The 120,579-nt window shown below is 45.6% G+C and overlaps 14 protein-coding genes across 17 annotated transcripts; 7 read left to right on the top strand and 7 right to left on the bottom strand.

The window, feature by feature from the left end:
- Window positions 1-11,956: 11,956 nt before the first annotated feature.
- LOC128305909 (laminin subunit alpha) lies at window positions 11,957-28,163 on the bottom strand. Its single transcript, XM_053043545.1, has 12 exons — window positions 27,970-28,163; window positions 25,484-25,758; window positions 25,271-25,417; window positions 23,426-23,662; window positions 23,187-23,357; window positions 22,895-23,111; window positions 22,617-22,826; window positions 22,272-22,544; window positions 22,061-22,198; window positions 13,172-21,990; window positions 12,572-13,102; window positions 11,957-12,498 (listed from the first exon to the last, which is right to left on the bottom strand). The coding sequence occupies exons 2-12, from the start codon at window positions 25,709-25,711 to the stop codon at window positions 12,367-12,369; spliced, it is 11,103 nt and encodes a 3,700-aa protein (XP_052899505.1). The 5' UTR covers window positions 25,712-25,758; window positions 27,970-28,163; the 3' UTR covers window positions 11,957-12,366.
- A 1,427-nt stretch (window positions 28,164-29,590) lies between these two features.
- LOC128303724 (prostaglandin E synthase 2) lies at window positions 29,591-31,068 on the bottom strand. The gene is made up of 3 exons (XM_053040777.1): window positions 30,605-31,068; window positions 30,197-30,537; window positions 29,591-30,119 (listed from the first exon to the last, which is right to left on the bottom strand). The coding sequence occupies exons 1-3, from the start codon at window positions 30,971-30,973 to the stop codon at window positions 29,654-29,656; spliced, it is 1,176 nt and encodes a 391-aa protein (XP_052896737.1). The 5' UTR covers window positions 30,974-31,068; the 3' UTR covers window positions 29,591-29,653.
- A 336-nt stretch (window positions 31,069-31,404) lies between these two features.
- Window positions 31,405-32,446, top strand: LOC128300481 (proteasome subunit beta type-1). Its single transcript, XM_053036553.1, has 2 exons — window positions 31,405-31,583; window positions 31,677-32,446. Exons 1-2 carry the CDS (start codon window positions 31,501-31,503, stop codon window positions 32,287-32,289), a joined length of 696 nt encoding a protein of 231 aa, XP_052892513.1. The 5' UTR covers window positions 31,405-31,500; the 3' UTR covers window positions 32,290-32,446.
- A 118-nt stretch (window positions 32,447-32,564) lies between these two features.
- Window positions 32,565-34,218, bottom strand: LOC128300482 (endothelial differentiation-related factor 1 homolog). The gene is made up of 3 exons (XM_053036554.1): window positions 33,848-34,218; window positions 33,371-33,531; window positions 32,565-33,296 (listed from the first exon to the last, which is right to left on the bottom strand). The coding sequence occupies exons 1-3, from the start codon at window positions 33,975-33,977 to the stop codon at window positions 33,144-33,146; spliced, it is 444 nt and encodes a 147-aa protein (XP_052892514.1). The 5' UTR covers window positions 33,978-34,218; the 3' UTR covers window positions 32,565-33,143.
- Window positions 34,219-58,445: 24,227 nt separating this feature from the next.
- Window positions 58,446-80,508, top strand: LOC128300683 (tyrosine-protein kinase Abl). Of its 2 annotated transcripts, none has more exons than XM_053036839.1 (7): window positions 58,446-59,029; window positions 72,730-73,674; window positions 74,266-74,852; window positions 74,919-75,144; window positions 75,227-75,350; window positions 75,435-75,514; window positions 75,982-80,508. In XM_053036839.1, the coding sequence occupies exons 1-7, from the start codon at window positions 58,885-58,887 to the stop codon at window positions 78,918-78,920; spliced, it is 5,046 nt and encodes a 1,681-aa protein (XP_052892799.1). In that variant the 5' UTR covers window positions 58,446-58,884; the 3' UTR covers window positions 78,921-80,508. The 2 variants fall into 2 exon arrangements, with proteins under 2 accessions (XP_052892799.1, XP_052892798.1); XM_053036838.1 differs by having other exon boundaries at window positions 75,435-75,589.
- Window positions 80,509-82,511: 2,003 nt separating this feature from the next.
- On the bottom strand, window positions 82,512-84,354 carry LOC128303804 (putative protein TPRXL). Its single transcript, XM_053040871.1, has 2 exons — window positions 83,464-84,354; window positions 82,512-83,400 (listed from the first exon to the last, which is right to left on the bottom strand). The coding sequence occupies exons 1-2, from the start codon at window positions 83,602-83,604 to the stop codon at window positions 82,618-82,620; spliced, it is 924 nt and encodes a 307-aa protein (XP_052896831.1). The 5' UTR covers window positions 83,605-84,354; the 3' UTR covers window positions 82,512-82,617.
- A 1,378-nt stretch (window positions 84,355-85,732) lies between these two features.
- On the bottom strand, window positions 85,733-90,235 carry LOC128302165 (proteoglycan 4-like). Its single transcript, XM_053038916.1, has 3 exons — window positions 90,219-90,235; window positions 86,491-86,590; window positions 85,733-86,412 (listed from the first exon to the last, which is right to left on the bottom strand). Exons 2-3 carry the CDS (start codon window positions 86,500-86,502, stop codon window positions 85,840-85,842), a joined length of 585 nt encoding a protein of 194 aa, XP_052894876.1. The 5' UTR covers window positions 86,503-86,590; window positions 90,219-90,235; the 3' UTR covers window positions 85,733-85,839.
- On the bottom strand, window positions 90,197-90,905 carry LOC128302166 (selenoprotein F). The gene is made up of 3 exons (XM_053038918.1): window positions 90,803-90,905; window positions 90,617-90,726; window positions 90,197-90,554 (listed from the first exon to the last, which is right to left on the bottom strand). Exons 1-3 carry the CDS (start codon window positions 90,848-90,850, stop codon window positions 90,221-90,223), a joined length of 492 nt encoding a protein of 163 aa, XP_052894878.1. The 5' UTR covers window positions 90,851-90,905; the 3' UTR covers window positions 90,197-90,220.
- An 86-nt stretch (window positions 90,906-90,991) lies between these two features.
- LOC128301445 (uncharacterized) lies at window positions 90,992-94,745 on the top strand. Of its 2 annotated transcripts, none has more exons than XM_053037932.1 (4): window positions 90,992-91,134; window positions 91,199-91,335; window positions 94,188-94,416; window positions 94,471-94,745. In XM_053037932.1, the coding sequence occupies exons 1-4, from the start codon at window positions 91,040-91,042 to the stop codon at window positions 94,685-94,687; spliced, it is 678 nt and encodes a 225-aa protein (XP_052893892.1). In that variant the 5' UTR covers window positions 90,992-91,039; the 3' UTR covers window positions 94,688-94,745. The 2 variants fall into 2 exon arrangements, with proteins under 2 accessions (XP_052893892.1, XP_052893891.1); XM_053037931.1 differs by having other exon boundaries at window positions 91,196-91,335.
- Window positions 91,528-92,637, top strand: LOC128301444 (39S ribosomal protein L16, mitochondrial). 2 transcript variants are annotated; one of them, XM_053037929.1, is made up of 3 exons: window positions 91,528-91,781; window positions 91,843-91,914; window positions 91,983-92,637. In XM_053037929.1, the coding sequence occupies exons 1-3, from the start codon at window positions 91,742-91,744 to the stop codon at window positions 92,597-92,599; spliced, it is 729 nt and encodes a 242-aa protein (XP_052893889.1). In that variant the 5' UTR covers window positions 91,528-91,741; the 3' UTR covers window positions 92,600-92,637. The 2 variants fall into 2 exon arrangements, with proteins under 2 accessions (XP_052893889.1, XP_052893890.1); XM_053037930.1 differs by having other exon boundaries at window positions 91,742-91,781; window positions 91,840-91,914.
- LOC128301443 (leukocyte receptor cluster member 1 homolog) lies at window positions 92,645-93,833 on the bottom strand. Its single transcript, XM_053037928.1, has 2 exons — window positions 93,761-93,833; window positions 92,645-93,673 (listed from the first exon to the last, which is right to left on the bottom strand). The coding sequence occupies exons 1-2, from the start codon at window positions 93,781-93,783 to the stop codon at window positions 92,659-92,661; spliced, it is 1,038 nt and encodes a 345-aa protein (XP_052893888.1). The 5' UTR covers window positions 93,784-93,833; the 3' UTR covers window positions 92,645-92,658.
- A 356-nt stretch (window positions 94,746-95,101) lies between the features above and the next one.
- Window positions 95,102-113,382, top strand: LOC128302325 (uncharacterized). Its single transcript, XM_053039120.1, has 7 exons — window positions 95,102-95,126; window positions 95,276-95,711; window positions 95,886-96,140; window positions 96,385-96,514; window positions 103,625-104,231; window positions 104,482-104,723; window positions 112,419-113,382. Exons 1-7 carry the CDS (start codon window positions 95,102-95,104, stop codon window positions 112,527-112,529), a joined length of 1,806 nt encoding a protein of 601 aa, XP_052895080.1. The 3' UTR covers window positions 112,530-113,382.
- Window positions 113,383-113,678: 296 nt separating this feature from the next.
- On the top strand, window positions 113,679-116,652 carry LOC128304807 (phenoloxidase 8-like). The gene is made up of 6 exons (XM_053042045.1): window positions 113,679-114,622; window positions 114,698-114,799; window positions 115,322-115,615; window positions 115,673-116,006; window positions 116,072-116,312; window positions 116,391-116,652. The coding sequence occupies exons 1-6, from the start codon at window positions 113,741-113,743 to the stop codon at window positions 116,590-116,592; spliced, it is 2,055 nt and encodes a 684-aa protein (XP_052898005.1). The 5' UTR covers window positions 113,679-113,740; the 3' UTR covers window positions 116,593-116,652.
- Window positions 116,653-117,014: 362 nt separating this feature from the next.
- On the top strand, window positions 117,015-119,504 carry LOC128304808 (phenoloxidase 8-like). The gene is made up of 6 exons (XM_053042046.1): window positions 117,015-117,896; window positions 117,981-118,082; window positions 118,143-118,436; window positions 118,502-118,835; window positions 118,903-119,143; window positions 119,218-119,504. The coding sequence occupies exons 1-6, from the start codon at window positions 117,015-117,017 to the stop codon at window positions 119,417-119,419; spliced, it is 2,055 nt and encodes a 684-aa protein (XP_052898006.1). The 3' UTR covers window positions 119,420-119,504.
- Window positions 119,505-120,579: the final 1,075 nt, after the last annotated feature.

Below are 120,579 nucleotides of genomic sequence, written 5' to 3'. Positions count from 1 at the left end.
CGAACGGGATGTGAAAATATTGGGGGAAAACCAACATCCTCGTAACTCCCATACCACCCATATTCCGCGAGATCATAGTTCCAAAGCTTCACAGCGAAAGATCACCCACAGCATCTTGGTCGAGATCCTTCCGACGCTGCTACGCCCACGATCGGTCAGCACAAACAGAGCACGGTACGGGAACAATTAACTGGAACTGGATCGTTAATTTCTTGCTCAAATGTTTCCGACATTCCGGACAGACGGTCGGAACAGTCGGCCGCCCAACCGAGCTGGCCTAAATATGTAACGAAATTATTTGTGCACCCACGAGGAAAGGAAGGAAGGAAGGAAAATTTCTCTCAACTAAATATTTACCCATTTACCCATCGGGTCAGCGTGAGTCAGCCGCGAGTGTGGATGCAGATAAGGGGCAGACAGGCAGTGGTTGAATGAGCTACAAATTTGCTATTTACTGGACGTTTTATATTTTTTGGGTTAATTTTGCTTATCCGAGCAGTTTGAGTCCCTCCCCAGAAAACCGTACTGTTTCGATCGTTTTGAGCAGCAAGAGAAAAAAATCCACACTTAATAGTACGATAGAGTAACTTTATCCATGTAACTAGGAACAATTTTATTTAAATATTTAAAGCACCCTTAACGCATCAGTTAGCCACCCATGGGTACTTTTCGGATAAAAAGCATGATAAATTGAAGCAATTTAAGAAAACTTTCGAAACATATTGAATTGTGTGTGTTTTTTTTTATATAACTATCTTCCTAATACAACAAACTGATCTCAAAGCATGCTAATTTCGAACCTTACCGAACCGTACAAAATTTATTCTGTCTCTCTATGTATGACTTCTCGGCATCTCTTGCGCATCTTTTGCAAAACTCTTCACCCATCCATGGCCTTATCGCTTACTGAATATTAGCTATAGTAGGATAGTTGTTTTTATCCCCTTTTATGTTTTGGATTGTATTTAATTTTTTTAATCGTTTCTGCTACCACTTCCGTGTTTTAAGTGCTACCAAATAGGTTGGACCGCTCCCGAGAGCATCCCATTATGTTACCATGCACTTTATTTATCGATCGATCTTTCTCTGCTAGGTGAATACTACTAAGCGTAAACGAAGATCAAAGTAGGTTTATTTTTGTTTGTTCTTTGTTTTACACTTCGACCAGAATAGCACCAACACTTGCGTGATCCTACTAAGTAATAATGGTAACAAAAGCAGTAGATATAGTAATAGCAACGTAATTTTCTTTCCACATACCTGGTATCTGTACATAAGCTTACACATAATAAGCTCCGCGAAAAGAAGGGTTTTATTTTGTCCGATGGGGATGTTTCGCGCCCAACCCCCGTGTCGCATCCATTTAACGATAGAAGCCGAGCTCTTGTGTTCTTAAGTTGCCATTAGTGAAATAGGCCCGATAGTGAAGATTAACGTTCACGGCGAAACCAACTTTCAATGGAAAGGATACGTGCATTAAACACACACACATAAACATTCCGCAAGTACTCTTTTGAGTTTTCCCAACAGTTACAAGCAATCAAGTACAACCGCAGATACAAAGGGGAAAGAGATGCGAACGTTGCGGGTCGCAGCAGGATGAGTGCACGTACATAAAATCATAGTATTATTAATCGCCTCGTACAACCGGTGTGTCCTATGTAAAGAAGTCGTATTATGATGGTTTACTAGTATGTTAATTTGTTTATTTGTTCATAATTTCATCGCTAGCTGTAAGCAATACAAACACGACACAAACACGATCGCAAACCAATTTAGCCGTAAGTTATCGCTTAATTATGTTGCCCAATTTTTGTTTTTAGTTCTGAGTTCAATATTTTAACTAGTTTCCTTTCCTTCCCTTTACTGCTACACTGTAATGCAGCCTGTATGTATCGTGTAAGTGTTCTGGAATGTTTTTAGTTTACTTGCAATGCAATGCGTTGCACAACACGTTTTTGCGTTCATGATTGTTCGAAACGAAACAAAACGATTTTGATTCATTGTCGCTTATTATCTATTGTTTATTTGTACTATGCGTAAAAAAGCTCTCCCCTTCCCCCTCTTCCCTCCCTCCATCTTGGTCAACAACTTTATCGTATAAGTAGCTGTGTAAGTAAATCGTACGGAATCGAAAGGCGATTGTCGCGCAACATGTTTCAACATTTTGTCTCAAATATATGAATGTTCAAAAGAAAAGTGCTTGTTCGTCTGGAAAGGATGTCTCTTGCTCCGAAAATAGCATTATGAGGTAAAGTATATATTCTTACATTGTAAAATAATTTAGTTATTAAAGTTATGTGTCATTCAATGAACGAAATTACCTACGAATAGGCCTTAAACTATCTTCCCGAACTTCAATTTTTATTGACCTTTTCGATCGGATGAGATCGTTGTGGTGGCAATAACACGTCTTCAGAGTTCGTTTTCAGAAATCTTAGTTCAAAGCTATAGATCTCTATTCACGTCCGCATCCTTGCTGTGAATAGTCCAGCTACACTAAATTCAAACAACGAATGCGATGTTTTCAAAGTCAAAGTCTCAAATCAAAGTCTAAGTATCTCTCACAATCCTGACTGCTGCATGATCTTCCATATCATCAATTCAATTTCAAATATCTTCTCCTCCCTTGAAGTTGTTCATTAGAATTTCTGAAGGGTTGCCAAAGAATGAAGATTTGGAGGATGAGTGTCTTTAAAGTACTTTAATTTAATAGCTTTTTAATACACTTTGAACAAACGGCAAAAGTTCCTGAAGGATACGAATTGTTCCTGATCTCATATGGTGCAACTTAGCCTATGCATGATGGAGAGATGCGTCACCAAACATCTTGATGCAGGGATATTTGGCGTAGTCTCTTATGTTTTGTATTACTCCTCTTCTCTTTTACATTCACCTGATCCATTAATCCAATATCTCTTCAACTATTCACAGTAACGATACTTGTTTTACAGTCGAATGTACTGGAGAGTCTCATGCTAGATACATTCAGGAGCAATCGTTCAGAGCCTATTCTTATTTTGCTACAGCATTTACCGCTGGTTGTCTAAGATTTGTGAAGTTTTCTGATGAAGTTACTAGTGATGTACTCACAGTTTCCTACCAAGTTCTCTAATCGAGTTCTCTAATCGGTTCAAAAAATATCCCATCTTCATGGGTGGTATTCTTGAAACCATTGCAAATGAACAATAGAATGCCTTTCTGGCTTCGTTCCATGCTAATGTTTGTTACTTGTTACAAGACTTTTTTTTCGCGCATTGCCCTTTTTATATGACCCTTCCTTCACTGCGGCTCTACTGCTACAAAATGTCCCTTAAAACCGACTTCACGTTCGCCGCTCTCATCATCGCATTCATCGCAAAAAGGTCACCATACTGCACCAACCGGACAAATGCATTTCGATGCGCACAAAAATCAGCAACAACCTCATCTGACATTCGTTCTCGTACGGCCAGGGCGATTTGGTACCACCGCGATCAGCACTTTCAATGAGAAATGCTCCATCCGGCCAACGTGGCCGGCGGCTATAATAAAACCCCGCTTGTGCATTAAATTGTTCATTCACTTATTCTGGGCACATACAACGTACAACGGGCCTTCCCTTTCTCGGCCTTTCATCCTCGGCTTCGGTGCATAATCATTCCTTCAAGATTGATACCCCGGCCGAAGAAACAGTCCGTCGTTTTTGCGAGCCCAACAAAACCCCCCCACTGCTTGCTATTTTCCATCCACATAATCTCTTCCTGATCCGGGCAGCATCTACATCTCAATATCGATATCGCAACATCGTAGCAAATGCAACAACACCCCGCACCGAGAGATCTCACTTTTGGCCCCGGTATCCCATACGGGCATCGGGCATCCCGAGACCGCCTCCACGTGCGCGCGCGCGCGCTCGCGCAAGGATAAACAATTAGTGATCTTCGATCTTATTGTGTTTGCTCATCCGGCGTCGTGTGTCCAAAAGCCACACAGCTTTATGATCATTGCGAGCATACGTGGTATGAGGTATCGGTTTTCGTACCAACAACTCCCCGTGTTCTTCCGTGTTTTGTTCCGCAATGCTGGCCGCTTTCTCGCATCTTTTCGATCGTTATCGACGGTGCCTGATCCTCTGGTGGATGGTAATAAATGGATGGTTTGCGATCTTCATCATGCGGACGGATACGGTACGTGCACCCGGGCCGGTGCATCGGAACGGAGCAGCAAAGCGGGCACCAAAAGCCTACAATTTAATGTCTCGTGTGATTTTGGGTTTTGCTTGTTGCATTGTTTCCAGAATGATCATCTGTCTCATTGTACTCGGCGTTTTAATTTCATGTTTAAGTGACAAAACAGAAAATTTTGTTCATTACAAAAAAGTATAGAATTATTCTAACATTTATCTCATCATTTTCTTATTTACCTAACCCTCAAGCGTTCCTGCAACATAAATCCCCCAAGAAATGTATGTCTTCTCTCCTGCTGCAAATCTTCGCCAAGAAACAACGTCATCGATAGCAAGGAAAGGGTGTAATGCAACAAATCGAAACAAAATAATAATAATCCATAATGATAGCGCCGATGATCGTATAATGATTGCAGCCTCAGCAAACATCACATCGCCCAGAAATTCCTTCGTCGTACGTGTGAAAGCCGTACGCTGGTTCCATGGCCAAAACGGTCTTCGGTGGAACCAGCAGAATCCTCTGCAAACCCTCCTTCTATCGTTCGGTCGTAATTGATTTACACAATATTTTATACGGCAAGAGCGATGCAACACACTCATATCTTCATTTGTTTATGATTTTTTTTGCGATAACTTATTGCCTACACTATCGACAACAAATTTGGCTGACCGAGAGCCTGCCTGCCGAGACCCAGGCGCTGCTCCGCCCTTCGTTAAGCCGGGAATTTATGCAGTGCGTCTTCCTTCCGGCCATTTCGGCGCGAGATTTAGGGGGGGGGGGGGTTTTGTTTTTTTGCTTGCTCGATCGATTGTAGCACGATTTTAAGTGAGACACATGGCGCACATGGTTCCTCATTTCGCGCAAAGCGAAAATGATGGCGCTAAGCTTTCGATTTACGACTGCTGTGGCGCTGGAGGGAATCGTAAATCGTACGAGCGGTACAAAACCCCGTATAAAGCATGCTTTCGCGTGCCTTATCAGCGTCACGGATGGTAAATCGGTTTTGTAATGTTGTTAACAATCCGCACAGGAAATGGAACTGACCGTACTAATTGAGCCAATTCCTTTACATCGGTTTTTTCGCCCGCTGAACAGCTCAATCAAGCTTTTCACCTGAGAGAAGTTGAGAAGAAGTTATCGATTTCTTGGACATCTTTTTTTGTCAATTAATGTGCGCAAAAGGGATTTTTCTACCAATTTTATATAAACTTCAGTTTAAACATTATTATGACAGAAACGCTTTAGCAAACTGTCAAGCACAGGCCAAGGATGGCGAAGACAAACTAATCAAGCCCCTTTTCCCAACCTGATATTTGCATGCCCGAACACAACGATGTCGTCTATTGCGAAAAACAACTTAATCTCTCCAGGCGGGCGCCTATGTATACATATTTTTTTCCACTATCTGTACGAAATTGACAGGGGCCTTTACGTGTGCAAATACGCTTCAAAAACAAACACCATCAGTCAGGCTCAATGGCAGGTTTGTCTCCTCGGGGCAGTACTTTAACCAGCGCGGCCGTGCGTCCGCCCATTAGAAAACCCATCGATGACAGCTCGTTGTTGCATCGGTATGCTTTCTGCATGCACTCATAAATCACTTCACATGATCATCATCACGGCAAACAGTGCACCAGCGTACCGAAGGGGTGATACCTCTTCGCTGCACACGGCGTGGCTACCTGTTGGGCAAGGTTGCAGCACGGCAGCAAAACCATCCACGCATGCGCGTAGTCGATGGTCGTCGCCACGGTGCACGGTAGCGCCGCGGCATCACGATCACTATCGGCAAACGGTGGACAAACGGACGGTGTGATGATGAGCAGTGATTTGTACCGTGTTTTACTAATGGCCTGTAATGGGGCACTAATACGGTGGCCACTAATGACGCTGAGTAACCAATCGTAATCAGTTAACGATAAGCGGTCCATCATTTCATGCGGCGCGTAGCTTTCGTTTAAATGTTTCATGTCTTTGGCTGCTGTTAACTGGCTGTATATACTTTCTCGAAGCAAGCAGTTGCGCATGGTTATATTTTATTGAGTGTTAAAGTACTCGCGTACTTCATGTTTTAGAGCATCTGTGGCGATGCTTCTTGCTTTGTATTCTACCGATAAAATGTTGTTTTGACTTTTTAGTTATAAAGTAAACTGAATTATCTATTTTAGGGATATGTTTGTTGGTAATACTTTTCTCCAGTTGGTTGTTTTTGACTTAATTGTACAACGAAACAATTATTCAGATCTAACTACACGTGATTTGCTCTATAAGGTTAAGTCTGATCGTGAATTTATCGCTAAACTCTCTTACTGTATTACTTTAAGTATCAACAATATTCATCATATCTTCAAGAATTCGCTTAGAGATCCCCTGGTTGTTGATGGTAACGGCGCCGGTCCTCACACGTAAGGACCGGACTAAAATCCCATCGGGATTAATCTCCTGTACGCAGGACTTGACTACCCAACTACGGGTAAATAAAGTCATAGAAAGCCAGAAATGGCAGGCCTCTCGTGCTCTTGAAGTTGTTGTGCCGATAAACAAAAAAGGAAAAGAATTCGCTAGTCACTACACTCTGCATCTTGTGATTAAGCTGGGACCTAACAAAAAGGAAAACCTCAATAAAAATTATATATATTCTTACCTGATACCTTCAGAAGTTGTGATCTTCATGAAGTCGATGATCGACTTCAATTTACGGTCTTTTAGATCAATTGGACTATTGGAGGAAAGACTATCGTCTGAATAAACTGTAAATATTAGGCAACATAGCTTTTGATCATTTTATTGAGAATTTACATGATCACAGATATATTAAGCATGTCAACCAATCAATTTTTCTAATGTAAAATTCGCCAATTGTTCATCAAATATCTTTTTGAAATAAAATTCTATACTGTTAGGTGAATCTGATTCAGATTCATGAATTTGAATGAATCTTTCAACCAAAGGAGTGCATCTGAACTTCGAAGATTATAATGTCCTCTCAGATTCTAGAATCATCAAGATTTATGAACTGCAGCTGGTCTGCCTGTTTTTCCGCCCCTGATCCGGCACTGCTCTGAGGAATCATGAATCTGTTGAGAGTCGATTCTTGACTTGAATGATTCCTCAATAAGATTCATATAAATGGCTCTTCTCAAGAGATGACACTAGAATATACCTCATGAAGAACTCTACTCTCAAGACTTTTGAAGTTCAGTTTTCTAGGCCAACGACACTGGTTAAAAATACCTCCATTGCAAATATTACTAACATCGTCCTACTTATAATATACAAAAAAAAACAAACAAACAAAATATATAAAGCAATTGATAGATGGCTAATTCTCTTCACAAATCAAGTAGATTTCTCAACAAAGTAATGTGCAATAATTTTCTTCAACATCTTGAATGTATCATTATATTCCTCTTACTTTAAAAACATAACAAACATTAAAACAAGCGACTTTGATTCAGTGAAGGCAAACCCCTGAAATGAAACGTTAAACCATTTATTTTCCATTTGAAAGTAAATATATCTCATTGCATTCGCCGGTTTTGCTAAAACGGGCTAACCAAAACAATTTTGTCACTTTTGCCAACAGCCCATTCTCGCCGCCATATACTAATTATAAGCTGCACTTAATTTGATTAATAGTCAATATTTTACGCTTCCTCGCAACCAACCCACCTCGCATTCACCATCTCGTTTCCTTCCCTTTGGCTCGGGGTCCTGCTTGGCGGCCTGCCGCGGTTGTAATGAATATTCAAATTAATTTCCTATACCGTGTATTATCAGTGCGACCGCTGCGCACACGGGCAGGTGTTCGGCGATCGCTCATCGCCGCATGCGGTTCCCCGCGCACACGTGTATGAGTGTTGCAGCAACAGCAGCACCAGCCCTGAGACTTTCGTGCGTGCAAATTTTAACAAGAGTAGCGAAATGTCGAACCTGCACGAAAGCTAGAATTAAGTTGTAATCTAATAATAAAAAAAAGGTAACACAAACCACAAACGCTAATGCACGCTAATCTGCCTCCTCGGAGACTTCCTACTCGCCCGGAGTGTGGCGACCGGACCCCCGGCACCCCGGCGTGGCCACGGGGAGCCACATTCGCCGGTGTTCCCCTTCCCGGGTTGCACCCGCGCACACACACGCTGAAGGTCGTATTTTGCGCTGGTAATTTTCAGTTTTCTTTACCATTTGCACCTTACCACACCGGGCGTTTCTGGGCCACCCGTGCCACCCGTTAGTGGCAGTGCAACGAGCGTGAAATGGTGCAATAGGAACGGAACGTACATCGGTGCATCGATCGATTCCCCGGCCGGTACACTCTCTCGCAGCGAGTTCACCATTTTATCGATCGCGAACGATCAAACACATCCATGCCGGGGACGGGGCTGCTATAAATGTTGCCCGAACCCTACAGCGCAGCGGTGAAAAATGTCAAACGGGCAACCGTTTTGCGGAGGGAATTAATTTTATTAAATCATCTCACTAACCCATGTTAGCATTGTTACGGATGGTTACGGTGGTCTTCAAATGTTACCACCGTCGGTGGCTCGGAAGCCCCCCGGAGCCATCAGCGGTAAAAACGGAACACACCGATGGAACCGATCGGTCGTTTGCAAACGGTACAGCGATGCCTTGGAAATGAAAAACAAAACAAAAAACCCCCCATTTACCCAGCGAGCTGCACATTCCGTGGCGCTGCTTGTGCCATCGGAGGGTAGCAGGCCTGCATGAGCATGACTCCATTTCTTACGCTGCACTATTGCGGGTCACTATGGACATGGCGCGAAGCGGTAGTCCTTGAGTTGGAATTAAAAGCAATGCTTGTTTAACATAGGTCGCCCGCGCCAGATCTGCCATTTCTCGCTCACGAACCCGTCGAGGTTTCTTCCGTTGCCCTCGGTAGGTTATGCCATCACCATGCCGAGAACCGAAACCGAGAACACACCGTGCCAGGATCGCATCGTTCATTTAAATCGAGCGCTATTTGTTAAGTGTCGAGTGCTTTTGATTCAATCTAGAATGTGGTAATGGCACATCAACATTCTATTAATAAAACACATTCCCAGCACTGGTACCCCTGCTGGTGGCCGGTGGTGGTGGTGGTAGTGAGAAATTTTGACGGCACCTAGAGCGAACCAGAGGGGGTACACGCGTCAATGTCGCATCCCTCGAATCAGCGCTCGAAATCCCCTCCGGAGGGGTATTCGACAACAAGGTTGCATCTTTAGTTTTCATCAACATCGTGCGCACTGTTTCCTTCCATCCAATTCCCAGCAAAACCTACTCGGTCATTTCGCAAAACCTACGCTAAACGGTCGAGCATCGAACGATCCTGCCCCGTGCTCACCTATTTCTCAATTGGCTCACCATAAATTACGATAATAATAAATAGGTAAATACGCCGACGGGTGCACCGTCTTTAAGCCTGCTCGAGCCAACTCGATAAAGCTTTATGAGTGTGCTCCACCAATCCGCATCCAAAGGGTGGTCTATTGCAGTGTGACCGTTTCAGCCCGAGCCACCACTGGAGCTGCCGGGTGGGGGATTTTTTTTATTCGTTGGCAGAATGTGCAGCATGATGCTGGATACGGTCCGGTGTATATATTTCGTTTGCTCATAATATCGAAATAATTAGAATGGCTCATTACGGGCCATACCGATCGGTGATCAGTGACTTCAGCGCTCTACCCAACGTTCGATTGATCGTGTGATCTCTATGGAACTGAACGCTTTGGTACTTAAAACCGTTCGTTGAGTTAATGCGAGCAACTTTTATCTGGAATATATCATTAGTAACTAAAAACATTGAGAATAGCAATTGGAGCTCTACAGAGAGATATGCTTAACGGGGTCTATTTATCGCTTCTTACTTTTTAAGTCACTAAACAAGGGTAAAAAGGATGTCCTACACCATTACCTCACTTTCCATCACACCGCGGAATTTAAACTATTTGCAGCTTGTTGACGTACGAGTGCGTCCTCAAAGCCCGCGCAAACAAGTGCAAACGTTGTCGCACTAAGGTTTAATAGCGTTACCGTACGTACGCAAAGCAAAGATTTTTGTTACGTATCGCAAAAACCCGCTGTGTGCACATAATTTGCGTACGCGCCTCCGGTACCACCGTTGACGCTTTCACAAAAGCTTCGCCACCATCCTTCGCCCAAACGCGGCTCCGCGTAGGACGCCCGATACGCAACGGCCGCAACCAGCGGACCTCCCTTTCGCATTCATTCTGGCGGTGGCACATTAATCTTTTTAAATTGACTTTATCTAATCGATTTATTTATTATGCTTTATAGCGCTCGCGCAGTAGTGCATTTGCCGTCCCGTTTAATGCAACACTACTAAATCTCACCCCACTTTCACCGGCCGGACCCGTTGTGTCCGCGCCCGGTTGCTTTGACCTCTCGCGTCCACTGTGATCGAAGTGCCGGGGCTTAATCTAGGTGCCTTCCAGTGCCTGATTTCATCTGGTTCGTCTTCAGGTTCGTGTATTATCTGTTTTGCTTCACCCGCCACACAAATGACCATTCATTTTGACGCGGTGTAGCGTCCTTTTGCAAAGGCTGGGTAAAACGGGTTTGATTAACACGTAAATCTGTAGTTGGTTCGATAACATCTTAGCACCCGGACAGCTACCATCCTGTGGTGTACTGGATTGATACATTAGCTGCTGGCAGATAGCAACACGGGGTTATTAATTCTTTTTTGATAATTCAAGTACAATGTATAGCAATACGGTTTCGTTGAGAGTCGTTCCATTTCAAAATGAACTTTGTAGAGTCACTCGTCTGGAATTACTAATTGTAGCAGGAATTGAAAATAGAACGTTTATTCTCATTCTCTGGTTCGAGTTCAATCTCTGTTAATGTTTAACAATACACAACATAAATCACATTTAACTTATGTCAGATATGTCTTTCAGAATGAGCTGATCGAGTAGGCTGAGTAATTCTTCGATGGACAAAGTCGTCATCACGATTTGGCTGCTTTAATGTAAAAAACTTACTACACAAAACGATGATTCTTCGGGTCAGCATGAGGATTTAAGAATGAAAACCCCACAACCGACAGAGTCAGATATCTTTCAAACAATTAATGCATAGTCCAACCACGTTAAGTTCTGATTGCCAGAATTGGAATTGAAGGAGTAACTATTGAAAGATGATGTTCAAAACGAGTGACAGACACGAGAGCAATATCTATGCAGATATTGCACATATCTTCAAGGCCCTATCGATCTACTGCATATGATTCCTAGTAGATCTGTACAGCGACGGATCTAACATTAAGCGGAGTAGGCGGCCGCCTAGGGCCTCGTCGTGTTGGGGGTCCCGAAAAAAGCTGATAGTAGTAATAGGTGTATAAATTATAGACAGGAAAGAGCCCGACAACTTGAACCCTCTTGTTATGTGAGGGGCTCCTGGAGAAATAGAGGCTCATGGAGGAGTTGTAGATGCTTAAATAGTCTAAAGCAGCCTAAAGTGACGAACTCTGTCGTATGGTTACGTATACGTACGTACGTATTTTAAATATTTTAAATTTCCTTGAGATAAATTCGTTCCTCTCAAGCCATTATCGGGGTAAGTGATGAAACTCATGATGAAGTGATGAACATTGCCGAGTAGAGTTTAAACATATCAGTAAAGATAGTTCGCAGGGACAACAACCTATCGCTCGAACGCCTTTAGAATAATTGGAAGTAAATCCCTTTTGTGATGCGTTTCCCTAGAGATAGTGCAAGCTAATGTGTAATCTTCGTCATCATTTATATTACAAAACAACAATATACTTTGCTCAAATTGGGGAAATTTATTGAAACTGGGAAAGCTACATTGGGTCAATTTTGTATTTCGTTTGTGGGTGAACACTTAATGGCACTGGTTTCGGTTAACTGTATTCCGCATACAGGAACAAAAAGGTAAGTTAAGCTAATAATAACTGGGAGGATTGTGTTGCTGTCACGAGCAGAAAATGAAACCGGATAGGAGAAATAGGAAAAGTTATAGCGTAAAGTCATCATTTAGTAAAATTTATCCATTTCGAAGAAGTCCTTAGTATTCGCAGCATTTTTCGTTATCAGCCGATCCTTCATATCGCATATTAGTTGCAGTCCAAAAACCATCTGTCCAAATTCATTATCCAAGTAGTCGTTTATCCATAAAAAAGATGCTCATCGGTAGGAGGGGAGACGCTATATTAAATTGTTGGGCAAACGCCTGTCTGCACATTGCCGACCGTCATCTTTGGTGTAATCTGTTCGACTGTATTGCGAACCTTTACATTGCGTATACATCCCTGGAACGGCACACGCGCATTAAATCCTCGAATCTGCAAGAATGGAAGGAAAAGGATCAAAATTATTTCGTTTCTGAAAGACACTCCAGGACAAAGCTATACTAACCCGCTGCAAGTGAGGATGTCCGCCAAGGAAGAGCGGTCGTGTGGTGTCGGTCGACGGAGAGCGCGCATCACCGATGGCCGGGTTCGAGCTCACATCGTTCACCTTAATGGTGATCACGTACTGCGACTTGATGGCAGAAACCGTGCGCCATTGACCATCGCACAGGTTCTCTTCCGGCAGTGGCGTGTAGGTGGCTACGTACGGTTCATCCCCGTTGTTCACCGCCAGACTGATCGTGCCGTTGATCATCTCCAGCACGAAGTACGACTTGCGGCCGTGCACCGACATCAGCAGACCGCTTGATGCCCGCGGCCGTATGTCCATACTGACCGTCAGCTCGTTGCCCACCTTGAACTTTTCGTACAGCTTCACAAATCCGCCACCACTGCCAAAGAACGTACCCGTTTCGATCTGGTTGGAGCAGGGTATCGTGCGCGTTATGTTGGAAGGCGCGGCCAACGGATTATCGTTCACAGCGAGCTTGTTGATGCAACCAACGAATTGATTGCGTTCGAGCACATTTTTGTCCATCTGTGAGAAAGAAATTACGCATTTAGTGCCGTTTTCCATTTAGCGTCCACACACACACATCGTACTCACCTTAAGATTAAGCGCTACCTCCTCGTAGTTGTCGACAGTGACACCACCGACAAACATCGGGGCCTGCAGCGCCATGGTGCGAGTCGTACCCTTCGATTCACCCATCGATATATCCTCGAGGTCCACTATCATCCTGCCCATGCTGTTCTGGCGGGCAAAGTTTACCGTGTGCCACTCGTTATCGTCGTACCTGCGCTCGGACGTCATGTTGGCCGAACCCGAACCACAGTTGAACGAATGGACCAGCCTGCCGTCGCGCAGATGCAGCGCCACAAAATCGGTATGTCGAGAGTCAGCCACGTAGAACAGGACACCCTCGGAGAACTCCGTCTTGAAGTTGAACGTGAATTCGTACTGACGTTTGCTCTTCAGCGGCACCTCGCTAAACTCGATGTGGCTGAACTGCCCGGTTCCGAACCGATAGCCATGGTCGAAATCGACATCCTGTTCCGGTGTAATAGGTAGTCTACACACCGGCGGTGGCTCATCCGGTTGTGTTGGTCTTGGACGCATCGTTGTCGTGGTGGTCGTAGTTGTTGTTGTGGTGGTGCTGGTGGTCGTTGTGGCAGCATCAGTTGAAGGTTCCTTCGGAATGGCAGGGACCGGTTTCCAACCACGGTCCGGTTTTCGTGTATCCTTCTCCTCCTCGTCGTCAGGCTTGCCCGGCTGTTCACTCTCCGCTTCGACTCGACTCGATACAAACACCTCCGGATCCTTGCCATCATTCGGATAGTACAACGGCACATCACCAACGGCAAACAGTTCCTTCGAGCACTGATCCATTACGGCCGACTTCTTGTCGCGGAGCGTTGCGAAATTCACAATCTGTCCGTTCACCGTAACATCGCTAATGCATCCCATAAAGTACGCGTTCGATGCGATCGCATTATGCATCGGGACGAAATTCTTCGGCAATCCACCGAAGTAGATGTCGCCATTTTCGATGTACAGCGGTTGCGGTGGATAGAGACTGTAGCGTGGATCATGATCGTCCACCATCAGCGTCAACCTGTCATGTTCGTGGCTAGCAGTGACCGCGTGCCACTCACCATCGTTGTACCTGTGGTAGTCGTCAGTGGTAACCTCCGAGCCGGAGCTGCTCAACACGAGCACTCCATCCCGCAATGCCAATCCCAGCGAGAGGCTCTGATCGTAGTTGCTGGTATAGAACAGCACACCGCTACGCTGGGTGGTACGGAACTTAAGGTTCACCTGCAGATTGTTGACCGACGCCACTCCAGGCTGATTCACGTAACCGAACTGGCGCGGCGGGAAGGACACGAGCGGCGAGAACTTCATCGGACATCCCGGTCGCACATCGAGCGCCTTCAGATTGAGGCTCAGGTCGACCTTGTTGCCCAAAATGTACACATCGTCAATGCACCCATCGAAGCCCTTCGACGTAACCTCCGGGTGGCTCACGCGGCTCGGGTAGCCACCGAAGTAGAGCGCTTCCGAAATGTGCAACTGCTGGTGCTCGGCCGATCCCGTCTGCTGGAACACCTCACGATCGTCCACCGTCAGCTTGCCGATGTTGCCATCGCGTTCCACCGAAATCTTGTGCCACTTGTCGTCATTGAACGCGTTGTTCGAACCCATCGTGACGGCCTGGGCGTGCTGGCCAAGTTTGAACTGGAACACCACCGCACCGTTCAGCATCTCCACCGAAATGAAGTGTTTGTTTTTGCCCGCATAGAACAGCAAACCGTCGCGTGTCTCCGGTGGTGCCTTAAACTGGAACTGCAGCTGGGACTGCTGCTTGAACGTGTACGGCTTTGCATCGATCGCTACATATCCGTTGCCGCTAAACCGGAACCCAGTCGACGGGTTCTCCTCGTTGCGCAGAGACTCGCGCTCCGGTGATCCGTACACGTTCTGAGCGTCGATGAAGTTCCACAGACCCACGTGCTCGCCGCCAATCTGAAGCTGCTCGATACGACCGTCAAACTCGCTCGATTTCACATCCAGCGGCATGTTGTACTCCGGCGGGTAGCCACCAATGAACAACTTGCTGTTCTGATCCACATTGAACACGTTGTACGCTCCCGGCAGTACCTGCTCCTTCGTATGGAACACGTCCGTACCGTTATCCAGCTCCTCGCGGATAATCAACTTCACGTTGTTGCCGGTCCGTTCAACGATCGCTTGGTACCACTTATCGTCCGCCACATACTTCGGACTGATCACCTTTTCCGGATCATTGCCAAGATCAATCGACAGCACCGGGTATCCATTTTCGATCTCCAGTGCCATGTAGTCATCGCGTGAGCTCTTCTTCGAGTCCGGCTTTACCTCATTGCCAAGATAGAGCAGGAATCCTTCCGGTTTATCAGTGCGGAAGAACACGGACACGTTCGAGTTCGTAGCCATCTGGGACAGACTTTGCGGTGGCTTCAGCTCCACCGTAGTATTGGGGTGGAACTGCATACCGACCTTGATCGTGTTAGCAATCGATCTTGCCTCTCTAATTTGGCGCTTCAACGACTCGAGCTGATCGCCGATATCACTCACGATCGAGTCCACCTGGTTCTGCTTCGCGTCCAGCTTTTCCACCAGCTGGCGAATGTTGGGGATCATCGTTTTAAGGCGCTCGATCTGCGTGGTTGCCTGCTTAATGTCCTTTTGCGTGTTGTCCACCTCCTTCGGCAGCTGGTCTGCCAAGTACACACTCTTGGACAGGTCGCTTATCATCGGATCCAAGATCTTCATCGAGTTTTGCGATTTTGCTTGCGCTTCGATGGCCTGATCGCGTGCCGTTTCCCAATCGTCCGTATGCGATTCCTCCGGTATACCGTCCAGGGCGGCATTGATCGAGTACAGCAAGTCGTCACTGTGCGCGTTCCGCTCCTTAATGCCATCCACCATATCGATCGACTGCTTGCTCTGCGGTTCCAGCTCCATCTGGAGGGTGGTAAACATACGCCGCGCATCGCTAAGCAACTCCCGGGAAGCAGCGTCTGATTCGGCGGCCCGATTATCAATGCCCTCCGTTTGATCCGTCGCCTTCTGGGCCGTCTGGGTGGCGTTCCGAATGTTGTCGGCCGCCTCCTTCACCGCGTCCACAATCTTCGTGTGAGCCGTTGCTGCCTGCAGTGCCGTCTCCGAGTTGGCCGAGACGCCGGAATATTTGTCCGACAAACTCTCCGCTTCCATCTTCAGCTCGTTCGCGTGCGCATAGGCCCGTTCGATCAGCGGACTCAGCTGCTGGTACTCGTCAAACGCAACCGGCAGCTGCCGGTCCACATCGTTGTCCAGATCGGTAAGCCCCTTGTTCACATTGCCCAGCTCGACGTGCGTGATGTCTATGTCCTTCATGATGTTGGAGGAGTTAGCCAGCAGCACCTTGCTGTTTTCGGTGTTCTCAGTAGCTTCCTTCGCGTGTGCCGTTACCGTGTCGAACTTGGTGTTAACTCCCCCTTTATTCTTGTTGTTCAACCTTGACGTGATGGTGCTTTCCTTCTCCACCTTCAAGCTCCAGGTGTAGAGATCTTCCAGCTTCACATCAAACTCCCCAATATCGTGCATAAGCTTGGCGAGCTTCTCATGTTGCATCTGCACCGGTTCACCGAATGATTCTACGGCTTCCAGCAAACGGGTGGCATTCTCCAGCTGCGAATTGAGGGACTCCGGTGTCGTCGAGTACTGCTTGATGTTGTCCAAATAGTTCTTCGCCTCCGCATACGCTTGGTCCAGCTTGGTTATCTCCGATGAGTCCAAATTCTCCGCCAACATCAACACCTCATCGATCGTATTCTTCGTGTTGATGTGCACCAGACGGCAATCGTCCAGCACGTTTGACGCGGCCCCGAGCAGATTCTGGCTATTGGTGGAAATATCCTTCGCGTTCTCGTCCGCATACTGAATGCGGCGATCCAAACTCTTCACCTCCAGCTCCAACGCTTCGACCTTTTGCTTCGCAGGATTCAGGTTAACACCGTGCGGATCCAAACTGCGCACCTTCGGCTCCAGCCGATCGACCATATCGTCAAAGTATTTCAGCTTCTGCGAGGTGTAGTAATCGTCCGCGATCGTCTTGATGTCTCCCAGCACGGGGTCTATATCGCGCTTTAGTCCATCGGTCACGTCCAGCAACGCATGGTGGCATACGTCACACTCCTGGCAGCCCGTGTCCGGTATGAGCACCCAGCGATACGGACACGAGTCACACTTCTCACCGACCACACCCGACAGACATTCGCACTGGCCCGTCAACGCATTACAGCCCAAACCTCTGGAGTAGTCCGTGTTGCAGGAGCACGGCACGCAACCTTCCACCGAGTAGTCCCAGTAGCCCGGCTCACACCGATCACACTGCCGCCCGGTTACGCCAGGCTTGCAGGCACACTTGCCAGTATTATCATCGCATTGCGAACTGTTCGACGCGATGCCACAATCGCACGGCGTACAGCCACGTCCCGACTCGAACCCGTAGTGATCGTCATCGCACCGATCGCACTTCTCGCCGATCACGTTCGGCAGACAGTTGCACGTTCCCACAAAGTGATCGCAGTAGTCCATACCGGTCTTATCGCAGATACAGCTCTGGCAGTCCTTCTCAAACACGGCATCACCGTAGAACCCAGGCGCACACAGATTGCACGCCTTACCGAACGTGTTGTTCAGGCAGAGTTTACATTCGCCCGATACCGAATCACAAGCGCCCGGTTCATTCGCGTTGATATTTCCCGAACAATCGCACGGCTTACAGAGCTCGCCCTCCACTTGCGGCTGACCGTAATAGCCCGGCGCACAGCTCTGACATTTCTCACCGTAGTAGCCCGGTTTACAATCGCAATGTATCTCGTACCCATCCTCGGAAACCTCACACGACGTGGCGAAGTTGTTCGACTCCACCGGCAGCGGACAGGCGCAGATCATACAATCGTTCGGCGTGCCCCGTGTCGCATTGCCGTAGAATCCTTCAATACACTGATCACAGTGATCGCCGGTGGTAAAGTGCTGACAGTCATGACAGATGCCCGTATTGCAATCGCAAGTCGCCGCATGTCCGTTACACTCGCACGGTATGCAGTACCCCAGGTGGGGTCCGTTCGGATCGCGGTAGTAACCCGGTGCACAATCTTCACACGACTGCCCAACATACCCCGGTGGACAGTCACAGTTTTCCACCGCCAGCTCGCGATACAGATGCGGATGTTCCAGGTCGTCATGGGCCATCGTTAAGCTGACGTCCGAGACAACCGTCACCAGCCCATTCTCCCAGTAGGACGCCCGGATGTAGATATTCTTGAGGTCGCGCAGCAGCATCATAAACTGTTCGCGACTTACCGGACCACCGGCCGCCGTTTGGAAGTTGCTCTCGACCATCTCCACGCTGCCGCTGAACAGCTGATGCGAAGACGGCTGACGGTAACTCTGGTGCATCACCTCCAGCTGCTTACCCACGAGTATCACGTCCGCTCCGATCAGTGCACTGCCAAACAACCCATTCGTAAAGTGGATCTTGTACATCAAGGACCCTCCGTACGCGGAAAGGTGATTGTTCAGATCGAACAGATAGTCCAGCATGCCGAAGTACACCATACCGGCTGACGGGTCACGGTTGTCAAAAGCACTCAGCGACACCTCGGCGGACGTTTCGTTCAGCATAACGTCATCCTTGAGGATCCAAGGGGTGATGGTGATCTTGCCACCGGACAAACGGATCGTGTTGACCGTCACCTCCTTCATCATGCTCACGTTGAACGGTCGCAGGAACGCCGTCTGACACCGGCTCGAATGTCCAAAGCAGAAGCACTTGGTGCAACCGTCCGGATTGCCCGCCTGCAGATTGTAGGTCCCGTCCACGCACGTGCTGCATTCTCGTCCCTGCACGTTCTTCTTGCAGAAGCAGCTCTCGTCCGTCTGGTCGCAGATCTCAAACGTTGTGCCGCGTATGTCACAGTGGCACGGTTCGCAGTACGGGAAGTTGAAGAATCCATACTCGCACCGATCGCACTTCCGACCGACCACGTTCGCCTTACACTCGCACATACCGCTGTCCATGTCGCACTGCAGATTGTTGTACGACACACCCAACGGATTGCAGTTGCACTCCTCGCAGCCGATGATTTGATCGAACCCAAACGTGTACGGTACGCACTGATCGCACTTTTCGCCCGTCACCCGATCGGGACACACGCACTCGCCCGTGTCCTTGTGGCACTGCGCGGTCGACGGACAGTTGCAGGGTTTGCAGTCCGGGAAGCCGTAATAGCCCGTCTTGCACGCCTCGCACTTTCGTCCAATAATGTGCGCCTTACATTGGCACTGGCCACCGAACGGTTCACACTCGAAGCTCGTCGAACCCGAGTAGTCGCAGTTGCACGGTAACGCTCCACTGTTGTAGTCCGCGGTGAGCGAAAATACGGCCTTCTTGCAGAAATCCGAAGCGTTCGTTTGAATGTAGAAATGGTCCTGTCCGCACTGCTGGATGAACTCGTTCGTCTGATCGAACGTCTCCTCCTGGAGCAGCACATTGTGGAACTGCTCAGCCGGCACCAGCAGCACGTAGTCAACCCAAACCCGCTTGGTACCGTCGCCCACGATCGTCAGCTCGATGTTGTCCTGCAGGTCGAACTCGATGTATCCGCTGTCCTGTTTCAGCACCTCCCGGCAGCCACTGTTTGCCGGACAGTGCCGGACCTCCAACCGTCCGTCATAGTTCTGACGCCCGGCTTGGATGCGATACTGCACATTGAACGCAGGGTGATCGGGTTGGAAGAACTTCACAATCAGCACGTAACGATTCGGGTGCTGGATCTTCGCCTCGATCGTTAGCTCCGTTTGGTTCTGATCGAGCAGTATCAGCTTGGTGCTGTTGTCGTACAGCTGGCTCGGTACGTGCTCCGCGATCAGATATTCATTTTCCGTCTCAAACTCAACCTTCTTCGAATCGGGCGCGGTGCGGTAGCTCGTCTGCACGCAGTTACCACCCTGCATCACGCACACCGAGTTCGGGCGTATGTAATCCGTCGACCAGTCCTCGTACGGAATGGCAGTGACCGATTTGATCGCGATCGAACCGGACGACGTTTCGACACTCTTCACCTGAATCGGTTTGCGACTGTTCGGATCGAGGAAGAATATCTTTTCGCGCGACTCTCGATCGATCACCGGCTGGCGGCAGACGGTGGTGTACGTGCACGGATAAGCAGTTGCCGACCCGTCCTGATCGATATCGCCGAGCAGGTTCACCTGCAGTATGGCCATCTCCGGATTGTTGCGGTTGGTGATGTAGTCCACGACCACCACGTAACGTCCAGCGTGCGGTACCTCCATCGGATAGAACAGCTCCGGTTGCGTATCCGTTAGGGTCGGCATTTCCTGCTCCCGCACCTTGTCCAAATGCTGGTACTCCTTGAAATGCTCCACCGGCTTGTAGCTCTGCCCATCCTCGATGATGAACGATTCCGTTTGGGGGTTGAATGGTGCCACGCTCGGATATTGATAATGCCGGCACAGATCCATTTCGTCAAACTCGCACGGATTTTCAATCTTTTTCGTCAGTATGGAAGCTTCGTAGTACGCAGCGGGCAGCAGTACAAAGTAGTCGAGAAACACCGTCTTTTCCGTCTTGATGCTGATGGTGTAGCTGCCCGGGTCCAGCACAACCGGTGAAGGAACCTCACCTCTCGCATCCGATACGGTCACAAACTCCGGATTGTCCGACGGCTTAAACAAAACCTTCGTCTTCTGCTCGACCTCCGTCGGATTGTCCGGTGTGATAAGGATCGTAGCGACGACACTGTCCGGGTTGGGATTTTTGTACCGTATCACCAACCGATACACCGACGACTTCAGCACACTGACCTCGTTTATCACTTCGTTCTGCAGCGAGGACATCACGGCGTATCCACGGCTGCTAAAACCGGGGAAAATGTCCTCATGGAACTGGTAGCGTACCTGCGCGCCCGACTGTGTGTACCCATCCTCGTACTCGAACTGGTATTGGTAAAGCGTGGGATAATAGTGCGTCGTTAGCGGGTACGAACAGGTTCGCCCCGACACGCGCGGATGACACCGACAGTGGCCCGTTTCCTTGTTGCACACGTTGTCCGCCGCACCACCAATATCGCAACCGCAATCCTTACACCCGAACAGGTTCGAACCGAACAGATCGAACGTTCCGTCCTTGCATTCCGCACACTGGCGGCCCTTCACGGAAGGTTTACATGCGCACTGGCCCGTCTTCGTATCGCAGGTATCCAACGCACCGATCGTACCATCGATGAAGCACTCGCACTCCTGGCAACCGTGCGGGTTGGTCGCGGTAAGGTTCCAGTACAGCGGCCGACATTTGTCACAGATCCTGCCATGCACACGTTCCTTACACTGACACAGCTCTCCGGCCGGCACCGAACCGCATCCGGCGAACCGTGCTATCACACCCGCCGGATCACAGTTGCATTCCTCGCAGGCCGGGAAGTTGTAGAACCCTTCCTTGCACTGCTGGCAGTTCTTTCCGTCGAAGTTATCCTTGCACTGGCACTGTCCATCGTTGGTGCAGGATTTTGCTAGCGAACCGTACGAGTCACAGTTGCAGGGCAAACATTCCGGATATTGGTAGTACCCGGCCAGACAGGCTGTACATTGTCGTCCACCGAAGTTCTCCAAACACGAGCAGCGTCCAGTGACGTCACAAACCGTAGACGTACTGCCAGCACTGGAACAGTTGCAGGGCACACAGTCCGGATAGTTGTAATAGCCTGGAATACATTGATCGCACCGTGGTCCACCATAACCCTCCCGACACAGGCAGGTACCCAAGTTCTTGTCACATACTTCTTCCAGAGTTCCCCGGACATCACAGTTACAGTCTGTAAAGAGGATATTGGACAAGATTTAACCAACGACTGCACGGTACGCCTTCTCTTTCTGCACTCTTACATGTACAATCCGGATATCTGTAGAACCCATCCTTGCAAGTATCGCAAAGTCGACCGGCGAAGTTCGGCCTGCACTGGCACTGCCCACTGCCCTCGTCACAGACGCGATCAACCGATCCGTGCATGTTACAATCGCAAGCTAAACGATAAAAAAGCAAATAAAACCATCAATTGCCACTACATCCACCTCAGCCATTCCACCTTCTACTTACGATCACAATCCGGGAATCCGTAGTACTCCTTCGCACACTGTTTGCAGTGCGGTCCATCAAAGTTGTGCTTACACGGGCAGGTACCATCAACGGCCTCACAGTAATACCCAACCGTACCGTTCAGATTACACTCGCACTGCCGGCAATTGGGATATCCAAAATGGCCATACGAGCAGGAATCGCAGAGCGGTGGCTCAAACTCAGCACGACATTCGCAGCGTCCACTTGCCTCCTGACAGTTACCGGTAGAGTAGAAGTGATTACAGTCGCAAGCTGTAAAATAGAGTACACTTTAAGTAGCTGAAGTAGACACAGGTTTGTAGGACACTCGCTGAGGACACTTACGCTGACATACGTCCGTTTCATTCCAGTATCTGCCGTACGGGCGATAGTACTTGTCCTGACACTGGTTGCAGTTGATGCCTTTCGTGTTATGCTGGCAGTTTTGGCACACACCGCCACCTTCGTAGTTTCCATGAATGTCCAACGACATTCCCTTTTCGTCGATCTCCTCCGAATAGACACACTCATCCGAATGTCCGAAACAGTTACACGCTGAAAATTTGAAAAGTTTGAAAGATGTTCGAATGCGATGTTCGAAAAACTACTATCAATCCACTTACGTTCACACTGGAAAGGTCTTGCATTGGTGTTTTGGCGCCATTTCTTCTGCTCAAAACCGGGGCAACACTCGGCACACTGAATACCGCACGTGTTATGCTGACACTGGCAGGCTAGTATGCGCATTTGCGATCGTGGATCTTGTACATTGCACGTATTGGCGTGCCCATTGCACACGCACCGACCACCAATCGAGATATCCTTGATCGAGTAGAAGTACTAAAGGAAAAGGAAATGAATGAAATGAAAATAAATAGCCGTTCGATTTTTCAACAAGTCACTCAGCCAACTCACCCGTCTTGTAACCGTCGGATCTTGTCTGGCAACGGACATAAGATGGCCGAGCAAATTCTTCGTACGCAGCAGACGGATGCGAACGTTCGTCGCTCTGCTCCATTCTTGCAGCGTGGACGAGTTGAAGTAATTGTTTGCCGATGGACGATTATTCAGCAAACGAATCGGGATCTGTAATGGCGGATGCAGTGTTTAGACTGTATATAAGCTCACCCCCCAAAACCTTCCATTCAACCTACCTCACCACCCTCCAGGGGCACAATCTTCGAGTGATCCATCGTACAGATGACGTCGTCATCGTTTTGGAGCGGTTTCAAGCTGGCCGAACCGAAGTATGTCACGCAGTCGGTGGGAGTGTCGGAGAAGTGCTGCCATGGTGTCCAGGTCTTGCCATAATCGCTAGATTTCTCAAGCGACCACAAACCGGGACGCGGCGAATTGCCCATACGTATGAACAGATAAGCAACGTGGAATTCCTGTTAAAAAAATGCAATCGTATAATTCCATTGTTGGTATGGATGTCCTGTAAAACGGGTGTTGCTTAGCAACGAAAAAAGACCAAAAAACCATACACTCCATTCTCACATTACGGAATGAAGTTGAAATGCAACCACGGACAGCATAAATAATTATTGCTGACGAGAAGGTATGATGCATATTTGCACCAACTCCAGGGAACGAACTTCATGCGCTTGCTTGGATTGAAGTAATAACAATAACAACGACCAATTGCAACCGCTGCCGCTTAGTAATTGTGCTACAATGTCAAGTTTACGCTATGCGCATCAAGTGACTTGCATCGTTCAAGTGAATGCTAAATGGCCAACACGCCATTAAACTGCACGCATAACAAATGAGTCGGAAATGAGAAGATTACCGCACAGTTTACCGCTCCGTGCACGTGGATCAACTAAAATATCGCCAGATTTTACCATCTCCAATGTGTGCTGTGGTTGATCTCTATCAGTATTGGTAGCAATTTAGGTCAACTAATAGAACTAATAGCAGCTGTATTATGAAGAAATAAGATGGTGGATATGGGAAACTCCTTATTTCATTGCTTCCTCCTTAGTTGATGATGTTCTAATCAACACTCGTCAGAGGTTTTCTATACAGCTATCAAAGGAACTCTTGAGCTCACAATGAACAACGCCAAATTGATCCCACCAAAAAATAATAACATCAACTTGGAAGCAGTTGTTGGACATTCGCGGGCTTATTCTGGTTTTGATCTAAAGCAATTGATCATTTCATTCTCGATTTAAATGCGGCACGATTCAATTCTTTGCTGGAGGTGCATCCACAAGTAGTGGACCACAACCTAATATTCCTGTTCCTGAGTGCATGACTGCTGATTAAAAAATTTCAATTATGTCCTCAACTTTACATTGGTTTTAAAAATTGATGCATGTTGGAGTTGGTGGTCAATAATTATAGCACCGTCTCTTCCAAAGTCCTTCAAAAAATTTTCCACTTCAAGCTTCTGTCCCAAATCGCTTATCGCCAACAGACTTCATCTTGTGGAACAGATTTCGATTATGAAATGCTACAATTAAGAGTCAGAAACACTGGAAGATCTTTCCCTTCAATGAAGGAAGTGAAGTAAGAGTTCTAAATTGATAAGAAAACTATGCTACAGCACCAGCACCAGCCATCAGCATAGAAACTTAGCATACGAACCAAGAATAGAATACGCTTATCAGCAGAATGAAAGAGAACGCGGGTTCAACAAAGTTATCATACGCAACTGGAGTCAACCGTCCAAACCGTGCCTTATCAAGACGGGATGTGTGGTGGTTGTTTTCCAGTCCGACTGGTTGAATAAAGCTTCCGTTCGTTTAAAACCATCCACATGTGTGTACTCGTTCGCAGCAAGCCGCACATCGTGCCGTATGCATGCGTATCCCATACAGCACCATCTCACCAGATTCAACCGACCATGGGCAAGTTTACATTGGTAGTTTACAAGCAAACAGACGTGTTTGCGAAATGCCGAGATTATGTCATCTTCCGGCGGCTATTGCTTCCTGGGGATTAGATCATTTTGGTCCAGATGGTCTTTACCAACCATCTTCTTTCCTTACCTGACCGAAGTCGATCGTGAGGTTAACCTCGTTGTACTTCATACCACGGGACAGTGGAGGACTCTGCCACCAGTTTTGCGTACCGTCGATGGCATACTCCGGCGGGTGTCGTTTGTCTGGATCGGAAGGATCACAAACGTCACAGACCTGTGGATGAGAGGGGTTTAACATAAGCACCCGAAAGCTAGCAGCGGCTATAGACGAAAGACCTACCTGTCCCTGGATGACCGAGTATTGATTCTGATGATCATTTTCCGTATTAGCACCAACCAGTTTACAGTACAGTTCGGGTCCGTCGGTATCAACGCCACACGTGGCGGTAGCGGAAATTTTCCGTCCCTCGGCAAGATTGAAGTACGGTGGTGTAAGTTCCGATCGTACCACTCCTAGGGTCAGCACCACAAGAAGCGCGATCGGGGTGAGTGATGTGAAACCACCCATCCTTAACCGGGAGGTTATCACACCAGCTCCAGACGGACGAGACGGCGCTAGTTAGAAGAATGCGATCAATTAGTACCATGAGTACGCTATTAGGAAAGAAAATATGTGTCGTGTTCCGTAAATTATCGAGCAAATCCTGATGACGTTACATTCCGTTCAACCTGCGCTATATGCCGTTCAATTTGCGTCACTCAATCTACTTCGTAGCTCGTTTAAATACTTTTATGTTTAAAATGTAATGCACCCGACCTAAACTATATAGATAGTTCAACCTGGAGACTATCGGCGCACTGACGAACGAAGTTCGTTCGTTTACGTAAAAGAACTGATCGAACTGCACAGATGCTTGCTGTACTGCAGTATTCTTGTGACCCAATTCTAGTAGTAAAACACCCTTGAATTAGTCTTGTAATTCTTTGAAGTGTATTTTTACAGGAAATTGACAAGAAATTTATTGTAAATTGATGAAAAATTATTGATTTTGTTGTAACATTCACAATATGACTTTTATAATGTCCGCCGAACATGGCGGACCCATGTGTCCAGAGGTGTCCAAAATAGTTGAAAAAATAGTTTTCATAGCCGGAAAGCATTAAAATTGAATCCTCTTTTTTCATACATCTATCGATATCTCAACCAACTTCTCTTTTCTTAAAGGCCAGGCCCATCTTACTGTCCATCGGCGATCGATCGATGATCTAACGTACACGCGGTCGGCTATTTATACGGCCCGGTGGCAACCACAGTATCTGAACAAACAAGTTGAAAATAAACAAACTCTCGCTGGAAATGATCACGTCGCTGTGTAGTTGCTGAATGCATTACACCGAACCGTTCGGTGCATGATTTCATCCCAAAAAACACACACGTTCTACTGCCTGTGATACTGCGAGGCGATACTAATGCCCCGAGAAGCGTCACAAGCGAGCCGAGAAACATATGCAACATTAAGTTCTAAAATTATACCCCCCGACTCCATCTGGCATTCAGACACGCATTGGGAGTTGAGTTCTGGTGGCAGCGCACATTTCGAAACCCACCCGCAGTGCGGTATTCAACAGCAACAACGAAAAATACTTAAGAACGCACGTTTTTACACAGATGATCGTCACAAACGCGCATAGACAAACGATCGTTAAACGTTTCCTGAAAGGCTACAGCAAAGATTCTCGTTTCCTCGCTGTCGATCTTTCCACATTCTTGTGAACGATGTTCGAATCTTCGAAAACCCATCTCCCAACTCGCTATGCTGCATTGGGCGGCCCATTCATTGACCTCGGATCGGGTAGGTGTGTGTGTGTGTGCGTAATCTTCTCCGTTCCTTTCTTTGCCTTCCGAACAGCTTTGCTATGTTCCACGAGCCCGGTTTTATGCTGCCTACATCCAACGGGGCACGGTTCGATGTTTTCATTTCCATTTCTATGGAACAGCTACGAGCTCAGGGAACGCAAAGGAACGAACATAAAAGAAGAAAAAAAATCAACATACACCCCGAACCCGGTACGACTTTGCGAGCACTGGGCAAAAGATTATGCGGTGGGTGCTTCTTCAAACAACTGGAACGAAGACGACACCACCAACAACACCACGGGAAGAACAGGAGAAAAAAAACCCCTAAAAGAAACCACCAGGGCAGGTTATTATCTTCACCGACTGCTTTGCTACGGTCGTGTTTTGGAGGGACTCAACTGCCAAGGGTGGTTCGGTTGGCCGTTGCGGTTGCAGGGCGATTCGATGCACCACCGTGCACGCTAGGATGCTGCTGTGGTGCGGTGCTGATGAGTTTTTTCTTTGCTTTTAGAGTGCGCAGTTCAGCCATTTGGTTTCCTCACGACGCTGCACTTTGGGCAGGGTTTCATCTTTCAGACACCGTTTTTTTTTTTGTTTGCCCCGTGCTATTTCTCAAATTATCGCAACCTTTTTAACCAACACACTAATTTCATGGTGCACGTTCTTTCTTCTCGGTTTCCTTTGCTTGAGTTGGAATTTTTGCTTTTTGCATACCGAGCGAAATGTCTTTGGCACCACCTTGCACAATCTTCATTTTGGAGCACTGTTAAGCTGCACAACTTTTGCACAACATTTTCACAAACATTCGACAGTAACTGTCACTTTAAACTGCATTGAACACGTTTCGACAGCACGTGCCATGGGTTTGCATCTTCGGCAATACATTTTTACAGCTTGTATCTAATTTTATACCATTTTAAACACACATATTTTTGGCTGTAGCGTACATTACATTATATGATCTTTACCTCGTTTAACTACGCACGGCACACTTTCAAATCCCCAAGTGTCTTATCTCGCGCACTACCAATGAAAAACACGGCTTATCAGGCACACACTCTAACTTCCTGCCTCCGTTGAGTTCTTGGTTCTGAGTTTCACTTTTTCAATGCTTCTTGCTGTTAAGCCCGACCGGCGACGGGAGAACCAGTTCCTTCCCGTCTGCTCGGTTCGATCGTTCGCGCGTTTCTGATCCGTTCTTCCCGGTGGCGAACCAAAAGAACCAGTCCCAGATCCCGCTCGAGCCAAGACGTTCTCGAGAAGAGCGCCGCATTATCTGTTCTTCGGTTTTGCTCCGTGCGTCATGTGACTCTCTTTTGTTTTTACGATCATTCATAAACTCATGAGCATCGAAAATATACGTCTAATGCTATAATGTTTAATTAAAAAGAATAACTTCCGATCCCATAGCATAATGACCGTGTTTAGTGTATTATAACTGATCGGTAGCATAACTTTTTTTAGGTTATCAAATTTGATTGCAATTTGTGTTTAAATCTATTGCTTATTATTTTATATTATTCATTCATAAAATTTAAAAAAAGTGATTAATAAACGTTTTCCTTTCATTGTATTACTTTACATCGGAGTAGTAATATGAGCGATAAAGAGAATGGAGCATAGGAGCGAGAGCAAATGAGCGAAACGCAACATAAATGAGAGAACCGTATTCGGCAACTCTCCGCATAGCGCATCCGAACATGTGTTTTAAAATTTTTGGTTGATCGCGGTTGATCATACGGAAAAGAAGGTTGTTTACTTTTTCCGCTGCGTTTTCTACGCCTGTCCTTCCTGCCGGGAACAGGTTTATCTTCAAATTTTATGTGCGTTGGTGTTGGTAATGTATTACAAAACGTGATTGGCACACCGAAACGATTTCTGGCTCATGATAGAAGTCACAAAGTTGTGCGAACAACATACTTCCAGTAGGGAAGGAGGACATTTTGTACATGGATTTTTGCATGTAATATTATGAAAAGTATCAAAGAGGAGCTGAATTATTAACAATTTGTTGGTAAATTTTACGATAGTCAGATGGGGGAGACGCATCAACGCCAAAACTCCATCTCAACATTCCTCTTTGCCTCTAGGGCTGGGTATCCAGTGTCATTCTAATTACATGACCAGTCCAGACAGATTCCTTCTGAGCATCTACTGCGAGACTCTATGAGCTGTATGGAAAACTTACTGTCGTACAGCGGATTAGAATCACCTGGCTACTCACAAGAATTACATCGAAAGATCCTGCCCGAAAAGTTCCTTCAGGCCATCCACATGGACTGGAGAGGCGTGGAATGCTCAAATTGAGATGGAGTGATTGGATTATGCGTCCACCATAAATGCCTAGATAAAGGATTGGCTGACGAGGGCGCTCGAACGGTAGCGGTTTAGAAGACTCCTGCAGCAGTCCAAGATCGCGAAGCGGTTGTATCACCGGATAAATAAATAAGAAAGTATTGTTCATCCTGGATGCATTACAGTTCACTGGATTTCCCGTCAAATGTGTTAAATTATTATAGCTAAATGCTTTAAAAACTTTCACTAGTAATAATCACTTTCTACTTACACATTCCTAGTTGAGTTTGCCATTTTTGTGCCTATTTTTATTGCATATTAACGATAATTTAAAAACAAGTTACAGAACAATTACTTTTACAGCGCATTGCCCCGGTTTTTAAGCACCCGTTCCTTCACGGCATAAAACCAAGGACCAATTTTGGAATTTTCCAAACAATCCTTAAAAGCCTGACACCCTTCCATGCTGTTCAGCACGCCAAACACGGCCAGATCGGCCAAATTCGGCTGCGAGCCACCATGGAAAACGGTTTTCTTCTTCTCAATTTCACCAATCCATCGATCGCACGCATCGTATATGTGCGAACGGACATCGTCACTCAGCTGGTGCCGTTTCTTCAGCCGTTTACTGATACCCCACATTGCGAATGCACCGACGTAAACCATTAAATCTCGTTCCCACTTCGGAAAGTGTACGTTCCACTCGCCCACATCGGAAAACCATTCGAACGTTTCCATTGCTTCGTCCTTCGTGCGGTACACGTTGGGGGAAATCAAATGCACCAGATGATCGTCCGCCCAAGCACGCCATTTGCGTTCCTCCCTAAAGTACAGGATAATATTTATAGAATAATACTAGTGTAAACATCACCGATAAGCAAACCGAAGTGCAATACTCACTCTTGCTCTTCCTTCGAACGATTGTCGACCTTCTTTTCTTGGAACATCAGGAAGTATTTGTTCATGATATCGAACACTTTCCGCCCGGCATCGTTTTCGTACGATATCGAAGGATAGTATTTAGCGAGTTCACCAATGTCCTGCTTTTTGTCTCGGAGAAAACTTGAAATCGCAGAGACGATCATGCTCGAGTCAGTTAGCTGGACGTATTTGCCGGATTTCGTCTTTGCCAACAAAATCGGCACCTTTTTACTGTCTGACCAGCGTATGTCCTGGCGTAGGACGGCATCAACCTCAACTACCGAATACGACAGACCACTGTGATCGAGAAAGGCTCGAACCTGTGCAAAACAAATCGATTATGTTTTATTAACTTCACGAAAAAAGATTTATTTTATATACGTTTACCTTACAACAGAAGGGACATGTTTGAAATTGGAACAGCACCAAATCCAGACCAGAATCGTCCTTCGGATTGACGACTTTTCGCATTATTTTCACATCCGGCAGCTTGTCGAGAACCTTCGGTCCCACATGCTCGTGTAGCATATGATCTGTGGGACCACCTTTGAAGAAATTGTAGCCGGACCAGCCCGTACCCACCAGTGCACCGACTGCCATCCCCTTTAGCGCCAGCCCCAGTGTGCTGGTAGGTTTTTTCGGTGCTGCTCCGGTAGCAAATCGACGGACGAGATTTATTCGCTGCAGTTTGGCCACATTTTGGTGGGGTAACCTCGTCGCAATTGATGCAATTGCACCCAAACGGAACGTTGCCATTACGTAAACGGAAATAAATAGGCTCGTTGAATTGTTTTTCTTGGGTCCTAATTAAACTACACCTATCCACCGATAAATATTTCTGGTTTTGTCGTAATCAGCCGGTTTTTCACAACAAACCAAATGTCAAACGCATCTGTCTCAAGGGAATCCTTTTCTAGTTCAAATTGTCCGGTCAAATGTGTTCGTCTGTTCGTAAATAACCGTGCTCTACGAAGCAAAGTTGAATCTTAACTTTTAAAATAGGAAAAAACTGAACTTTTTTTCATGAAATACATGAATATTTTTATGCTTTCGTCGAATTGCAATTATGTGTTTTGCAAAATCTAATGCATTCTCGATTATCCGTGGGATTGGAGCTGTTCGTTCTTTACCATACCCATCATCATCACGAAGGAACGTCAGTGTAAAACGTCAAACAGATCTGTTTATTTCGCATAGTCACTGAACAAAAAGAATCACGTCCAATTACATCGGAAACAGATCGGCGAATAATTTGTAGTTCGTGTAATTTCTCAAAAACAACCATGCTTGGAATGGAAAACTTTCCCGAGTACGAGGTGCCTGGAATACGCAAGGTGCAATTTTATCCCTACGAATCGAACGGCGGGTAAGATAGCGGCGAATACACAAACAACTCTGCATTGTTAGGTTAAGATTTGACTGTGCACAGAGAATGACTCGAATGATTGTTAATTTGCAGGAGCGTTGTAGCTATTGCCGGTGAAGATTTTGCCGTCATCGGTGCGGATACTCGTCTGAGTTCCGGTTACTCCATTCATACACGCACCCAGAACAAATTGTTTCGTCTTTCGGACAATACGGTGCTGGCATCTACTGGATGTTGGTGCGATACGCTCGCACTGACGAGCTTGGTGAAGGTGCGGATGCAAATGTACAAAGATCAGCACCAGAAGAACATGTCAACTCCGGCCGTTGCCCAGATGCTGTCCATTCTGATGTACAACCGTCGGTTCTTCCCGTACTATGTGTCGAACGTACTGGCCGGATTGGACCAGAACGGTAAGGGTGTTGTTTACAGCTACGATCCAATCGGACACTGTGAGATGACAACATACCGGGCTGGGGGTTCGGCCGGACCGTTGTTGCAACCGGTTTTGGATAATCAGATCGGTCAGAAGAATATGCTCAACGTGGATCCGGAACCGGTCAAAATGGAGAAAGCCGTCTCAATCATTAAGGACACGTTTATTTCGGCTACGGAGCGAGATATCTACACTGGAGACTCCGTTATCATCAACATTATTACAAAAGACGGTATCAAGGAAGAAACATTGCACCTCCGAAAGGATTAAACATTTCTGTATGTGGTCAATGATGGGGTTTTCATTTGTTTTTGGATTAATAAACGTATAAAGTCCATCTTAAAAATTATTTCTTAATAAAAAAAATACAACAGCCGATTGTTTTTAGATTGGAAGAAGAGAGTAATGCGCACAATATATTTCAAAACGAAGCAAACGAACTAAAAGAATGAAACCACTTATTGGCTACAAGCCGTTCCATAGCACAGCATTGCCATAAAAATGCTTCCATAGTCCTACATTCAAATCGTGAGTAATTTACTCAATTAACAAAACACCGAATGACATTTTATTCTATAAAAACACAATTGCCTGAACTGCAGAAATTTGTACCAATTAAATTTTGCTTGCATGTAAATGTGGAAAAGATGTAACATCCATGTATTAGGAGTGTAATGGCGACATTTAAACATACACACCGCAAAGGCTAGTTAACCATCGTGCATACTACTTCTGAAATGCTGCTTTAAATGTATGTTATTTCCTGTTCTTTTTGTTATGGAAATAGAATGCGTTTGCTCTTACCACGCTCCATACGCGATGGAGCAACGGGGGAACAGCATGCTGTGGTATCAATGTATTATTTTCGAATGTTGCGCCATACGGTACGGATGTTGCTCTCTTTCACACCGTAAGTTATCGACTGACGTGACCGGTTCGATTACCGGTCGGTTCGCACGTCTCCCTGCAGTACTGGTGTCGCAAAGATGGGGTGACTCCACTTCACGAACTCTTAAACATTACAAATTATCAAATGTGACCTCTCCCGCCGTATTCATGCTGTACATCATGCACTGAGAAGAACCACGCGCGGCAGACGAGCAATTTTACTGCCTCCCGACATCTCACTTCTTACCGGGAGGCACCAACGGTGTGCCGATTTCTTTGCCACGCAGCTTTATGCCGATGACACGCTCGATTTTGCCGAGTATCAAATTGTTTGGAATGCCACGACCCGCCTCGTAATCGTTAACGATTTGTGGCTTTTCACAAATTTGCTGTAAACGATGCAGAGTATGGGAACAATTAATCACCAAATATCCCAGTAGACTGAGTACGTTCGATATCCTACCGTAGCGAGATCCTTCTGGCTCAGTCCTTTTGCCTGTCGGCCTTGCATGATGAGCTTGGCCACGGACGGTGCAACCGTTTTGTGACGCAGTTCGTCGGTTTCGCGATCCAGTTTGGCTGTATTTTTAGCCGCTACATGCTGTTTGTTGGTTCCAGCGTTGACTGCAAAAAAAGAAATGAAAAACAAACACTGATAGCTAAGGAACCGGCGAAAAGAAAACAGTAAATTTGGCATGACAAGCACATGGCACAGATAGCAATTGCATATTTAAATAAACATTGCGTCATATTGCTTGCCTTCCGCGTAGTGCAGCATGTCATTTCCACATTGTCGTTTAACAATGCCGGAAAAACGATAATACACCTTGGCCAAAGTGCACTGTTGTTGTTGTTGTTTAGTTTTACTCGCGTGAAGGATGGCTGCCCAGAACCGGAGCCCCAAAACGGAATCCTTTTTGAGCGCTGTTGCGATACTTACACTTCTGTGTCGTTTCAACCGGTATGCCCTGACGACGTGCCTTATTGATGGCAGATTCAGTCTTTAATGTGGCCGCTTTCGGTGCCTTTTTACGCAATACGGTCACCGTGTCCCAGTCGCTTTCCGACATCTTTCTTGCCTGACGATGATGTTGCGTTCGCTTTCCAACAGGCTAAACAGGCTAAACACCGAAAATACTTTGTTACGGTTACGGAGAGATCAATAGAATTGCACCAAATAAAGCAGTGCGGTCCAAATTTAGTCTCTGCGTTGCTATTTCCCTTTTTTTTATCTGCGGTTCTACCTCGGATCGGAGGAAAATGAAGATTCGACGTTTCTAGAATTGATCAAATCTGACAGCTTGACGTTTGGGCTGTTATAGCACCAGGCTGGATCATTTATGTGGGCGGGTAAAATTGAGAAAATTTAAGTTTTTATGATCAAAGGGGCAGGAAGGTATAAAATAAATTGCTATTCTACCAAGCGACCAAGGTCTGTGTAGGATAGAGGTCTAGTAATAGCCAAGATAAAGGTTCGCCATTTTGTATTTCATTTGACGTTTGGTCGCCCGTGTAAGGTTTCTTGCGTCTAGCCTACTTGTTTACTATATCGCGAAGTTTCACAATTAGCTTGGTCGTTAAAATTTTCCTTCGTTTTGAATGCCTTTAGTCAAAACAGCAAACTGTTGACGGTTTTATAAAGTGGTGTGTGGTCATCACCTATTAGTGTTCTGAACCAAGAGTTGATCACACGGTACCGGACTTTCACGTCGTACTGTGTACCGGGAGATATGATGAGCCTCATCCTCTTCCTCATATGTGCAGCTCCTCTCTCGCCGATAAGATCTGCAGATCTTACTCCGGACTAAAATCGAAAAACAGCTGCACATATTTCCAACCAAATCTAAAATAATAAACATCTTGTTGCTATGACCGGCCCGTTTAATCAACACAACTACACACAAAACATTGGAATGGAAAAGGGCGTCCAAACGTCAAATCACGTGTAACGAACTTTTGGCTACTTGTCAAATTGCTCTGACATGACCTCTATTCTGCACAGACCTTGGGTAGCGACGCATAATGTGTCCATGGTAACATTATTTCCTACACCCATGGATAAATTTTGGTGTGAAGCATTTTTGAATACACATCTCTTCTCTAAACTTCTTTCTTTCAACGCTTTCTATGATCCCCTCGCCAACATTTGGCGAGCTTGCCGCGGAGAATGACAGTCTGCCGCGGAGATTTGGCAGCCGACCGCGGCGAAGTAGTCGGACTATCGGATATCTACCGGATTATCATCGGATAATCCTCGCATGATCTTCAAATAACCATTGGACAATTATCGGATATTTATCGGATAACTATCGGATGATTATCGGCATAACATCGGATAACTATCGGATAATTATTATCGGATCGATCGAGCCAGAAAACGCGCTAAAAATGACCAGTTTGTCAAGCCCTGATACCAGGAGAGCATCCAACGCAGGAGGATGCTTTTTCCGTGTCGATCGAGCCAGAAAACGCGCCAAAAATGACTAGTTTGTCAAGCTCTGATACCAGGAGAGCAACCAACGCAGGAGGATGCATTTTCCATGTTGATCGAGACAGAGAACTCACCAAAACTGACCAGTTTGTCAAGCTCTGATACCAGGAGAGCATCAAACGCAGGAGGATGTTTTTTCCGTGTTGATCGAGACAGAGAACTCACCAAAAATGACCAGTTTGTCAAGCTCTGATACCAGGAGAGCATCAAACGCAGGAGGATGCTTTTTCCGTGTTGATCGAGACAGAGAACTCACCAAAAATGACCAGTTTGTCAAGCTCTGATACCAGGAGAGCAGCCAGCGCAGAAGGATGCTTTTTCCGTGTTGATCGAGACAGAGAACTCACCAAAAATGACCAGTTTGTCAAGCTCTGATACCAGGAGAGCATCCAACGCAGGAGGATGCTTTTGTTCGTGTTGATCCAGACAGAGAACTCACCAAAAATGACCAGTTTGTCAAGCTCTGATACCAGGAGAGCAGCCAGCGCAGAAGGATGCTTTTTCCGTGTTGATCGAGACAGAGAACTCACCAAAAATGACCAGTTTGTCAAGCTCTGATACCATGAGAGCATCCAACGCAGGAGGATGCTTTTTCGTGTCGATGGAGACAGAGAACTCACCAAAAATGACCAGTTTGTCAAGCTCTGATACCAGGAGAGTATCCAACGCAGGAGGACGCTTTTTCCGTGTTGATCGAGACAGAGAACTCACCAAAAATGACCAGTTTGTCAAGTTCTGATACCAGGAGAGCATTCAACGCAGGAGGATTTTCCTGAGGAGCACATAGTCTGTTTCATACTGATGTAAATGTGCAAGTGTATATGTGATGAAATGATCGCAAGTGTCTTCACAATGACCGATTAGATCGGCCCAGTAATTCTTGGATTTCTTGACACACGGACAACCGACCTAAAATTGGAGCATCTAACTTAATACGCGAAAATCAAGCGAACGATCGAAATTCATATTAATATGTGCAGGGCCACGAGAGTTGATAAAATGCTGACAAATTGGTCAAAATTGGCAACAAATTGGTGCTGGTCAATTGTGAAAACCACTATACCGTAGCCGCGCACACAATTGTTTTCAGATTTCCGATACCAGGAGAGCATGTTTTCCAAGAGGTGGAATAAATTTGCCCATCACTATTGCATTGCATACTATCAAACCCGTGAGAGCGTTCACTAGTTTAAGGAAGATGGATGAAACGGAGAGCATCCTTCATTTCGCTCAAACTTTCCGTCGGCTGGTACGAAATTCCATACAAAACCAGCTGTTTTCAGATTTCCGATACCAGGAGAGCATCCACGGAAGAGGTAGCACCTAGTACAGCAATTTTGGTCGAAAACCGCCGTAAGGTATGCAATTATTATACACTAACCTTTCCGTTTTTCGTGAAAAATTTCTTCGAAAACTACCAGTTTTTGAATGTATTGTACCAGGAGAGCATCCACGGAAGAGGTAGCACCTGGTAATTTTGCCCGCCTAAAGGTATGCAATGTTTAAACACTAACTTTCCATACAAACCAGCTGTTTTCAGATTTCCGATACCAGGAGAGCATGTACTTCAAGAGGTGACCCTCAGCCACTCAGGCACTCATGAGTGGCCGGCACTCATGAGTGACTGAGTGACCGGAACTCATGAGTGACCGGCACTCATGAGTGACCGGCACTCATGAGTGACCGGCAGTCATGAGTGACCGGCACTCATGAGTGACCGGAACTCATGAGTGACCGGCACTCATGAGTGACCGGCACTCATGAGTGACCGGCACTCATGAGTGACCGGCACTCATGAGTGACCGGCACTCATGAGTGACTGGCACTCATGAGTGCCTTGGTGCCTGAGAGCTGTCAATTAGCCGTCGATTAGGCGTCGATTAGCCGTCAATTAGCCGTCGATTAGCCGTCAATTAGCCGTCAATTAGCTGTCAATTAGCCGTCAATTAGCCGTCGATTAGGCGTCGATTAGGCGTCGATTAGCCTCAATTAGCCGTCAATTAGCCGTCGATTAGCCGTCGATTAGCCGTCAATTAGCCGTCAATTAGCCGTCAAATAGCCGTCGATTAGCCGTCGATTAGCCGTCAATTAGCCGTCGATTAGCCGTCAATTTGCCGTCAATTAGCCGTCGTTTAGCCGTCCATTAGCCGTCAATTAGCCGTCGATTAGCCGTCAATTAGCCGTCAATTAGCCGTCGATTAGGCGTCGATTAGCCGTCAATTAGCAGTCAATAATCCGTCCATTAGCCGTCGATTAGCCGTCGATTAGCCGTCGATTGGACGTCAATTAGCCGTCGATTAGCCGTCAATTAGCGACCGTAGGCTAATCGACGGCTAATCGACGGCTAATTGACGGCTAATCGACGCCTAATTGACGGCTAATTGACTGCTAATTGACGGCTAATCGACGCCTAATCGAAGCCTAATCGACGGCTAATTGACGGCTAATCGACGCCTAATTGACGGCTAATTGACTGCTAATTGACGGCTAATTGACGGCTAATGGACGGCTAATTGACGGCTAATTGACGGCTAAACGACGGCTAATTGACGGCAAATTGACGGCTAATCGACGGCTAATTGACGGCTAATCGACGGCTAATCGACGGCTAATCGACGGCTAACTGACGGCTAATTGACGGCTAATTGACGGCTAATCGACGGCTAATCGACGGCTAATTGACGGCTAATTGAGGCTAATCGACGCCTAATCGACGCCTAATCGACAGCTAATTGACGGCTAATTGACAGCTAATTGACGGCTAATTGACGGCTAATCGACGCCTAATCGACGCCTAATCGACGGCTAATTGACGGCTAATTGACAGCTAATTGACGGCTAATTGACGGCTAATTGACGGCTAATTGACGGCTAATTGACGGCTAATTGACGGCTAATCGACGCCTAATCGACGGCTAATTAACAGCTCTCAGGCACCCAGGCACTCATGAGTGCCAGTCACTCATGAGTGCCGGTCACTCATGAGTGCCGGTCACTCATGAGTGCCGGTCACTCATGAGTGCCGGTCACTCATGAGTGCCGGTCACTCATGAGTTCCGGTCACTCAGTCACTCATAAGTGCCGGCCACTCATGAGTGCCTGAGTGGCTGAGGGTCACCTCTTGAAGTACATGCTCTCCTGGTATCGGAAATCTGAAAACAGCTGGTTTGTATGGAAAGTTAGTGTTTAAACATTGCATACCTTTAGGCGGGCAAAATTACCAGGTGCTACCTCTTCCGTGGATGCTCTCCTGGTACAATACATTCAAAAACTGGTAGTTTTCGAAGAAATTTTTCACGAAAAACGGAAAGGTTAGTGTATAATAATTGCATACCTTACGGCGGTTTTCGACCAAAATTGCTGTACTAGGTGCTACCTCTTCCGTGGATGCTCTCCTGGTATCGGAAATCTGAAAACAGCTGGTTTTGTATGGAATTTCGTACCAGCCGACGGAAAGTTTGAGCGAAATGAAGGATGCTCTCCGTTTCATCCATCTTCCTTAAACTAGTGAACGCTCTCACGGGTTTGATAGTATGCAATGCAATAGTGATGGGCAAATTTATTCCACCTCTTGGAAAACATGCTCTCCTGGTATCGGAAATCTGAAAACAATTGTGTGCGCGGCTACGGTATAGTGGTTTTCACAATTGACCAGCACCAATTTGTTGCCAATTTTGACCAATTTGTCAGCATTTTATCAACTCTCGTGGCCCTGCACATATTAATATGAATTTCGATCGTTCGCTTGATTTTCGCGTATTAAGTTAGATGCTCCAATTTTAGGTCGGTTGTCCGTGTGTCAAGAAATCCAAGAATTACTGGGCCGATCTAATCGGTCATTGTGAAGACACTTGCGATCATTTCATCACATATACACTTGCATATTTACATCAGTATGAAACAGACTATGTGCTCCTCAGGAAAATCCTCCTGCATTGAATGCTCTCCTGGTATCAGAGCTTGACAAACTGGTCATTTTTGGCGAGTTCTCTGTCTCGATCAACACGGAAAAAGCATCCTCCTGCGTTGGAAGCTCTCCTGGTATCAGAGCTTGACAAACTGGTCTTTTTTGGTGAGTTCTCTGTCTCGATCAACACGAAAAAGCATCCTCCTGCGTTGGATGCTCTCATGGTATCAGAGCTTGACAAACTGGTCATTTTTGGTGAGTTCTCTGTCTCGATCAACACGGAAAATGCATCCTTCTGCGTTGGATACTCTCCTGGTTTTAGAGCTTGACAAACTAGTCATTTTTGGTGAGTTCTCTATCTCGATCAACACGGAAAAAGCATCCTTCTGCGCTGGCTGCTCTCCTGGTATCAGAGCTTGACAAACTGGTCATTTTTGGTGAGTTCTCTGTCTCGATCAACACGGAAAAAGCATCCTCCTGCGTTTGATGCTCTCCTGGTATCAGAGCTTGACAAACTGGTCATTTTTGGTGAGTTCTCTGTCTCGATCAACACGGAAAAAACATCCTCCTGCGTTTGATGCTCTCCTGGTATCAGAGCTTGACAAACTGGTCACTTTTGGTGAGTTCTCTGTCTCGATCAACATGGAAAATGCATCCTCCTGCGTTTGATGCTCTCCTGGTATCAGAGCTTGACAAATTGGTCATTTTTGGTGAGTTCTCTGTCTCGATCAACACGGAAAAAAGCATCCTCCTTCGTTGGATACTCTACTAGTATCAGAGCTTGACAAACTGGTCATTTTTGGTGAGTTCTCCGTCTCGATCAACACGAACAAAAGCATCCTCCTACGTAGGAGGCTCTCCTGGTATCAGAGCTTGACAAACTGGTCATTTTTGGTGAGTTATCTGTCTCGATCAATACGGAAAAAGCATCCTCCTGCGTTGGATGCTCTCCTGGTATCAGAGCTTGACAAACTGGTCATTTTTGGCGAGTTCTCTGTCTCGATTGACACGGTAAAAGCATCCTCCTGCGTTTGATGCTCTCCTGGTAACAAAGCTTGACAAATTGGTCAGTTTTGGCGAGTTCTCTGTCTCGGTCAATGCGGAAAAAGCATCCTCCTTCGTTGGATACTCTCCTGGTAACAAAGCTTGACAAACTGGTCATTTTTGGTGAGTTCTCCGTCTCGATCAACACGGAAGAAGCACCCTCCTGCGTTGGATGCTCTCCTGGTATCAGAGCTTGACAAACTGGTCATTTTTGGTGAGTTCTCTGTCTCGATCAACACGGAAAAAGCATCCTCCTGCGTTGGATGCTCTCCTGGCATCAGAGCTTGACAAACTGGTCATTTTTGGTGAGTTCTCTGTCTCGACTGACACGGAAAAAGCATCCTCCTGCGTTGGATGCTCTCCTGGTATCAGAGCTTGACAAACTGGTCATTTTTGGTGAGTTCTCTGTCTCGATCAACACGAACAAAAGCATCCTCCTACGTAGGATACTCTCCTGGTATCAGAGCTTGACAAACTGGTCATTTTTGGTGAGTTCTCTGTCTCGATCAACACGGAAAAAAGCATCCTCCTTCGTTGGATACTCTACTAGTATCAGAGCTTGACAAACTGGTCATTTTTGGTGAGTTCTCTGTCTCGATCAACACGAACAAAGCATCCTCCTGCGTAGGAGGCTCTCCTGGTATCAGAGCTTGACAAACTGGTCATTTTTGGTGAGTTCTCTGTCTCGATCAACACGGAAAAAAGCATCCTCCTGCGTTGGATGCTCTTCTGGTATCAGAGCTTGACAAACTGGTCATTTTTGGTGAGTTCTCTGTCTCGATCAACACGGAAAAGAGCACCCTTCTGCGTTGGATGCTCTCCTGGTATCAGAGCTTGACAAACTGGTCATTTTTGGTGAGTTCTCTGTATCGGTCAACGCGGAAAAAGCATCCTCCTGCGTTGGATGCTCTCCTGGTATCAGAGCTTGACAAATTGGTCATTATTGGTGAGTTCTTTGTCTCGGTCAACACGAAAAAACATCCTCCTGCGTTGGATGCTCTCCTGGTATCAGAGCTTGACAAACTGGTCATTTTTGGTGAGTTCTCTGTCTCGATCAATACGGAAAAGCATCCTTTGCGCTTGCTGCTCTCCTCGTATCAGAGCTTGACAAACTGGTCATTTTTGGTGAGTTCTCTGTCTCGATTGACACGGAAAAAGCATCCTCCTGCGTTGGATGCTTTCCTGGCATCAGAGCTTGACAAACTGGTCATTTTTGGTGAGTTCTCTGTCTCGATCAACACGGAAAAAAGCATCCTCCTGCGTTGGATGCTCTCCTGGTATCAGAGCTTGACAAACTGGTCATTTTTGGTGAGTTCTCTGTCTCGATCCACACGGACAAAGCATCCTCCTGCGTTGGATGCTCTCCTGGTATCAGAGCTTGACAAACTGGTCATTTTTGGTGAGTTCTCTGTCTCGATCGACACGGAAAAAGCATCCTCCTGCGTTGGATGCTCTCCTGGTATCAGAGCTTGACAAACTGGTCATTTTTGGTGAGTTCTCTGTCTCGATCGACACGGAAAAAGCATCCTCCTGCGTTGGATGCTCTCCTTGTATCAGAGCTTGACAAACTGGTCATTTTTGGCGAGTTCTCTGTCTCGGTCAATGCGGAAAAAGCATCCTCCTTCGTTGGATACTCTCCTGGTAACAAAGCTTGACAAACTGGTCATTTTTGGTGAGTTCTCCGTCTCGATCAACACGGAAAATGCATGCTTCTGCGTTGGTTGCTCTCCTGGTATCAGAGCTTGACAAACTGGTCATTTTTGGTGAGTTCTCTGTCTCGATCAACACGGAAAAAGCATCCTCCTGCGTTGGATGCTCTCCTGGCATCAGAGCTTGACAAACTGGTCATTTTTGGTGAGTTCTCTGTCTCGACTGACACGGAAAAAGCATCCTCCTGCGTTGGATGCTCTCCTGGTAACAAAGCTTGACAAACTGGTCATTTTTGGTGAGTTCTCCGTCTCGGTCAAAACGGAGAAAACATCCTCCTGCGTTTGATGCTCTCCTGGTATCAGAGCTTGACAAACTGGTCATTTTTGGTGAGTTCTCTGTCTCGATCGACACGGAAAAAGCATCCTCCTGCGTTGGATACTCTCCTGGTATCAAAGCTTGACAAATTGGTCAGTTTTGGTGAGTTCTCTGTCTCGATCGACACGGAAAAACCATCCTCCTGTGTTTGTTGCACTCCTGGTTTCAGAGCTTGACAAACTGGTCATTTTTGGTGAGTTCTCTGTCTCGATTGACACGGAAAAAGCATCCTCCTGCGTTGGATGCTCTCCTGGTAACAAAGCTTGACAAAATGGTCATTTTTGGTGAGTTCTCTGTCTCGATCAACACGGAAAAAGCATCCTTCTACGTTGGATGCTCTCCTGGTATCAGAGCTTGACAAACTGGTCATTTTTGGTGAGTTCTCTGTCTCGATCAACACGGAAAAAGCATCCTCCTGCGCTGGCTGCCCTCCTTGTATCAGAGCTTGACAAACTGGTCATTTTTGGTGAGTTCTCTGTCTCGATCAATACGGAAAAAGCATCCTCCTGCGTTGGATGCTCTCCTGGTATCAGAGCTTGACAAATTGGTCATTTTTGGTGAGTTCTCTGTCTCGATTGACACGGAAAAAGCATCCTCCTGCGTTTGATGCTCTCCTGGTAACAAAGCTTGACAAATTGGTCAGTTTTGGCGAGTTCTCTTTCTCGATCAACACGGAAAAAAGCATCCTCCTGCGTTGGATGCTCTCCTGGTATCAGAGCTTGACAAACTGGTCATTTTTGGTGAGTTCTCTGTCTCGATCCACACGGACAAAGCATCCTCCTGCGTTGGATGCTCTCCTGGTATCAGAGCTTGACAAACTGGTCATTTTTGGTGAGTTCTCTGTCTCGATCGACACGGAAAAAGCATCCTCCTGCGTTGGATGCTCTCCTGGTATCAGAGCTTGACAAACTGGTCATTTTTGGTGAGTTCTCTGTCTCGATCGACACGGAAAAAGCATCCTCCTGCGTTGGATGCTCTCCTTGTATCAGAGCTTGACAAACTGGTCATTTTTGGCGAGTTCTCTGTCTCGGTCAATGCGGAAAAAGCATCCTCCTTCGTTGGATACTCTCCTGGTATCAGAGCTTGACAAACTGGTCATTTTTGGTGAGTTCTCTGTCTCGATCAACACGGAAAATGCATGCTCCTGCGTTGGTTGCTCTCCTGGTATCAGAGCTTGACAAACTGGTCATTTTTGGCGAGTTCTCTGTCTCGATCAACACGGAAAAAGCATCCTCCTGCGTTGGAAGCTCTCCTGGTATCAGAGCTTGACAAACTGGTCTTTTTTGGTGAGTTCTCTGTCTCGATCAACACGAAAAAGCATCCTCCTGCGTTGGATGCTCTCATGGTATCAGAGCTTGACAAACTGGTCATTTTTGGTGAGTTCTCTGTCTCGATCAACACGGAAAATGCATCCTTCTGCGTTGGATACTCTCCTGGTTTTAGAGCTTGACAAACTAGTCATTTTTGGTGAGTTCTCTATCTCGATCAACACGGAAAAAGCATCCTTCTGCGCTGGCTGCTCTCCTGGTATCAGAGCTTGACAAACTGGTCATTTTTGGTGAGTTCTCTGTCTCGATCAACACGGAAAAAGCATCCTCCTGCGTTGGATGCTCTCCTGGTATCAGAGCTTGACAAACTGGTCATTTTTGGTGAGTTCTCTGTCTCGATCAACACGGAAAAAAACATCCTCCTGCGTTTGATGCTCTCCTGGTATCAGAGCTTGACAAACTGGTCACTTTTGGTGAGTTCTCTGTCTCGATCAACATGGAAAATGCATCCTCCTGCGTTTGATGCTCTCCTGGTATCAGAGCTTGACAAATTGGTCATTTTTGGTGAGTTCTCTGTCTCGATCAACACGGAAAAAAGCATCCTCCTTCGTTGGATACTCTACTAGTATCAGAGCTTGACAAACTGGTCATTTTTGGTGAGTTCTCCGTCTCGATCAACACGAACAAAAGCATCCTCCTACGTAGGAGGCTCTCCTGGTATCAGAGCTTGACAAACTGGTCATTTTTGGTGAGTTATCTGTCTCGATCAATACGGAAAAAGCATCCTCCTGCGTTGGATGCTCTCCTGGTATCAGAGCTTGACAAACTGGTCATTTTTGGCGAGTTCTCTGTCTCGATTGACACGGTAAAAGCATCCTCCTGCGTTTGATGCTCTCCTGGTAACAAAGCTTGACAAATTGGTCAGTTTTGGCGAGTTCTCTGTCTCGGTCAATGCGGAAAAAGCATCCTCCTTCGTTGGATACTCTCCTGGTAACAAAGCTTGACAAACTGGTCATTTTTGGTGAGTTCTCCGTCTCGATCAACACGGAAGAAGCACCCTCCTGCGTTGGATGCTCTCCTGGTATCAGAGCTTGACAAACTGGTCATTTTTGGTGAGTTCTCTGTCTCGATCAACACGGAAAAAGCATCCTCCTGCGTTGGATGCTCTCCTGGCATCAGAGCTTGACAAACTGGTCATTTTTGGTGAGTTCTCTGTCTCGACTGACACGGAAAAAGCATCCTCCTGCGTTGGATGCTCTCCTGGTATCAGAGCTTGACAAACTGGTCATTTTTGGTGAGTTCTCTGTCTCGATCAACACGAACAAAAGCATCCTCCTACGTAGGATACTCTCCTGGTATCAGAGCTTGACAAACTGGTCATTTTTGGTGAGTTCTCTGTCTCGATCAACACGGAAAAAAGCATCCTCCTTCGTTGGATACTCTACTAGTATCAGAGCTTGACAAACTGGTCATTTTTGGTGAGTTCTCTGTCTCGATCAACACGAACAAAGCATCCTCCTGCGTAGGAGGCTCTCCTGGTATCAGAGCTTGACAAACTGGTCATTTTTGGTGAGTTCTCTGTCTCGATCAACACGGAAAAAAGCATCCTCCTGCGTTGGATGCTCTTCTGGTATCAGAGCTTGACAAACTGGTCATTTTTGGTGAGTTCTCTGTCTCGATCAACACGGAAAAGAGCACCCTTCTGCGTTGGATGCTCTCCTGGTATCAGAGCTTGACAAACTGGTCATTTTTGGTGAGTTCTCTGTATCGGTCAACGCGGAAAAAGCATCCTCCTGCGTTGGATGCTCTCCTGGTATCAGAGCTTGACAAATTGGTCATTATTGGTGAGTTCTTTGTCTCGGTCAACACGAAAAAACATCCTCCTGCGTTGGATGCTCTCCTGGTATCAGAGCTTGACAAACTGGTCATTTTTGGTGAGTTCTCTGTCTCGATCAATACGGAAAAGCATCCTTTGCGCTTGCTGCTCTCCTCGTATCAGAGCTTGACAAACTGGTCATTTTTGGTGAGTTCTCTGTCTCGATTGACACGGAAAAAGCATCCTCCTGCGTTGGATGCTTTCCTGGCATCAGAGCTTGACAAACTGGTCATTTTTGGTGAGTTCTCTGTCTCGATCAACACGGAAAAAAGCATCCTCCTGCGTTGGATGCTCTCCTGGTATCAGAGCTTGACAAACTGGTCATTTTTGGTGAGTTCTCTGTCTCGATCCACACGGACAAAGCATCCTCCTGCGTTGGATGCTCTCCTGGTATCAGAGCTTGACAAACTGGTCATTTTTGGTGAGTTCTCTGTCTCGATCGACACGGAAAAAGCATCCTCCTGCGTTGGATGCTCTCCTGGTATCAGAGCTTGACAAACTGGTCATTTTTGGTGAGTTCTCTGTCTCGATCGACACGGAAAAAGCATCCTCCTGCGTTGGATGCTCTCCTGGCATCAGAGCTTGACAAACTGGTCATTTTTGGCGAGTTCTCTGTCTCGGTCAATGCGGAAAAAGCATCCTCCTTCGTTGGATACTCTCCTGGTAACAAAGCTTGACAAACTGGTCATTTTTGGTGAGTTCTCCGTCTCGATCAACACGGAAAATGCATGCTTCTGCGTTGGTTGCTCTCCTGGTATCAGAGCTTGACAAACTGGTCATTTTTGGTGAGTTCTCTGTCTCGATCAACACGGAAAAAGCATCCTCCTGCGTTGGATGCTCTCCTGGCATCAGAGCTTGACAAACTGGTCATTTTTGGTGAGTTCTCTGTCTCGACTGACACGGAAAAAGCATCCTCCTGCGTTGGATGCTCTCCTGGTAACAAAGCTTGACAAACTGGTCATTTTTGGTGAGTTCTCCGTCTCGGTCAAAACGGAGAAAACATCCTCCTGCGTTTGATGCTCTCCTGGTATCAGAGCTTGACAAACTGGTCATTTTTGGTGAGTTCTCTGTCTCGATCGACACGGAAAAAGCATCCTCCTGCGTTGGATACTCTCCTGGTATCAAAGCTTGACAAATTGGTCAGTTTTGGTGAGTTCTCTGTCTCGATCGACACGGAAAAACCATCCTCCTGTGTTTGTTGCACTCCTGGTATCAGAGCTTGACAAACTGGTCATTTTTGGTGAGTTCTCTGTCTCGATTGACACGGAAAAAGCATCCTCCTGCGTTGGATGCTCTCCTGGTAACAAAGCTTGACAAAATGGTCATTTTTGGTGAGTTCTCTGTCTCGATCAACACGGAAAAAGCATCCTTCTACGTTGGATGCTCTCCTGGTATCAGAGCTTGACAAACTGGTCATTTTTGGTGAGTTCTCTGTCTCGATCAACACGGAAAAAGCATCCTCCTGCGCTGGCTGCCCTCCTTGTATCAGAGCTTGACAAACTGGTCATTTTTGGTGAGTTCTCTGTCTCGATCAATACGGAAAAAGCATCCTCCTGCGTTGGATGCTCTCCTGGTATCAGAGCTTGACAAATTGGTCATTTTTGGTGAGTTCTCTGTCTCGATTGACACGGAAAAAGCATCCTCCTGCGTTTGATGCTCTCCTGGTAACAAAGCTTGACAAATTGGTCAGTTTTGGCGAGTTCTCTTTCTCGATCAACACGGAAAAAAGCATCCTCCTGCGTTGGATGCTCTCCTGGTATCAGAGCTTGACAAACTGGTCATTTTTGGTGAGTTCTCTGTCTCGATCCACACGGACAAAGCATCCTCCTGCGTTGGATGCTCTCCTGGTATCAGAGCTTGACAAACTGGTCATTTTTGGTGAGTTCTCTGTCTCGATCGACACGGAAAAAGCATCCTCCTGCGTTGGATGCTCTCCTGGTATCAGAGCTTGACAAACTGGTCATTTTTGGTGAGTTCTCTGTCTCGATCGACACGGAAAAAGCATCCTCCTGCGTTGGATGCTCTCCTTGTATCAGAGCTTGACAAACTGGTCATTTTTGGCGAGTTCTCTGTCTCGGTCAATGCGGAAAAAGCATCCTCCTTCGTTGGATACTCTCCTGGTATCAGAGCTTGACAAACTGGTCATTTTTGGTGAGTTCTCTGTCTCGATCAACACGGAAAATGCATGCTCCTGCGTTGGTTGCTCTCCTGGTATCAGAGCTTGACAAACTGGTCATTTTTGGTGAGTTCTCTGTCTCGATCAACACGGAAAAAGCATCCTCCTGCGTTGGATGCTCTCCTGGCATCAGAGCTTGACAAACTGGTCATTTTTGGTGAGTTCTCTGTCTCGACTGACACGGAAAAAGCATCCTCCTGCGTTGGATGCTCTCCTGGTAACAAAGCTTGACAAACTGGTCATTTTTGGTGAGTTCTCCGTCTCGGTCAAAACGGAGAAAACATCCTCCTGCGTTTGATGCTCTCCTGGTATCAGAGCTTGACAAACTGGTCATTTTTGGTGAGTTCTCTGTCTCGATCGACACGGAAAAAGCATCCTCCTGCGTTGGATACTCTCCTGGTATCAAAGCTTGACAAATTGGTCAGTTTTGGTGAGTTCTCTGTCTCGATCGACACGGAAAAACCATCCTCCTGTGTTTGTTGCACTCCTGGTATCAGAGCTTGACAAACTGGTCATTTTTGGTGAGTTCTCTGTCTCGATTGACACGGAAAAAGCATCCTCCTGCGTTGGATGCTCTCCTGGTAACAAAGCTTGACAAAATGGTCATTTTTGGTGAGTTCTCTGTCTCGATCAACACGGAAAAAGCATCCTTCTACGTTGGATGCTCTCCTGGTATCAGAGCTTGACAAACTGGTCATTTTTGGTGAGTTCTCTGTCTCGATCAACACGGAAAAAGCATCCTCCTGCGCTGGCTGCCCTCCTTGTATCAGAGCTTGACAAACTGGTCATTTTTGGTGAGTTCTCTGTCTCGGTCAATGCGGAAAAAGCATCCTCCTGCGCTGGCTGCTCTCCTGGTATCAGAGCTTAACAAACTGGTCATTTTTGGTGAGTTCTCTGTCTCAATCGACACGGAAAAAGCATCCTCCTGCGCTGGCTGCCCTCCTTGTATCAGAGCTTGACAAAATGGTCATTTTTGGTGAGTTCTCTGTCTCGATTGACATGGAAAAAGCATCCTCCTACGTTGGATGTTCTCCTGGTATCAGAGCTTGACAAACTGATCATTTTTGGTGAGTTCTCTGTCTCGATCAACACGGAAAAAGCATCCTCCTGCGTTGGATGCTCTCCTGGTATCAGAGCTTGACAAACTGGTCATTTTTGGTGAGTTCTCTGTCTCGATCAACACGAAAAAAGCATCCTCCTGCGTTGGATGCTCTCCTGGTATCAGAGCTTGACAAACTGGTCATTTTTGGTGAGTTCTCTGTCTCGATCAACACGGAAAAAAGCATCCTCCTGCGTTGGATGCTCTCCTGGTAACAAAGCTTGACAAATTGGTCATTTTTGGTGAGTTCTCTGTCTCGATCGACACGGAAAAAGCATCCTCCTGCGTTGGAAAAAGCATCCTCCTGCGTTGGATGCTCTCCTGGTATCAGAGCTTGACAAACTGGTCATTTTTGGCGAGTTCTCTGTCTCGATCAACACGGAAAAAGCATCCTCCTGCTTTGGATGCTCTCCTAGTATCAGAGCTTGACAAACTGGTCATTTTTGGTGAGTTCTCTGTCTCGATCGACACGGAAAAAGCATCCTCCTGCGCTGGCTGCCCTCCTTGTATCAGAGCTTGACAAAATGGTCATTTTTGGTGAGTTCTCTGTCTCGATCAATACGGAAAAGCTACCTTTGCGCTTGCTGCTCTCCTGGTATCAGAGCTTGACAAACTGGTCATTTTTGGCGAGTTCTCTGTCTAGATCGACACGAAAAAAATATCCTTCTGCGTTGGATGCTCTCCTGGTATCAGAGCTTGACAAACTGGTCATTTTTGGTGAGTTCTCTGTCTCGATCAATACGGAAAAGCATCCTCCTGCGCTGACTGCTCTCCTGGTATCAGAGCTTGACAAACTGGTCATTTTTGGTGAGTTCTCTGTCTCGATTGACACGGAAAAAGCATCCTCCTGCGTTGTATCAGAGCTTGACAAATTGGTCATTTTTGGTGAGTTCTCTGTCTCGACTGACACGGTAAAAGCATCCTCCTGCGTTGGATGCTCTCCTGGTAACAAAGCTTGACAAACTGGTCATTTTTGGTGAGTTCTCTGTCTCGATCAACACGAAAAAAGCATCCTCCTACGTTGGATGCTCTCCTGGTATCAGAGCTTGACAAACTGATTAGTTTTGGTGAGTTCTCTGTCTCGACTGACACGGTAAAAGCATCCTCCTGCGTTGGATGCTCTCCTGGTAACAAAGCTTGACAAACTGGTCATTTTTGGTGAGTTCTCTGTCTCGATCCACACGGAAAAAGCATCCTCCTGCGTTGGATGCTCTCCTGGTATCAGAGCTTGACAAACTGGTCATTTTTGGTGAGTTCTCTGTCTCGATCGACACGGAAAAAGCATCCTCCTGCGTTGGATGCTCTCCTGGTATCAGAGCTTGACAAACTGGTCATTTTTGGTGAGTTCTCTGTCTCGATCGACACGGAAAAAGCATCCTCCTGCGTTGGATGCTCTCCTTGTATCAGAGCTTGACAAACTGGTCATTTTTGGCGAGTTCTCTGTCTCGGTCAATGCGGAAAAAGCATCCTCCTTCGTTGGATACTCTCCTGGTAACAAAGCTTGACAAACTGGTCATTTTTGGTGAGTTCTCCGTCTCGATCAACACGGAAAATGCATGCTTCTGCGTTGGTTGCTCTCCTGGTATCAGAGCTTGACAAACTGGTCATTTTTGGTGAGTTCTCTGTCTCGATCAACACGGAAAAAGCATCCTCCTGCGTTGGATGCTCTCCTGGCATCAGAGCTTGACAAACTGGTCATTTTTGGTGAGTTCTCTGTCTCGACTGACACGGAAAAAGCATCCTCCTGCGTTGGATGCTCTCCTGGTAACAAAGCTTGACAAACTGGTCATTTTTGGTGAGTTCTCCGTCTCGGTCAAAACGGAGAAAACATCCTCCTGCGTTTGATGCTCTCCTGGTATCAGAGCTTGACAAACTGGTCATTTTTGGTGAGTTCTCTGTCTCGATCGACACGGAAAAAGCATCCTCCTGCGTTGGATACTCTCCTGGTATCAAAGCTTGACAAATTGGTCAGTTTTGGTGAGTTCTCTGTCTCGATCGACACGGAAAAACCATCCTCCTGTGTTTGTTGCACTCCTGGTATCAGAGCTTGACAAACTGGTCATTTTTGGTGAGTTCTCTGTCTCGATTGACACGGAAAAAGCATCCTCCTGCGTTGGATGCTCTCCTGGTAATAAAGCTTGACAAAATGGTCATTTTTGGTGAGTTCTCTGTCTCGATCAACACGGAAAAAGCATCCTTCTACGTTGGATGCTCTCCTGGTATCAGAGCTTGACAAACTGGTCATTTTTGGTGAGTTCTCTGTCTCGATCAACACGGAAAAAGCATCCTCCTGCGCTGGCTGCCCTCCTTGTATCAGAGCTTGACAAACTGGTCATTTTTGGTGAGTTCTCTGTCTCGATCAATACGGAAAAAGCATCCTCCTGCGTTGGATGCTCTCCTGGTATCAGAGCTTGACAAATTGGTCATTTTTGGTGAGTTCTCTGTCTCGATTGACACGGAAAAAGCATCCTCCTGCGTTTGATGCTCTCCTGGTAACAAAGCTTGACAAATTGGTCAGTTTTGGCGAGTTCTCTTTCTCGATCAACACGGAAAAAAGCATCCTCCTGCGTTGGATGCTCTCCTGGTATCAGAGCTTGACAAACTGGTCATTTTTGGTGAGTTCTCTGTCTCGATCCACACGGACAAAGCATCCTCCTGCGTTGGATGCTCTCCTGGTATCAGAGCTTGACAAACTGGTCATTTTTGGTGAGTTCTCTGTCTCGATCGACACGGAAAAAGCATCCTCCTGCGTTGGATGCTCTCCTGGTATCAGAGCTTGACAAACTGGTCATTTTTGGTGAGTTCTCTGTCTCGATCGACACGGAAAAAGCATCCTCCTGCGTTGGATGCTCTCCTTGTATCAGAGCTTGACAAACTGGTCATTTTTGGCGAGTTCTCTGTCTCGGTCAATGCGGAAAAAGCATCCTCCTTCGTTGGATACTCTCCTGGTATCAGAGCTTGACAAACTGGTCATTTTTGGTGAGTTCTCTGTCTCGATCAACACGGAAAATGCATGCTCCTGCGTTGGTTGCTCTCCTGGTATCAGAGCTTGACAAACTGGTCATTTTTGGTGAGTTCTCTGTCTCGATCAACACGGAAAAAGCATCCTCCTGCGTTGGATGCTCTCCTGGCATCAGAGCTTGACAAACTGGTCATTTTTGGTGAGTTCTCTGTCTCGACTGACACGGAAAAAGCATCCTCCTGCGTTGGATGCTCTCCTGGTAACAAAGCTTGACAAACTGGTCATTTTTGGTGAGTTCTCCGTCTCGGTCAAAACGGAGAAAACATCCTCCTGCGTTTGATGCTCTCCTGGTATCAGAGCTTGACAAACTGGTCATTTTTGGTGAGTTCTCTGTCTCGATCGACACGGAAAAAGCATCCTCCTGCGTTGGATACTCTCCTGGTATCAAAGCTTGACAAATTGGTCAGTTTTGGTGAGTTCTCTGTCTCGATCGACACGGAAAAACCATCCTCCTGTGTTTGTTGCACTCCTGGTATCAGAGCTTGACAAACTGGTCATTTTTGGTGAGTTCTCTGTCTCGATTGACACGGAAAAAGCATCCTCCTGCGTTGGATGCTCTCCTGGTAACAAAGCTTGACAAAATGGTCATTTTTGGTGAGTTCTCTGTCTCGATCAACACGGAAAAAGCATCCTTCTACGTTGGATGCTCTCCTGGTATCAGAGCTTGACAAACTGGTCATTTTTGGTGAGTTCTCTGTCTCGATCAACACGGAAAAAGCATCCTCCTGCGCTGGCTGCCTTCCTTGTATCAGAGCTTGACAAACTGGTCATTTTTGGTGAGTTCTCTGTCTCGGTCAATGCGGAAAAAGCATCCTCCTGCGCTGGCTGCTCTCCTGGTATCAGAGCTTAACAAACTGGTCATTTTTGGTGAGTTCTCTGTCTCAATCGACACGGAAAAAGCATCCTCCTGCGCTGGCTGCCCTCCTTGTATCAGAGCTTGACAAAATGGTCATTTTTGGTGAGTTCTCTGTCTCGATTGACATGGAAAAAGCATCCTCCTACGTTGGATGTTCTCCTGGTATCAGAGCTTGACAAACTGATCATTTTTGGTGAGTTCTCTGTCTCGATCAACACGGAAAAAGCATCCTCCTGCGTTGGATGCTCTCCTGGTATCAGAGCTTGACAAACTGGTCATTTTTGGTGAGTTCTCTGTCTCGATCAACACGAAAAAAGCATCCTCCTGCGTTGGATGCTCTCCTGGTATCAGAGCTTGACAAACTGGTCATTTTTGGTGAGTTCTCTGTCTCGATCAACACGGAAAAAAGCATCCTCCTGCGTTGGATGCTCTCCTGGTAACAAAGCTTGACAAATTGGTCATTTTTGGTGAGTTCTCTGTCTCGATCGACACGGAAAAAGCATCCTCCTGCGTTGGAAAAAGCATCCTCCTGCGTTGGATGCTCTCCTGGTATCAGAGCTTGACAAACTGGTCATTTTTGGCGAGTTCTTTGTCTCGATCAACACGGAAAAAGCATCCTCCTGCGTTGGATGCTCTCCTAGTATCAGAGCTTGACAAACTGGTCATTTTTGGTGAGTTCTCTGTCTCGATCGACACGGAAAAAGCATCCTCCTGCGCTGGCTGCCCTCCTTGTATCAGAGCTTGACAAAATGGTCATTTTTGGTGAGTTCTCTGTCTCGATCAATACGGAAAAGCTACCTTTGCGCTTGCTGCTCTCCTGGTATCAGAGCTTGACAAACTGGTCATTTTTGGCGAGTTCTCTGTCTAGATCGACACGAAAAAAATATCCTTCTGCGTTGGATGCTCTCCTGGTATCAGAGCTTGACAAACTGGTCATTTTTGGTGAGTTCTCTGTCTCGATCAATACGGAAAAGCATCCTCCTGCGCTGACTGCTCTCCTGGTATCAGAGCTTGACAAACTGGTCATTTTTGGTGAGTTCTCTGTCTCGATTGACACGGAAAAAGCATCCTCCTGCGTTGTATCAGAGCTTGACAAATTGGTCATTTTTGGTGAGTTCTCTGTCTCGACTGACACGGTAAAAGCATCCTCCTGCGTTGGATGCTCTCCTGGTAACAAAGCTTGACAAACTGGTCATTTTTGGTGAGTTCTCTGTCTCGATCAACACGAAAAAAGCATCCTCCTACGTTGGATGCTCTCCTGGTATCAGAGCTTGACAAACTGATTAGTTTTGGTGAGTTCTCTGTCTCGACTGACACGGTAAAAGCATCCTCCTGCGTTGGATGCTCTCCTGGTAACAAAGCTTGACAAACTGGTAATTTTTGGTGAGTTATCTGTCTCGGTCAACACGGAGAAAACATCCTCCTGCGTTTGATGCTCTCCTGGTATCAGAGCTTGACAAACTGGTCATTTTTGGTGAGTTCTCTGTCTCGATCAACACGGAAAAAGCATCCTCCTGCGTTGGATGCTCTCCTGGTATCAGAGCTTGACAAACTGGTCATTTTTGGTGAGTTCTCTGTCTCGATCAACGCGAAAAAAGCATCCTCCTGCGTTGGATGCTCTCCTGGTATCAGAGCTTGACAAACTGGTAATGTTACGCGCGTTTTCTGGTTCGATCCACACGGACAAAGCATCCTCCTGCGCTGGCTGCTCTGCTGGTATCAGAGCTTGACAAACTGGTCATTTTTGGTGAGTTCTCTGTCTCGATTGACACGGAAAAAGCATCCTCCTGCGTTGTATCAGAGCTTGACAAATTGGTCATTTTTGGTGAGTTCTCTGTCTCGACTGACACGGTAAAAGCATCCTCCTGCGTTGGATGCTCTCCTGGTAACAAAGCTTGACAAACTGGTCATTTTTGGTGAGTTCTCTGTCTCGATCAACACGGAAAAAAGCATCCTCCTGCGTTGGATGCTCTCCTGGTATCAGAGCTTAACAAACTGGTCATTTTTGGTGAGTTCTCTGTCTCGATCAACGCGGAAAAAGCATCCTCCTGCGTTGGATACTCTCCTGGTATCAAAGCTTGACAAATTGGTCAGTTTTGGTGAGTTCTCTGTCTCGATCAACACGAAAAAAAGCATCCTCCTGCGTTGAATGCTCTCCTGGTATCAGAGCTTAACAAACTGGTCATTTTTGGTGAGTTCTCTGTCTCGATCAACGCGGAAAAAGCATCTTCCTGCGTTGGATGCTCTCCTGGTATCAGAGCTTGACAAACTGGTCATTTTTGGTGAGTTCTCTGTCTAGACCAACACGGAAAAAGCATCCTCCTGCGTTGTATACTCTCCTGGTATCAAAGCTTGACAAACTGGTCAGTTTTGGTGAGTTCTCTGTCTCGGTCAACACGGAAAAAAGCATCCTCCTGCGTTGGATGTTCTCCTGGTATCAGAGCTTAACAAACTAGTCATTTTTGGTGAGTTCTCTGTCTCGATCAACGCGGAAAAAGCATCCTCCTGCGTTGGATGCTCTCCTGGTATCAGAGCTTGACAAACTGGTCATTTTTGGTGAGTTCTCTGTCTCGATCAACACGGAAAAAGCATCCTCCTGCGTTGTATACTCTCCTGGTATCAAAGCTTGACAAAATGGTCAGTTTTGGTGAGTTCTCTGTCTCGGTCAACACGGAAAAAAGCATCCTCCTGCGTTGGATGCTCTCCTGGTATCAGAGCTTAACAAACTGGTCATTTTTGGTGAGTTCTCTGTCTCGATCAACACGGAAAAAGCACCCTCCTGCGTTGGATGCTCTCCTGGTAACAAAGCTTGACAAACTGGTCATTTTTGGTGAGTTCTCTGTCTCGATCAACACGGAAAAAGCATCCTCCTGCGTTGGATACTCTCCTGGTATCACAGCTTGACAAATTGGTCAGTTTTGGTGAGTTCTCTGTCTCGATCAACACGGAAAAACCATCCTCCTGTGTTTGTTGCCCTCCATGTATCAGAGCTTGACAAACTGGTCATTTTTAGCGCGTTTACTGTCTCGATCGACACGGTAAATAATTAAAAGCGTTCTCAATTACGTTTTTTATTTTTTTTAAATGATATGAAACCATTTTGCGAACGATCCCATTAAAATTTAAAGACATCTAATTGTTACCTATTTTATAAATATTTGTAACTGCTTCGCCCACTGTGCTTGTTCCATGTTCCATATGTGCCAAGGCATATATAATCTCAGGGTATGACAAAAACATCCCAAACAAAACCAAGCTGGTTTGTTTTGTGTCCTGTTTGTGTGGGATGTTCGATAAAAATTGACAGTGTTCCTTCATATGATTACACGGGTTTGTTCTTGTCGTGTGGTCTGTTTTGTCTTGTTCGGGGACTGACAGCGCGTTGCCTAAGCGCTTCATGGATTGCCCAAATCGTTGAAAACTGTGGCTTTATAATTTCGGATCATTTGACAGTTGTCCATGAAGTGTCAAATTTGACAACACCGATGTGATCGACGAGCACTTTTGCTAATATGTTTCTCAAAATAAGTTTTGATGGGATCAGTAATTGTTTTTTTTTAAACATTACCAAATCTTGTAAATTAATCATTGGAATTTCCAATATAGTGATGTATTCCATTTACAGAACATTTCATAAATGGGAGAATTGAAGCGTTATGTCACAGAATATCGACTTAAAACGTCAAGCGCCATTCATTGTGCGAACCGTTCCGATTTCGTACGGTATGAGATTTTTTTCCTACATTCAATTTCAACAAGAAAGGCACAGATACAAGCTATACAGTGAAGCAGTGCAAGAAACAAGATAGTGCAGTGCCGTGAAGTGCGTTTCGATTAGGATTTTTGGTGTTGTTCGTGACCATTTCACGAGTTAGATGGCCACTGTCTGCAACATGGCTTAAGCTCAACAGCAAGCTCGACATTCAGTAAAGAAGTTTCCTCACTTCCGTACGCTTGGGCCCGTTCCGGTCACGTACGGTGCACGGGACGGCTGTGAAGTGAGGAAAAGTCAAAAGGGGTTGCCAAGGTTGAAAGGCGGTGGAAAGAGAGATTTTTTTTGTTAACTTCTCCGCCATAAAACGGTACCAGTGCGTGTGTATGTTTGAGTGCAGAGTAAGTGTGTTTTGGGTTGAGTAGGGGTGAAAGAGGAGTTTGGGGTGAAAAGCGGAAAAGGGAAAACGGAACGAAACAAAATCGGCATCATTAAAAGTAATAAGAAGATCGGAAAGCAAACACTTCCAGCTTCTTCGCTGCGAAACCAAAATGCTGCCTCGGTCGGGAGATTCTGTCGGGAGTTGTGTTCTGTTTTCTTCTAGTTGCCAGTTCACATACGTAGTTGGGTGTGGGTTAAAACGGGAGCGCTAAAGGTAACCGATATCAAAGGGACGGCCAACTATGCGGCCAAGTTCCCATCGAGTGGGCGCAAGCGAGCGATGAAAAACACAGTACTATTGCGGTGAGGCACACGGTGAGAAATGCGTTTTCTTTTTCCTGCATTTGATGGCAGGTTAATTATTTTTCACAATATTCCGGTGGTGAGAAATTCCGTTCAAATGCAGCTGAGGGACAGCGCAACCCGTGTGGCCAACAGCCTGCTGCGATCGTTGGAGATGTGACGATTTTGAGCATAGAAGCCTTTGATACCGTCCCATCGCTTCCAAACTTTAGTAGCATCTTCGGTATTTAATGAAGCGGTTCCATCAAAGAAGGCGTCTCGTTTGATGGCGTACATACAACACGTATCCCTTCACGGGAAAATATGTTGTGGAGAAAAACCGTGCTGGAAAGAGCAAAGTATTTGTCACGAGCCCAAGGCTAATGCTCTCTTGTGGGGAGTTTTTCCATCGAAATGAAGGTGTGTATTCTCATCTTCTCCCGTAGGGCTTTTCTCCCTCCCCTTACAGCCCCTCCATCCCCCTTCGCATTGCTACTGGAATTTATGCACTTGTGCAAAGAGCAACGAAACATTGCATTTCCAATTGGAGCAAAGATCTCTCGGCGGAAGTCGAGATACGTGAGAGCCGCACCAGAGGGATGAATGAATTCGGTGGTATGATGTTTGCACACAGAAACAGGCAGCAGGAAGTGATTTTCTTTTGCCCCTCAGTATTCGGCAAACAGCTCTGTGACAATCACAAATCAGGTCCCCCCCCCCTGCTGACAGAATAGGTTGACGTTTCTTTTTTTCCCTTTTGCGTTTTCTTCCTCCTCAAGCGACCTTTTTCGCGAACAGAGCGATTCGCGGATTGGGAAACCATCTGTCAACGCAGAATTTTAATGTTTTGTGTCGCACCCGGTCAAGGCGCAGGATCTCCACGCGTGAGGTTTTCCTTACACACAGCAAGCAGAGCGGAGCTGCAGGAGCGTGCAGTGTACAGTGGTTCTTTTTTCCCCAGCGATGAATGAAGAGTTAAAGTTGTTGAACTTTTTACCGACCGGAAGTGTTCGCTGTGTTTGTGTGTGTGCGCGCCAGTGAAGTGTGTGCGTGTGCCTCAGTGAAAAAAAGTTACGGCTGTATGTGTGTGGGTTTTGTTGTTGTTCGTATGTGGAATGTGAGCCCGAAAAACCCTGCAGCATCACAAACAACAGCAGCCCCAGCAGCAGCAGCAACAGCAGCAGCAAGAGTAGTGTTGTGATTGGTGTGTGTAGTTAATGGTGGAGTTATTTTTCGATATCTGCCGAATGTGAGCAGAAAGCAAGTGGAGCAAGAATATAGGCAGTGGGCAAGTGCGTTCACATCGCTCCAGGGGAGGGAAAATCTGCCGGGAAACGCGAGCAAGAAGAAAACCGAGAGCAGCGGCGGGCAGCGAAAAAAAGGCACAAGTGTGTGTTTGTAATAAAAGAAGAAAAGTGTGTGCGACGCTGCGATTCCGAGGTTGTATGTGGCATCAAGATGTGGTGTAATAGTCATTAGTACCGACAACGAAAGCTTATGTGCGTGCTTGTGCGCGTGTGTATGTGTTGAACGCGATAGAGAAACGCGTACACACACACAGAGAGGCGTGCGCTCTTTGTAATCAGTTTGCCGGCACTACGCGCCCTTAGTGGCCAGACACAACACCCAGCAGTAAGCGGAAGATAAGCGAATCGGTCCCACAGCGCACGCACCTTCACCGGTCTCTTCGTAGGTCGGTGTGGCGTTAGTTGTTGCTCTCTACCGCAGACAGAACCTACGGGTGCCGTTCGGGGGCACGGTGTTGTGCCTGGGCGGCGATGGGTGCCCAGCAGGTGAAGGAACGGCCGACCGGAACTACCTCTACCCTAGGAGCCGGCAGCTCGATCCGGTCCAGCCGAAACAAACCCCGCTCGTCTAAGGATGCAAGGACGCTCGGTTCAAACATCTTCACCGAACATAGCGGTAAGTTCACTACTCCGGACGCATCGATTGGGTAAAAATCCGGCATGCGATGCCACCCGTATCTTTGGAAGATTTCACACCATGTAAAAGAAACAAGTCTGTTCGCCTAATGCGTATTGTCTACATTTGATGATAGCCGATGTGTGGCGCTACGTTTGACAGAAACATGTTTAATGGCAAAGCCTGTTGTGACCTGTTAAAACGTGAATTTTTTCGAACCAGACCGTATCCGAGCAACACAGACAAAACATGATCCACGCTTGCTCTATGAGTCACGCATACCGAGAGAGAAAGAGAGAGAGAAAATGGGAAGAATTGAAGGAAAAATGGATAACATCCCAAAAAAGGAAATAGCGTGTTGATAAAGGAAAAGATAGGGAACTCCATGTCACAGAGCACCAACGGTGTGTGGGTGAAAATGTTGATAAATACATTTTTCTTTGTAATTTTAGGTTCATTCTACAACGAAAATGCATAACACACGGACGGAGTTGGCAAAGCTCTTACTAGTGCGCCTCCGGAACGAATGATTGTGTCCGCGTGCGCATCTCCACAACTTCTTTTGTTGTTCTTGGCTTTTACCAAGAGGGAAGATGGATAATACCACGGCCGATGCTGGATGCCCTGTACGAAATCAAAACACCTACAATCCTGTAGAATGCTTTTGCACATACACGTGCACACCACCAGCGTATGCAACAAAGCAGCACAGCAGTCACAATGCACGTTTGCACATCATCCACACATCCCAACATCGCCGAATCCACGGTTCCGCTATCATGTTTGGGTCGTGCGCGCACAGGCAAACTCTCGTGGAACGAATCAGGAAGATGCCGTGGAAGAGAATCAGTACCACTCGCACTCGCATTGCTTATCGATTGACCATTTCGTACCACGTTCTTTTGGGCGCTTCATCTGCCGTTGCTTGTGCGTGCGTATGTGTGTGTGTGTAGGAGGCTGTGTATTATGCTACGCTCCTGGGAGTGTGTATTTTATGCTGGGATGGCTGATGTGCGGGCGAAACAAGAGGGTGAAATAATGCTGTTTCCCCTAATACTTTTTTCTACTTTACAATATACTTTCAACACATTGCAATGTGTGCCGTTTCACCGGGGAATGGGTGGTGGTCCGAGGGGTTTTGTGTAATGAAATAGATTTTCAAAGCTATGTTCCTTGTCTCTACGGGCTATCCAGCATCCAGCTCTTGTTTTATTTTCGTTGTATGATGGTTGTTTATAGGTGTTTATGCTGACGGGGGGGAGTGATCACAGAAAGGAAGAGCGAGTAAGCGTGTGGGCTTTGTGAAAAATGCTGTATGCCCGGTTAAGTTAATGTCCAGCGCATGAAACTTGGAGTTGTTGGTATGAAATGTGGAATGAGATTGAGGTTTTAAATTAATATACAGGTCATCCAGGAACTGCTATAGTGAGACTTGAATATTCTCGTACCTGGAATGTCCGCGTACGTGTGTTTGCCTCACTTATGTTCCCATAATGTAACACAAAAGTATGTTAAGCCTTGCCACTTTAGTGGCAAGACAACTCTACAATCGTACCTCTCATACGCGCACCACTTGAAATGGCCCTTACATGTCCATAGGCCGGTTGTGAAGGATATTTGTGCGTTTTCTTTATACAATACAGCTTAATAATGTATACCATTAGTGATAACCAACTCTGATAGAAAGCTGGCCGGCTACTTCTTTAAATTTTATCACTCTGTCTCTTATTTATGTAAAGATGAAGGGAAAAGGCCAAAAACCAGCACTGATTCATTTGGTTTGCATAATTGGTCTCTTAGACGATGTAATATTTAACCAAGAACATATTTATCAATAGTACAAAAATACCCATTACAGAAAGACAAACATTAGTAAAAAACAAAAAACGGATCATTTCTATCAAATTAGAAAGCCTTATCAAATTGTTTTATTTTTAATTTTTTTACTAGCTGCATAGATACTTTATCAATGCAACGCAGAACCGCAAAAGACATGACGACTCTGCGGCAAAATTGTTACCGATGCAGGGACCAGTGATAACAGAATAATTTTTAATAATTTATAGTAGCGCAAACAGTATGGCTGTGAAGGTTATTTGTGAAACTTTTTATCAAAATAACCTAATTTAACATTTCTCAAGATATTTAGACCTTTACAACATTAAACTTCTAAGAAAATCGTATTTAAATCTAACACGTCCATCTTTCCGCATTGAAAAGTTTTTTTTTCGAACATCTTTGTTTTGGATTCTCCTTCCTTTCATTGAGCGTAAAAGAAGGGTCTAATTGATATGCTCCTGCCCGTCTGACGTACTTTAGCACTCCAATCCACTTTGTTTTGTAGATTTGTTTACGCATGAATGGTTCGGAAACTCGTTGTCCGGACGCACAAATGCATCCACAGTGTGCAGTCAGAAACTCCCCCCGAACGAATAGCGTGCCACCATACGGACGTACGAATGCTGCAACAAGCATAGCCGCGTACACAAGACAAGTTCCCCGTTTGGCTGCAGTGTGGTAATTACTATCACACGCTTGAATGTCTTGCCATTGGGTTTTGTAAGACAAGCTTCCAGCGTATGGGGGGGGGGGGGGGGGGGGGGAAGGGTCTGGAAATGGTCTATTAAGGTGGGCCACTGACAGTCACATTCAAGACTTTTTTTCTGCTTTGTTTCTTTGCATGGCAGGTTAGCTAAAGTCGATGGTAAAATAGCTCGATGGTGAGGTGTGTGTGTGTGTGTACTACACCCTTGAAATGGGGAGCTAATTCCGTCTCGTGTCATGCCCCTACTCTGGTGTGATATTTGAGTGTTTAAGGCTTTTTTCTTCTCCCATTTAATAAATGCCTTTTCCGAGGAACATCATGCGGATAAGCAAGCCCTCTGCAACCGTTTACTACAGATGGTTAAATTTGTGGCGCATTGTTACAATATTTGTTCGAAAAAAGGAAGTGCATTTTTGCCCGATTTATTGTTAGAATTTGTTAGACAGGATGATGCAGGTTGTGTGTAAAGTTAGATGTTAATGATGACTTCCCTGCTACAACAGCCCAACTGTTTTCGTACCCTTATTTCGTTTGTTTATTGCTGTAAAGCAAGCATCCTTATTACAGCGTCTGGAGCGAAGCGAAGGTCGCATGTTCTCTCTTTTCCCCTTCTCTATATACGGGCCGATAGTCAAATAACCCCGTCCCCTAATTGAGGCCGGTTAAACGGGATCGAGAATCCAATTAAACATACCGAATCATCGTAAACGTCTATAGTAGCGCTACAGGAACAGTCGCAGATGTTGCTCACTGTGTGGCATATTGATGTCGTTCGATCGTTCATGCGGTCGTTTGATACGTTTCCAAATACAGTAGAAGATATGGATATATTTCAAGAAACTGTCGATTGATTTGCACTGTGTGCACACGGTAACCTTTCGAATTTGGTTTGGGAAGTTTAAAAATATAAAACCCTTCGTGTGGCGGTCGGGCAGCTAAAAAGTGCGATATGTTCCAAAAGCGAAACCTTTTTCAGTGACATTTCCATTTTCACTTGGCGTTGATTTGAGTCGCATTTTTATTTATAAACAAAATTGGCTTCGAAACGAGGTTCGCCTTTCCGTTTCACTTCATTCTCAAGGAACTGGGAAGATTTCCAATGATGAAGGTGTCAAGGGAACTAGTTCTTTTTAAGTAAATTTTATGTGCACTTATTTATTTATTTGTTCGTTAGTCTTCATTTGTTGAAACAGGCCGCTTTTTACCTGTGTCCTGTCCAAAACGCCGGCAATCGTTCCAGACAAAGGGCGAAACAAAGCATCTCCGTGTAGTTTACTACGCGTACATGCGCGTGTGTAACCGTGGTCGTGGCCTCTACTTCTTCTGCTGTTCGTTTCGGCCGAACGTTTTGGCTCGTGCGGCGGGGGTTAAATCCACCCTCATGCCAGCGTCTAGTACGCCGGGATGGCCGGAAATCTTGGCGCTGGAGAAAGGGAGCAAAAGGCTGTATGTGTGTATGTGACGGTCTGTGTACGTCTGTACGGTTACAACTCCGGTTTGCCGGAGTAGTTGGTTGTCGTCGTCACTCCGTACACACCGGGAGCAACTCTGCGCAGAAGCGATATTTTTTTCGGAAATCGTAGAGCAGCAGCAGCAGCAGCAGCAGCAGCCACTTGTATCTGAAAGAGGTCCTTGCTGAGTTGATACTCGTGCGTGCGTCTGTGTGCGCGATTGAATGTTGCATCGTGTTCCACCGGCACTTCCTTGTTTCTGACAAATTAATGCGTTGTTGGTATAATGCTTTGGAAAGCAAATATACGGCAGCAAAACACGCAGTAACGAATACGCGATTGGTTTCGTATTTGGAGTGAATTTTTTAAAATGTTTGTCATGTCAGATTTGATTAGAATGGGATCGAGTTTACCTCGGAATATAAGGAAAGCCCCGAAGATATATGAATGTAATATGAAAGTCGTCCAATGTCAGCTTCTGGGCAGCTGTTCAACTATTACTACCTCGTTATTGATTTCCTACCATGGCAATATTATACGATCTTACGAACTGTTCTAGTATTGCAAGCAAAGCTCACCAGGTTTTGCCAGAATGTTAATGGCCAACTTCCCATGGTGGATGGAACATTATTCAGACCGTTAAGTACCTTCATGCTAGTTTATTTCCTCTCCATATTCACTCTGCATAGGATATTCCGAAGTCTAGGCGAATGGTACTTCGGAAACCATCTTCTATAAAATAATCCACATTTTGATATGCGTCCACGAAGTTTTTATTGTTGGTCTATGGTTGCCTTTTGTAGAACATTCGTTTCAAACAAGTGAACATGTTATGCTTTCCTAGCGAGGCGCTAATAAGAGTGCCATCTTTGGTGATGCTAACGAACTCCGATTTACGAATGGATGACTTAGATATTGATGATCACACTTTTGAAGTCGTTCCACTTCAAAGATCCAAAGCACCAACAAACAGTGATGGTGAACCAACACCAGAGATTGAGTGAATTTCTCCCACATTTCTCTTCGAAGATCACAGAAGATCTTGCCAGCGTTCTTGAGAAAATTGTTCAGAAAGTTTTGCTTCTTCCTTATCGGTTCAACACCCTCAAAAGGTCTAGAGGCCGTCCATTTCTGGCTTTTCTTGACTTTATTTACCCCCCTAGATAGTCAGTCCTGCGTAAGCATGGGATTTTGTACTGGTCTTGTCGTGTGAAGACCGCTACTAATACACCACCGGGCTGCCTTAAATACTACCAATACTAGCGAATATTTTAAAGATGGAAAAAGGAATGCAAGCGTTAAATTGAAGTGCGCCCAACTGTCTGCAATTATTTAATGGATGCTTAAAATATCCTCTATAAAATCAGACGTCAAAATATATGGTTCAATATACAGTTTCCAATAACATTTGGTTATAAAATTAAGTTGCCTCATTTCTTCAAAATATAAAAACAACGTACAATTGAACCGTATATGCTTTACGTTTAACTTAATAAGTTCCCTTTCGGATGATGTCCTACGATCATTGCCAATAAAGTACACGTGTTATGTTACGTGAGGACTGCGGCCTGCGGTTTCGGTGTATCGCACATGTCACTGCAGCGTATGGCGCTGTGGCTAGGATTAGTTGCATGGCAAAATACTGCGCGTTGTATAAACAATCCATGCCCACCCACTTGCATAATATTACATGTTTCCTGTGAAGCCTTACAGATGACTTGGTTAGGAAAGAAAAACCCTTATGACTGGGGCTTACTTTTCCCGAACGCTGCGGAAGGTAGCAGTGTGCTGGAATTGAAAATGATCGGTTGTTGGTGTGTGGTTTGATTGCTTTTAAAATAAGCTTCAAATAAACAATGTTCCTTTCGTTAAAAATGTGATTGCAAGCACCACTCGCACAGAAGCGGAAGGAATATTTCCTTTCCGTTGATTAAATATTGATCTGTTGTCGTCCCATTGAGAGCAAGAGGAGGCAAAGCGAAACTGTCCGATACAGCTTTCGCGTGTTGTTGCTTTCGGTTCTGTGGAAGACACGAACAGCTGGGATCCGCCTGGGATGCGACAGTGCCACCGGCAGCAGTAATGCCGCTACTCGGAGCATAAGAGAGTCGGTTTATGCCTAGAGTTTATCCTTATATGGTATTCCTTGCCGTTGTACGTAATGAATCCGCAAAAGTGGGAGTGAGTGAGTGGGATCAGAACGACGGAGATGGACAGACGGACTGCAATAGAGAGAGAGTGAGGATATCGAATGCAGGAATAATATCAAGTAAAAGGAACATCGGGAACAACTGGCCACGCTTGCCGTGCTCTGAACGAGACTATCATCAGCCCTCTGCTGTTCAACACGTTCAAGGACAGCACAAAGTTCCACTTACCAGTATGTTTGTAGATTTTCCGCTGGTCAAATTGAAGTTGTGCCAAAATGCATATTGTCTGATTTCTCTTGGCAATATCGTTTTCAGAATGCTTTCTCTTAAATGGAATAAAAGAGAAATGGTCGAAGAATATGCTTAATGTTAATGTGTTAATAATTTGGTAATGTTCTCAAAAAGGATGTATCTCTGGTTAAAGTCAGACCCCTTATTGAATGGATGACGTGGAACAGATGTGTTTTCAAGTTCAAACTTTAAGCCCTTGCTATGGTCAATGTTTTCTGGGGCGTTCCGGTGACGTATTGGTAGCGATGTCAGGTCTTCACATGACAGGAACAGTCCAAAATCCCATCTGGACCAAACTCTCCCATATGCTATGAGTAAATCCTTATTGATGTGCTGCGACCACTTGAGGTTTTTGATTGTCCAGGGAAAGAAGAGATTCAATATTTTCCCGACAATATTGACCGTGAAACACCTACAGAAACGAAGTACGAATTTTTCATTATGCTTGCTCTTTAGAATATCTCACCGAGCTTATAACAATTGACCGGAATAAAACATTTTTGTTTTGCGCTAATTGCAAAACCGTCCCGCCACAAGCGAAGGGAAAATCATTTTAGATACCTATTTTTAAAACATTGTTGCCCAATTTTTTGTCTCACCATCTTGTTGTCGTGAGTGGTGTCACCCCTACCCCATGCCGAGAGTGTGTAAATGTATCGTCGATCGGTCGTCACTTTCACCGTTGTATGCTCTTGGTGCAGTTTTCTTTTTGTTTCTTGGTTTAAATGAAGCAACAACAAAAACAAAAATCTTCTCGATTTATTCGTACGAACGATTCTCGCAGTTGTGTATGTGGTGGGCCCACCACATTCATCCCCACACCCCACGCACCGTAATTCGGTGAGTAACCTTTTTGCGATGCTTGCGGGAGTCAATTAACGAACGGCGCAATGGAATCGTTCACCGTAATCTCGATCCGATTCGGCAGAATTGGCAGTGTGCTCGGGAGGATGAATTACATGCGCAATTTACCATGCACAATGCGTTCTTTCGGGCTGGATTTTCGTACCGAACTAAGCAGCAAAAGCATTTACCTTCTCTGTGGCGTAATGCGTGCAACGACTCCTTATGTTTGTTGGAATAATTTGCGCTTCTTTAAGGGCGCGGAATGCGCATTATTGCATCAATTATTTTTATCTGCTCCGCTGACTGACGTCTGTTTGGATAATGAGGGCCTCGCTTTCGCTTTTTTTTTTTACTGTGCGGCAATTTGAGTCATGAATCAATTGTGATGATTTGTAAAATTTTGTGCGAACATCTTTCAACAGTCCAAAATAGGTGGTTGCTCTATTAGAAATGGAACTATACGGAACAATGTAGTTCATCTTACTCTTCTCGGAGAGCTTTAATCTGTTTTGATTGGTGACAACCGGCAATGTTTGCTCTTGACAATGGGTGCACCATCGAATGGGTGGTGTGTGGGCTGTGTCGCTGCAGTATCTCGTCCTACACGGTTACTTGTTCTTCCAAAACAAACCTTGCCCCCGGGGGGCGATCGGCGATTCTCCATCTCTCCAACGCGCAAGTTCTAGCGAAACGGAGAATCAAGATTGATGGCTTCCCCAGCAGAACCGCTTTGGCTCACATTATCGTGAGCATATATTGCACACAAACAGACCGCCACCCGGTCACCGCACACCAGCACAGCAGCAACATGCATTTCGGTGGCCGCGGCTGCTGGCGTCCGTGTTGCTGCTTCATCAATGCGCTGGTGTGTTCGTTTCCTGTGTGTTTCAATTTCCATTCTGTGGTGTGGGGCAAGGATGGGCGGATCGGCTGGGCGGGAATCAACCGCTAGCCATCATCATTTCGGTTACATACCTTCCGCCCCGGTTATTGGCCGGCGAGAGTACAAGAATCACCAACCGGTATGTTTCTTGTCCAACCCCAAACGGATGTGTTTGTGTGTGTGTGTGTATGGGATCTTCTATAGGGAGGTTTTGGGAGGTGGAAATAAGTGTTATAATTGACGAGATGGCCCCAAGAGAGACTCGGCAAACAGCAGCGCCACCGGCTTTTTTTTCTTGTTTGTGGGAAGTATTCGAAAGCGATGCTCTTTACGCTTTAGCCGAATTCTAGCCTGTCGGTCGGAGATCGGTTAAAGAACGGTAATGGATGGGTTCCGAGGAGGAAATTCAAATAAACAGTGTAAAATATGCTAACGGAAATCACGCCCATGCTGTACGGCACCGGGTGCTGCTACCGGCACGGTTTGCAATGCAGCAGAATCGTTTCTTAATGTGTGATGAGTCAGTGGTAAAGTTTGATTTTTTTTTTTTGAGGATCGTGTCTACATTCTAGATTTTATAACGAACGAAGCGGAATTCAAACATTTGAATCAACGCTGTTGAACTTATGTGTTGACTATCATGAAGGTTGTCTAAAGGTCCGTGAAGTTCTTAGAATACATGAAACTCTTGAACAATTGGTGATTTTACCCATTTTTGTTTCACTTTTCCGAAGGTGTCTTTGAAGATATATTTGCAGTCTTTAAACAGTCATTCAATATTCCTGACAGAGATTCTGAGTAGTGAAGGGTTGGGGAGATTCTGAGAAAAGTCCATGATTCCAAGATTATTTTCCAATTCCATCCAGGATTTTGACCTTCAGCTTTTCCGTCATGCATCCCTTCTCGGTTTCTGAGGATTCTTCAATCTTTTAAGAGACGATTTTCCTAATTTGAGAGAATCGTAACTAAAGAGTCATATGAATGACTATTCACAGGAGGTTCATTAAGCACAACACTAATTCTAATTCATTTGCAGAATTAATTTGTTTGAGTCATTCCTTTGAAGATTAATTTAGACTCGTGAATCAGAATGAGACCTGAATGTAGTTCATCAAACATACCATTTATACAATTTGTTGAAGAATTTCCACGGAAGTATCGCGGGAATCCCCTGATTATTTTATTCCTGATACCAATTTATTAGTTTTAAATGGTCCAAAAGAGATAATCCAGAAAGAAGTGAATAATCCAGTCGTAGATTGAGTATTTTAACTTTGAGCAGCTTGAAATTGTAGGTCTCTAGGTCTGGTCCCGTAGGCCATGGATTGACAACGAGCTGAATCGGTCGATCGGACCCATATCGGACGTTCCGGATTCAGTTGTCTTGGGACGAAACTAATCTTAATAATTCCATTCTAAAGCACACAGCCATCAGTGATGTAATATTGTAAGTTAACAGCCGCAGGTATCACATGATATTGAGGTGATGACCCCACTAACACACCGTAGCCCGTAGAACCGACTGACTCGGACGGACTTACCCGGCAAGGTTGCACGATCGTTATCCGTTTCGTAGCCTCCTGAAGTGTGTACTAATTCGTGACATTATGTGCAAATGTGCCAATTGGGCGGGCGGGCAGAGAGCAAAGCCGGCGACACGAAAATCGCCTTCTGCACGATGGGAACGCGTTGCGTATGATAAGTCTCGGCCGTTTTCGTACACCGGCAGATCGCGTGTCATCGCGACGTACGGAGCCATGGGCGTCCCTTGGGTGTATTGAAACGCACGGGGCCGGTTGAGCAGCACTGTGTGAACTTCCAACCGAGAGGCAATTGCTCAAAACCCTAAAGCAGGAAACCGCGCTATCTCGGCGAACCGATTTGATTTTGTGTGAAGGTTACGTCATGCGTCGATTGTGTAGGTACGCTACGGTGGCGGGGTTTATTGCCGGTGTGTTGTATCATGACACACAGGCTAACTACCATTTCGAATGCCTTCTCCCCCGGGGAGGGAGATGATGGGAAGAACTGATTTTCTGTCGCAGGTTTGACCGTCCGGATGGGTTACCGGTCACCATCAATGGTGTTTGTTATGATCGAAGCTTCATCACGCTGAACGCGAGGAAGAGAAGTAAGTGACAAGGTTATCGGGGGTCGTTTTAGGGATTTTTTTGGGGGCTTTTGCTTAAAAAATGCCAACAAAATTACTACCCCGCCAACCTTGCCATCAATATATAGAGGAATTGTCAGAGGTGGAACATAGAAACCGGGTGAGTTTCATCAGGGTTTTGTGTGTGTTTTTTTTTTGTTCAACGTTAGGCCCATTATACGAACTTTATCGAAAAGGAACCACCATCCAATTGTTCTCCGCTGGTAGATCATACTTCCAGAATGACGAATCGTTACACCAGAAACCATCGCCTAGACACAAATGTAAACTTTGTGTAGCACTTTAAGGACCGGTGGTGTCTAATTTCTTCCTCCCCGGCTGAAGATTATCTGCGGCTTGGATGCAGTGAGCGATGACGCGATGGCGCTGCTGCTCGATGTTTATAAAGTGGTTCCCACCGATTTGTGTTTGTGTACTTTGGTACGCCGTGACGTTGCAACGATAGTGGCCAGTAGCGCGTTGTGACGTTTACGGCGAGGAGGCGGAGGTTTCTGTTGATGTTTATATTTACACACAAGCCAAGGAGACACCGGAGGGCCGGCTTGTTGACGGAGCCGGGTGCAGAGAGAGAGGGAGAAAAAAAAACGCTAAGCATTTGTAACGTTATATTATTTGCCGTTGCCTCTATCGTCTCTATCGTCCTAGTGTAGCAGCATATTCTCCGTTCATCGTGCCACAAATGGATGGCCAGCTTTTTTTTTGTTTTTTGCGTGCCTCATTTTGGGTGATTTCTGGCAAAGTAATTTGTTTGAGATGTCTATTACCAATTGTAAGCAAACTTGTTTTGCGGTGGACTTCATGTGTCCAAAAGATTAAGCCGTTAATAAAGTGCCTTGTGATGGAATGTGTGTGGTCTTCTTCTCCTTTATTGGCACAACAACCTCATAAGAGGTCTAGGTCTAGGCCTGTCATTGCTGGCTTTCTGTGACTTTATGTACCCGTAACTGGACAGTCAGTTCGGGATGGGTTGGCGGGGGTCCGGATGGGATTTTGGTCCATTCCGTTCGTGTGAGAACCGACTCCAATACCATCATGCCACCGGACCGCATCACTGTACGACGTGTGTGACCGAGTGTGGTATTAGAGAGTTTTAATTGTCTATGAAGTCTTGTTTTCTTAGCTGATATAATATTTTGATAATAAAATATTGTATACTAATGCATATGTATATTAATGCACCAGTCAGTCAGACATGTTCCTTCTTGTGTGATTAGACAGTTTTAGACAAATAATCTATTCTCTCTAGAATTATTTCTATCACATGGTCAGACATCAGAGTTCCCGATGAGATATGGACTACGTCAACCTTGGGGATACTAAACCAAACATTAAGGAACAAGATCAACATCTTAGACGACTACATTAACCATTTCCCCCCCTAAATAAAGACCTTAATTCTACCCTTAATGGTTATTCCAATGCGAATGTATAACTTGGTTCTATTTTAGGGAATTCTGCAAGATAACAACATGGTTTTGCCCATTTTTCCATACCATGATTTATAACCGAAAATTAATGGAGCATACAGCTCCACAAGCTCCGCGAACCGTTTTACGTTTTTCTGTGTGTGTGTGTTCCTGAGGAGTTGTTTTCGTTGTTCTTCCTGTACCGAAAGGTAATTGCAAATGCAATTTATGTTTCACGTGTGAGCAAACACCACCCTATTGTTTGGGGATGTTGTACAGCGAGTGACATAATGCAGGTTGGCCAGTCTCCAAACAATACCGATACCGAAAAGCGCCATAGCAGTGAGAGACCATGTCAAGGTCAGCCTCACTGTTTGACAATATCAAATGATATCGATTCGGGATTCTGGGCAAGGTAGTAGTAATATTGATTCTGTCGGGTGGGTAACCTTATATGGGTTTAATGTCGTAAGCCGGCTAAAAGCAACCAAGAACGATGAAGTATGTTGGCCTAATAATTACAAATACAAATAGGAATATTATTGAAAAGCATTAGCAAAAAAGTCAAATATTCATTGACGGTCACAGGTCGTTTATGGGCGCGAATTTTCTCTTTCGCTTATGCGTTTGTACTGCGGTTACAAGATTATTATCCCCATCGTACTACCATGTTGCCCTCGACCTTATTACGGCCGGTCGTGTTTTATGTTCTGTTCTCGGGAAGCGAAGTTAGAGGGGTTGTGCATTTGATGGTAGATAGTGTACCAAGACCAACTCTAGACCGGATCGTCGTTAGGCCGAGACGGTGTCAGTTGCTGTCCCGTCACCGGCAAACGATACTTTGTCAACAATTATTCACTCCCGAAACGATGCAGGAAGGGTCTTTTTGCAAACTGTAGAATAATTATATTTGTTTAAATAAGTGTAGAGCAAATATTTGCAATTCTTTTGAATTGATTAAACTGTGTGAGTCATATTGGTATTGTACTTTGGTAAAGGAAACGAAATGATTGCTCGTATTAATAATGATAAAGATATTATACAAATGTCCAAAAGAGGTGGTGGTACATTAGAAAATTTAATTAAAAAAATAATTGAAACGAGTTCAAGTCTATTCACCAAAACCCCTTCCATTTATATAAATGAAATGGGAAGAACTATTTAGTCACATGATAATTTTTTGCCATTTTTTAATAGCATCCGTTAGTTCTCGTTCGTTCAGTCCGCACTGCTTCGTTCGTTATGGGAAAAGCACATTCTTCTGTAATGATGTATCTGCGGTGAATAATAATGGTTACCATTAATAACCATCTTAACCACCGGCCCTACGAACGGGGTAGAGCATGCCTCGCTGCGTCATATGCTGCGTCCTCCCCCCTCAACACGATAAGGGAGGCGAAAGTCTATGCGGTTACAGAGGCCACAATCCCCCCACGATGCTGGTAGACATATCAATCGCACTCACGCTTTCGTTCGCCAAATGTACGTCGGAAAGCAAGAGCACATCGCCTTGATGCTTTCTTTTCACACGCCATTGCGATGTCTGAGTGTGTGAATCACGCGTCGGTCGTCGATTTGCGCGCTGCTGTTTTCGGCAGCGGTGGTGCGCATATTTGAAGGTCTCGAAAAGTGTTTTGCATTTGCATGCTGTTGCACGAAATTGTACCAGATTTTGTAAGCATCGATGGAAAGTGGTTGCTGTTTCGTTAGCGCGGGCTTTGACTGATGGCCATGGATAAATTAACTCATCGAATTGAAATAATTGCAAGGTTTACGGTGCAACGAACTCGTTCCTTGGCTTGTTGAGTGGTGTTGCCATTTGCAGCTATCTTTTCTAGGGCAGATGCGCACTTGTTGAGGGTTTAAGCTTTGCCGTACACGATGGCATATTTATATCTTTATTCTTTTACGTTGGAATTGTAGTTTTTTTTAATGCCGATTTCTTGCTTTCTTTACAGAGGCACTGCTTCAATCACGCCCATTACCGCACATACCACCACCGGGCAGTTTGCTGCCGACCGACCTGCTCGGTCAGAATCAGGATGGGTTGGAAAATCACACCGGTACCATGCACTCGCAGGGCAGTTCGAACACCGCCCAGTCCAGCTTCGAGACGGCGCACCGATGGACGTCGAAGGAGAACCTGTTGGCACCCGGACCGGAGGAGGACGATCCACAGTTGTTTGTCGCGCTGTACGACTTCAAGGCGGGCGGTGAAAACCAACTGAGCCTGCGGAAGGGTGAACAGGTGCGGATTCTTTCGTACAACAAGTCGGGCGAATGGTGCGAGGCCCACTCCGATTCCGGACATGTCGGCTGGGTACCGTCGAACTATGTGACCCCGTTAAACTCGCTGGAAAAACACTCCTGGTACCACGGGCCAATATCGCGCAACGCGGCCGAGTATTTGCTTAGCTCGGGCATTAACGGTAGCTTTCTGGTGCGCGAAAGCGAAAGTTCGCCCGGGCAGCGTAGCATCAGCTTGCGGTATGATGGGCGCGTCTACCACTACAGAATATCGGAGGACTCGGACGGCAAGGTGTACGTGACGGCCGATGCCAAGTTTAACACGTTGGCGGAACTGGTACACCATCACAGTGCGCTGCACGAAGGGCACGGTTTAATTACGCCGCTGCTGTACCCGGCACCGAAGCAGAACAAACCGACCGTGTTCCCGCTCAGCCCCGAACCGGATGAGTGGGAGATCTGCAGGACGGACATCGTGATGAAGCACAAGCTCGGCGGTGGACAGTACGGCGAGGTGTACGAGGCTGTGTGGAAGCGGTACGGCAATACGGTGGCCGTTAAAACGCTCAAGGAGGATACGATGGCGTTAAAAGATTTCCTGGAAGAGGCTGCCATCATGAAGGAAATGAAACATCCAAATTTGGTGCAACTGATAGGTGGGTTTGCGTTCGTAACAGACGGCCACAGGCGGGTGCTGGGCATGGCAGGAATGATAGCATAGTTCATGTTTTTTTGTTGGTATAATCACAAAGCGTGGGTGTGTGTATAGGAGAAAACATAAAACAAATCTGGTTTAATGAGAGCAGTTTGCCACACCATTTACGACACAATTTTTCGGAATCTCTTTGCTTCATTAGCAAGGAATCGTTTACAGACAACTTCACAGGTTAATTTGCTACTCCATCTATGTCACTTACTGTTTTAAAAAAATGAGGCTGCTAGTAAATCGTAATAGGTACATAGGTGGAATGGTAATAGGTGGAAATTGGTAAACCCAGTCCTAACATTTTAATAATTTTAAAGCTTAATTTTCTCAATTCTTCTGCCTCTGAGTATACAATTTTAATATTAATTATAAAAGAGGTTTTGTATTACTCGTAAAAAATATTTTGCAAAAAAGTTTATTTATTTTTTGAATGATAGTCGTTTACATTAATAGTTCAAAAACATACACCTAAGGCTAGTTAATCTAATGGCGTAATGCGCATGATGCATGTACTACATAATGTATTGTATTATCATTTTAGGTGTTTGCACGCGCGAACCACCATTTTACATCATCACCGAATTTATGAGCCACGGAAATTTGCTAGATTTTCTACGCACCGCCGGTCGGGAAACGTTAGATGCCGTGGCATTATTATATATGGCTACACAAATCGCTTCGGGCATGAGCTATCTCGAAAGCCGCAACTTTATCCATCGTGATTTGGCGGCACGCAACTGCCTGGTTGGCGATAACAATCTCGTAAAGGTGGCAGATTTCGGGCTGGCCCGCCTAATGCGTGACGATACGTACACGGCACATGCCGGTGCCAAATTTCCCATCAAATGGACGGCGCCCGAGGGTTTGGCGTACAATAAGTTCAGCACCAAATCGGACGTATGGGCGTTCGGAGTGTTGCTGTGGGAAATTGCAACGTACGGCATGTCACCGTACCCGGGCATCGATCTGACGGACGTTTTCCACAAGCTCGAGTCAGGCTACCGGATGGAGCGGCCACCCGGATGTCCACCGGAGGTGTACGATTTGATGCGGAAGTGCTGGCAGTGGAATGCTCAAGATCGTCCAACGTTCAAAAGCATCCATCACGATCTGGAGCACATGTTTCAGGTAATTGGAGATAGGGTGTCTCTCTAGCGCTAATAGGTCTTATTCGGATAGATTTTCTGTTGACAGGAATCGTCCATTACCGAAGCGGTCGAGAAGCAGCTGCAAGGAGTCGGCGTGATACCGATGCAGCTAACACCGCAGATGAGCAAGAAGCCACACATGGGTATGCAGCAGCAGCAGCAACAGCAGCTACAGCAGCAGCAGCAACAGCAGCAAATGCTACCGCCGCCGCCACAGCAATCGCAACAGCAGCAGCAGGCACAACATGAACCTGCTATAACACCCATCTCCGGTACGCATGCAATGATTTTAAAAGCTCTTCACGTTACAGTTTGCGAATGTGCAAATCGTTGTTAAACTGAACCATTTTACAGATTCGGGTTCGGGTTCGAAGTTCAGCACGTTCGGAAACAAACAACCTGCTACCGCTGGTGTACAGATGCGACGGACCACAAACAAACGTGGCAAAACGGCGCCAGCGCCACCAAAGAGAACAAGGTACTTATTTTCACCGACGGGGGACTGGTTGTTAGAATTATGGCCTCTTAATGACATTTTGTTTTCATTCGATTATCTTTCTAGTTTGCTATCATCTAGCCGTGACTCAACGTACCGGGATGATGATAACTGCAAGCTTGGAGATGGCGAGCAAAACGCTAACGGTACAGCTATTCCCATCACAAAATCGTCTTCTTGCAGTAGTTTCCTTATCGATAAGCTTAGCGATACGTTACGAGGTATTTTATACAAAAGAAAAGTTGGTTACACCTTTGACCGTTTGTTGCTTTCATCTAATTAATGTTGCCATCATGTTGGTCATATTTTTGATGGCAAATGACTGATTATATTCTAACCCAACACTGCGTGTGTTAATCATTACTAAACAATGTGTGTGTTTAGGTATCGATTTAACTGTACTGTGATCGTAGCTTAACAACTGAAGATGGCCAATTATGCCATAAAAAGGTATAAACTTTATTCAAAATCGAAAACGTAACTTTAAACTGCATTAAAATACTACCCTAACAAGCTTCTCGATGATGTAGAAACTAACTACAAGTACTTGATGATTTGACTGCATGAAATATGAGCGACATTTTTTATTGATATTTGTGCTCTTCTATTTTAGGATTTACACGAGACATGGCAAATTTAATGAATCGGGCCACAGATTCTGAAAACGAACAGACCGAGGTGACGCCCGATACCGATACAGACAATCCGGAACCGATTGGGTTTCAGAAAACTCCACAGCAAGGTTCATTTAAGCGTGCTCCGATCATGGGCAATCGTGGACTAGAGACACGGGGCAGTAAGCGTTTAACTGGGCAGGCGCGGCGCGATCAACTTCCACCAGGTGGACAACCGTGTATGCCGGTGATGGGTCCGGGCCAACCACCCATAGTCGGGGCGCTCGAGGTACAGAATGTGAAGAAAGCCATCAACAGATATGGTACGTTGCCGAAGGACGCTCGAATAGGGGCGTATCTTGAATCATTACGCCAAAGCGATGGTACCGTCATTCAGCAAGCGCAGCCACCAGTGCAGTTACCTCAGCATCAGCAGCAACAACACGCCGGACCATTGCCGAGCACGGCTCAGCTGCAAATGGGTCTGAATGCAAACATGTCCATGGTTTCCGAGCCACCACCACCGCCGATGGCCGCAGCAAATGCGATATCGAACAGTATACTAGCGCAGCGAAACGCGGCGGCAGCAATCAAAGCACAACCACAGATGATACGAAGCAACTCCTCGAGTGGGGTCACCATGTCCAACTCGGCTACAGCTAGTCTTTCAAAGCTCCAACGCCATCGTACGACCACCGATGGTTCGATGATGTCGTTTTCCTCCTTCCGCGGGACGGTCGGAAACAACAGCCCAAAACGAGCCATGCAGCCCACTTTAGCCGATCTCGAATTTCCACCACCGCCGGTTGATCTGCCCCCACCGCCGGAGGAGTTTGACGTACCGCTCGAACAACGGGGCAGCGGTATGTTGGAGAAGGCCATGGCTCCGTCGAACGATGTGCGCAATACGGAACCAAGTGTCGAAGAGGCTAGTTCGCGGTTTGGTGTCAGTTTGCGCAAGCGTGAACCCTCCACGGATTCGTGCAGCTCGCTCGGTAGTCCGGCCGATGCCATGATAAATCCGGTGGTAGATTCCGGACCACTTTCTATTCCACCACCACCACCCATTGGTTCGAAGGACCTCAAAGCAGATACCAAGCGGGTAACAAATGTGCCAAAGTGTTTACAGGGTGAAACTGCCGGCGGCAAGAAAGCTGTCAGTATTGGTGGAGGAATGCCGCTGCCCGCCACGTCCGATCCAGCGTCACAATTAGTCAGTGAGCTAGCGGAATCGATGCATTTACCAAAGGCACCTTCGCCGCTAACTGCCGCGCAGGAACCGCAACAGCCAATATCGCATTACAAGTCCTCGGATGTAAGTTCGCTGCGTAAACCGGTTTCTATGTCGAAATCAACCATCCTACCATCCACGAACGCATTGTCAAGCGACAATTACAGCGTGACCGGGCATAACGTGTCGGGTATTCCGCAGCCACCGTTTAAGACGCAACTAAAGAAGGTGGAACCGGGCAAACGAACACCAACCCAGCCGGCCAAGAAGGAAGAAAGCTCCGGTGGCATTATCGATTTTAAGTCACGGTTGCGTAAGGTAGATCAAAACAATGCTGACGTATCGAGCAACGGCAGTGGCGGTGGTGATACCGTCGAGCCAGCATCGAATCTGGACAATAATAACAAACATCAATCGGGCAACAACACGCACAGTATTCATAACAACAATAACATTAACACCACGCTTTCCAGCAATAGTAATGGCAACATTCTAAACAATAATGACAATTCCGCATCATCCTCCTCGTCGGAGAATGAAAATCATCGAACGCAGAAGAGGAGCGAAACAGCAGCGATGTTGGTGGTACGCAATGGTACTGGACTGTCCGGTAAAAACAGTATCGATCCCAGCAGCAAGCTGCTGCTGGAGAACAATGAGCTCAATTCGTTAAAGTTGAAGAAAACGAATGCTTCGGCGACGATAGTGACCGGATCGGCCCCGATCGATAGTAATAAGGTGATCGAGCTGAAAAAGACTGAAATAAAGATTGAGCTGAGCGACGATCGGAAGCGCGAAAGTTTGGAGGGCAACTCGCTCAAAGTGGACAGCGGTGGTGGCAGTGGTGATAATCTGTCTACCGGAAGCAGCGGTGCTGGTGGCGAGGAAGGTGACGGCAAACGCAAAAGCACCGGCAGTATCAGTAGCTTGAAAAAGTTGTGGGAAGCGAAAGAATCTCCAAGCGATCCGTTGAGTGCACAGCTGAGTCCCAAGCTGGGAACTAAAAGTGTGGCAAACATGGTGCCGAAGATAAATAACAATACGGAAGCGGATGATGGGCCGACGGGTGTTGGACACGATACGGTTCAGCAGCAGCCGGAACATCAGCAGCAGCAGCAGCAGCAGTCAAACATCGGGCCGGCAGGATGTGTTGCTACTGGCACATTAGGAAGCAACAAAAAACCGGCAGTACCGATGAAACCGTCGAAGTTTTCTTCCATCTATGCGACACCGGTACAAAATATGATGCAAAGCGCAACGTCCACAGGGCCGAGCGGTGGTACACCCGGTGCTAGTACCATCTACGCAAAAACGACCGATAACAGCAGCAGTGGCCAGCAACCGGACAAACCGCCCGCATCGACAACAGGTCCATCGCCGGCGTCCGCCGGTGCACGGGATAATATACTGGAATCGGTGCAATCGCTGCAGACGAGTTTAAAAATGCCTGTAGCAACCATTTCCGCTACGCAGTGGCTGGCACTGAGCGATCGGCTCAATTCGCTACAGTCCTGCTGCGTTACGTTTGCCGACAACGAAAGTCTGCCACCGCACGCCAAATTTCATTTCCGAGAGCTAGTCACGCGGGTGGAAAATCAGGCACGTTCGTTGCGCACCGCCAGTAACAAAAACGTTCAAGACAACGAAAAACTCGTCCAGGAGGTCGGCCAATCGCTGAAGCAGATATCGAATGCCTTGCACAGGTAATTTCAAGTAAAGTTGGTTGCTTTCGATGAGGAATTCTAATTAGATGGGTTTTTTTTTTAAATAAGTTTATTTTTCTTTCTTTGGAGATGATTCTGTTAGTATGCAGTACTCCTAGTGCCGCGCAGAAGATTACTGGAATCATTGTTTTGTAGTTTGCTGAAAACATATGTTTAATTTTATAAAACTGTTTCGGTTTTGTTCGTATTACACGAGAGCGGAAGTGAAAACGGGTTATTTTTTTCTAATCCCATTTGTAAATTTCCGATGGCGATTGTTTTGTGTGTGCCTGTTGCAAACGATACACAATCTTAAATCTGCTTGCACATTATAATGGCCATTTTAAAGATCTAAATCGAAATATCGTCCATCAGCTTTTGGTTGCAATGGTTTCCATCCTTGGCACTCGGTTTCATTATGTGTACTGTGGAAGCGTTATGGTGCGTAAGTGAGTGGTTTTTGAATACACGGAGAGTATTAACGTACAGCAAAGTCTATGTATACACACATACACTATTATAATACATTATGCATTTGTGTATTATGTATGATTGAGTCAAATACATTGAAACCAACCAAAACTTTTGAAATAGATAAATATCATGCAGTTAACAGTTTGAACAAAAACGAAAAGGGAAATATGCATTACCATTATGCGAAGCAGTTATATCCATCCGGTGCGGAACAATCCAACGAAACAACAGCATGCAGTCAGGCGAGGGTCGAGAAATGCATGATGAAAGATGCAACATTAATTCGGAAAGGATGCAAATTTTAAACAAACCGATAATACTACGCGATGCTCAATGAATTTGCCAAAAAAAAAACATGATCGAGAAATACAAAGGAAAAGAAATAGACACGCCTCAGCAAACAAACCAGTTGTACTTCCATCCCTCCCGCGGTTTTCTAGCTTAGGAAGGCTTCGTTACGAAGCGTTAATGTTGGGTATAATTATTTGTATCCCTGTCGATTTGTGGTGTACTTTTCATTTGGCTGTAGATATCCAACAATACTTTTGCGCGTATTGATTCGGGAGGATGGTAAATGCAGGGATTTATGTATGTATGGTTAACGATATTAGGAAACACCATTAATTTTAATTTCGACTCTTTGATCGAGCGAACATCGTCGGCTTTCAGGGAGGGAGAGAAAGGGCATGCTAGCAGTGTGCAAAGGTGTAATGAATTTTAATGCATTGTTAGTGATAGTTTTAAACCAGAGATGGACACACGAACACACTGAAATCAGCCTGGGCTTAAAGCCAGGTAAATACCGTAGAAGACTGTAAAACGTTTACGTTTCTAAGCATATAAGGAAAACACCCGAGGCAAAAAAAAATCCGGTAGCAGTTAGTGAACCGATCGCTCTTGCGCGCTGGTGGACCATTTGATAATTAGCGTTGAAGATGTTTCATTTTCAACAAATAAACACTGTTGCGACTGTGAAATGTATGCTAGAATTTAATACCGAGCAAGCAAAAGTGAAATGTGCTTGGTACCAAAAGATACCAAAAAAAAAAATAATAATGTGGAAATATCGGAAAGGACGAAAGTGGAAACTTTCAGGCATGAATTATAATTGGTGGTTATATTTCTGTTTTTAAAAGCACCCAAACCTGCAGCACTTGTCAGCTGTGTTTTGCGAGAAAAATTGCAGTAAACTATTATCACAGCAGATATTTTAATATTATCCATTGTTAAGCCAAAGAGCTTAAGACTTTACTTTTTGTTTTAAATCAATTATGCATCGTTTGGACAGAACCGATGAAACAACGCGGTAGTTTGGAAGGAAAACAACAAACAACAAAAAACACACATATAATTATGACTGCATTTTAAGAATTGTAAAACGGGGAAGCAAATTTTTATCATAAGTTGCCGCTTAACTTATTTAAATAGCACTGGGAAAATGGCAAACACGGGAAAACATAGGACTAAACTATAGCTCTAGACGCTTTTTTAATGCATGAGACCACCCTGGCAGAATGGGCCCGGGGATACAGTTGAGTTACGCATTTGCATGCTTCCTTCAGCTCCTACAAATGTCACGGTCAGATTCGTCTATCGCTAGGCTCTGTATGTATGTATTAGGAACCGTAGGTGGTGTGATGGATGATGATGCTGTCTAGTAATGATATAAAAGTCGCTCTCCTCGTGTGTGCGTTCACCGTACTACGGATATGAACACTGCAACATGCTAGTCGTAAATGGTTATACTATCATTAGATTTTAACGCCTATTCATAAGGAGGGAAGTGTAAAAGCGACGAACGCCAGGGAGTGTGTGCACTTCAAGACGCATGAGTGTTTCACTGGATTGAACCGGGGGCTGCACGAATGCGGAATGGGGTTTTATTATAATATTTTATTTGAAATCGAAAATCTCGTTAAACTTCCATTTTTATTGTAGAAAGTAGAGGGTAGGTTTTACGTAACAGCCGAGAACGGACCATCAACGCGCGCAGCATTTGCCTCTAGTCGATGCGCGGGCACGACAACCACGTTAGCCACCGGCCACCGTGCAATGCAATCCGAAGGCACGATTGTGTGCGTAGGGATAACAGAACAAGTTAGCGAGCAAACAGTTACGATTCGGTGGCTGCGAAGTGTAAGGTGATAAAGTAGCACGGGGGGAATGGTGAGCATTTCACAGTCATAATAGCCATGCGCAGAGTGATACACGCGCGGATCGTGTGTTAGATTGTCCGGCATTACAATATTCAACGATATCTAAAGGAATATTAACATTACCGGTAGGCGGGAAGCTGCAAAACAATTCTACATACATACGTGCGCGCCCGCCCGCAAAAGATTGCATCTCTTCACGCAAAATCACAAACAATAACTTAGGTGTAATTTTTGTTCATTTGGTGTGTGTGTGAAGTGTTGAGAATAATTGGATCGGTGAATGTAGGCATGGGTATCGAAATCAAAAACACCTTTTTTTTGCAATGTGCGAGTCCACACCGTAATCAAAAAAACACAAAAGTGAGTAAATTCAAAACTACATAGAATGCGCGTGGTGCAGTCATAAGGCAGCAATGCGGCAGAGGTGTATCAAAATAACAGTAACAACAACAAAAAAGTAACAATGTTGGGAGAAACCCCCTTAAAATACCATAAAATATACATATACATAAAATATATTCTTATATTTTTAGAAACCGCGTGCAGCACACTCAAAATGCATGACCTAAAGGCAGAGAGATATGGTTATCATCCCTTACTCGTACACACCTACATTCATATTCATAAACGAAAAACTATATATATATATACACACACATCCCCGCATTAAAGACAAGTCATGCATATATTTGAATACCTTATGATAAATACTTCATCCATGAACAAGAATAACAAACAACAGCAAAAACAAACCAACAATCTTCTAAACTCCTTTGAAACGGCAGGCTTATGCGTGTAAAGAAAAGGGTCATAATGTATTGAGCAAATATGAAATCAGCTGGAAACAAAATAATAAAAAAAACAACAACAACATGAAGGAAATCACTGATTAGCGAACAAATTGTAAAACATAAAAATGCAAGACGTAGTACTTTTTTTTTGTTGCTTGTGTGTACAATTGAAAGAACGCGTAATTAACAGGGATACGGTTAAGCTTTTTATTCAAACACGTGTAAAACAAAAGAAAACAGAACGGAAAGAGTAAAAACAAAAATGCGTTGCACATGCAGATTAAGCACCCTGCTGGTGAATTACCGGGTGCGTCTGTTGATGCGTCTTTTGCTCCGTTGCTGCCTCTTTCGGTGGAACTTCTTCGGAAGATTCATCCGAATCCTTTTCGTCCTTCGGCTTTTCGGTTGTGTGATGTTCGGGATGATGATGACTTCCGGACGAGGAAGCCTTTTCCGGCTGGTTAAGGTTTTTCAATATCTGATCCACCGGCACCGGATGTACGTAATGGGGTCCATCCTCCTCGTCAGTATGGCTCGGGGGAAGGATCGTGGTCGTGCGCTTTGTTGTCGCGGCACTTGTACTGCTGGCGGGCACGGCCGTCACTTCGACCTCACGCTTGGAGCGCGTCGTACCGATCGGAGTTTTCACCGAGACGGGGCTGGACGTGGTACTGCTTGGGGTGGTGCTGCTGGGCTCTTCGGTCGTAGTGGTGGGCTGATTGCGACGGAAGGCGGGCTGCTTCGGAGTAGTGGACACATCACTATCGGAATCTACCGATCGTTTCTGGCTGTTCTTCGTTGACTGCTCCGGGGTAGAGCTGCTGCTGCTGCTCGTTGTGGTTTCCTCCTTTTTCGCCACCTCAACGCTCAGCTTCACGCCGGACGCGGGTACTTTTTGGATGTGGCTCTCGGTGGTGGACGACGCTGGGACGACTTCCTTCAGTGCGGCTGGTTTCGGGTCACTGGCAACCTCGGGATTAATAGGTGAGGGGCGCGACAGTTTAGGGGTCTCCTCAACCGGGAACGCAAAGCCACTAGCGGCTAACAGCGCCAACACACAAACCTAGCAATGATGTTAAAAGGATTTACTATCATGTACACAAATTTACAAAAAAGCTTTACTTACAAATTTAATCATTTTCGTTATTCTTGTAGTTTTCTTTCCAGCACAATAGCGCCACAATGCACGAACGGCCAGTAAGTGATCGCCGAATGTGCGCAAAGGTTCGCTTTTATAACCCCGTCGTGAATTTCTGTTAACGCGCATCCATCTGTCGGCGCGCCATTCGCACCTCCACTAGTACACGCGCTGCTTTGCCGATGGCACTGGTGCAATAGAGCTAGAAGAATTACCCTGGATTGATATGTACTTAACTAATTCGCATCCGACCGTCGATCGTCACGCCCGCCGCACGGCCAAACTCATCTTCGCGCGTAGCTCACTTCAGATGGCAGATAAGTGAAAGAGTAAAACACGGCCGATTATCACTTCCCTGGTTTCCCCCCACGATCGTTGGTAAACGATGAGTAATGTCGAGATGAGGCTTCAATGTCGATTGTTTTGTTATGTTCCAGCTGCCTGGAGGTCACAATGCCGGTATCAAGCTACTTTTTTTTGGCAACAAAACACACTTTGACACACTTTATCGTTATGTAATGGGGGATTTTTTTTTCTCAAACGACACAACCCCTACGCTTCTGTGCCGTTGTATGTGACCAATATCTATTGCTTCATGTTTGCAAACCTTTGAAATTTGCATTTAATGTAATCCTTTTTTTTATGTGCGGTAAACCCGATAAGTGTATAAGAAACTCAAATTGCAGGATACTTGTTTTACTATCAGGATACTATCACTTCTCTGTCCAGAAGTTGCTTGCGATTTCTAAGTCTTATAAATATTTTTGGAAGTGCTAGTATGGATGTGAACGGATTAATTTCAACAATATAAAATTTAATTTCAACTACCAACGGCAAAACTTTTTTTTCGGCAAAAAGATCTCCATGTCTCGGGATTAAGTATAATATACTAAAGGATGTGGATCAGATATGTGACCTAGGCCTAGTTCTAGATAGAACCCTAGATCACAGTTGCACACAGGTGTTAAGTTTGTTGGTTGTAAATTTAACTATTATTTTAAAAATTAGTAAACAAAAGGAAGATCAAGTGATCAATAGTGTAGATGAGTCGGATGGTGCCAAAAGATGCGTTCATTACGTCCCATTACGTACTGGGATATACTGCATCTATTCATCCATTGGGAGAACTATTCTATTGGGAAAACTTCATCTGTTTTGGTTATTTGTATCACCTTGTTCACTTGATCACCAAATTTCTGACAATACCATACAAGATCTATCGTTCGTTTGCCAAAATCTTCAAAAATGTGTTTACTAAATCTAACATCCAAATAAGTTCTTTATGACTTTGAATATATTTTTATTTATTATATTGTTATATGAGGTAATTTCCGTATAATTCATTGTTCATTATAGTGCCTGAGCAGTTAGGAAAAAGATTAAGGATATTTTCTATCATATCCCTATCATATCATATGCACACTTAATGGCGCTGAGCTAAGAGGTTTTGATTCTTGAGGTATTCCAGTTGGCTATGTCTGCAAAATATAGCCTTCGACTTCTGGAGAATGCTTAAAGAGCCATACAGAAGCCTATTACAGATCCCTCCACAAAAGAAGTGATCTTAAAGTACAGCAGAATCTAGATATGAAGTCTAAGAACACATTACCCAATTGACCATATCATTTCTGCGGGAGGTAATAGCAACTGTATAAAAGGGCAAAGACCTAGAAAGCCCTTTAAAGTCTGGGTATCTGATTCCCCAGGAGGTGTATTTCGCTTCCCATATCGTCACATCGTCTTATTTGATGGTAAGATCGAATTCGGCACGAAATAACAACGACAGCCTTGAGAGCTGCGTGCTTATCTCCTCCAACAAGTAGGTAACCTTAGACGGCCTCCAACATCTTATGCTACTCTCGTTTAGCAAGAAAAAAGGAAATATCCTTTCATCTAAGACTTGCGGCACTTGAGTTGAAGTCCCGCAATTGTCCCTTTTATCAAGAATGATTAAGTGGTCTGAAAGAAGTCAATTATGTTCCGTTAGAAACAACGACTAGAACAAAACGTTGCCGACATATATGTTCTCATCAGCCTTTGCAGGCCGCCCATCGAATTATCACTAACAACATGTGGAAAAGGAACATATGTATGCCATTCCAGACTGTCAGATAGTAGATTCCGGAGAGGGATGGAGACTTCAACGAATGGAAAGCTACGAACGATTCCTTTCTGCATCATTCCCCATATCTACACTATCGATCATTCGTTAAAATACTGTGCATATTGGCGAATAGAAATGCTACAAAGCTTCATAAAATTGCAACTGAAAAGTGTTTATTTTTTACGCAAAAATCACACACACATTCGATGGAAAATTGATAATTAAATTATCAGCCATCAGTTCGGCTTCCTTTCAACGATTTACACCTTCTTGGCGGGGTTAGCTGTGGTCGGGGCAGAACTTTGTTGGTTCACGGTAGCCGGTGCCTTAGCATTGGTAGCAGATTGAGCGGTGTTCGAGGGCTGGTCACGGTTCAGCTTGGCACCGGTGGGACGCGGTGCTTGGGGCTTTCTCTGCTGGCCGTTAGTGCCAGCCTTAGGTGGGGCATTCGTAGATGGGCGAGCAGCCGGTTGGGCAGCTACGGTGTCACGCTTGTTTTTCGGTGCTTCAGCGACGACGGCCGGCAGAACCGACGGTTGTTTCGGGTCCACGCTTACCTTCGGTGCAGCAGTGGTCGATTGTCCTTCAGCGGCATTCTTTGGCGCCTCGCGCTTGTGCTTGTACGGGGCCGGCTGTGCGTGCTGCTGCTGATTATGCTTCTGTGGAGCTGCTGGGGCCTGGTGGTGCTGATCGTGAGATTGCTGTTGCTTCAGCTGATGCTGCTGCTGCTGGGGCTGACCATGGCTTTCATGCTTATCGTCCTGATGGCGGGCGGGACCCTTCTTGTCTTCGGCTGCAACCAAAACGATTGCGGCGCAGAACAGCAAAATCATCTGCATGGGGAAGAAATTAATGTTTAATGCGAAAGGCAAGCCAATACCCAAACTTTCTATCGCTCGTCGGACACTTACGGAAGTCTTCATTGTTTCTCGTTGGAAGGATAAGACGCGAGTGTTGTGTTTATCACAGGCGTGTAGCGATATTTATACACGCCAATTCGACGAAATGACACTAAACAGTAATTTCTAGTATTAAAACTGGTTCTTCCTTCGAGGCACGATCATCTGTACACATGACACTTAATCATGCGCGAACAACACACAGGCACAGGCGTAGGTCGATTTGAGATTTGAGACGAATTAAGAGAGACACGATAATTGCTTGTGACCACATAAACAACACATTTTTAAACTTGGAGAAAACGCCACCCGCGTGCAACAGGCAGTTGAAGTGGTTTCAAACGATTGTCACACAACCGAGATAACCGAGGTAACCGTAAACTTTAATTTGCAATATTGATTCAGTTGAAATGTTTAGACACTTAAAAGATTTCAAACAAAATCCTCTGTGCAATTGTTGATTTTGGTAGAAATAAGTTTGTTTTGTTGTGCTTATAAAAATATGCTTTACCCTTTTGCAGAACTGATAGTATAAATGTTCCGTTATGCTTGTTATATGTCTGATACCGGTAATGGTCGGTGTGGAGCGTAAAGAATGGATTGTGTTCTCAACGAGCAGTTAGTGGAACTAAGTCCTTCGTTAAAGGGTTTTATAGTTCCACAACCTCTGCAGTTTTAGCAAAGCTCTCTGCTCAAAATAACTGTAGCAACGAACGAATCTGGGATAATGTAGAACTTGTAGAGTTCCAGTACTCACTGCACCTTGTCCAAAACCCTCTTAGCCGTGTTCGGGAGGAAGATGCTCAGAAGGATTTTGGGCCCTGTTTGTGTGGAAGGACAATGGAGGAGGCGCTACAATGACAACCACTACAAACAATACGACGAATTCGCTGTCGTACAACGGATAACACTCGGCATGCTTTGTAACGTCATGAGAATGACACCAGACGACCCATCCCGTAAAGTCCTTTCAGGTCGTCTACATGGACAGAAGAGGCGTGGTGGGCTCAAATTGAGATGGAGTGATGGCGTTGAAGCGTCCACCAGAAAGGCAGGCCGGTCAAGACCGCGGAGCTGCTGTAGCGCCTGATTATTAAGTAAGCATGATCTGTTCGTTGTAAGCATAACCTTCCTTTCTGGGTTGTTTACTATCACTTACATTTTATAAAGGTCCCTTATCAACCTTGAACAGTGTAAAACTTTTTAACATTGTAGAAATCGTAGACTATTTGAGCCTTGAACACTTGTATACAGAACCGTTCGTTGATGTGTTCCTCTTTTAGATTGTACAGCTCAGAAAACAATTACGATTGATTCTTCGTAAGTAGAACCTTCAAACAATTGTGTCGCTAGCAATTGGCATGGGTTCATTAATGCCAAAGGCAAACGTTGGATGGAGCTACCGCAAAAGGATTTTCTCAGAATGCTTAATAATGTTTGTCAATCGATATAATCGTGTTATGCATACCAATTTACATACTGCGTTCAATGCGTCGTTAATATTTGACAAAATTAAATGCTAATTATTGTACGGTTGGTTCGTACCAGTGGAGGATCAATCCCCTTGGAGGCCCAGGGCGGAATTTTTCAAGGGGGGCCCATAATTTTGCTACGGCATTATCGGTGTAAGGGAGATGTACTTCAAACATGATGTAACAACACCAGCAAAGTCTTGGAAAGAAAGCTCCCTTGCGTACATCTCAGCGTTCTGTTGCGTAGCCCTGTAAACGGGCATAGTAAGCTAGTCTCTATATATACACGTTTTTATGCGCTAAGGAGAACGATAACGCCACGACTTGGATCGCCATTAGCTGGTACGAAATTCCATTCTAAACCAGCTGTTTTCCGATTTCCGATACCAGGAGAGCATCCACGGAAGAGGTAGCACCTAGTACAGCAATTTTGCTCGAAAACCGCCGAAAGGTATGCAATGTTTAAACACTAACTTTCCCGTTGGTCGAGAAAAATTTCTTCGAAAACTACCTGTTTCCGAATGTATAATACCAAGAGAGCATCCACGGAAGAGGTAGCACCTAGTACAGCAATTTTGCTCGAAAACCGCCGAAAGGTATGCAATGTTTAAACACTAACTTTCCCGTTGGTCGTGAAAAATTTCTTCGAAAACTACCAGTTTTCGAATTTAAAGTACCAGGAGAGCATGCACGGAAGAGGTAGCACCTGGTACTTGCGCCGTAAGGTATGCAATGTTTATACACTAACTTTGCAACCAACTTGCAACGCAATGCGCCGTAAGGTATGAAATGTTTATACACTAACCTTGCAACCAACTTGCAATGCAAGTTTGGTGCAAGCAAGAAACTTGCAGCAAGATGGCGCGCAAGATGGCGCCCAACTTCGTACTTGCATGCAAGCTTGCATGCAAGCTTGTATGCAAGTTCTTGCAAGCAAATTCTTGCATGCAAACTTGCATGCAAGTTTGCATGCAAGTTTGCATGCAAGTTTGCATGCAAGAACTTGCATGCAAGTTTGCATACAAGAACTTGCATGCAAACTTGCATACAAGAACTTGCATGCAAACTTGCATGCAAACTTGCATACAAGTACTTGCATGCAAACTTGCATGCAAGTTTGCATGCAAGAATTTGCTTGCAAGAACTTGCATACAAGCTTGCATGCAAGCTTGCATGCAAGTACGAAGTTGGGCGCCATCTTGCTGCAAGTTTCTTGCATGCACCAAACTTGCATTGCAAGTTGGTTGCAAGGTTAGTGTATAAACATTGCATACCTTACGGCGCATTGCGTTGCAAGTTGGTTGCAAAGTTAGTGTATAAACATTGCATACCTTACGGCGCAGTACCAGGAGCTACCTCTTCCGTGCATGCTCTCCTGGTATTATACATTCGGAAACTGGTAGTTTTCGAAGAAATTTTTCACGACCAACGGGAAAGTTAGTGTTTAAACATTGCATACCTTTCGGCGGTTTTCGACCAAAATTGCTGTACTAGGTGCTACCTCTTCCGTGGATGCTCTCCTGGTATTATACATTAGGAAACAGGTAGTTTTCAAAGAAATTTTTCTCGACCAACGGGAAAATTAGTGTCCTGGTCCTGGTGCAATTTCGTTTATACTTTAAAGTCACTAAGTTGATATTCTTCTCTGCATTTAATTTATCACATAGAAACAAATGTTTTATATAACCAAGAAAGATATTTTTGATCAATTTTCTACCTTGTAAATAAATTTTTTTTTGCTATAATTTAACTTTGTTTTAAAATTTTCAAAAATCGCACAATAGGCACAAATTTATTGGGGCCCCCAACACGGCGAGGCCCTAGGCGACCGCCTACTCCGCCTACCGTTTGATCCGCCGCTGGTTCGTACATTGACCTTTGTTTTTCTTCAAAACAGGAAATGTGTGCAATAAGTAGAATCTTGAGAATCATTACGTGCAATTCAAATAATTCACATATTTTTTTACTTCTTCAAACGAAATCGAAATCGAAGTTATGAATTAAAAGCTTTAAAATAGTCCTTATTTCTGGGACGTCAGATCTCCGAGTTTGAGTCGAAGTATCGACAAGAATTAAGCTACAAATGGGTTAGTGATCTACCCTGAACAAGATGCTGTTGAAGGTGAGTTCAGATTTTTGGATGTGGCCAATGGAGGAGTTAAAATCCAGAAGTAGGATTCTCAACATCTTGTACCATATTTGTACAATACTAGCTTTCGCCTCATAGTTGTGTTTTATGTGTTTTATTCATTATTCGAGCGCACTTACCATCAGACGCGATTAGTTTTGAGATAATCGTCATCTTCAACCTTCGCCAATCGCGTCTCGAAGAATTCTTGCACCGTGTCCGTGTTCCATTTCGTGATGGAAAGCGTCTCCTTCACGTTGCCTTGCTCATCCATCAGCTTCACGATCGGATCCAAACCGCGCACGTACTTAATGGTTAGGTTAGGGAACTTTGCCGGTCGATCGCTCTTAATAAATGCCTGTATCTGTGGGTACGCTCCAAACTTGCACGTACACACCTCTAGCACCGCCATCGGATATACCTTCAGCTTTGAATCGCCGACAGTGTCCTTTTGACAGCATTCTAGACAGTGTTCCCTACAATCACGGAATGTTATTAAAAGATGCGTCTTACGTGTGAAATGGACACGTTCTCTTACTTCAGTTCACTCAGTCCATAATCGCTTAAGCTACTGCACGATGAACAAAACAGCTGCGATTTGATAAGGCCCAATTCCCGGCAATCTTCGGCGGAGAATTCTGCGGTAATCTAAAACGGAAAGCAATTAGAGAGTGCACGTACATATCCCGTTCGCTATTCGATTCCGTCGTGTGAATGTTCTTACCACAGTTAGAATGGACAGCAAGATACACGTAATTGTACAGAATCTCATCGTGGTTGGTATTGTTTTACTTTCCGGCCTCGAAAATGAAGATGCTACGCGTACGAAATATTTCAATTGTTTACAATCCTTGACAGCAATCATCTGATCGTACAAAACGAGCTGTCATCGCTGACAATCGGTATGCGTAAATAAAAATAACTTGATGTACCATCGCGATTCGCCGGAATAGCAGGCAAAATGATTGTTCCACATTTAATACACCATTTACGAGGCAAAGTGCATCATATTCTTGCTGCTGGTAGACAACCTACTCTATTATCTGCAACAGTTTTGTAAGTAATACTGAAACACACATGAAACGTTGCTCATTCTTGAAACTTCTCCTTTTCTTAGCAGACGACAAATGCTGTCCACATCTTCGGTGGTATGCCGGAAAGCTGTGATAAAACGGGAAGAGTACTTGCTGAAGAAAGATAACATACCTGCAGGATTCTATATTATATACCGTGCACCTATGCAACACTATCTTTCTGGTATGTAAATTGGATGCTAGTCGGTAGACCTCTCATCGAAAGGGTTCCATTATTTAAAGAATCGTTCAATTTATGTTTGACTTAATGCTGATTTATGTCGAGGGGAATCTTCACTATGTAATCTACATATTTCACGTGGTAAAAAGGTTCATTTATTGGAAATCTGAAATCCGTATCAAACAAGGATTCGATGTAAACAAATCTGATATGGACACTTTTGGCACCACTGTACAAATTGACAGTTCGGCAGCGCACGTGCGAGAATCCTGGTGGCGGGTGGCGAAACTACGGTTGACAGTGCATTTCTTGATCAAAACACGACAAGCTCGGGTGCAGTGTTTACGCAATTTTGTGTTGCATTTAGGTGTATAATAATTACTAGTTACACCCTAAACTATCTTCAAAAATGCTGGCCAGTTGTGAGAAGTTACGACCATTGCTGTCGGGTACGTGATGATACTGCATTCGTTCCTTTCCATCAAGCTTATGCTTCTTTATTTTTAGCAGGCTTGCTGCACGGTCAGTTTGGTCAACAAATTGCCGGCATGAAGTTTTTTGCACCACCGATAAAATATGAGAGTGAGTACAACGGATGTTGCACCGGTTCCAACAGATATTCCGACACGTTTTTCACTTTTCCACTGCAGATATTACGATCCCAGAGAAGCCCAAGCTTCGCTTTATGGAAAAAGTTCCTCAGCTGCAGAGCAATCTTCGTGCACCCAAGATGCAGAAGAAGCTTAAATGGATGCGCGGTCCGGAGATGGTGCACAATTCACTTGTACACAAGCAGTATGGCATAGTTGCAACTGGGGGTGGTCGGTTAAGGTGGGGCCACTATGAAATGTTGCGACTTACGATCGGTCGCAAGATGGATACGAGTCGCATGTTTGCGATTTGGCGTATCGATGCACCGTGGCAACCGGTGACCAAGCAAGGTCAGGGCCAGCGTATGGGTGGCGGTAAAGGTGCCATCGATCACTACGTTACGCCAGTGAAGAGCGGTCGAGTGATACTGGAACTGGCGGGAAAGCTAGAATTTGTTGAAGCCAAGCAAATTCTCGACATCGTTTGCCCTAAGCTGCCATTCAAGGCGATGGTAGTCTCGCAAGAAATGATGGAAAACATGAAGGCAGAAGAAGAGCGGTTGGTACGAGAAAACTTAAACCCATGGAATTTTAAGTACATCGTTCAGAACAACCTTGGAGGCTGTCACCGATGGTTATCCCCCGTAGATCACAAGTGGTTCGGGAAGTATCTGTAAATAGGCTGGAAACAGCGAATAAATCGTAATTCGAATAGGTGCGCTTTAGTTGTCCACATTTATTCGTAGTTTTGTTTAGCGAGTTCGGGATTGAATTGTGAATTGTACTTCTGACGAGGTACCGCTGGTTGAGGCATTTCTTTACGTTTCGGTGCTGGTTCAGGGTCGCCGCGTAATTTTGCCAGCATCTTTTCCGTCCTTTCCTTCTCTTCGCGTTCTCGTGCGATTCGTTGCTTTCGCATTTGCTCCAGTTGGGCCTTTTTGGCTTTTAGTGCTTCTTCGTCAGTACTCTCCTCATCTTCAGAGCTGGATTTTTTATGCTTCTTTTTCTTGCGCTTTTCTTTCTTTCTCTTTTTGTCGGAGTGTTTTTTATGTTTCTTTTTGCTCCGTTTTGAATGAGTGATCTCGGGGGAACTCTCACTTGCTTTTCGTTTCCGCGATTCTTTGCTCCGGCCACTCTGGCCAATCAACGATACATATTTGGTTTTCGATTGATCTGCGAGAGAAACCGTCTGACTTGCATCTGTTTGCTCGGGTTCCACATGCTTAGAGGTAATAGCTGCAGACGGTAATGCCGTCTTTGTGCTCGGAACATACCTCCGAATAACGTTTAAAGGGTCATGATAATTTTTCGTCTTCAAACCAACTTCTATCGGTTTGCCGTGTTTATCGAGACTTTCGCTTCGAATCGGTGCCGTATCGTACCAGTCCCGTTTGCCCAGAGCTTCGTTTGTATCCTGGCCAAGATAGGTAAGGTAGCCTATTTGTTTTTCATACTTTTCCTGTTCCTCCTTCTTTTCTTTCTCATGCTCCACATTCGATCGTTTCACACCGTCGTGTTTTCCTTCCTCGAGCTCAGTAAAAAAGTTGACGTGCTCTTGCCGTTCCACGTGCACATCTTTTTCGGTTTCTGTTGTCGGTCCTTGACCGTTGCGTGCTTTCTGTCGAAGCAAATTTAACCGCGCCTCCTGATCGGCTAACGCAACACGACGTAAACGTTCCTTTTCTTCCTCTGCTGCTTTGGCTTCATCGCGCCGAACACGAGCTATGTTATCCTTGGTCCGCACGTGCCATCTAGAACACCCCAAAAATACAGTATTTTATAATACATCCACAAATTGTACAAAATTGCCTAATATTACTAAGTTAATTGCTTTGTACCTCTTTTTAGGGAGAATATTCATTGTGCAAATTGCTTTGCTTGAGGAAAACTTCTGTTCTGTAGCCCTTTTTGTTTACCAATAACAGGGAAATGTCAAACACATTAAGCAGCATTTACACTGCAGTGATTGACCGATTTTATTGAGTAAAATACGCCAATAATTAAAATACTGGAGGTAACTGGGAGGATTTGTACCACATATATATAAAAAATCTATTTTTGAATATTTAAAGACCCATAACATATAAAATTCCTGTGAACATTTATTCGTTTGGCCATATTTCTACTTCATTGTAGTTCATTGTGCAACAGTGTCGGAGATGCCCTTTGTTGTTGGCGCGAAAGCTACAACAGGGCGAAGAAAAAGCTCACGCAACGAATGTTTGCATTAATCCACTTTTAATTATTAAATCTCTCTCATTTCAGCATGCAACTTTGTTACATCGTTCAGTTTTCTTGCCATCAGCGGTATCAGTGCGTTCACGTTCCTCAAAGATTTCCACAACATTGTCGTTCCGTTCGAAATCGAGTTCGCAACGCTAACGGCCAACGAAACGGATTTGCTGTTCTTTTTGGGATTTTTCCTTCTCGTGAATGTTGTCATTCGGATCATGGTCAATCGCTATCCGCTGAGAATATACCGGAACGGAAAACAGTACGTATTGTATTAGATTTTCGCGACAAACTGATTTTCATTGTACTTTTGCAGTTATCTTGCCATATTCGAGGGTCAGTTGCCTATGGTTACCAAGCAGTTGAAGTTCCAGCAGGGAGACGTAGTTCCGGTACCGCCTGGTGGTGTTTTACCCTGGCAAGAATCGAGATATAAAATCAACGATAAGCATGTTCTGCTGCTGGAAGACTATTTTCGTACACCGTCGGAGATAACCGCAATGATGCCGCCCCAAAAGCTAGACGACGAGTAATGCAGTTTATTAATTTTGTAGTGTTTTAAAGAAATGAAGCTATCGAAGTTGAAGAAAAACAAAGCGCGCACGTGCAAAGAAAACCGTCACCTTCATCTGGATTATTGCAGTTTGAATCGAAAGAAACTGTCGGAAACGTTTCTGCGAGACTGTCGGAGTTTGCGCCGGAGCTTTGGTTTTCCACCGGGCCACCCCACACCGGAGACGCTTGCGATGTTTATGCTCTTATCGATCGAGTGGGTGGTAAATACAAACGGAAACCTACCCCAACCGTGGCGCGTTTAGCATAAGCACAAAGGACGAGCGACAGAGAACGATTACGCGTGGCAGAACGAGCACGCTGAGAAGATAAACCGTCCCGTAGCCTTTTTCGTGTGTGTGTGTGTGTGTGTGATTGGGTGTGCAGGAGTCTGCATGAAGGCGAAAGGACAGCGCGCCTGTACGGTACGGTAGTGTAGACACGGTGCACGAAAATCAAGCACGTACCAGAGCAAGAAGCAAAGGGCCACCGTTGCCAGAAAGGTGATTTATCTGTTGTAAAATGTGCCAATAAAACGCCATTTTCCCGTTCCCCGTACCTCCCGTAAGTGATGCAGTGCAGGGCGAGCGTATCGAGCCGATATTCACTGATTCCGCACGCCACCGCCAAGCGGATGATGTTGTACGGTAGTGGTGGTGGTACCGGAGGCGGTGTTGGTGGTTCAGCAGCACACCGCTGTCAGCAGTCAGCGCCACCGGGGATGCTGGGGAAGGCGGCGGGCGAAGGGTTTAATGTGGATTCCGGGTTCGAAACGTCTGACTTCGATTTTACCGACTTTGCCGAGGAGATGCTGCCGACGCGCGATTTCATTCAACCGTTTTCGCTCGACCAGGACGGTCTCGTCGGTGATGGTCGAGGCATTCCGTTTCGAACCGGCGCGGCCGACAGACGTTGCTCCGGGCTGAGCGCACGCAGAATGTCCGACTGTCCGCGACGTATGCTGAACCTGCTGCATGGCGCCAAACATCGTCGGAAGAGTCGCATGTAAGTAGTTACGCATCTTTTTATGTACTGTTTTCTTGTTTTGCTCCCTCGATTTGCATAATTTTTTTTGTTGAAAGCGTTTTAGTTGCTGTCGTGTGCGTTAAGATTCTACCGTGTTGCTTTGATTCGGTTCGGTCCCGGAGTAATGCTTTACCCGTTCACTTCCATTCGCAGATCGTTTGATTTTTCCAACGATCTACATCAGGCGGAAAAGTCGGTGCAAACGTCCCCCATCAAGCACCCGAACAAGAACTGGCGGTTCGAGGATGCCCGGAAGGCGATACTGGTCGAGATGGAAGCGGTCGGGCAGCTGCGGAAGCCACACGTGCTGCTGCTACGCTTCCCGGACCCTCATCTCAGCAAGGAAATCGTCCAAGGCTTCTCGGCCAGCATCGAGAATGTGATTTTCCATCGGCCAGCAACACCAAGGTCAGTGGTGTGTGTGTGTGTATTTCTGTGTTGTGCCGTGTCTACTGTATCCCCATACAAAGGTAGATCCTTGACGCTTACAAGTGAAAACCGCCCGAGGCCTACCGCATAACGGGGCTGCTTATCTGAGACCCCTCCCTTCCCGCTCGTTTGATGATGTGTTGCTCCACATTTAACCGCTTTATTTTGTTGTCCTTTCCGTGTGTTCCCATTTCTTTTTTCAACCATGCCGCTTCGTGGACAGGTACTGTGTGGTGCATTTGAAGCCGGAAGCGGACGTGGACAGCGTCATGAAGCACATCGCACGGATCCCGTTCGGTGCGGGAAAAATCATGGTCGAACGGAAGACACGCAACGCCGATCAGAAGCCCGTGGTGAGTAAAACGCTGGTGGCAAATGTGTTCTAACGTTTTTGCTTCGCCAATGTGCACGGCCGTGCCGCCACTGTAAATAGAAATTTGTGCTGTTTTAGAAATCTGTTTTCCCTTCCCCGTAATGTCGTATCCACAACAAAAAAAAATGCTGGGGAGAGAGCGACGAAATTTACGACGTGTTTGCCTACAATCAGGATCACGATAACGTATCGTGGCGCCTCCCTGCAAGGCACAATCATCAGCTACCGTTTACCGTGCTCTGTGCGGCAGTGCCATAAACCTCACAAGTACTGCCGAGTCCATTAAGTGTGATGAAATATAATCGAGCACTTCTTCACCATTTTTCCTTGCTGAACAACCGTTAACGTTAGTTCCCGCCCGGGACAACGTTCGAGTGTGTTGTCTTTTTAGAGCTTTCGAACGAGGATTGTTTTTTTTCTTTTTTCTCCTCTTCGGAAGGGAAAACAGTGTGATGTTTATCACGTACCAGACCCGTGTGAGATAATTCCCCCCTGTTCTGCACGCCATGCTCGTGTCTCTACAGTGTTCTACAATGGTTTTTTGATTTCCAGTCAAGGGTCTGGTTCTTGCCATGAGTGTACATTATTGCCCCGAGGCTTATGTCGTGGGTAATTTTATTCAACTCTGCCACACATTATGCTTCTTTTGGTGTGGAAAGTGATTTGCATTAAAGTTCAAATTAGCAATCATTCATACTTATAGTCAACTGTTGGTGGCCGTGGTTTAAAAGAATGTAAGTTCCTTCAACCATACGTCGGCGAGGTGGATCGAGATGGTCCAACACATCGAACAGCGGGAATCGAAACTCCTCTGAACTGAGGACCCCCCCCCAATGGCGAACGATGATCCCGATTATATGACAAAAAATCTTAACTGAACCAAGCATGATCTAGTTGTAGTAGACGCTCCCCCTCACTGGATCGTGTCAAGGGCTTTAATCGACCGTTCTAAATTGAGCACGTATCAATTCCAGCGCTTAGGCCTGGAAACAAGATAGCTAGGAAGTTGTAAAATATGTAGAACATACAATGCACAACTTAAACATTCATTATATTAGCTACATTTTATAAAGGTATAAATCACCTTCATTAGAGAGTATAAGAATAGTATTTTGTTTTACTGGGGATATCCCTAAATGCAGTAGAAAGTCTTCCGAATGTTATGACCTCCATAGTGTTGAGTAAATCTGATTCAGATTCATGAATCCGAAAGGACCTTAGAACTTAGAACTTAGGCCTTAGAATGAATCTGAATCTCTAGTTCTGGCCATCAGTAACCACAAATGGTTGTAAGAAGAGGCTAAATCCGCCACTCCTCTGTGGTTTCATGAAGCTTTTCAAAGTCGACTCTTCAGGAGGACTCCTCAGTAAGGATTCATATATAATCTTCTAAAGATCTATTTGAGGAATAAGACTTATAAGAAGTTCTTTCATAAAACAAGGAGCACATCAACCGAGAGTCGTCATCTACAACCTCCGGGGTATTAGGAAAAGCACCAGACCTTCAATTAAGATACAATTGGGATTGCTAGCCTTATTACTAAAATGAGGAGTAGAGTAAGTCTTTTGGTAAAGTCGGGAGCTTCACAACAAGTTCGTTCTGAGTTAAAATCTCTTGTAGCCTGTGGTTGCTATACACAGGTCTCACTGTCCGACAATAGCTAAGTCAGATTACAATAACCCAAGCATCCAATACAGGACAGGTAATGTCATTTATAGCAGTAATTTATCAGTTTTAACGTCCTACTACAGATCTCTCTTGAAGTCGTCCGGATTGAAGTCCGGATGAGATTTTGGTCCAGTCCGTTTGTGTGGAAACCTTGCCGCCCGGTACCTACTAGAGTCATATCTGCTCAAAATACAAGAACTTTCAACCAGATGAGATACGATCCACAACCTTCACTGTAGTAGAGCTAACACCTATCCTAATATTGAAGTGCACTCGCTGCTTCTAATATCTTAAAAACGTTCATAACGCAACTCCACAACGACCACTCCACGCGTACACACAGCCTCGGAAGTGATTGTATTTCTAACCCGCTACTGTACAAATAGTGTTCCGGTGAAACTTTTCCTCCAAAGTTTTCCGGCATACATTCATCAAGCAGGAGCCATAAACAATTGGTGTGTGTGTTTGTGGAGATCCCGGTTGGTTCCGTACTTTCCGTTAAGGGGGGAAAAGCCGAAAAACCTTGTACACAATGCTCACCGCAACCGTACGGGTGTGTTTAGCTTTTCAGCCTCCCGGGCTGCACGGGGATGCTGTTTTGCCGTCCACGTCCACGGCACTGGTATTGACTGGTTGCCTTGGGCACATGTGTGCGAGCAGGGCTGCAAACAGGGACACGCTTCCAAGTAGTGCCGCATGGGGACGCACGGGTATCACGGTACATGCGCCAATATGCGGTTATACGCCAGCCTCATCCATAACGGATGGGACGGTAAACAGTCCAGGGCGTCATATATAATTCTGGCCAGCAGCCATTCGCCGCTTCCCTCCGGGGTGTGTGTGTGTGCAAGCAGCTGCGGTTGCACTTTTTGCACCGAACCCCCGGGGGGAAACTTTTCCTTCGCGCTTGCAGTTTAGCCCTGGTGCCGTCGGACGAACACCGGTTGGATAAAACCCCAAACGTACGTCGGGGTACGCATTGTCACAGCATTAGCCACCCAAGAGGGATGCTTCCGCATGGTTATGGGTTGTTTGAGTGTTCTAGAAAAAGGTTCGGGGGTTGGTTAAAGCCTCACCCATTAGGGCATCTCCATCATTATCCAGCGGGACCCATCACTCATCCAATCGGTGATCGGTCCAAATTGTTGGCATGCCCTTGTCATCGGGCCCCTGTCAATCGGATGTTGTACGAGCCATTGAAGCAATAAAACGAACAGCGAGCACAAGATTGCTTGGGCAAAATATTGCCAACACAGGCAAGCTCGTCACCATGGGCTCTGGGTCTGGTATTGTCCCACTGTGTGTGTGACCTAATTCGTTTAGCTTTGTGAGCCTTATTAATTTTTATGAGCATAAATGATTTCGATGCATTAAACATATGGTAACCAATTTAGCTCCAAAATCTCCCCAATGCAGTACCGCGAACGGATGCTGTGTGGACTGTGTGTCCCGTGCATGAAGTCAGTACGGATGAGGCACCGCAAAAGCGGACGCAAAGCCCGTAGAATTGCTTTATCGATTCGGCTTATGCAGAACCGTTGTTGTAATGCTGCCAGAGACCGTCATCCGGAGCAGCAGCAGTAGCAGCAGCAGCAGCAACATCAGGAACCGTATCGAGTTGCTGCGGACCATTGTTGTTAACGCCTCGGCAGGTTCGGTGAAAAGTTTCACTTCACGACGGAATTAAAAGTTTCACTTGCAAAAAGTGGCTAAAGTGGTGTGTCCTTCCGTTCGTGAAGAACGGGCACGAGGAAAAGGAAAGGAAAGAAGGGAGGAAAATAGCTCTTAGAAAAAAAAATAGTGGCCATAAGCGGCAAAACTTTCATCCAACGTTCAAGTTCTTGCAAATGAACTTTTTGGGCCCCCTCCGTCGTTGTGCGGAGTAATATTGGATTGGTACGGTATGGGAAGTATGTGTGTGTGTATTTTATGTAAATTTATGTGTTCTGGTGACCATCGCTATGTATATGCTAGTGTACTGTGAGATATGGTTTAAGATAGAACTTCATTTACAAATTGATCTGTTTCGTAATGCACTGTTGTGTCACTGAGCGTGGAGTTTGGTGGAAATGGTCCACCCGAAAAAAAAGCGTACCACGTGCCTTTTGGATAACTTCAGCTAGCTCGATCGACCCTACGGTCAGACATGTGTAGCCTTATCCCTTTCATCAACTCGTACAACACATTTGGTGTGTGCGAAACCCCCCTTTTGCGATGCCAATTTCCACTGTCAATCGTCAATTTCTCTCTCCGTTTCGCTAAACTGCCATCGACAGCATTGCCAATCCAGCAGCATTTGCGATGCGAAGCTTATCCGAAAGTATTGATCCAGTAAACTGCTGCAGTTCATTCAATTGACCTCGTTTACACGAATAATCAAATGAAAGGAAAGGCAGGGGAAGAAGAGACGAAGCACCTGAGCATTGCCAGAACTTCCAGCATCCAGTGAGCTCCGATCCGAGGATTACCTGGCAGGAGTGGGAAACTTAAATCCGTAGCCCAGTTCCAAAGGCACCGATATGCAAATTTTGATGCATACATGTGCGCGACTGCGAAATGCAAATCGAACCACCCAAAACCCCCTTCCCCATCGATGCACATCCAGAACACTAACGCCAATACCTAGTGCATATGGCAGTGTAATCCCGGTGGACTACTTTTCGGTGGTAGGTGTAAACGAATCGGTTTGATTTATGATACCGTTTAATTAATAGTGACCGTTCGGGGGGTTGGTTACCATTTCAACAATGTGTACCCCCCACCTCCACGCCGACACGGTAATATGAGAATGTGTAACAGTGTGTCACCAACTGGCAAAGTTGCCAACCATCGGTTTCGAGTGGTGGCACAGTTTGGCAAACAGTTTTTGCTGGGCTGCTGCTGCTCTCCTGCCAAGGTTAGCCGAAATGTCCTTTAATCTACAGCAGTTTGGCAATGGCTAGAGAAAGCAGTTCAGGACAGAAAGCCGGGAAGGAAGGCTTGGTCACTTGTTTTGAGGTTCTGCTTCTCGCTCTCTCTCTTTTTCTCACTCGTGCGGAATTACATCAGTTTCTAATGGTAGTGTTGGGTAAAGTCCAATATTTTCTGCTGTCGGATCAATCTGACTCCGAATCAACTTCAGTTTTCTACAAAAAGAGATCTAGTCCTCTGGTGTTTGTTGACTTTGTTGATAGGATTTTCGATCGGGGACTGTCTTGTAGAACTCGCACTGCCACTAAATACAGCATAAATACTAAATACGACAAGAAATTCGATGAAACTTATGGAATATTCCTCTAAATCCCTATCGACAATTACTCTAAAAACCCAGAAAAACGGTGGACTGCAAAAATCTCCAAGTAATCTGAAGGAAATAGCAAAGATCAGCTCGGAATTGCAAATAGAAATCTATTAGGAACCACCAGAAAGTCTCCAAAATTTGGTATTTGAAAGGGTTTAATTAAAATTATTTTAAAACTCGTTGGATAGCAATGTAAAAGTCGATGAAAAAATGCTGCACAATAATTGGAAAACTATTCTTTCTCTTTCTCGTTGGCCTGCTCATGATGGAGCACGTCGTCGTGACATGGCCCGGTCAATAATTATTCTCCAGGGAGCTCGATCTCTGACTGTAGTCCTGAGTCGTCCATGGAGAATCCCGATTTCCGAGAGGTTTTGTTTCACCTGATCAAGCCAACGAGCTCGCTGCGACCTCCTGCGGCTCGTGCATGAGTCCGGCATGAGTCCTAACATGCTCGAGCCATCGTATCATGTCGGCCTTCCGTCAGGATGTCCATGTTCATGGATGTTCATCGTAAAGCTAAGCAAGCTCGTGGTTTATCCTTCTCCATGCACGAACACGCCGCCAAAAATGGTCCGGAGCTCCGCTCTGATGGTCCAAAACTCGTGTCCATAGAGAACCATGTGTCCATAGAGCAATGAGCGATATATCTCACATTTCGTACAGACCGGAAGACTTTCGGATCTCAGCAGATGGTGATTCCCCTGCACAATGCGTCATCGAATTTTGCTGGTGATGGTAACAGAATTCCTCTACTACCTCAAGGTTGTCGCCGTCGACTGATACGCTGCCGTCCAAATGGAAAACTATTACAAAAACCTATAGAAAACTGGTAACAAGTTTAACCGGAAGGTTTGGCTCCGCAATAATCCGGAGCTAAATCAGGAGTTGACTCCGGAGTTTGATCTTTCGGAGTTTCGGAGTAAAAAAATGAAGTTCGCCCTAGAGTTAAATCTGAAGTTGTCTCTGGCCTTCGGAGTTCGGCGTTCATGAATCCACTCCAGAATTTCCCATCACTAGCTTTCATTCGCTGCTGTCCGGCTTGTGTCGAGTGCATGGACAGCATGGCAAGTGTTCAAAAATTCCAAACGTTTAGAAACCGTTGGTTGCTGTCTCTTGCACGGTGGCGGAGGACTCCTAGCAAAGAGGGGGGGGATTAGTTGTTTTGTGTTTTTTCATTCCGTTTCGTTTCGTTTGTTTTTCTCTGGATAATTTAACCCGCGCCAAGCGGTGAAAACTGTCCAATCACCCACGTGGATAGTTTGGTGTTTCTTTATTTTGTTTTTTTTTTTTTGTTATATTTGCTTGCTGTTAGCCACTCCGTGATATCGTCCGTCCGGATATGCTCGATTTTGGCCGCCAAAATGGGTTGCATAAACAAAAAAAACACAGGCAACTGAGGGGAGGCCGGAACGACTTAAGCGGGTGCACCGACAGCACCAAGTTGTTATCATACACTCACTGACTCTGATTCTGTCTCTGATGTCAGAGCGTTAAATTATTTGGCAAGCGTCCAAAACCCCCTGAAGCCCTCCTCCCTTCCTCCCTCCCCCACCACAAGCCGTTATCTTGCCATGTCCTGTTGGCATTCTTGCTTCCGGTGCCTTACGGAAAACGGACGTTCGAACGTCGAATGTGGAGCTTTTTTCCCATGTGCTGCTGCTGCTGCTGCTTGTATATGTGGAGCTTTGCTGGAGCATTGTTGTTGCTGACTGTGTTTACATTTCGTGTGTGTGCGAGTGTGTGTTTGCAAGCCGTTTTTATCCTTTCAACAGTAATCTTTGCATTTTGAGGCTTGAAAGGGCTAAACAATGGTGAGCTAAGCCCTGGGAGTGGGACCATCCTTTCGGTCGCTTCGGTTTGGCAAAGCAACTGCACCACACGCACACGAGCCTCATCATAACGCAATCAGCGAGCGGTTTATGTAAATTTGCGTTTCGAACGTGTGCGCAAGGTTCTCGACGGTCCTCCGTGTCTCGCACCATTCGTACGCAGCGCTTTCTTTTTTATTGCTGTTATCGTTCCCACCGGTGATACGGATTACTGTAGCATTCTTTCGTTTTTTACCGTGTGTGTGTGTGGTTTTTTTTTGCATTTCCATTTGCTTACCTCTTGTTTTTTTCCCCTTTCCCCCACACCAGGTACAGCCGGAGGACATCGATCCGTACACGCTGTTCATTGGCAACCTGCCCAACGTGGTGACGGTACAGACGGTGAAGCAAATGTTTCCCGCTGCGAAACGCATCGATATCGGTCACGCTCAGCGCATCAAGCACACCCGGTACGCCTTCATACGGTTCACGAACGTGGAGGAAGCGATCCAGGCGTTCAAAGCCAATCACAACAAGGTCATTGACGGGAAAAACATCATCATACGGTTCCGGCGCCACAACGCACCGATCGCGCTGCCCGAGGACACGACCACACCGAAAACGCCCAAGCGCCAAAAACCGGGCCAACAGCAGCAACAGCAGCAGCAGCAGCAGCAGCTGGTCGTGTCGGTGGAGCAGCGACCCCGGCGCCTCACCCTCGTACCGACCGGTGCGGCCCCGGGCCACTCCGGTACGCTCAGCACGATCAAGACGGAGATACTGGACGAGGACGAACCGGATGGGCCACCGGTCGGGAAAACCGTGAAGCGGTACGAAGGGGCCGGCGGTCCGCTGTGTGTCATCAAGTCCGAACCCGACGACACGGACATCGAGGACAGCCTGGAGGAGGAGGAGGACGTTGACAACATACGGGACTGTAAGGATGCTCCTATCTCTGCACCCCGATCTAACGATAAAAAAGGGACAACGCTTGTCCCTTTGTAGCGCGCAGGCACAAAAAAAAAACCCGACCCAAATTCGAAATTCGGCGCGGGGTTTTGGTTGTGCGCCATAATTATTGAACCGTGTTTTTGAACAATTTTTTATTTAATGAACTGTTTTTTTTGCTTCTTTCTTTCGCTTTGGCCCGCAAAAAACCCCTTTCCGGTTCCGGAAATGTCGCCCAGTTTTGGAGGAGCAGGAAGAGGCGGAAGGGTTGAATTTGGACGAAATCAATCCGGACGAAAACTACTGCGAAGATGACGATACGGACATCGACAGCTTCGGCAAGAACTACTGGACGCTCGAGCAGCTGCGCAGGAATGGGGCGGCGGCAGCAGCAGCGGCCGGCGATAATGGATCCGGCTCGGTGAAGAACGAGGAACAGGACCTGGAATCGGCCACCAAAACGACCTCCACCATGCTGATTGTGAGTGTTTGCCGATACCGAGCCGGTTGTGCTGTTTGTATTTGCTTTGCCTCTCGCTCCATTTCGGTTGCAGCGCATCAGGGCAAGTCGGGCAAGTGCATCATTAGAATGCTTGGGGTTTTGTTATTGGTGTCCCTCCCTCGCTCCTTTCGGAGCGCATCCAATGCAGGGCACTATCAATACATATTTATTTACGGTTGCATTTAATGTGTTTAATCGATAAACAAAACACCCAAAGCTTGGGAATTTACCAACTGCGTGTTGGCAAATCTTTCGGACATTCGGTGTGGTAAATGGGACGCTTCCCCAAGCATTGGGTGCACTGCATACATTACGACTGACACATTTGCGTACGGCTCCCCACCCTAAACCCCCAGCATGGCCAGGATTTGAAACGGAATGGCATCGATGCGAAATTTACGCTCCCAAGTTCAATAGGTCACGCGCACACGTGTACGGCAATTGCCGGGAAGGCATTGCCGTGTTGCGGCAAGTATGATTTGTACGCTTTGCACTGCTCGGCCAAAGTGCGAACGGGCAAGATATGGGTGGAGATTTACAAAACAACCGTCGCATAACACGGTCAACTATTTTCGTTTCTGCGCCATGGTTTACTCGTCACACTTCAAACTTTTAGATGCTATAAGAGAAGTTCTCTTGCTTGAGAGCAACTCTGTTTTGGTCACGTTCTTGAACGGTCCTTCTTTCTTGGTCCTGCTGTTTTGCTGTTTTGGACACTTTTTTCCCCCCAGCGAAAGATTTCGCTTTCCGCAGGGCTAAATAAAAGTTGCGCAATCAGTGAACCGTTAAATTACATTTCTGTGCGTCGACTGGCACAGAGTTGTTTTGTAACGATTGTTTAAATTGTTGGGCAGAGAGTGTAGAAAAAAACAACAACGCAACAGTAGTGTAGCGTTAGAGGGAGGACATTAAGAGGGCAAACGGATGTAAAATTTTCGTTTTTTTCAGCCCGCTAAATGACAGTTAACTTGTCCTTTTATTCCTTTCAGTGCTAGGGAGTTTGAGCAAGGGCATGCATCACAACGAATCTGGTTGCTAAAAATGAATTAATTCTCCACATTGGTTTGATACTGATCGTATACTTTGAGAGTTTAAAGAACGAGTTTTGAGGGGAAAATATTGAAATTGCGACATATTTTTTGTTGTGTGGGCAGCGGCGGATTAAACGGTAGGCGGAGTAGGCGGTCGCCTAGGGCCTCGCCGTGTTGGGGGCCCCAAACAACTTGTGCCGATTGTGCGATTTTTCGAAATTTAGCAGCAGAGTTAATTTATAGCACAAAATCTAATTAAAAAGGTAAACAATTGATCGAAAATATCCTTGGTTATATAAAACATTTGTTTCTATTTGATTAGCTACATCGGCCCGGTTACACGGCTACGCAAGAGAAGTATGCAGTGTACTCAAACTCGTTCTTCTTTATCGGCACGACATCTTCAGGATGTTTAAGCCTGCCATTTCTATTTTTTTGACTTTATTTACCCGTAGGATAGTCAGTGCTGCGTACGGAGGTTTGGTGGTCCTGATGAAATTTTTCCGTAGTTCTGTCTTGTGCAGACCGGGTGCGCTACCAATACACCTTCTGGCAGCCCCGTGAACCCTTATATGCCCTTTTACTTCAACCTATTCATGTATTCTATTTCTTGAACGGGGTTTTTTCATCTGTTCGTAAATGATCCTACCGTTAGATGCTAGAATAGAAACCATGCTTATTTTCACTTCCGCAATATTCGCAAGCTATTGCCATTGCGATACTCGTGGTGTGGTATTGTTTTCTCTCCCCCATTGAACCGTGAAAATGTCCAGCCTACGTGTTTCGGAACAGTATTGTGGTGAAGTATTGTGTTTAGTATTTCGATCGTCACAATTTGTGCAAGTTTGCAAGCCGGTAATGATGTTATAACCGACACAATGTGTCAGTGTACTACGACATATGCATTGTCATAGAATATGAATAAAATCAAATTGCAATCATTAGAACTCTCTTTTCCGTTTGATATTTGGTACCTCATGGTTCTTGGAATACCATTTCTGTTTTTCTTGATTATTACTTAATCGAAGCTGGATTGTAGGTCCAGCTTATGTCCACCCATCCCAAACTGTCCAAATACTTCATCATATCCCCGTGTAGAATACTGTTCAAACTACATTGTTGTAATCTCGGTAACATTTGACTAAAACATGGTTGGCGATATCGTGCGTGCTGAAAGCGGTCTCGTTTTTTGCATTGAAAACTCAGTTTGTTTGAGAAAAATTTGTGAGAGCTTTGTGGTGTTGTAAACCTATAATTTGCTACTGACTATCAAATTGTGCCTGAAGAACACATAGTGTGTTTCATACTGATGTAAATGTGCAAGTGTAAATGTAACGAAATGATCGCAAGTATCTTCACAATGACCGAAGAGATCGGCCCAATAATTCTAGGATTTCTTGACGCACGGACAACTGACCTAAACTTGGAGCATCAAACTTAATACGCGAAAATCAATCGAACGATCGAAATTCACATTAATATGTGCAGGGCCACGAGAGTTGATAAAATGCTGACAAATTTGTCCAATGTCCAAATCAACTGGTCAACTGTGAAAACCACTATACCGTAGCCGTGCACACAATTGTTTTGCAGATTTTCGATACTAGGAGAGCATGTTTTTCCAGAGGTGACATCTGCAGCTTGGGACAAATTTGCCCATCACAATTGCTATTGCATACTATCAAACACGTGAGAACGATCGCTAATAAGTAATATCAATAAAACGGAAAGGATCCTTCATCTCGCTCAAACTTTCCGTCGGCTGGTACGAAATTCTATACAAAACCAGCTGTTTTCCGATACCAGGGAAGCATCCACTAAAGAGGTAGAACCTTGTACAGCAATTTTGCTCGAAAACCGCCAAAGGTATGCAATATTTAAACACTAACTTTCCCGTTGATCGTGAAAAATTTCTTCAAAAACTACCAGTTTTCGAATGTATAGTACCAGGAGAGCATGCACGGAAGAGGTAGCTCCTGGTACTGCGCCGTAAAGTATGCAATGTTTATACACGAACTTTGCAACCAATTTTCCGCCGTAAGGTATGCAATGTTTATACACTAACTTTGCAACCAAATTTCCGCCGTAAGGTATGCAATGTTTATACAATAACTTTCCATACAAACCAGCTGTTTTCAGATTTCCGATACCCGGAGAGCATGTTTTTCAAGAGGTAACACCTGGTACCAGCAGAGCAAGATGGCGCCCAACAATTCATGAAAAGTTTCATGAAATTATTTCATGAAATATTTCATGAAATATTTCATGAAAATTTCATGAAAATTTCATGAAAAATTCATGAAATATTTCATGAAATATTTCATGAAACATTTCATGAAATATTTCATGAATGAAATTTTCATGAATGATATTTTTATGAATGAAAATTTCATTCTTAAAAATTTTATTCATAAAAATTTCATTCATAAAAATGTCATTCATAAAAATTTCATTCATAAAAATTTCATTCATAAAAATTTCATTCATGAAAATGTCATTCATAAAAATTTCATTCATGAAAATTTCATTCATAAAAATTTCATTCATAAAAATTTCATTCATAAAAATTTCATTCATAAAAATTTCATTCATGAAAATTTCATTCATAAAAATTTCATTCATAAAAATTTCATTCATAAAAATTTCATTCATAAAAATTTCATTCATGAAAATTTCATTCATAAAAATTTCATTCATAAAAATTTCATTCATGAAAATTTCATTCATAAAAATTTCATTCATAAAAATTTCATTCATAAAAATTTCATTCATAAAAATTTCATTCATGAAAATTTCATTCATACAAATTTCATTCATAAAAATTTCATTCATGAAAATTTCATTCATGAAAATTTCATTCATAAAAATTTCATTCATAAAAATTTCATTCATAAAAATTTCATTCATAAAATTTTCATTCATAAAAATTTCATTCATAAAATTTTCATTCATGAAAATTTCATTCATAAAAATTTCATTCATTAAAATTTCATTCATAAAAATTTCATTCATAAAAATTTCATTCATGAAAATTTCATTTATGAAAATTTCATTCATAAAATTTTCATTCATGAAAATTTCATTCATGAAAATTTCATTCATGAAAGTTTCATTCATAAAAATTTCATTCATGAAAATTTCATTCATGAAAATTTCATTCATAAAATTTTCATTCCTGAAAATTTCATTCATGAAAATTTCATTCATGAAATATTTCATGAAATGTTTCATGAAATATTTCATGAAATATTTCATGAAATAATTTCATGAAACTTTTCATGAATTGTTGGGCGCCATCTTGCTCTGCTGGTACCAGGTGTTACCTCTTGAAAAACATGCTCTCCTGGTATCGGAAATCTGAAAACAGCTGGTTTGTATGGAAAGTTAGTGTATAAACATTGCATACCTTACGGCGCATTGCATTGCAAGTTGATTGCATACCTTTAGGCGGGCAAAATTACCAGGAGCTACCTCTTCCGTGCATGCTCTCCTGGTACTATACATTCGAAAACTGGTGGTTTTCGAAGAAATTTTTCACGACCAACGGGAAAGTTATTGTTTAAACATTGCATACCTTTAGGCGGTTTTCGAGCAAAATTACTGTACAAGGTGCTACCTCTTCCGTTTAAGCTTTCCTGGTATCGGGAATCTGAAAACAGCGGGTTTTGTATGGAATTTCGTACCAGCCCATGGAAAGTTTGAGCGAAATGAAGGATGCTCTCGGTTTCATCCATCTTCCTTAAACTAGTGAACGCTCTCACGGGTTTGATAGTATGCAATGCAATATTGATGGGCAAATTTATTCCACGCTGCAGGTTATTTCACCTGCAGCGCAAATTTATTCCACCTCGTGAAAAACATGCTTTCCTGGTGTCGGAAATCTGAAAACAATTGTGTGCGCGGCTACGCTATAGTGGTTTTCACAGTTGACCAGCTGATTTGGCCAATGGACAAATTTGTCAGCATTTTGTCAACTCTCGTGGCTCTGCACCTAATGGATTAAAGAATGCTATAAAACATGATCAATTGTTGAAAAAGTTTAGTAAGTAGAAGCTCACCGCAGAAATCAACCGTTAATTTTTGTTCATTGCCTAAAACATCGACGTTAGCGAATGATCATGGAGGTAGTCTTTCAACACTAAAACTTGACCTAGCATTTTAGTTTTCAAATTTAGCATAACACAAATTATTATTGTTATATAATATTTGCGTTGTTTGTTTAAAGGGATACACAATGTTAAACAATCCACTAAATAATAAATAAACAAAAAAAATCGAAATTCACAACTTAGTAACTCGCTCATTCTGTATTGCAAAACGTATGACGGGTGACTACCCTTCACAATGCATCAGAGAATGAGCGATCTCCCGCCAGGATATGCAATATATACGCGGCATACTTACGTGGAGTAATTTGATTGGATGAATTTTCCTCTGCATTCGGCTCCATCTGGGCATCATCCTCATTGATGACGGCACCACTATTTGTGTCTGTCCCCGTGCTCGATGGTCTCGGCTGTCTTCCTCGGCGACGTATCTTAAACATACCATGAGTCCAACCGGCTTCACCCCGTGGAAACAGGATCGGGTACTGTAGTGGACGCATCATCTGGTTGGTTTCATACACTGGCCTTAAGGATGCTGTAACACATCACAAACACGATGTTGCAGCACAATCTCCCGTGTATATTCCGTGCTACCGATGATATCATCCCAAACACACATGACCCATCTCACCTGCAGTCGGTGTGTTGTTCCGGCACTGGTCAATACCTGGTATACGTGAAAGGAGGCAAAGGCGCAGCTCATCGCGAACAGACATGCGTTCATACGTATGACTGAACATCCATGTTAGTGGATTGCGTATGATAAATACTCGCTGCAGGACAGACAATATCGATTAAGTCCACCACCAAATGCTGGTGCTTGAGTGTTTTGTTAAGTTAAGTTAAGATCGAAGAAGTAAAACTGAGTGTTGCATGGCAAATATCCCGGAAGCACAGCGAGCGAACCAATTCGATGGCAAAGTGTTCCTTGGATGCTGTAGTTGTAAATTCCACCACGTGCAGCTTCTCGAAGTTGGCGCACCTATGATTGTAGCTACATTTAGAAGAGTACAGGTGCAGTGGTAACTGGTGTTGGTGGTGATTTAGCCGGTTCCGATATTGTATTCGAAGATGGTGATGGCCCTGGCGGTCCATTTGAAGAAGATGATTAGGAACGGTCCAGCGGCGGATCAAACGGTAGGCGGAGTAGGCCCCTTCTCACTGCGCTTTTCGCCTTGTCTCATTTCAAGTCCCCTCAATGTTCCCCTTCCCTCCTGCATCGTTTTTGAAATTAGAGGCCCCAACTATAATTCCGCCCTGGGCCTCCAAGGGGATTGATCCTCCACTGTGTGTGGGCTATATAGGCCCAGCTCGTCGCCTTTGCTTGCTATTATGCTACACCAGTGGATCATACTGTCGATTTTTCTTATGTTAGGGCTTTTTCACATTTATTTAATTAATAATGAAAGCTCTAAATGATTTGGTAAGCCGGAAAGTGCATCTTTTTTTAAGTTTAGTGTTCTAGAAACACTACCAACAAAAAATTCTCCTAAGCCCAACTGTTTAACTATCCTTTTTGATAACAATTCTCGATTCATCTTCTTACAGGGTGTTCCATAAGTTCGAATACACATTTGCACCGTCAAGAACCCGTTTTTTGTATTGATGCTGATGTCAGTTTTAACTACACATATTCGCTTTTAAATGTGCATGCTGTTAACTTTCTATCCGTTGTTGGTCTTCCGGAGGGATCAGCACAAAGAAGTTGAGTCTCTCTGGTTACGAGGGTCAAGAATTAATTTGTTCAGACGAATTTTTTTTTTAGTATCTCCCGGGGTGGACTCCAACATGGAACAACATTCCTGAATCCAATATCAACATCCTACGAATCGAAATTCTTTTTTTATATGATTTGTGATTCAGTCTAGCCAAAAACGGACACTTCCCTTGGACCTGCGAAAGGCTCCTGCGAAATTAAGGGAATTTGGTCCAAGCATGAACGACAAAATAGACAAAACTTGTGGAGACTACAAGCTCTTCCCGGTATAAGAACTCTAGCTTAATTCCTTTCCCCGATATCTAAGATGGATAATAAATTCCAACATTATTGCAATCACATTGGACTGGGTTTCACTGCGTCGGGTCGTTTATTTGATGGCTTAATTACATCCTGCTGTGGATGTCCTTCAAAACCACAACAATGGCCTATCCTGAGTTAGGTCGTCTGCTGCCATTCTTATGACATGATCAATCCACCAGAGGCTGGAGAATAGAGTTCGCTACGAAAATGTCCAGTGTTCTGAAGAGATTGCTTCATTGGTCTTTCTTACAGGGCGAGATATCCTTCTGGGCATTTTTCTCCTGTCGAGGGTTTCGTTAATTTTGGACTCAAACCACATCTCTAAAGTCTATGTTAGATACTATACATGTTCTATACAATCCAAGCTGTGTCTAACAGGGGTTTTTGTGTGACACATTCACAGGAAGTCAAACATTTGTCCATTTGCCATTTTTCCCCCACCAAATAAGATTTAATTTAATGACACTTTTTTGTTGAACCCCCAGAACTAATTGCGTCTCGTTTTTGTCCATTTTAGAAACGCAAGGAGCACAAACCACCGACAACGGTCATCAAAACGAAGCGTCGCGATGATCAGCTTAACGATCTGTTCAGCTGCCTCGAGCCGGACGATGATCTATCGTTATGAGATTCGATGGAGCTGTTCTCGGACTTCATTCAATACGTCACGCTTAACTAGCGAGTCGGAAGTACCGTTCGTCGGATGCCGAAGTTGGCCAATGCGAGAACGTTCGAGTGAAGCTGTCCCGGGGACAGTTCATGCCAAGCGCTTGGAAACGTAAAACCAGAGAAATGACAACAACTATCCCGAAATCTGATGGTGTTGTAGATGAATTTCAATGCATTTATTCTTATTCCGTAGACGGTGGCGATTGATGCTTCTATTATGTGTACGGTTCGCCATTCTGGAGGTTAGGCACATTAGACGGGACCAGCAATGAACCTTCCAGTTCCTATTTGATCCTTTCCGTGCTAGCGAACTAAAGCTGTCCCATTAGGCTAACGACTTAGGCAGGACTTAGTTAACGTGCGTTACATGTGTTTGACGCATGGCTAGCAACATTTTCGTCAGTATTAGTTACCGTTATGCGTTATGCGTTACCACATACAAACTTACTGCAATGCAAAGTATCAGGTTTAAGGATCGCTTGTCGAGGATAGCGCTCGATAAAGCGGTTGTGCTACTTAGCGAAAGTATTATTAACATTAACGTTTTGAACCACACGGAAAGGATCGTCCTTAGTTATGCTTACCGCTTTATCACGCAACAGTTTTTGCGCTTTACTAGCTGAAAAGTCTTTTAAACAAAAGAAACACCAAACACGATTTAGGCAGGCGGACGTATGTAAGAACATTAGGCGGTTAAGTAACGACGCTTGACATAGAGTGGGAGCCAACCGAGTCTTCAGAGGAACAGTATTTCTGTGTTGAACGAGTAGTGTATTGCTTGAAGCAAATATTCAATAAACATATACAACTAGTAACCATAATAATGAAACCATACGGAGCGTATTACACTGTAACGGTTCGGAGCGGTAGCTTTGCGATGGGCGGGTAGCGTATACTTCCTTGATAGATTCGTGAAACGTTCGTATCTAAACGGTGGGGAACTTAACATCCGTAAACAAGATTGCAGATAAACTGGACAACCCTCTAGCGTGTTGTGGCGTTCTAGTCTTCGCCACGAAACCACAGAGATTGATTGTTGCACCATCAAAGATGCGCGCACTATTTTATGCATGTATATAAGGCGGCCACAATTGGTGCAGTGGGTCAGTTAGAGATTGAGGCTAAGCAAGTTGAGGCTAAACACGATCCGTGGTTCGTTGCATTCGTACGATGACTAATAACAATACGCTGTTCCGTGGCTTGATGCAGAAACCGTACGAGCCGACGTTCGTACCGAAGGGCGATGGTAAGCTGTACTACGATCTGCCGGATGCATACCTTACGGACCAATACCGCCCGTACGGACCATCGATACAGAACCGCTTCGGCACAAACGCGGAACAGCGGGTGCCGTTCCCGAACATTACCCCACCGAATCTGTCGTTTGCGGATGTGGTAAGCCGCAGAGGTGTCTTTTCGGTGTTCAATGCCGGCCATCGAAGGGCCGCCGGCCAGCTGATACAACTGTTTCTCGATCAACCCAACCCGACCACGCTGAGCGCAATGGCGGCATACGTGCGTGATCGCGTGAATGCGCCAATGTTTCAGTACGCGCTGGCGATCGCACTTATCCACCGGGACGATACACGGGATGTTGAGATTCCGAGCTTTCTGGAACTGTTCCCGGACCGTTTCGTCGATCCGGCCGTATTTCCGCAGCTGCGCGAGGAAAGCAACCTGCTGGATCGGGGTAGCAGACGCGCCATTGACATCCCGTCCAACTATACCGCGTCGGACCGGGTTGATGAGCAGCGGGTGGCGTACTGGCGGGAAGATATCGGCGTTAGCTTGCACCACTGGCACTGGCATCTGGTGTACCCTTCGACGGGTCCGGAACGGGTTGTGCGGAAGGATCGACGGGGTGAGCTGTTCTACCATATGCATCAGCAGACGATTGCCCGGTACAACATCGAACGATGGGCCAACGGGTTGCCGCGGACACGATCGTTCAGCCAGCTGAGGGAAACCATCCCGGAAGCTTACTTCCCGAAGATTGTGCGAAGTTCCGACGGGAGGGCCTATTCGTGTCGCTATCCGGATCAAGTGATGAAGGTAGGTTACATTACCCAATTCGGAGTTTCGAAAAGTTTGATGATATCGAGAGACGATCTTTTTCTTCAATTTCAGGATGTGAATCGAACTGAGGATGAGTCGACGGTCCGATTGGCAGATATGGACGTCTCCATAAAGCGCATTTTTGAAGCAATCGATAATGGATACGCGCAGGCGGTAAGATTAAGCTTACTGTATGAGAGTTCTAAGTTGTTATCTTCATGATGGATTGTGCGAGTGTGCCACAGTAATTCTTGCTACTTTCTGTGGCTTATCTGAGATCTCTCTCTCTCTCTCTCTCTTCTTGGCGGTAACGACCCTACTGATAAGGCCTGTCATTTCTGGCCTTTTAGAATTATTTTACCCCGTAGCCGGATAGTCAGTCCTTGCTACAAGGGATTGGCCCGGTCCCGTTCGTGTGAAGATGGGTGCCGCTACCATCATGCCATCGGGCCGCCCCAACTCTGTATCTATAACTACCTATATCTACTAGACTACTGAGATCATATCTGACTACTTTTAGCTTTACGGGTAGATGGAGCTAAGACCTACCAGAATTCACCGATAATTGTAGTGCCAAAATGCAGAAGATATCCTCATCTCGATCAGTTGATCTAGACCCCCCGTTGCATTAGATCTAACATCGAAGAAGAGCCCTGACGTACGAAATTCAATGCTTTATATTTTTTGGGAGTTTAGACGAATGGAGAACGCATTCCGCTGGACAACAACAAGGGAATTGATATCCTTGGGGATTTACTGGAGGCAAGCAGCATTTCAATCAACTTCAACTACTACGGCGATTACCACCAGAACGGACACGTCATGTTGGGGTATATACACGATCCGGACAACTCTTATCTGGAGGGCGTCGGTGTTATGGGCGATCTAACGACAACCATGCGCGATCCGCTGTTTTATCGCTGGCATCAGCACATCGACGACATCTTCGTGCGCCACAAGCAACGACTGCCGGCATACACAGACTCTGATGTAAGGATTGTTGTGCTTTTAATATCGCCAAATTCACTAACTTTCGTTGTTTTCCAGCTTTCATTTAACGACATTACGGTGGATTCCTTCGAGGTGCAGCTGAACAAAGCGAACGCACCGAAGAATGTGCTGCTAACATTTTGGCAGCGGTCCCAGTTTGATCTCGGCACGGGGTTAGATTTCGTGCCGGAGGGCAATCTGTTCGTGACGTTCACCCATATCCAACATGCGCCATTCAGCTACCGGATACAGGCGAACAATAACAGCGGTGCTATGCGACGTGGTACCGTTCGACTGTTTCTGGGCCCGAAAGTGAACGAACGCGGGCAGGTGTTGCCGTTCCGTGACCAGCGTCGTCACATGGTGGAGTTGGATAAATTCACCGTTGACTGTAAGTCTTGAGCACGATTGGCCATTTTATTTTGTGCTGGATAGTAAATGATGTCTTTTTTTTAGTGCGTCCCGGACAGAACTCCATCGTCCGACGTTCGGATCAATCGAATTTAACTATCCCGTACGAGCGAACGTTCCGAAACATCGCCGCCTCGAGCCAACCGGGGACGGAGGTGTTCCAGTTTTGCAATTGCGGATGGCCATCCCATATGCTACTGCCGAAAGGATCGGCGGCCGGTCTGGAGTATGATTTTTTCGTAATGATCTCCAACTACAACCAGGACCGGGTGGAAGAGTTTAACGAGTAAGCAGCAACGGAATGTGGTTCATGTGTGCAAATGATGATTCTTAACGCTTCTGTTTCGTTTGTTCCTTCTGCCAGAAACGATAACTGCAACGATGCGCACATGTTTTGCGGTTTGCGTGATCGTCGCTTTCCCGACGCTCGCAGCATGGGCTACCCGTTCGATCGCTTCACACCGAACACCGTCGGAACCTTGCAGGACTTTACGCGCCCGTACAGAAACATGGCTGTGACACCGGTTTCGATTCGCTTCACAAACACCGTAATTGCACGCACTTGAGCCCGTAAGAGTTTGGTGCAGTGAGAATGATAAATAAAGCTTCACCCCTCAATAACCTCACTCGTTACTGTGCCTGGAACTCTGTTTCGTTATCGTTTTGGATGAATGAACATTATCGGAATCGGCAGTGGTTCTTATTATTTGTCCATTCCTTGACTCCCATCCCGAACCGGTCAGTGGCGTAGCGCGCTGACCCAATGTAGGCGAAATGACCGATATCCCTTCTGGCGGTGTATAACCACGATAAAGAGCGTTTGTTTATTTGCGGTGGCCAGTTTATCGTTGCATTTTGGGCAGCGAGCGTTTCGCATATAAACGGACGATGGTGGCCATCGTCACGTTTGTAGTCCAGCTTGCTGCATCAGTGTACAAGTGCTCGCGTACGGTGCTGAAGAGTCGAGTTCGTTTTCAATCGCCACAGCATGGCGGACATTAATACGCGCTTCCGGGGGCTGCTGCAGCGCCCGTACGAGCCAACGTTTGTGCCGAAAAACAATGGCCAACTGTACTACGATGTGCCGGACAGTTACCTTACCGACCATTACCGTCCGTTCGGGGCGGCATTGCAGAACCGGTACGGTACGAACGCGCAAACGCGCATTCCGCTGCCTAACATCACGGCGCCGGATCTGGCGTACGCGGATACGATTAGCCGTCGGGGTGGGTTTTCCGTGTTTCAACCCGGCCACCAGCGCGTCGCCAGCCAGCTGATCGATCTGTTTCTGAACCAAACCAATCCGGACGCGCTCAGCGCCATTGCCGTGTACGCGCGCGACCGTGTGAATGGGCCACTGTTTCAGTACGCGCTCTCGGTGGCGCTGATGCATCGTACGGATACGCGGGACGTCGAGATACCGACGTTTCTGGAGCTGTTTCCCGACCGCTACATCGATCCGGCCGTTTTCCCCCAGCTGCGCGAGGAAGGTACGCTGGTGGATCAGGGCGATCGGCGCGCGATTGAGATCCCGATGAACTTTACCGCCTCGGATCGGGTGGATGAGCAGCGGTTGGCGTACTGGCGGGAGGACATCGGTGTGAACCTGCACCACTGGCACTGGCATCTGGTGTATCCGGCCCGCGGACCGGATCGCATCGTGCGCAAGGATCGCCGCGGCGAGCTGTTCTACTACATGCACCAGCAAACGATGGCCCGCTACAACACGGAGCGTTACGCAAACGGTTTGCCACGTGTGGCCGCGCTTAGGAACTTCCGCGAGGCTATTCCGGAAGGGTACTTTCCTAAGATAACGCGCAGCTCCGATGGACGCTCTTATCCTGCGCGGCATCCCAATGAAACGTTGAGAGTAGGTGTTCCTGTGGTCGAAAGGAACTTGGATCGGATGTTTTATTAAACTTCTCTGGTGTCATTTTTGTACCGCCCAAACCAGGATCTGAACCGGGTTGAAGACGGAGTCATTGTATCGATCGCTGATATGGACCTGTGGACGAAACGAATTATCGAAGCAATTGATAATGGATACGCTCAATCTGTAAGTTGTTTGGCTGTGGGAATTATTGGAACTTGATCACCATTCTTCTTTCTCCAACAGTCGACCGATCAGCGTGTTCCGCTGGACAACGACAACGGAATTGATCTGCTGGGCAACATGGTGGAAGCGAGCGCTCTATCGGTGAACCTGCAGTACTACGGTGATCTGCACAATAATGGGCACAACATTTTGGGCTACATCCACGATCCGGACAACTCGTTCCTGGAAGGTTTCGGTGTGGTCGGTGACAATACGACGGCGATGCGCGATCCGGTGTTCTATCGCTGGCATCAGCACATCGACGACATCTTCGTGCGCCACAAGCAACGACTGCCGGCGTACACCGGGCAAGAGGTAGTGGGCCATTTCTCAGCCACTGTAAAGCATCCGACTTTCAACATCACTCTCCTCACTTCCAGCTCTCCTTTAACGATGTGGCGGTGGACAATTTCGAGATTCAGCTCAACAAAACGAACGCACCGATGAACATTCTGCTCACCTTCTGGCAGCGATCGCAGGTGAATCTTGGCACCGGGCTAGACTTTGGTCCCGAGGGCAACCTGTTCGCCACGTTCACGCACATCCAGCACGCACCGTTCAGCTACCGGATTCGGGTGAACAACCGTGCCGGTGGTACCAGGCGCGGCACGGTCCGTATCTTCTTCGGTCCGAAAACGAACGAACGCAGCCAAACGCTACCGTTCCGTGACCAGCGCCGTCTGATGGTGGAGTTGGACAAGTTCACCGTTACCCGTACGTTGTCTGGAGCGGAGGTCGCTATTAGACGATATGCTTACAGCCATTTTGTGTCCTCTTTCAGTTAATGCGGGCGCCAACACGATCGTGCGACGTTCGGATCAATCCAGCGTGACTATTCCGTACGAGCGAACGTTCCGGAATGTGGCCGCCTCTTCGCTGACACGCAACGAAGCGTTCCAGTTCTGCAACTGTGGCTGGCCGAACCATATGCTGCTGCCGAAAGGATCACCCGAAGGGTTGGAGTATGACTTTTTCGTCATGGTGTCGGATTACACGCAGGATCGTGTGGAGGATTTCGATGAGTAAGTTTTGCGACAGCAAAATATTTCCAGCCAGGAATGGTTGAATTTAAAATTGGTTGCTTCGCCCCGCACAGGAACGTTAACTGCAACGATGCCCACTCGTTCTGTGGGTTGCGAGATCGACGCTATCCGGATGCGCGCAGCATGGGCTATCCGTTCGATCGGTTCACCGCTGGGTCGGTTGGAAGTTTGCTCGATTTCACCAAACCATACGTCAACATGTTCGTCACACCGGTGAAGATACGCTTCACAAATACGGTTATAGCACGTTCTTAAATTATGGTGCTGCATGATGATATATGACCCTGTACGATGCTTTGTGTGTTTGAAATTTTAATAAACGGACCTCCATAATTATGAGCAAAAATCCATATGAGATTACTTATTTACTCGTGCACACGTGGATTGAGTGTAAATGTCGTGGGAATAAAGGTAGTTAGATATAGGTAGTAAGTTAATATGATATAAATATGTCATATAAATCAACGTTGTCTTCCGTTTCATATTCTGCTGATTTCGTCTAAAGCTAGTTTTTTTTTTTAATTATTTAATATATCACTTTTATAATTTTCTCTTCAAGTTTATTTATATATCCTCAACAAAGTGTAATATGCCTTCTCTGGGTTTAGAAATAAACCTTAGCTCCATTTCCATTCCACTTGATTTAAAAGTCGAATGAGTTTCATGTTGCATGTTCTCGAATCACTCCTCGTTAAGCCTCGATAGCGAAGCTATCTGATGGTGTACAACTTCAAAACTGAACTCTTAACTAACCGCAAAACTAACTTTAACACTGCCGGTCAGTTAATTCTCATGCATCCAAACGTCGGGGGTTGTAGGCACGATAAGCGAGCGATAGTTTTCAAGGTCAGCTGTTGTGTGGTTGAATGGTGGTTTAGGGCATGCTCAACCGGAGAGAATGAACTTTCCCTTTATCACTATCACACACGCCTAACTTATCAATGGACCATGCCGTTTTAACGATCGTGAGCATATCGCATGTTGTGTAGTAAGTACTGGTGCATGATTAGAGTATATTGTTAGACTGTGTTGATGATTACTTGGTGTGTTTGATTATTATAATGATAGAATTAAAACGAGAGGTAAATAAACTCTTATCTAAGGCATAGGGATTAGGCCGATTGCTGATGTATCCAGCAGACAGATTGCTGTGTATCCATCAGTGGTTCTAATTGCTCTATTAGTTCTTTGTTGTAGAGTGCAACTCCCTCTAGACCAGGGGTCTCCAAACTTTTCAGTCCACGGGCCGCATTGGTTGAAACTACCGTAGCTGAAGGCCATTTAGACTCTCAAGAGACGTAGTTTGGAGACCTCTGCTCTAGAGTAATTGAGACGATCACAGACAACGATAAGGGAATTCGGAATCGAGGCTCATCGATTCGAGATGTACTGATGACAATCTTGCTCTGATCTCT

Source organism: Anopheles moucheti, chromosome 3, assembly GCF_943734755.1.
Source record: "Anopheles moucheti chromosome 3, idAnoMoucSN_F20_07, whole genome shotgun sequence".
NCBI lineage: Eukaryota > Metazoa > Arthropoda > Insecta > Diptera > Culicidae > Anopheles > Anopheles moucheti.
This window is presented reverse-complemented; position numbering and strand designations above follow the sequence as displayed.

What these genes read in the sequence shown, in the direction of transcription:
- LOC128302325 (XM_053039120.1), top strand. Translation starts at nt 95,102, where the DNA reads ATGAAGGCGAAAGGACAGCGCGCCT. An exon ending in CATCGGCCAGCAACACCAAG is followed by an intron (nt 96,141 to 96,384) that starts GTCAGTGGTGTG and finishes CTTCGTGGACAG; the next exon opens with GTACTGTGTGGTGCATTTGA. An exon ending in CGTTGACAACATACGGGACT is followed by an intron (nt 104,232 to 104,481) that starts GTAAGGATGCTC and finishes AATGTCGCCCAG; the next exon opens with TTTTGGAGGAGCAGGAAGAG.
- LOC128304807 (XM_053042045.1), top strand. Translation starts at nt 113,741, where the DNA reads ATGACTAATAACAATACGCTGTTCCGTGGCTTGATGCAGAAACCGTAC. An exon ending in ATCCGGATCAAGTGATGAAG is followed by an intron (nt 114,623 to 114,697) that starts GTAGGTTACATT and finishes CTTCAATTTCAG; the next exon opens with GATGTGAATCGAACTGAGGA. An exon ending in ATAATGGATACGCGCAGGCG is followed by an intron (nt 114,800 to 115,321) that starts GTAAGATTAAGC and finishes TTGGGAGTTTAG; the next exon opens with ACGAATGGAGAACGCATTCC.
- LOC128303804 (XM_053040871.1), bottom strand. Translation starts at nt 83,604, where the DNA reads ATGCGCGTTAACAGAAATTCACGACGGGGTTATAAAAGCGAACCTTTG. An exon ending in TAACGAAAATGATTAAATTT is followed by an intron (nt 83,401 to 83,463) that starts GTAAGTAAAGCT and finishes CATCATTGCTAG; the next exon opens with GTTTGTGTGTTGGCGCTGTT.
- LOC128300482 (XM_053036554.1), bottom strand. Translation starts at nt 33,977, where the DNA reads ATGTCGGAAAGCGACTGGGACACGGTGACCGTATTGCGTAAAAAGGCA. An exon ending in GGTTGAAACGACACAGAAGT is followed by an intron (nt 33,532 to 33,847) that starts GTAAGTATCGCA and finishes CTTTTTTTGCAG; the next exon opens with TCAACGCTGGAACCAACAAA. An exon ending in GCCAGAAGGATCTCGCTACG is followed by an intron (nt 33,297 to 33,370) that starts GTAGGATATCGA and finishes CATCGTTTACAG; the next exon opens with CAAATTTGTGAAAAGCCACA.
- LOC128301444 (XM_053037930.1), top strand. Translation starts at nt 91,742, where the DNA reads ATGCTGGCCAGTTGTGAGAAGTTACGACCATTGCTGTCGG. An exon ending in GTTACGACCATTGCTGTCGG is followed by an intron (nt 91,782 to 91,839) that starts GTACGTGATGAT and finishes CTTTATTTTTAG; the next exon opens with CAGGCTTGCTGCACGGTCAG. An exon ending in ACCACCGATAAAATATGAGA is followed by an intron (nt 91,915 to 91,982) that starts GTGAGTACAACG and finishes TTTCCACTGCAG; the next exon opens with ATATTACGATCCCAGAGAAG.
- LOC128300481 (XM_053036553.1), top strand. Translation starts at nt 31,501, where the DNA reads ATGCTTGGAATGGAAAACTTTCCCGAGTACGAGGTGCCTGGAATACGC. An exon ending in CCCTACGAATCGAACGGCGG is followed by an intron (nt 31,584 to 31,676) that starts GTAAGATAGCGG and finishes GTTAATTTGCAG; the next exon opens with GAGCGTTGTAGCTATTGCCG.
- LOC128302166 (XM_053038918.1), bottom strand. Translation starts at nt 90,850, where the DNA reads ATGAGATTCTGTACAATTACGTGTATCTTGCTGTCCATTCTAACTGTG. An exon ending in TGCTGTCCATTCTAACTGTG is followed by an intron (nt 90,727 to 90,802) that starts GTAAGAACATTC and finishes TTTCCGTTTTAG; the next exon opens with ATTACCGCAGAATTCTCCGC. An exon ending in TATGGACTGAGTGAACTGAA is followed by an intron (nt 90,555 to 90,616) that starts GTAAGAGAACGT and finishes CCGTGATTGTAG; the next exon opens with GGAACACTGTCTAGAATGCT.
- LOC128301443 (XM_053037928.1), bottom strand. Translation starts at nt 93,783, where the DNA reads ATGAATATTCTCCCTAAAAAGAG. An exon ending in AATATTCTCCCTAAAAAGAG is followed by an intron (nt 93,674 to 93,760) that starts GTACAAAGCAAT and finishes GGGGTGTTCTAG; the next exon opens with ATGGCACGTGCGGACCAAGG.
- LOC128300683 (XM_053036838.1), top strand. Translation starts at nt 58,885, where the DNA reads ATGGGTGCCCAGCAGGTGAAGGAACGGCCGACCGGAACTACCTCTACC. An exon ending in CATCTTCACCGAACATAGCG is followed by an intron (nt 59,030 to 72,729) that starts GTAAGTTCACTA and finishes CTTTCTTTACAG; the next exon opens with AGGCACTGCTTCAATCACGC. An exon ending in GCTTAGCGATACGTTACGAG is followed by an intron (nt 75,590 to 75,981) that starts GTATTTTATACA and finishes CTTCTATTTTAG; the next exon opens with GATTTACACGAGACATGGCA.
- LOC128301445 (XM_053037931.1), top strand. Translation starts at nt 91,040, where the DNA reads ATGATTGTTCCACATTTAATACACCATTTACGAGGCAAAGTGCATCAT. An exon ending in TATGCAACACTATCTTTCTG is followed by an intron (nt 91,336 to 94,187) that starts GTATGTAAATTG and finishes CTCTCATTTCAG; the next exon opens with CATGCAACTTTGTTACATCG. An exon ending in ATATACCGGAACGGAAAACA is followed by an intron (nt 94,417 to 94,470) that starts GTACGTATTGTA and finishes GTACTTTTGCAG; the next exon opens with TTATCTTGCCATATTCGAGG.
- LOC128303724 (XM_053040777.1), bottom strand. Translation starts at nt 30,973, where the DNA reads ATGGCAACGTTCCGTTTGGGTGCAATTGCATCAATTGCGACGAGGTTA. An exon ending in CATGTCCCTTCTGTTGTAAG is followed by an intron (nt 30,538 to 30,604) that starts GTAAACGTATAT and finishes TGTTTTGCACAG; the next exon opens with GTTCGAGCCTTTCTCGATCA. An exon ending in CGTTCGAAGGAAGAGCAAGA is followed by an intron (nt 30,120 to 30,196) that starts GTGAGTATTGCA and finishes CCTGTACTTTAG; the next exon opens with GGAGGAACGCAAATGGCGTG.
- LOC128305909 (XM_053043545.1), bottom strand. Translation starts at nt 25,711, where the DNA reads ATGGGTGGTTTCACATCACTCACCCCGATCGCGCTTCTTGTGGTGCTG. An exon ending in ACTCGGTCATCCAGGGACAG is followed by an intron (nt 25,418 to 25,483) that starts GTAGGTCTTTCG and finishes TCTCATCCACAG; the next exon opens with GTCTGTGACGTTTGTGATCC. An exon ending in TGAAACGGACGTATGTCAGC is followed by an intron (nt 22,545 to 22,616) that starts GTAAGTGTCCTC and finishes TCTATTTTACAG; the next exon opens with CTTGCGACTGTAATCACTTC.
- LOC128304808 (XM_053042046.1), top strand. Translation starts at nt 117,015, where the DNA reads ATGGCGGACATTAATACGCGCTTCCGGGGGCTGCTGCAGCGCCCGTAC. An exon ending in GGACAAGTTCACCGTTACCC is followed by an intron (nt 118,836 to 118,902) that starts GTACGTTGTCTG and finishes GTCCTCTTTCAG; the next exon opens with TTAATGCGGGCGCCAACACG. An exon ending in CGTGTGGAGGATTTCGATGA is followed by an intron (nt 119,144 to 119,217) that starts GTAAGTTTTGCG and finishes CGCCCCGCACAG; the next exon opens with GAACGTTAACTGCAACGATG.